Here is a 144179-nt window from a genome sequence, read left to right on the forward strand (position 1 = left end):
AACCAAAGTAATACGAGTAACGAGTGAACAAATGGAATACCACAGACTAACACAAGAATGCCTAAATGCATGTCGTACCTTCCCACAGTGAGGCAGACGCAGTTCCGAGGGGAGAAACGAGGACAGAAGCCGAGAGCAGAACCGTGTTAAGCTAGAAGGCCCTACGATAAGGGATGGACACCCACGTCTCCAGCTAACCACTAGGGCTCACCACACGCACGTTTTAGCGTGAGACTTTTTCGCGTCTCAGGTACGTCAAGGACCACCCCCCAGCCCATGTTAAAGATAGAGCCCTCCAGAAAAACAGTATAGATCTTACGATAACACAAAAAGGGCCACTACCACCCGCAAGTTTTAGCGTGAGACTTTTTCGCGTCTCAGGTACGTTAAGGACCACCCCCCAGCCCATGTTAAAAGATAGAGCCCTCCAGAAGAACAGTATAGATCTTACGATAACGCTAAAAGGACCACACCAGCTGAAGGTTTACCGTGAGACTTTTTAGCGTCTCTGTTACGTTGCAAACTTTAAAAACATTGCCCCACCACGAAAAGTATAACGTTTCTCATTGGATAGCCAGAATTTTTGTAGGCGGAGCTTAAGGTTAACATCGAGACCCTGATTGGTCAGATGAAAACACAGCCAGATAGTTTTTTTAAAACCAACTTCGGTAAATTGTAGTAAGGAGAAATTAGAAAAGAGTTGGTTCCGAGACGGCGAGCTGGATGGCTGCTGCGCCAGCCGCTGTCGCCCTGACGCTGCCTAAACACCGACAAGGTAATGAACGCACGCGATGCCGCATTTTTGAGCGCATAAGGCTTCACTCAGAACTGCATAAGTCTCATCTGTTACACCCCCTTTTTGCGTAATACTAATGTCGATCGTTAATTAAAACTCATGGTGTTCACATTTGCCACTTGAAGAACAGATCCGAAACGCGATGATTTTTCTTTTATATAGTTATTGAGAAGCCACATCAGCCACTGTAATTTACGACAAGTTAAATAAGTAATTAAAGATAATTGAGGGTCACTGTAGACCAATTTGATAGTTGTAGACCATTTTGATAGTTTTCTCTTTTGTGAAACTTAAATTAAACCGAGGTTATAGATGTGATATGGCATAGGTCATCCTTCGATCGTTTGTAGAACTGGGAAACCCATTCAGGGAATATTCGTTCATATTTTTGTGGAACGCAGTTGGTTTTTGCCATCCTGTATTAAAACATTTCCTTTTATCAATAGTGCAATTTATAAACGATGTTTTGTGAGTAGAATAAAATTTCCAATGGTAAAATTAACTGCTTTTTCGACGTTATTTTACTAGCTAACTAAAAATAGGAAAGCCTTGCACCCTTTCCACTAAATTTAGTTAGTATTAAGATTCTTTTACAGGAAGTGCAGTGGAGCTGACGCTGAGATCATTTAGTATTTGGTTATATCATCGCTAGTCTCACTGAACTCTTCTGAATTCTACATGTCATGTGTGGTCTGGCGTCTCCTTACCAGGAACAGGTCCCAGGTTCAAACTAGTTAATTCCCTAAAAAACACGCTCAGAGTGTCGTTGCGCGAAAGTGGTAGGGAGACACGATATAGAACAACCAGACACCAGCATGAATGTTTAGAATGCCGACTCGTACCTCCTACACACCAACGTAAATAGTCGTTTTGTTGCCATTTCCCCCAATTATTTTAGAAATTCTGGTGAAGTGCCTTATCTGATCTTAAGTTTTCCAAAGCTCTTTTAAATTCTGATTCTAATACTGAATCCACTATCTCTTCTAAATCGACTCCTGTTTCTTGTTCTATCACATCAGACGTATCATCTGCCTCACAGGATACTTCAGTGTGCTCTTTGTATCTATCCACTCTCTTCTGTTAGTTTAACAATGAATTAAGGTTGCACTCTTAATGTTACCACCCTTGCTTTTAACTTTACCGAAGGGTGTTCTGGCCTTCCTATAAGCTAAGTCAGTCCTTCCGACTATCATTTCTTTTTCAATTTCTTCACATTTTTCATACTGTCATTTCGTCTTAGCTTCCCGGCACGTCCATTTTATTTCATTCCTCAGGGGTTTTATTTTTCGGTATACGTAAATTTCCCTGAACATTTTTGTACTTCCTCCTTTCATTGATCAGCTGAAGTATTTCTTCTGATACCCATGGTTTCTTTACACTTACCTCCGTTGTACCTATGTTTTTCTTTCCAATCTCTGTGATTGCCCTTCTTAGAGATGTCCATTCCTCTTCAACTGTACTGCCTATATGACTATTCTTATTGGTGTATCTATAATCTTGGAGAACATCAAGCGTATCTCTTCATTTCTTAGTATTTCCGTATCCCACTTCTTTGTGTATTGATTTTTCCTGACTAATCTTCTAAGCTTCAACCTGTTCTTCATCACTACTGCATTGTGATCTGAGTCTATATCTGCTCCAGCGTACGTCTTACAGTGCTGAATCTGATTTCGGAATCTCTATCCGGCCATGATGTAATCTAACTGAAATCTTCCCGCATCACCCGGCCCCTTCCAAGTGTACCTCCTCCTCTTGTGATTATTGAACAGAATATTCGCTATTACTAGCTCAAATTAATTACAGAACATTTAGCCTTTCTCCTCTCTCATTCCTTGTCACAAGTCCATATTCTCCTGTAACCTTTTCTTCCACTCCTTGCCTACAACTGCGTTCCAGTCCCCCATGACTATTTGGTTTCCATCTCCCTTCACGTACTGTATTACCTTCTCAGTATCCTCATCAACTTTCTCTATCTCTTCATCTTCAGCTTGCGATGTCGGCATGTATACCTGAACTATCGTTGTCGGTGTTGGTTTGCTGTCGAGTCTGATAAGAATAACCCTATCACTGAACTGTTCACAGCAACACACTCTCTGCCCTACCTTCCTATTCATAACGAATCCTACTCCAGTTACACTATTTTTTGCTGCTGTTGATATTACCCTATACTCATCTGATCAGGAGCCGTTGTCTTCTTTCCATTTCACTTCACAGTTAATAAGCAGGCATGCATTAACGTCGAAAATAAAACCACTCAGGCTCGATTTGCATGCTCAGCCCTGGTTTGCGAGAGAAATTACGCAAAAGATCTGCAGTGCACATCTCAGTATGGCATAGTATACACCTTTACATTCATAAGTGTTATAACTTTGATGATACTGTGTTCCCTGTCAATATCCAGGACATACCTAAAATTTGAGGCGCGTTCATATTTATGGCCTGGAGAAGAATAGCAAATCAGATGAGCAGAACAAGCACATAGTTGTCAGCCCCCTCCACTTCTTAAAATTTGCCAGTGAGCGTAAGATAACATGTTGCTCTTCTCTGAAGATGGTAATTATCATTATGTTTGGATCAAAGAGATTTCCAACTCCTATTCTCTTAATTGAATAAGTACAAGTGTAAAAAGCATATTTGCTTAAGGTGCCTGAATTATTTTTCTTCAGACATGATATTAACAGAGCATATAGCAGACTGCGCCTCCTAGGTCTCGGTACGTATTATTATGGCTAATGAGGAAGACAAATTCAAAAAGTTTAATAAAGCTCATCACGAGGAGCGATAGCCATTTGTAGTGTACTCTGACTTTAAATGCCTCCTCTCTCCTGTAGTTTGCTATGAAGATGATCCCACGATCTCGCATACCACCTTTACAGAAAAACATGTATCATATGTGGCAGCATACCGAGTTGAATAGTCTTATGATTAAAGTCTTAACCGCTACAAGTCTTATGTTGAAGATCATCCTGTGTTTTGGCTGCTCACTGAGCTCAAAAACTTTCATGGAAGGTTGATAAGATGTACAGCGATAACTTTCCCATGACCACATCGAACGATAATGAAGATTTGTAGAATGACGCGGTTAACTCTCATATCTGTGGGCTACTGTTAGACAGAAAAGCGGAAACACCTTGTAGGAACCACTGTCTTCTTACGGGGAAGTTCTGTGGCGTACTTCACAATACCAGAAATTTGAAGTACCAGCTATCAACGCACATACCCGTCTTCTTCCATAATTTAAGTTGTTATGACGCTCGCTTTCTAGTTCAGCAATTAGCTGATTTCGTTTGTGAGAAAAATCAGGTCTGTGTCCAGCTTGAGAACGTCGAGAAATACATTTCATGCCCCAAACGATTTACTCCAAGAATTACGTTCCGCTTCCTTGACAGGTTACGTTTCATGCAGGCGCCACTCCAGAAACTCGTTGAAACTGTACCTCAGGGGGATATGTACTAGAGTCCTGCATGACCGAGTAAGCGAGCACAAAATACGGGATGGGGCGAGCACACCCTAACTGGATAGGCTGCCCGCACTAGTTCTAGTGACCGAGCATAGATGCCGTGACCGAAAACGTAGCACGTAACTTCAGACACGTTACACGTGTCATTATCCGTGTGAGATTGCAGCCAGTACGGGCTTCTCATTTGTGGTGTGTCTCTCTCTGTTATTATGCAGCGCGAGGAAGCCAGTGCAGTAAAATGTAAGATTGAAAGCAATGTTTACACATTGAAGAAACGGGAAGGTCTAAAAAGTCAAGCATGGAGTAAATTTCTGTTGGTTGTAGATGAAAACATTGCGTCTACTGGGTACGTATCGTGCATAAATTGCTCAACATTATTGTGCTTCCAGTCGGGAACCACTCATTTAGAGAAACACAGTTGCAAGAAACCTCACAAAGATACAGTACCTTCAGGGATACCAGGAGTAATAAAAATAGTATTACAGAAAAGTGTGTTGCAATGTGTGCTAAAGATATGAGGCCTTTTAATGTTGATTCCGGTGAAGGTTTCAGAGAATTAGGCCAAGAATTAATACATCTAGGTGCGCATTATGGAGACCTTAACGTGGCTGATGTCATGCCACATCCCTCTACTATAAGCAGACATGTCAAAGAACAAGCTTATGCAATACGAAACAGCATAATGACTTCTGTTACTGCGGAGTTATTAATAAAACATGTGCTGCGGCAGTTGATATGTGGACTGATTCGCATAATCAGGCGCACTATTTGATGCTTACAACACATTACATTAACAGAGATTGGTCTCTTGTGAACAATGTTTTATTTACAACAAAATTCCCGGACGTTAAGAAGACGGGAGTAAATATTATGAAAGAAATTGAAGAGAGGATTGCTGATTGGGACATTTCGCCGGACATGTTGCACGGTTTTGTTTTTGTCTCCGACGAGGGTGACAATATAATAAAGGCTTTGGAAAATCACGAAAGGATTCCTTGTGCTGCTCATAGTATAAACACAGCACTTAGCCATACTTTCGATGAAGATAACTTCTTGTTACATCTGCTCCCAACATGGCATCAACAATAAATACTGCAAAATGCATTGTAAGGTACATTAAGAAAAGTGGCCTCTGCTCGTCTTTGAAATCATCGTTGAAGCAAGAGGTCTGAACACGCTGGAACAGCTTGTACACTATGCTGGAATCCTTACAGACCCAGTATAACGAAGTTGCTGCTTTGTTGGCGGAAAAGGACTCCGCTTACAGATTGCAAGGACATGATAATGAGCTTGAAGGAAAAATTGCGCATTTTCTGAGACCATTTAAAGAGGCCACAGATGAATTAGAAGGCGAAAAATAACCGACAGTTCAGTTAGTTCTTCTTTGGTTTCTCAAGCTGCAACAAGTCTGCAGTGTCACTGACACTGACTATCAGGTGAATAATTACTGCAGTTAAAGACACTGTTTCATTATGATACGAGATAGATTTATAATTAACTAGAGTAATAGATGTGTACTAACAGGTATGTATTTTGTAACAGGAAGTACAAAGGATTAAAAATCGAGCCTTGACTTTCTTTTGTGAGAAGATTGTGATCACTTCCAGACACAAAATTGCTATGTTTCTTTGGCCATCTTTCCGTGATCTTAATATGCTTGAAATAAATGAAAAGCAGGAAATTCTTAGCAATGTGCGACAAATGTGTGCTACTTACGCAGGTACAACATGCAATCATTAACATAATCGTTTTTGCATAGTTAGTGGATAGTATATTATAGAGAAACGGGAATGTTACAATTCGTATAATATTTCATTAGCGTAAAACACCTCGTTATTAGGGGAACGTTACGATGGTTTCCACATCAGTTCTGTATTACTTGTATCTTTTGTTTATTATCATATATCCTTCAAGTACTGTGTCATCACCACCCAGAAAGAGAGATCGTTTCAAGGAATGGAGAAACAACAGATCATCCGCAGCAGATGAAATAGGTCTCTACATTTTAATGCACCCCGGAGATGAGGATGACATCTTAAAGTGGTGGATAATATCGCAAATATGTCGTACATCAAACTTAGTAAACATGTACGTAGATGATACTAAAACGTAGATTTTCACGGACGGAAATATCATGTCCATTATAATTATCCGGGCTGTTATGCCGTGGTCGGTTGATGAATTTTGTCTCAATTCCCAACGTTTTGTCTCCGACTGCGGGAGACATTTTCAAGGGGGTCCGTAGGTCGATAGAAGGTCCAACACACCCACTGGCTCGCTACTGACTGCCGCTAAATTCCGTCTCCGCGAGCTCCCGCGCCGCGGTGTGACGTCACGTGTTTTGAAAACGTCAGTGTAATTGGCCGCTGTCCGTCGCCGTCGATCGCCGTTGCCATCAACCAATAGTGGACGGGTGGTACACATCTTCTGTAACACCGGCATCCATATACCGTTTAATTTCACGCCCTCCTCCGTAATTTACCAGCCCCCCAGGAAGATACAGGAATACCTTAAGCCTGCCAAGGACGCTCGCAAACCTTTGGAAAAGCTGGAGTGTATAGGATCCCATGCAGCTGTGGTGATGTTTATGTGGGTACAACTAAAAGAACGGTTTCTAAACGTTTGGAAGAGCACAAGGGAAACTGTAGAAGAGGAGAAACGGAACGATCACCTGTTGCGGAGCATGCTTTCCAGCCAGGGAACCACAATATTCGTTTCGAGGAGGCGCAAGTACTAGCGGCCACAAGCGGATACTAAGAAAGGCTCTACAGGGAGGCAATCGAAATCGCTAAACACCCAAATAATTTCAACTGAAAGGAGGAGGGCGTGAAATTAAACGGTATATGGATGCCGGTTTTACAGAAGATGTGTACCACCCGTCCACTATTGGGTGATGGCAACGGCGATCGACGGCGACGGACAGCGGCCAATTTCACTGACGCTTTCAAAACACGTGACGTCACACCGCGGCGTGGGAGCTCGCGGAGACGGAATTTAGCGGCAGTCAGTAGCGAGCCAGTGGGTGTGTTGGACCTTCTATCGACCTACGGACCCCCTTGAAGATGTCTCCCGCAGTCGGAGACGAAACGTTGGGAATTGAGACAAAATTCATCAACCGATCACGGCATAACAGCCCGGATAATTATAATGGACATGATATTTCCGGCCGTGAAAGTCTACTTTTTAGCATCTTTTGTCTGTAATATCATAGAGCCAGTGCCTGTATTCCGGGTCAGCCAGGATGACAGTGCACTATCCCACCTATTTATATTTAGAACAGAAGCCCGACCTACTCAGGAATGGGAAAACACACTAGCACAACTGGCCCCATTTTTTTTAAGATCTCACCATTTTCAATAGCCCACCAAAATTTGCATTCCCGCCATTTCATAGATAGGTCGTTTGAACTCCGTCAGAAAGGAAAGGGGGAGGGGAGAGGATATCTCATGACTGATCAATAAAATCATCGATGATAACGTTGGTGACCCACCTCGGGACAAAACCAGCACACAATGCTAGAATGCTTACTCATGACTCATAACTACCCAGATCCCCTTAGCTACAGCACTCATTGGGTTTCACCACAGTGATATCATTAGGAGAGATAATTCGTTTTGTTGGCTAAGCCACAAGTTAAAGCTGCTTTCACGAGGCATATAAAAATATTCTGGTGAACTCGATAATTAAACCTAACTCACCCCTCTCGAACTTTTGGCACAGAAAATCAGAAAACATCTACGCTGTGCAAGTCTGTGATTTGAGCAAACCAGCCAACAGGAATCTAAAAATCGCTCATGAAAAAACTGCTCAGCGTTACAATGTAGGGAGACGGCACACGTCAGGGAAGCCAGGTGAACTGGTATTTATTAAAAGATGGTGTTGTGAGACAACAGATCTACGGGCCATTCTTTGACACGTTTCATTCACACCGTTCAGAGGGCTCGATTTATCACACGAATAAAATTGTTGGAATGTGGACCACAAGAAAACGAATCATTAGAGTGCGTCTCTGTCAAACTACTTCCTATTTATGATAGAGTCCTCCTGAAACAAAGTAAAACTCCTTATGGGTAGTCATGGTTTTAAGATATCCCAGTAACAATGGAGATTAGTTGAACTACGTCCGCCTACTTAGCTGGGTGGGAACGTGCTTGCCTCCAATGCACCGGGCCCGGGTTCGATTCCCGGTCGGGTTGGAGGTTTTCTCCGTTCCTGGAGTGGTTGTTGTTTTTGTCCTCATCTTCATTTCATCCTTATCATCGGCCCCATGTAGCCCACTGTGACGCCGACTGCAATAAGACTTGCACTTGGCGGCCGAACCAGAACGGGACCTCCCGGCCAACAATGCCATACGATCACTTCAATCATACTTACACAATGTTGTACAGAGTAATTAATTACGACTAGAAGTAGTTGCTAACTACGATGGTACAATTCTTCTAGAAAGTTTTAGAGGTCCGATACCTGGAATTTTGTTTTTTGTCCTGGCATTTAATGGCTCAGTTTTCTTTAAAATTAAGACATATGATTTAGCGAATTTTTAAGGCGATGGTTAGTGCTGACTTGCAAATAAGTTCACGTGAATAATTAGTGGTAGCATAAATGGCGAAATATATAAACCAGGAATGTTCAAGATTTATTACTCTCTGTAAGTAAAGGCACTTTCCTAGAGATTGTCAATTATCATAATGAATTTCTATTGGACCTATCCAAACACATTCCCACATGTATATAGCTAGTGGGTTTTATTCCTAAGGCGTATGCGACAAGAGTTTTTAAACTGCACATGGCAAATCTAGTGAATTCTGGCCACTTGTGCAATTGTGAATAGCAAACTGGGGCCCAACTATGGCAATAACGCACATTTGGTGCCAAGAGGAATCATGTACTGTATCACGTACGATTATTTTACAAATTTACGAGCTATACATTCTTATATCGAAATGTAGGAAACAAGCGCCCATGTGGTTGATCAGAGTCAATATAGCCATTGAGGGTGTGCGACGGTGAGGTATAAATGCAGTGCACCTCAAACAATCAGAGATAATACAACAAGATGGACTCCCATCACCGCAAGCAATTCTCTGGCAAGGTAATTATTCTTTTGAATTAAAAATAATATTTGAACTGAGTTATTAAATATTAGTCACAATGGTGCGAACGTTTGTGATAGACAGACGTGTATTGATTTTCGGGAGATTAAGCGCATTGTTGGGCGCCATTAGAAAATAATTACCAATTTGATGGAATTTCTAAGTTATAGTTAACTTGAAGTCAAGTGTATGTTGTTTATGGACCATTAAATGAAGATGGAAATTATATCCAGTCAAAACTGGTCCTTGAAAATAAATATTTTATCTATTTCACCTGATAGTATTAGGTACTGTGAATTTACGGCAGAAAGAGGAATGGGAATGCAATGGTTAGGTATCAGAGAATGAAAATAATTACGCGTTCTAAAGCTGAACGTTCATTTCAATTGTTTGAAAATGTTTTCCATTCACTCGACTAAGACACAGCCAAATACCTTCACAGCACTTCATCATTGCACTACGGCGATTTCCAGAGATTCGTTAATGCCTTATGTTTCATTATAATGAAAGAAAAGAAATAATAGAACATTACAGGAATCAATGAAGTATCGGAGAGGAGAAATAAGCCGGTTGGTCTACAACAAGTAAGTGATTTTCAGTTTATGGATATGAACGTGCGACGATCAGATTACTGATTGACGCTCAAAGCTTGGAAGCGAATGTTTACTTACTGGGTATAGCAAATGATAAGTCACGATAGGAATGAACAAAAACATCGATTTAGGTCAAGCGAGCTTCGACTGTGTGGCTGTACTGCACGAATGTATGCATAGGGAATAGAGACGTTGACACCAAATACTACGTAATTATTCGAGATAATTCTGTACCACAGAGCCTTCCAGCATACTATTAGATAATCTCAATCACACAGCAAAACAGCAATTTCACAGTGGTACAGACCAGGGGAAAAAAACACGTTCTACGTGGAATAAGAGACCACTTAATTGGGTAAGTACTTTAGAAAATTTAGAAAGGAAAATGGATAGGTTAAAGTTAGATGTAGTGGGACTTAGTGAAGTTCGGTGGCAAGAGGAACAGGTCTTGTGGTCAGATGAAAGAAGGGTTATAAATACAAAATCAAATAGGGTAAGACAGGAGTAGATTTAATAATTAATAAAAAAGTAGGAGCGCAGATAAGCTACTACGAATAGCATAGTAAAAGCATTGATGTAGCGCCGGCCGGGGTGGCCGAGCGGTTCTAGGCGCTACAGTCTGGAACCGCGAGACCGCTATGATCGCAGATTCGAATCCTGCCTCGGGCATGGATGTGTGTGATTTCCTTAGGTTAGTTAGTTTTAAGTAGTCCTAAGTTACAACTGATGACCTCAGAAGTTATGTCCCATAGTGCTAAGAGCCATTTGGACCAACCATTGATGTAGCCAAGAGAGATACGAAGCCCACGTCTACCACATTAGTACAAGTTTATATGCCAACTAGCTCTGCAGATGATGAAGAGATCGAAGAAAAATATGATGCGATAAAAGAAATTCAGATTCATGGGGGACTGAAATTCGATCGTACGAAAAGCGAGAGAAAGAAAAGTAGTAGGTGCATATGGACTGGTGGTAAGGAATCACAGAGGAAGCCGCCTGGTAGAATTTTGGATAGAGTATAATTCTGGGGCTAGTAGAAATCCATGGATAACACGATACCGAAATTAACTCACGGAAGGAGAAAATATAAAAATGCAGTAAATTAAATAGCCTAAAAGAAGTACAAATGTCTCAAAAATGAGATCGATGGGAAGTGCAAAATGGCTAAGCAGGGATGGCTAGAGGACAAATGTAAGGAGGTAGAGACATATGCCACTAGGGTTAAGATAATAAAATTAAGAGACCTTTGGAGAGAAGTGAACCACCTCTAGGAATATCAAGAGATCAGATGGACAACCGGTCCTAAGCAAAAAGAGGGGAAAGAAGAAAGGTGGGAGGAGTATACAGAGGGTCTATACAAGGGCGATGTACTTGACGGCAATATTTTGGAAACGGAAGAGGAGGCAGATAAAGACGAAATGGGAGATATGATACTGCGTGAATAACTTGACCGAGCACGAAAGACCTAAGTCGAAAAAAGGCCCCGGCAGTAGGCAACATTCCATTAGAATTACTGATAGCATTGGGAAAGCCAGCCACGACAAAACTCTGCCATCTTGTGAGAAAGATGTATGAGACAGGCGAAATACTCTCAAACTTTAAAACGAAAATAGTAATCCAATCTCAAAGAAACTGAGTGTTGACAGATGTCAAAATTACCGAACCATCAATTTAATAAGTCACGGCTGCAAAACACTAACACGAATTGCTTACAGACGATTGGGAAAACTGGTAGAAGCCGACCTCGGGGAAGATCGGTTTGGTTCCATAGAAATGCTGGAACAAGCGAGGCAATAATAACACTTCGACTTATCTTACATGATAGATTAAGGAATGGCAAACCTACGTTTCCAACATTTGCAGACTAAGAGAAAGCGCTTGACAATGTTGACAGGAATACTGAACGTATCTTTCAAATTCTGAAGGTGGCAGGGGTGAATTTAGGGGGGAAAGGTAATTTACTGTTTCTACAAAAAGCAGATGGCAGTTATAAGAGTCGATAGGAATGAAAGGGGAGAAGTGGTTGAGAAAGGGGTGAGACAGGGTTGTAGCCTATCCCCAATGTTATTCAATCCGTATACTGAGAAACCAGTAAAAGAAACAAAAGAAAAAATTGGTGTAGGAATGCAAGGAATCCATGGAAAAGAAATACAAACATCGACGTTTGCCGACGACATTGTAATTCAGTCAGAGACAGTAAACCACCAGGAAGAGCAGTTGAACGGAGTGTGTTGAATGGAAGATACAAGAACTTTAACAATGCAATTCGAGAATAATGGAATGTAGTGTAATTTAATCAGGTGATGCTGAGAGAATTAGATTAGGAAATGAGATACTTAAAGAAGTGGATGTATTTTGCTATTTGGGGAGTAAAATAACTGATGATGGCCGAAATAGGGACGATATAAAATGTAGCCTGGCTATGGCAATGAAAGCGTTTCTGAGGAAGAGAAATTTGTGAACATCGAGTATAGATTTAAATGTCCGGAAGTCTTTTCTGAAAGTATTTGTATGGATTCTATCCATGTATGGAAATGGAACATCGACGATAAGGTGATTCTACAAGAAGAGAATAGGTTTCGAAATAGTGCTATTTAATAATGTTGAAGATGGGCAGATCACGTAACTACAGAGAAGGTATTGAATAGAATTCTAGAGAAGCGGAATTTGTGGCAGAACTTGGGCTGAAGAAGGGATCGATTGGTAGGACATATTTTGAGGCATCAAGGGATCACCAATTTCGTATTGTAGGAAAGCGTAGAGGATAAAAACCGTAGAGGGAGACCAAAAGATGAATACACTAAGCAGATTCAGAAGGATGTAGAGTGAGGAAGTTACTTAGAGACGAAGCTTGCACTGGACAGTAACATATCAAGACAATTATATTTTGTATTGCACTATGCCAATTTTATGTTGATTCAACCCCATATTTATAACTATTAAATACAATTATAAGTGACTGCCTTACTTAAAATACATATACCTCTTTGAGAGTTCCAATTTTTTATTAACAGGCTATTTTAACACTAATGGGTCCAGCAAGCACCCCTTTCAGCATCCATTTTAAGAACAGAACCTTAGGTATTCTAGGGTTACGATAAGGTAAATACATAGGCAGCCAAATTGATAGTCGGTTATAAATTAAAATAGTTTGGTTATAGATTAGATGCAAGAAATATGCGGGGAATCTGGCGATCATACATGCTGCACCATCTCTCATAACAATTTGATTTTCCCAGCATTTCTACCTTACCCAGTTGGTCAAGAGGAGTGTTTGTTTACATACGGCGATCTGGTAACAATGCAGAGTGAGTATGTCGCAAGGAAAAGATTTAGGCAAGGAATTATGTAATTTTAAAATGTGTCTCTTCGAAATTCAGATCATTGGAGACGGAGCACTAATTCAGTTATGCAAGGATGAGACAATGTGTCGTTTCACAGTTCAGCAACAATCCTCCAACGTGGTGGTTACAGAGTGTTTCCAATGACAGGTGAACGCAAGAAACATTGTTTCAGTGTAGTTATGAACATTGTTTTATTTGTTATTTTGCTGAGGGTTACAGTAACGTATTATAATTATCTAAATCGAACATGATTTTTCTCTATCATGCAGGTGATATACACTCCTGGAAATGGAAAAAAGAACACATTGACACCGGTGTGTCAGACCCACCATACTTGCTCCGGACACTGCGAGAGGGCTGTACAAGCAATGATCACACGCACGGCACAGCGGACACACCAGGAACCGCGGTGTTGGCCGTCGAATGGCGCTAGCTGCGCAGCATTTGTGCACCGCCACCGTCAGTGTCAGCCACTTTGCCGTGGCATACGGAGCTCCATCGCAGTCTTTAACACTGGTAGCATGCCGCGACAGCGTGGACGTGAACCGTATGTGCAGTTGATGGACTTTGAGCGAGGGCGTATAGTGGGCATGCGGGAGGCCGGGTGGACGTACCGCCGAATTGCTCAACACATGGGGCGTGAGGTCTCCACGGTACATCGATGTTGTCACCAGTGGTCGGCGGAAGGTGCCCGTGCCCGTCGACCTGGGACCGGACCGCAGCGACGCACGGATGCACGCCAAGACCGTAGGATCCTACGCAGTGCCGTAGGGGACCGCACCGCCACTTCCCACCAAATTAGGGACACTGTTGCTCCTGGGGTATCGGCGAGGACCATTCGCAACCGTCTCCATGAAGCTGGGCTACGGTCCCGCACACCGTTAGGCCGTCTTCCGCCGACGCCCCAACATCGTGCAGCCCGCCTCCAGTGGTGTCGCGACAGGCGTGAATGGAGGGACGAATGGAGACGTGTCGTCTTCAGCGATGAGAGTCGCTTCTGCCTTGGTGCCAATGATGGTCGTATGCGTGTTTGGCGCCGTGCAGGTGAGCGCCATAATCAGGACTTCATACGATCGAGGCACACAGGGCCAACACCCGGCATCATGGTGTGGGGAGCAATCTCCTACAGTGGCCGTACACCTCTGGTGATCGTCGAGGGGACACCCAACGTGCTCTAGAAGGTGTAAGTCAACTACCCTGGCCATAAAGATCTCCGGATCTGTCCCCCATTGAGCATGTTTGGGACTGGATGAATCGTTGTCTCACGCGGTCTGCACGTCCAGCACGAACGCTGGTCCAACTGAGGCGCCAGGTGGAAATGGCATGGCAAGCCGTTCCACAGGACTACATCCAGCATCTCTACGATCATCTCCATGGGAGAATAGCAGCCTACATTGCTGCGAAAGGTGGATATACACTGTACTACTGCCGACATTGTGCATGCTCTGTTGCCTGTGTCTATGTGCCTGTGGTTCTGTCAGTGTGATCATGTGATGTATCTGACCCCAGGAATGTGTCAATAAAGTTTCCCCTTCCTAGGACAATGAATTCACGGTGTTCTTATTTCAATTTCCAGGAGTGTATTTAAACTGTGAAGTGGTCTGTTTCTGTTTTTGTCAGCACAACCTGTCCGGTTTCTATATTTCTTTCAAATCATCATGACAGATGGTACAGTGGCTAAAGCACAGAATTCGCGTTCGGGAGGAAAGTGTTAGAATCGCTAAATACATTTAGATTTAGACTTTTCATAGTTCCCTGATTACCTTGAAGTAAATACCATGATTGTCCTTATGAATGGACACATTTATTTGTCTCCACCATACGTCCCTAATAGAATCTCTTGCTGCCTCTGAAATGACATTTTTGTCGGTTTCCAAGCATCATCCTCTATTCTCTTTCTTTCATACACGTAGGGTATTCTGACTCAAACTGAAGCAATGAAACTCAAAAAGAGAAATTTACGCCATTTACATCGCCAGAGGATGGACTGCGGTCTCTGAGACACGTTTTGAAAAATTCTAAAAGTTAATGATTGTTTCCCTTCAACAGTTGAAGAGTCACACATTTCAGTTTTTAATTTTAGTCCTTTACATTACTTGTCTAGAACTCAGGTAGACAGAAAGTTATGTTGAAGAAAGAAACATAGCCAAACAGATAATTGCAGCATCCAAGAAGAAATCTTGGGAAGACTTTGGAAACAGGTTGGAGACTATGGGTCAAGATGCTGGAAAACCATTATGGAGTGTAATTAGCTGTCTTCGAAAGGGAGGTAAGAAGGAAATGACAAGTATTTTGGACAGGTCAGGAAAACTGTTGGTGAATCCTCTGGATGCCTTGGGCAGATGGAGGGAATATTTCGAAGAGTTGCTCAATATAGGTGAAAATACGATCAGCAATGTTTCAGATTTCGAGATAGAATGGGATAGGAATGATGATGGAAATAGGATCACATTTGAGGAACTGGAGAAAATGGTCAATAGATTGCAGTGGAATAAAGCAGCTGGGGTGGATGAAATTAAGTCGGAACTCATCAAATACAGTGGAATGTCAGGTTTTAAATGGCTACACAGGATAATAGAAATGGCCTGGGAGTCGGGACAGGTTCCATCAGACTGGACAAAAGCAGTAATCACACCAATCTTTAAACATGGAAACAGAAAAGATTGTAACAACTACAGAGGTATCTCTTTAATCAGCGTTGGGGGTAAAATCTTCTCAGGTGTTGTTGAAAGAAAAGTGTGAGTATTAGTTGAAGACCAATTGGATGAAAATCAGTGTGGGTTTAGGCCTCTTAGAGGTTGTCAGGACCAGATCTTTAGTTTACGGCAAATAATGGAGAAGTGTTATGCGTGGAACAGGAAATTGTATCTATGCTTTATAGATCTAGAAAAGGCAAATGAGCGGGTTCCTAGGAGGAAGTTATTGTCTGTTCTACGAGATTATGGAACAGGAGGCAAACTTTTGCAAGTAATTAAAGGTCTTTACATAGATAGTCAGGCAGCAGTTAGAGTTGACGGTAAATTGATTTCATGGTTCAGAGTAGTTTCAGGGGTAAGAGAAGACTGCAACCTGTCTCCACTGTTGTTCATATTATTTATGGATCGTATGTTGAAAACAATAGACTGGCTGGGTGAGATCAGGATAGGTGAACACAAAATAAGCAGTCTTGCATATGCGGATGACTTAGTTGTGATGGCAGATTCGATCGAAAGTTTGCAAAGTAATATTTCAGAGCTAGATCAGAAATGTAAGGACTATGGTATGAAGATTAGCATCTCCAAAACGAAAGTAATGTCAGTGGGAAAGAAATATAAACGGATTGAGTGCCAAATAGGAGGAACAAAGTTAGAACAGGTGGACTGTTTCAAGTACTTAGGATGCATATTCTCACAGTATGGAAACATAGTGAAAGAACTGGAAGCGAGATGTAGCAAAGCTAATGCAGTGAGCGCTCAGCTACGATCTGCTCTCTTCTGCAAAAAGGAAGTCAGTGCCAGGACTAAGTTATCTGTACACCGTTCAATCTTTCGACCAACTTTGTTGTATGGGAGCGAAAGCTGGGTGGATTCAGGTTACCTTATCAACAAGGTTGAGGTTACGGATATGAAAGTAGCTTGGATGAATGCAGGTACTAGTAGATGGGAACAATGGCAGGAGGGTGTCCACAATGAGGAAATCAAAGAAAAATCGGGAATGAACTCTATAGCTGTAGCAGTCAGGACGAACAGGCTTAGATGGTGGGGTCATGTTACACGCATGGGAGAAGCAAGGTTACCCAAGAGACTCATGCGTTTAGCAGTAGAGGGTAGGAGGAGTCGGGGCAGACCAAGGAAAAGGTACCTGGATTCGGTTAAGAATGATTTTGAAGTAATAGGTTTAACATGAGAAGAGGCACCAATGTTAGCACTGAATAGGGGATCGTGGAGGAATTTTATAAGGAGGCTATGCTCCGGACTGAACGCTGAAAGGCATAATCAGTATTAAATGATGATGATGATGATAATATATTACTTGTGCACAAACTACAGGACGATGGGGTCTGGACTCCCCAGTATGAAGTAAAATATCTATTTTGCAAGTTGAATGTATGAAATCTTATCATTGCTCTCGTTAGTTATTTTACTGTGTGAATTGATTGCCAGAGGCACAGTTAGTAGTACTCTAAAAGACGTACAAGGACTTCAACTGCTGAGAAACATGCGGGCAATGATGATAGCTTACCAGCTGCAAAAGAATTCTCATTAAAGCTTCAGATTTACGAAATTAGGGTACAATCACATGAAATCTACTGCGATCTGTCGTACCTACAAAAACAGTTTATTTATTTTTTGTAATGGTTTACAAAACTATGTAAGTATTTAGTAAGTTAACGAAGAGATATTTTAGATAACAATTACACCATAATTCGATATACGGCACCAAACAGGCTCTGTCTTGAGCCCTGAATAAAAATGCAGATACTGCGGTCTTTTACTCCATAAAGGTGCGAGTTTCCTTTTCGCTGAGCCTTACTGACAACTTTTGGTGCGTGAGGTTACGTAGATGAATTAACACTAGCTTTCTTTTTATGCAGCGCATTCCAGAAATCCATCCTCTCCTTGAACAAATTTTCCTTGATTGCAAGTCCATCGTTCGTGATCTCCAGGTATTGGCAGTGGTCCGCACTCACCGCAGGCCAAGACACAGGGATAATATCGTCGCCTCCTGGTGTTGGATTCCTGAAAACGATCAGAAATTGCACGATGTAACTACGAAATCGCATCTTAAATGCATACCAAAAGACGATTATGTACCAGTTCATAGGAGAAAAAAGTAGACAGTCAAACCAGTAAAAAAGTCTGTACTCAATATGAAAATTAAATAAGGAATAGAAATAAGTTTAAGTAGTTCACCCAGTCTTAGCGAAATTGGTCCAGAGTTTAGTCATTCTGGCGATGACTCTTCCCTCTACAGTATTCGGTGCACTGGGCTTCAGAAGTCCAAAGCGAAACAGGTACGGGATATCATCACCGTGACAAGCTCCTGCACATAAAAACATTTTCTCTCACAGTCACTTCTTTAAGCTGATGTGTGATTCCACATAATGGTGAAACACGATCGATCAGTGCCACTAGGTAACACAATTCACGTGGAAACTCACCCAGTACAGTAACCTCCTCCCACATAGGTGCACATCTGTTTATCCTCAAAGCGATTTATTTTTACTGTCTATCAAGCAACGCAAAGTTTCACAAAAAGGAATGCGATTTATACAGAACAAAGGCTCTTCTCGAACAACTTTTCTTCCACTAAGCTTTTAGTGTTTTAATTTATTTACAACCGAACTCGAAACAACTCTGGCTTTATCGTCAGGCGCCTCAGCATCACTATTGTGTGATGTACCGGATCAAGTACATCCTATTAACGCGTCCCTTAAACCCTTGTTTCGTAACTTCATACCACTGGCAGATTTCTAATCCGTGCAACAGCAAAATAGAACTGTTCCTTTCTCCCGCATACAATGAAAGTTTAATTTATGCACTTGTCAAGTGAGTTATTTACAGTTTTCATATTACAAACAATTACACTAAATGCTTTCACTTTTCCTTTTTTCTAGACAGAAATATGAGGTCAACTCCAGGAACTAGAAAAGAAAATAATTAATAACCATGTAAACGAGTAGTAGAGGTTTACGGCAAGCTTTTCATTTACGTGGTCTTGGTTATGTACCATTGGTATGTTTCACTCATGAGAATGAAGCGCTATTAGGTATATCGAACCGGATATCTCCGAAATATTTGGATTTGGTCGAAGGTATGTAAAAGTCCGTACCAAAAGAGGACAAAAAGGTTCTGGTCAGTTATGAAATTTTACGAACTATATTGCAGCATGGAGAGACAAGTACATCACAATTTAAAAAAAAATGGTGGATAGCAGCTTTAATTATAAATCATACCTATTCCGCTGTGTTGATGATGTGTTACAGAGATGCTAGATTATTTACTATCACCATGGTAGGTTTTGCTCGAAGGAATAGTAACGGAGGAATATATCACGATTCAGCAATCAAACACATACACGCTTTTAATATTACATTTTCATAGAGATTAATTTACGATGAGAATATCAGCCATTTTCCATATTATTTTATTGCGGATCAAACGCTACTTTTGTCACAGTAGTTAATGAGACAATACTAAGGAAAATTAGGTAATGTGAAAGTATTTTAAACTGTAAGTTCAGCAGATAAATCAATACCTTTCATTGTGCGTTTCCAATGGCGTCAGAGAAAAATACCAAAAATTTATTTAACCTGCTTCCCAAAAAGGCACTTAGCGTTTGGAAATGAGGACCCCGTGTGTAGCACTCCATCTGATCACAAAGCAAGTATCTCCCAAGCCACCCGCGGCCAACTTCCGTCAAAAACGAGTTCCATTTGAGTAGCTCAGTACGCTGAGGGGTCTTATCTCTAACCGCGGACCCGGCGATAATAATTCATACGGTTTATTGTCAACATAATATTGTGAATGTCAACTAGCCAGGTTGATCATTAATTTAAGTCATGCATTTAACTTGTTAAAGTAGAATATCCACCGTGAACTACATGCCAAGTATGATCACACTTCAGCAGAGGTTGTTCCAGTGGAACGTGATTTGTTGACAACATACCCGCTAAGCACCCTCTGCCGGTAGCCAACAGGAGCCATCGGAGAGATATCGCGAGGTGTCTGTTGGTCGCCGTGCAAAGTCTTGTTTCCAGGCGCAAAATCTCTCTGGCCTCGGCTGTCATCCAGAAATGATGTGATTCTTCTCCTATGTCGTTGTTCAGACTTTATTCCAACATAAAATTAGCTCCTGCTGCTCTCAGAGCAACCTGCGCGCGCCTGTCTCTATTCCGTACACTGAATGCCTGTGTGTTATTTTTAATCAACGCTTTCGTTTCAAAATTGTTTCAGACACCCATTTCCTCCTACAACCATATCATGTCTTCCCTGCATCTGTACAATATGCTGCTATTGCAATTATGTCGTACTGGGAATTCTCCCACACCAGTGAAATGGTTGTAGTACTGAATGTATAATGTGTTACCAATAGAATTAAAATCTGCTAGCTTCTCTGATTGGACATTTGAACTCCAACTTCATCTCAACAGTCTGAACTGTATGGAGAAATACAACGAAGGCTTACAGAACAAAGAGTAGCGCAAGCAAGTTGTTGGTGTTTAGTACAGAACACAATCACAATGCTATTCACAAACACTGTTCAAAAGATCGACTGCATATAGATAATCTGATAATGAGTCGAACGAATTACTTTGTAATGTGCTGTTTCCACTCGTTCACCCGTTTTCATTCCTCTCCACATTATATGTTCGTCACCACGCTTTTAAATTTAAATGTGAAACTACACTCCTGGCCATTAAAATTGCTACACCACGAACATGACGTGCTACATACGTGAAATTTAACCGACAGGAAGAAGATGCTATGATATGCTAATGATTAGCTTTTCAGAGCATTCACACAAGGTTGGCGCCGGTGACGACACCTACAACTTGCTGACATGAGGAAAGTTTCCAGCCGATTTCTCATACACAAACAGCCGTTGACCGGCGTTGCATGGTGAAACGTTGTTGTAACGCCTTGTGTAAGGGGGAGGAATGCGTACCATAACGTTTCCGACTTTGATAAAGGTCGGAGTGTAGCCTATCGCGATTGTGGTTTATCGTATAGCGACATTGCCGCTTGCGTTGGACAAGATCCAATGACTGTTAGCAGAATATGGAATCGGTGGATTCAAGAGAGTAATACGGAACGCCGTGCTGGATCCCAACGGCCTCGTTTCACTAGCAGTCGAGATGACAGGCATCTTATCCGCATGGCTGTAACGGATCGTGCAGCCACGTCTCGATCCCTGACAAGACAAGACAACAACCATCTGCACGAACACTTCGACGACGTTTGCAGCAGCATGGACTATCAGCTTGGATGCCTTGGCTGCGGTTACCCTTCACTCTGCATCACAGACAGGAGCGCCTGCGATGGTGTACTCAACGACGAACCTGGGTGTACGAATGGCAAAACGTCATTTTTTCGGATGAATCCAGGTTCTGTTTGCAGCATAATGATGGTCGTATCCGTGTTTGGCGACATCGCGGTGAACGCACATTGGAAGCGTGTATTAGTCATCACGATACTGGCGTATCACTCGGCGTAATGGTATAGGGTGCCACTGCTTAGACGTCTCTGTCACCTCTTGTTCGCATTGGCAGCCTTTTGAACAGTGGACGTTACATTTTAGATGTGTTACGACTCGTGGCTACACCCTTCATTCCATCCCTCCGAAACTCTACATTTCAGCAGGATAATGCTCGACCGCATGTTGCAGGTCCTGTACGGGCCTTTCTGGATACAGAAAATGTTCGACTGCTGCCCTGGCCAGCACATTCTTCAGATCTCTCATCAATTAAACGTCTGGTCCTTGGTGGCCGAGCAAGTGACTCGTCACAATACGCCAGTCACTACTCTTGATGAACTGTGGTATCGTGTTGAAGCTCCATGGGCAGCTGTACCTGTACACGCCATCCGAGCGCTGTTTGACTCAATGCCAGGCGTGTCAAGGCCGTTATTACGGCCAGAGGTGGACGTTCTAGGTACTGATTTCTCAGGATCTATGCACCTAAATTGAGTGAAGATGTAATCACATTTCAGTTCAAGGATAATATATCTGTCCAATTAATACTCATCATCATCTGCATTTCTTCTTGGTATAGCAATTTTAATGGCCATAGTTTATGTTACTAAACAGAGACGAGCCATGCGGGGGAAAACGATCTACTCAGCTGGACGCATCTAAAGTGACCTACTTTAGTCTTCCAAACAAGATGAGCATAAGGGACGATTAGACTTTTGTCATCAATGAGGTCATTTGAGAAGGAGCATGAGGTCGGATTGGAGGAAGGGAAGGAAACGGCTATGTCCTTTCGATATACATCATCCCTTCACACACTGTTTTCTATTGAAGAGAATTACTGAAAATTATTATTAGTCTGGATGAGCGGTGGAGGTTGTTCTCGCAACTATGCATGTGGTAGCCGAATTGTACGCAATGTTTCGCCTAAGATTTACAAATTCTATAGGTGCTCAATATACAGCCTAAATCAGTACATTGTCTAAACAAGGCGCGTTGAATAACACATTTTGTCGTTGCGTTTAGAAGAAACATTCCTACGGCGAGAATATCGTTTTCTTTTGTGTGTGCTCAAAATAATCTACAGTTTGGACTTGCGAAGAGATGGGATAAAGAGAGGTACTCAATGTGGGGAAGAACCAATGTAGAGCGCAATGTTCCATCTCTTAATGTTAATGCATCGCTGCTGTAAATAGTGCGCTCAGGTAAGGTATGACTGAATGAAGAGCTGCAGAAATAAACTGGCTACTACGAAAGAGGATGAATAGTATGTAAGAAAGCAGGTTACGCACGCCGTCTCACGCTAAGAAGCAACAACAGTGACGTATTGTCAGACGAGAGTACATGTTTCTGGTGTCCTATAGAAAACAGTTCTGTTGCGGTACTAATAAGAGGTGCAACACTCTGTGGGAGTGAAATGATTCTGAACTTGAAACGTACTAAAAATTTTAAGTACGCCAACTAGTACGATTCTTGTGCGCAAACCGTCTAAATTGCCTACAGGTTCACCGTGAAACACTGCCAGTACATCGCGACCAAATGTTATGTCCATCCAATAGTAGGGAAATTGTGCCAATAATTTGCCCTGGATCGCAAAAGCGTGGGTGATTCTGAGCCGAAAGGGAAGAAAATATTGCACCATTGTGTTTGCATCTTTTCGGCAAACTGACAGAACTACGGGGGGAAAGAGATATTACAATGATGAGGACGTTCGCACAGCGGTTTTTTATTGGCTTGTCTACTACACTGAAAAACAGTGTCATGTATTGTCTCCCTTTGACGTGTACTCCAGCAATCAATAAAAGTTACTCAGCTTATCATAATAATGTCCGATTTACAGTACTTTCTGTAGTACACTCACAGTTGCCGGAGATTACAAGTCCATATGTTTTACATTCTTGTGGCGAAGTATCGCAACGCGGAAACGTACAACACAGAGCTACTTTCTCCCTCTCCCTCTCTCTCACTCACTCACTCAAACACACACACACACACACACACACACACACACACACACACACACACACACACACTTATTAGCCGAAATTGCAATGCCTATGAGAACTGCGCCGTTTATTTACCAGATGAAAAAACAGTATTTTATCCTGAAACCAATACCTTTGTATTTCGAGGCTCCGAACATCTTCTTCAAAATGTTGAGTTTCGTGTCGACATCGAAGAGATAGAAGTAGACGGGTTGCGCTGCAGGAACTGAAGCATGCAACCTGGCGACTTCCAGCGCTGTGTACACGAAAACGGGGTCTCCTCGTAACTGTAACACATGAAAACACATCTATCGTATTTTTGGTTGGTTGGTTTGTTTGGGAGAGGAGACCAGACAGCGAGGTCATCAGTCTCATCGGATTAGGGAAGGACGAGGAAGGAAGTCGGCGGTGCCCTTTCAAAGCAACAGTCCCGGCATTTGCCTGGAGCGCTTTAGGGAAATCACGCAAAACCTAAATCAGGATGGCCGGACGCGGGATTGAATCGTCGTCCTCCCGAATGCGATCGCATTGTTTCGCAGGACTGAGGTTTGGAGTTTCTCATAGGTCAAGGAAATTCTGTAATATACTTAGAAGTAAGTATTTACTCTCGTAAATTGTCTGTCGTCAGCAGTACATATTTTCATTGTCACTGCCCCAGTGACTCTGTTTGCTGGAAACCTCATCGTGTAAATTGTCTTGTGTGAACAATACTCTAAGGAAAAAAAAGTTTAAGAATACGAATTTATCATTAACTACTACCGTGTGTTTAACTCCCATCAGGGTCCGTCAATTTTGCTCGGGTACTAGCTGTGTTGAGGATTGTGGCAGTACACTTCTACTGGATATGAAAGCGTAACGCCTGTCATGAGGACAAATTGTCAAATTGTTTGAAAGTAAATCTCTTTAAAGCTAGGTTTACCAGTCTTCAGGAAATAGTAAGTTTCATAAATAAATTATAAGTAATAAATTAATTAATATTGTATTTTTTCAGTTTTATAACCTAATTCATTTTGGTTGTTTCCGTCGTTCATGTTTAAATTTTCTATTTTAACACATTTATTTAAAAATACATTTACCTTGATTAACTACTTTTTCTCAAACATTGCTTACACCTAACAGAAAAGAACTTCGCTCTTTACTGAAAACTTGACTAAATTCAATTTGGTTTTCAGTAAAGAACGTATTTGATACAGTGTTGATGCAAAACAAACGATTGCTTGTATTATCTGCCAGTACTACGTACATTTATAATAGTGGCATATCAGTTGTTTATGTTGTTAGTGCTAATAAAATTAATAGCTGATTGCGGGAACAACATTAGTCCACGTTTTTGTGATTCTGAGTTAAGTGTTTATTTCCCTGTTCTGACTCTCCCTCTAGCTAATTAATGCAGGAATAACATTTTTCCAACACTTTTAGTGGAAGAAATGAGATTCCGAAGTTACGTGAGAGGAGAAACAACACTTGTCGATATCTATTGCTATTTCTACGACCAACGTTCGCTAGTCTGCTGCCTCATATTAACTCCTTACTGCTGCGTTTTTGGATTGTTAGACACCATGATGGAATGTATGAATGTAGATGTTGGCGGTGAAAGTTTAAAGAGGAAAAAGGTGTAAAGAATGTTTAGTATCAACGTGGAATCATAGGAAGGTCGCGAACTAAATATTTAGACTACGGAAAATACAGTGGAAAATTAGTTTAAAAAAACATTATGATAATGAAGGTTAAGTATAATTAAAGAAATAAACTAATAATTTATTGTTACTGAAGTATCTGTATGATTTTGTGCATGTAGTCAGTAAAGGTTTGGAAGAATTCGTGAACAGGAAAGAAATGAAATATTTTCACGTTTCTACGACCTGACATCAAAGGATGCACACTATTCTTATCTTCAAGGATTGGCTTATGTAGGTAAAATTTTTTGAAGGCGAGGAAGAGTACCGGAAGGAGTTAACAGCAAACCAAGGTGCAACAGCTTTCAATATTTCATTACTTCCAGCACTGGACGATCAGAGGTGTGCAAGAAAGTTTTCATATGTATCGTTGGCGTCCCAAGCCAAAGGGTCAGGAGGATAACCAATCTACTTTCTTGTGAAAAGTCCACTTCTAATTAGAGGGCTAAAAATACATCAGGAAATCAAATAAGCGGTGCAGAAATAAGCATGGTTATTGATATCATAAATTCCATTATGACACCAGGGGACATTTTTATTTAGGTAGGCTACTGAATGTCAAAATCATTTGAGAATACTGCGTCCCAAGCAAATAATGTAAAATACGACTTTTTATCTGAAAATATTCAAAGAAAGGTTTTCACTTTCATTTCGTCGTCCCCAAGCTGACAAATACGGAACTTGTGAAGTGCTTAAAAAAAATTGAACAAGATACTAAATGAAAAAAAGATGGTTCTGCTATAGAACTGATGGACCATAAATGTTGGGCATCAAAATTTTCTTCTCATATTCGTGATGGAAAAGAAATGTGTCAAAAAGAGGGTGATGTTTCAGATAATGCCATAGATTTTACGCACAGTCTGTCCCTTTATAGCGTGCCAGTTGAAGAAGTATGCTACCTCTGGTAACTCAATTTTTGTTTTCAATATCCATTAACTCAAAACAGGACATGGAAAATGGTGTATTTACGATGAAGGTGTCACAAAAAAGAGTCCTGATTAAGTCTGTACTGGACTTTACCGAAATGAGTTGCCACCAAACAAAAACTTTCTTAGACGTAATAAGAATAAAACTATCGTAAGGTTCCTGTGGCAGTTGTAGTTTACAAGAGTTTTGTCACGGTTAGTTACTGTTTTCCGGTCAGTGACCATTTGCTCCTCCCATGTGACAGGGACTTCACGTCATTAAGAAGAAAATCTGAGCTCTCGGCAGGCTTTATAGGACACGCAGTTTGTAGTACTTGTTACTGGAAGTGCCTTACAAAAATACCTGGTTAAAGTTGTTTCAACAGACAATTATAGCATTCAGAATTGGTGACCAGATAATTACAAACGCAGTTTCCAGTCTTAAGAATCAGTGAACAGTAAAGTACTCTCAAGAAATAAGAAATAGTCTTTCACTGTATAGGAATTCATGGAATGTGAATATAAAAGTGAGTGTTGTGGAACTGTCACAGTAAACTGCACATTGGAGGCCTACTGAGGCACCTTTTGCGTTTACTTATTGATTTAAACGCAACAGTGGTTCTACCCACTGCGACATCATGCGAAAACTTTGCTTCATTAAGCGGCAATAAAAGAGCTGATCCCAAGAAACTGGAGTCATGTATCACTGAAGAGCACATTTCCTTTTATAGAGCACCCTACAACTGAGTTTTACTGGCCTAAAAAGATCCTGACAATAAATGCTAAATATGGGGATAGGCAATATTTTACCAAGCATTCTCTTTCATTGACTGTATTCAGTAATTAAATGTTGGTGTTCAGAACCTGTATGTAAACTTAAAAACAGTTTTGATATGGAGAAACAATAACCCTGGAGCTCAGAACCATCATGTAGCCTCACTATACAAGTTTTTGTGATCAAATTAATAAATTTTTAAAGAAACTGATGAGTAACACGGAACTGCATTTGGAAAAAGTAACTGATTTCAGGAACAACACATGTCCACCAAAATAACGTATGAAAATAACTGTGTAATCACGAAGTTGAAAATGGTGTCTGGATTTCACCAGAAAATGTATCTTTCTAAGTATAACTGAACTGACAAAGTCTTAAATAAACATATTTTTCCATTTTTCTCAAAAGCAACATGCATGGAATAGCGCTGTTTCTGCAATCAATGATTCTGCGAGTGGGGTTGGGTAGAAATGCTCTTCTACGTAAGTATCCCCGTGAAAAGTTTGAGAAGACCTACTGTGCAATATTTGAATATTTGTCTGCATAGAAGTGATTATGAATAGAAAATGCAGTTTCAGTTTGTTGATCGCTGTTTTATGTTCTCAGAGTTACCAGTTTCGGGCAGTGATACCTATTATCTGATCTGTTAAAAAACATATAGAGTAAATGAAAATTGGGTTCTGATCCTTCGTTTACAATATTACAAAGCTAAAGAGTTTCTAGTTATTTACAATACCATATATTTACATATTTAAATATATCTAAATATTTACAATATTTAGATACAGCATTCACGTAGTAACAGGATATTCAGTCTCAACGAAAATATTCCCAGTTCAACTGTAATATACTGTAGCCAGCTCATATACTGTAACTTTATATAATAAATTTAAAAGAAATTTCATCGGTATAAAAATGCTTTAGTGTTACTGAGAAGAGAAGTGACCTCGATTGCTCACATACACACGAAATGTGCTTAGAATATAAATCCCTCACACCAAAAACAGCGGTATAAGCGATCCGCATTCTAAGCCGCGTCTTACCACGGAAATTATTTGAATGATCATCTATTAAATGTCTAAGACAGCACATTGGTAAAACAAAGAAATGAAATATCGATACAATAGAATAAAAAAACTACAATGTCAATGTCATGACTTATTACTATATTTCACTCTTCTAGAATAATTGGTCAATTTGAACAACAAATTTTTTCTACTGGCCTGAAAATGTTACACAGCAACTAAGACTTCGAAGTGCAGGTGTGGGATTTCAGTGAAGTGGCCAGGGCAAAAGATTAACATAGTGATATGCGTAACTACAGGCCAATCTAATAATATGTTTGGTAAAGGGCAGGTTATAACAGTGCCATGCCAGTATCATCATCTGAAAATGTAACTCGTGTGTCGTTTGGTACAAGCCGGCTTGAATCCAGAACGTGAAAAACTGTATTTAGTGCGCTGCGTATATTTTACTGTTCCACTTTGCCTTGACCACTTCATTGAAACCTCACACTTGTACTTGGAAGACGCGATAGCGATGCAAAGTCTATTTTTCAGATAGCGCAACTATTTTAAGCAGTGGTAAATGTAGCAACAACTTACGACAACAAGCCGTCCGTTGTGGCCGAGCGGTTCTAGGTGCTTCAGTCCGGAACCGCGTGACTGCTACGGTCGCTGGTTCGAATCCTGCCTCGGGCATGGATGTGTGTGATGTCCTTAGGTTAGTAAGGTTTAAGTAGTTCTATGTTCTAGGGGCCGGATAACCTCTGATGTTAAGTGCTCAGAGCCATTTGCCCATTTTTTACTACAACAGAATATGTGTGATTTTCATCTTATTATATCGATATTTTGTTCCTTTGCTTTACAAAAGTTCGTCTCTTAGACCTTATACAGATGATCAGTCTAATACCTCTCGTGTTATGAAACGTGTTTTTGCGTGCGAATGGCTCATGCTAGTGCTTTAGCACTGTCTAAGCCCATTTTCGTTCGGTTGTGAGAGTTCGAAGTCACATTCTTTACTAGTGGTCTCTGTACGTACTAATAGATTTAAAAATGGAACCTGGAGATAATTTGTGTAATAAACATTCCAGAATATTTAAGCTCAGACACTAAAGAGGTGTTCCTAGATTGAAAAACGTATTTTATTAAGGGGTATCAGTTACAAACGTTTTAGCATGTCAGCCCCTTCTTTTCCATTAACTGCATATAAGCCAGGCCATACTGACAAGTACAAGGTTTCCAGCGAAAGGGTCCCTGAGTACAGAATTAGAAATCTTGAAAATTAAGATCGATAGGTGAGTGCAAACGATATGTTTATTGTGAAAGCTGAAAGAATTTTATGCGGAAGTTACGAAACTGTTCGAAAAGTTGCTACCAAATGGCGCTGTAACAGCAACGTGTAGTGCCTATAAATAGTGCTGCGTAGCTTCGAGGGAGCAGTTCCACCACTGTAATGTTGAAGCAGGTTAGCGAACTGAAGGAAGAGACTGAAATCATGTATTCCACTTAACAATTTGTTTTTATGGTAGTGGAGTACTATAGACTAAAACACACTCCTGTCGCAAAAAGGTGCAGTTTTCAAACGCGACAGAATGTACCAAACGAATCCCACACGAAACCATTCGCAAATTCTTCGCCAGATTCCGACGGAATGGCTGTACGGTTGGTGATGTAGCGGGGAATATTGGCACCAGTAAAACTGTTGTTTAGTCCTAAAAATGTCGCCAAGATTTCTGTGATTATTCAGCGAAATCCAATGAGAGCAGCCCGAAGAATTGCAGCAGAGATTGGTTCGAAGCGTTTCAGCACGCATAAAGTACTGAGACGGATCGTACACATGTTTCCACTCAACATCCAAAGCTGTCAAACAATACTTGTACAAGCCGTGCAACAGTCAGATGACTTTGCAAAACAACATTCTGACAATGATTCCTAATGAAAGATTTGACGCTGGTGACACCTGGTTCACAGATAAAGTACTCGCACCTGAATGGCTGTGCGAATACACAAATTTAGCGATTGTGGGGTTCCCAAAATCCCTTTTTGTGTGAAGCGAAATCACTGTATTCTCCAGAGTTTACTATTTAAGCTGCGGTATACAGCACAGGCATTACTGGCCATTTTCCAGTACGAGAAATCATCACTAATGACTGTTTTGCTGCAATTTTGATACAATATATCGCCACACAGCTGGCTAGCTGGCTGCCAGTTCACATCGCAAGGAACAGGTGCTTCGTTTTGTTCATGAATACTTCGGGAATAGAGTCATTGCGTTGCATTTTTGCAAATTTATATAGGGCGTTCAAAATGTTTTGCACAGTCGTCTCTAAATTTTTTTTCTTTTGCATGAGGAGAATGAGATTTTTTGTGAACATACTTGTTGGAACATTTAGGTATAAGTTGGTATATAAAAGTATTTTGTTTTATTTACAGGTGAGCCATAATGGACCGTGAAGTAGAAGTCAGTTACTCTTCAAGACTGACGGTGACTCTGCCACATGGGTTCATAGGATGTTTCTATCTGTTTATGGGGAGGACACAGTTGATCGCAGCAATATCCAGAGCTGGTTGCAGAGGTTTAAAGAAGGTGGTGTCTCTCTACTGGACAACCCACGATGCGGTAGACCATCGACGGCAGTGAGTGATCCGAATAAGGAGACCATTGATCAAATCATTCAAAATGAAAGATGTGTGTCTACACGTCAGCTTGCTGAAATGACTCATTTGTCATTGGGTAGTGTGGTATCACTGGTACAGTCACTAGGTTACAGAAAAATCAGTGCACGTTGGGTGCCTAGATTACTGAAAAGAGAGAACGATGTGGAAGAATGTGTGCGAGGGTCTCTTGAAAACCTTTACTGAAGAAGGGAAACAGTGTTTTGACGGCGTCATTATCCAGGATGATGCATGGTTATTTTTGTCCGAACCTGAGAGCAAAACCCAGTCCATGGAGTGGCGTCATCCAGGTTCGCCTAGGAAGAAAAAGCAAGACTTTCACGAACAGCAGGCCGAAAGATAATGGCCTCCATCTTCTGGGATCAGTGTGGTATCCTTTTCATTGACTTTTTGGAACCTGGCTCCACAATTGAGACTGTTACTGTTTGTCGTTGGACAAGCTGCGACGTGCTATCAAAGCCCACAGATCACAGCTTTAGGGTCAGCTCATCAGACTACACCACGACAAAGCCAAACCCCATACAGCCGTTATGACGCAGGAGAAAATAAGGAAAATGGGTGGAAAAATTGTTCCTCATCCTCCCTCGGACTTGACTCCATGTGATTTTTACCTCTTTGGTCGCCTGAAGGCACACCTGTGCGTTAGAAGATTTGATAGTGAGAAAGACCTTATTTCCTATATCAAGCCATGGAGTAGAAGTCAATCCCCAGAATTTTATTAAAGTGCATTTACATCATGGAAAGGACGTTGGGCCAGATGCGTCACAGCTGATGGAGGCTACATTGAGTAGGCTCAGTGTACAGCTAAATGTTCCAAGTATTTCACAAAAAAATTCATTCTCCTCCTGTAAAAAATAAAAAAGTTAGAGACGACCGTGTAAAATTTTTGAATGCCCTTTACTTGCGAAGAGATGGAATGGCCTCAAAATTCGCCCGATGTGACTCCTTGTGACTACTTTTAGTGGAGCACATCGAAAGACACTGCCTAATGGAACCGTCCCATCACGCGGGACGAGCTCCAATCGGTAATCTGTGAGACATCTGAATGCATTTTTCGAGGCACTATAGAATGTGATGGCAATTTCATTGTTCGCTTGCGCCACCTCTTTACTCCGAGTGGTGGACAATCCGAAACGGTTGTGATGTGGAACAATGACTGCCTGCAGAGCACAAGTTTAGGTATCCACGCTGATACTTTTAGAACTGCACAGTGTACAGTGCCATGTGTTAGCACATTTATCAACTATTTCGAAACTTCTGTATGATTTCTGTACAAAATTCTTACAGCTTTCACAATTAACGTACTTTTGTTGCACCCCTCTATCGATCTTAGAATCCGAGATACTTAATTTTGAAGCCGGGACCTCATTCACTCGAATCCCTGTATGTCTAGTTTTCAACATGATTATGATTGTCATGATTGGAGAATACTAAGACGATTTGTTTGAAGAAGAATGAGAAAACTGGTAGAACCTGATTTTAGGGAAGACTGTTTAGGATTCTGGAGGAATGTAGGAATACTCGAAGCAACACTGACCCCCAGACTTATTTTGGAAGGCAGATTAAGGAACGACAAACTTACATTTATGGCATTTGTACAGTTACAGAAAGCTTTTGACAATGCTGACTGGTATTCTCGCTTTGAAAGTATGAGGCAGCTGGAATAAAATGCAGGTAGCGGAAGGCTACTTACAAAATATAGAGAAACCAGGCAACAGTTATAAGAGTTGAGGGGTAATATTTGAAAAGGGAGGGAGAAATCCCTGGTTCGATTCCCAGCGGGGTCAGGGATTTTCTCTGCCTCGTGATGGCTGGGTGTTGTGTGCTGTCCTTAGGTTAGTTAGGTTTAAGTAGTTCTAAGTTCTAGGGGACTGATGATCATAGATGTTAAGTCCCATAGTGCTCAGAGGCATTTGAACCATTTGAATTTTGGAGGGAGAAAGGGATGTAGCTTACCCCAATGTTGTTCAATCGAACACTGAACAAGCAGTAAAGGAAACAAAGGAAAAATTTTATGTAGGAACAAGTCCAGGGAGAATAACTAAAAAATTTGTGGTTTACTGATGGCAGTGTAATTCTGTCAGAGACAGCAAACGGCTTATAAGAGCAGTTGAACGGTATCGACAGTGTCTTGAAAGTAGAATATAAGATGAACATCAACAAAAGGGAATCAAGGATGTGGGACATAGCCAAATTAAACCAGGTAACGCTTAGGGAGTTGGATTAGGATACGAGACACTTGAAGTAATAGTTGAGTTTTGTTGTTTGAGCAACAAAATAACTGTTGATGGCAGAAGCAAGGAGGAGATATACTGCAGACTAACAATGACAAGGAATGTGTATCTGAAAAAGAGAGACCTGTTAACATCTGAAAAAAGTATGGAATGTAGAATGGGAGTGAAACATGGACGAAGAACCGTTTAGACAAGATACTAGAGGCTTTTGAATTGTGATGCCACTGGAGAATGGTGAAGATTTGATCGGCAGATCGCGTAACTAATGAGGAGTTACTAAATAGAATTTTACGGCGGTGGTGGGGGTGGGGGGGGGGGCAAAGAAATTTGTGGCACAACCTGACTACACACTGACTAGAAGGAATTGGTTGATAGGACACGTTCTGAGAAATCAAGGGATCACAAATTTAGCATTGGAGGGAAATATGAGGTGAAGGCCATAGAGGGAGACCAAAAGATTACCAAACGGATTCGGAAGGATGTAAGTTGCCTTAGTTATTCGGACATGAAGAGTCTTGCATAGCATAGAGTAGCATGGACGGCTGCATCAAACGACTCTTCGGACTGAAGACTACAGCACAAACTTGGTCGTCATGGTAACGGTCTAAGAACCGCGTTGCCATTTCTGCACGTACCTGCGCGTACTGCAAGAACGTGTCGTCGCCCAGCGGCCGGTCTCCCAAGTAGAAGCGGCGGATTTCCTGTGCGGCCGCCCGCCTCTCCTCTGGTGTCGCGGCTGCCGTGGGCGGAACCAGCAGCTCGAAGTTGGCGTCCAGGTCGCGCCACGCGTCCTTCTTTCCCAGCACTGCCGGAAATCCAAATGTTTGATCGTATTTCCACAGTAAGTGAGAAACATTGGCGCCGTTTACCAGCCGTTAGAAACGGCGAATAGAACTGTCACAATAATGTGCAACAATAAGAATGCAGTGGGAATGTATTCACATCTGTTGGACGAATGTTATGAAAACAAACACCCCAAACCGACATTTCACGTAAGTCATATACAACAGAAATCTGTATCTCAGCCATCTCTGTGTGGCATGTTTATAATTATGTATTATTTATATTTTAGGACAATTAATCCATAAAAAACACACCACATATCATAAAGAAAGTGTGTAAACCGTCTGAGGATGAATAACGACGTTTCGAAACCGGTGACGGTACCCTCTGAATAAAGGAACTGAAAGTAAATTTGTGGCTGGTTGCTGTCCAAACACCATCAACATTTGTCCTCAAACAACAGCCACAGTCTCCATCATGTCATCATATGACAAAGTTGAATGCCACAAAAGTTACCGAAGATTCCTGCGCCCAGCGAATGTTGTGACAAGTCTCCCTTTTCCACGGAACTACATACTGCATGCGCCACATGCACTTCTACTGATGGGTACGCTGCGTTATGAAACTTTGACTAAAGCATGAGCAAAAAACTAATAAAATACTCATTTTATATTTTACGTTTTAATTTTTTTTGAAATACAAGTAATCAAAAGTGTATACAAATGTTAACGGTTATCGTATCCTAAGATCAGGAGACAAAGAGACCGTTCTGTGTAAGATAACAATTCCACGAAAATGTGCATCACCAGAACTACCAAGATACAAGGGCCCACATTGAAAACTCTGTCACGTAAATAAAAAATAAACGAATAATAGAATGCGCTTTTAAAAACATATGTCATTGATAAAAATAACTGCAACAACTAAAACCATTATTAACATCCAGTTGGAAAAGCGGAGTGCCTATGTAAGATTAGGTGGCCACACCCCGTCTACCGCACACTGCTAATAACTGCGACAGTAATCGCAAAGACAAGGCCGGCGCAGAAACTGTTAAGTGTAACGTATATGCAACCAATATGTAACGTAGCTACAACAAATATGCCTATGTTCGTCTGTGAAAATAAATTCGATAAGCAACCTGAGTTATTAGTAAACGGAACCTATCTCCATAACACTGTACACGTGTTATAGAAGTGTCAGTTTGACTGTCTTTTAAGCCCTAAACGGATCGTTACATGAAAAACTAAAATCTAACATTTGGATAAGCTATCTGACTGTATTTGAATAATAACTTACAAATGATACAGAGTCTGACATGTGCAACGGAATTTACAGGATCAGAGTACAAGTTTTGCCCTCGCCTCTTTAGATGACTGCCTCTTTCCTTGTCGTTTACAACAATTCACAGGTGAATGCAGCATCGGCTACAGCTCATTGTTACTAAAAATGAATTTAATAAAAAAAGAGTTTCTTGGGTCCTATTAATTGCTAAATAACTTTTGAGAAGGGCTTTCATTAATTAAGTCTATTTAGAACTTCCAAAACCAATAATAGACAATGACAACAATATTAACATAGGTATCAATAATGGCTGACTGCGAGACTAACAAATTATTTCAATTTCAAAATTACGTTAACATGAAACAATCACTGCATATTTATTAATTAGATCTGAAGAATAATTATTATTATTTGCAGGATAAGGAGGCTTCTTTATCTGACAAGCAAAACAATGGATTATCACATACTCAGACTAATAATCACGAGCCTAACCCTGGAATTGCGTTTTATTCTATGCTTGCGGATTTCACCTTTAATTACGTTTTCAAGCGTAGCTAATGTACCGAAATTGCTCCTGGGTATATAAATGAAATCAGGCCTTAAGTGGGATAAGTTCTGCCATCACCGACGTGAGGGCAGCGTGACACATCTTGTGTCTTCAAGCTCTCGACCGATACTACTACTTCCACTCTCGCAGACAGACCTCATATCGCAACAATGCTTAGAATCGCGCTCCCATGTTTCGCCCTCAGAAAATTACTATCGATATCTGAGTGCTTACACAATGCAAAGAACAGCGTTAAGTTTACTATATTGTTTTGAATGTAATGGCGAGTTCTGATACACTCCTTACACAGGTTGGTGCGTACTATTCGAGTTTACATTAAGTCATTTTGTCATTTGGAAATCGTGAGTGCAGCTATCAACGATAGAAAATGGAGATCCAAGTGGAGAAATCAGAAAATGTCCGACATATTCTTCCGTTTGTATTCAATAGGGGGTGGGGGGGGGGGGGGCAGCATCGGTGGCAGCCATAAACATTTGCGCCGTATATGAGGATAATGTCATTGGACAAGCACGACATGAAAATGGTTCTGTCGTTTTGAAGAGGATCGTTTTCACTTCAGTGACTCTCCACTTTCAGGAAGATCTGCGGGGTTTGGTGAAGATCGATTAAAAACATTAACCCATAGTGATCCATGTCCGTGTACTCGAGAACTGGCAGATGTGACAAAATGTGATCATTCCACCATCGTGCCACATTTGCATGCAATGGGGAAGGTGCATGGGTACAGCAAGCTCTAGGCCAAAATCACAGAAATCAGAGGGTGGCCATATGTGCATCTCTACTTGCTCCGCTACGGTCGCAGTTTCGAATCCTGCCTCTGGCATGGATGTTTTGATGTCCTTAGGTTAGTTAGGTTTAAGTAGTTCTAAGTTCTAGGGGACTGATGACCTCAGCTGTTAAGTCCCATAGTGCTCCGAGCCATTTGAACCATTTTTCTACTTGCTCGTCATCACCTGGCTCGTGAACAACAGCGACCATTCCTGTCCTGTATTGTCACTGTTGACGAGTAATGGTGCCTTTATACTGACATAAGGAAAAGAAAGGAATGACTGAGCCCAAACAAAGCACTAACCTCCCCCCCCCCCCCTGCCCACGTACAAACACCTACCCACAAAAGATCATGTTACGCATCTGGAGCAACAGCGACGGTGAACCACCACTGTTATACATAATGTCAATAACTAAGATGTTTTACAGATGCAGTCCACGACCAACGACCAGGAATACCACATGAAGTAATACTACTCCATGATAACGCTTAACTGCAATCTGCCAGACCGACAAAAATGTAGATAAAAGTGCTGGGTTGCCTTATTCATCTAACCTTGCGCCCTCAGAATTTTCGCCTTTCCCGCTCTTTTGTCGAGCAACCTTCAAGGAACTTACTTTCCGGATGATAAAAGCACTCCGAATACGGTTCGACGAGTGCTTCACCTCTTAACCACGTGATTTCTAGAGTCGTGGAACCGAAAAGTTAGCCCAGCGCCAGCAGACTGTTGTAAACAGTCAAGAAGAATTGTTGATGGGTAAATTCTCTGTAATGTATATCTGTTGTGTATGGAAAAACGCTAAGAACTTATACATATCCCTAAAGTTCACACTTTATCCATATGACATAACTTTTTACAAAGACGAAGGGAGTGAACTCTCGTGCCTGGTTAAGTAACACTGAAGGAACAAGATAGTAACAGATGAACAGAAACAACTACTTTGTTTGTACCTATGTCAAAGCAAAGTCTTCTAAAATATGCATATCTTTAACACAGTGATGATATATCAATCTTTGCACTCCGATTATTGTTATATCTGAGAAATATACAACACCAGAATTTCTTTTTTATGTTCTGGAGTGAGGCGATATAGATGTAAAATGTACTAGATATGTATTACTGCCAATAAAAATTATAATGTTGTGTTTTAAACATGTTTGTTGTGTAAAATTACCAACCTGTCGGCTCTTTTGTTTAAATTAAATCAGGCAGTTAATTTTTGGGCGCTTAAATTAAGTTGGAAGCGGATGGTTTGTTGACGTAATGAACGAGAGCTGTGAGTGTTTTGTCGTTAGTTATTTTATAATTAACAAGTCGAGCCTGCGTCTTACTTTGAAATCCGATTCAATTTATTACAAAACTAGTTGTTCTCTACGAACATTATCTACTTGTACGGCCATTCGTCTCAAACCGAGAACGGCGTTTTGGCCTTATGCTAATTTTCATTCAGTCCAATAAAGGCAATGAATATGACTTCGTTTGAAGTAAAAATACAGAAAGCTACAATACTTTATAGTTGCACTTTCCCTTTTTTATTGCCTATGGAGGGTATATTTTTGTTTGAGGCTTTTTGATACTATAATCTGGAAAATCAACGAACTTATACCAAAGGAACCACTTCACTCCATTTTCTTGAAACTTTTACATTTTTATTAATAGTTTGTTGCTCTCGTTGCATCGTAAATGTAACTCCTAGGACTGGTTTCTAGTAGCAACTCTCTTGCTACACTTATGTGATGATTTCCATTGTTCCATAGATTGCTTGTGAATTCCAAAGGACCAAACTGGAGGTCATCGGTCCGTAGACTGACACACAGCTTAAACTAACTTATGCTAAGAACAACACACATGCCCATGGGCGAGGAAGGACTCTAACTTCCCGCGAGAGGAGCCGCGTGGTCCCTGACATGGCACCTCAAACCACGCGGCCACTCCTCGCGGCTCAGTTCCCCTCTTTTTCTAACGCTTTGTCAAAATGTACTATGTTTTAAATGTTTTTATTCGTTTGGCAGAAGAATGGCGTACTAGAACAGTTGAAAATCAACCTCCCGCATATATGAGGCGAGGGGCATGAAGCAACAACAACTACAAAAAGAACGATATAATTCATTGGTATATTTTATACTATTTACTGTATTTTCAGAATGGATTTAACTTGAGGTTTTATGTATCACGACGAATTTGTTTGTGAATTAATTACCACACCTGATGACGGCAATAAATTTTCAGAATCGGGACTTTGAATACTGTAGTACATAGGCGATCTTGTCGTAATAAATTGTTATATAAACATCAGCGGCTGCCCTTGTTCTACATTCTCGAGATAATGTGTCTGCTCGATGCAGCGTTATTATAAAAATGATATGCTTCGGCGACCTATGGGCAGCAGGTTTCGATCAAGAGCAGCAGAGCAGTAGGCGCAAATCTGGTCAGCAATGGTTTGTACTGTATGATCAGTGAGATATTCTTCTGTTTTAGGCCTGGTTGCTGTCACACACAATCGCAACCTGCGTTTTCCCATTCTCCTTGGACTATAATGACATGACAACTTCCGTAATTTCAGTTATTCACAATGGTGCCATCAGTCAACTCGCAATACACGCACATAACAGTTGCGTGTGAACAGATAACAAGCACACTGTTCCAGTAATGCAGTACCCCCTTCCTTCCCCCCTCTCCCCCGCCGGTTCGGCCCGAAATCCAACGACTTTCGCTTTCCGCGTGGGAATTGGTCGCCTGCTTTACCCATGGCAACAGTGAGCCATATATGTACAGACAGCTCGTCATTCCCCTTTTATGCGTGATGCACGAAACCCTTAGTGTCAAAATTATGCGTCACGTAAACGACCTTAACAAGATGCTGGCTACCTGAAGCCAAAACGAGCCGGTCATGACGACTGAGAAAAAAAAATGCACTGTAGAAATTGTCGATCATCAGGTAGAAAATTAGTCACGTGAGCTAGCCCGTGAATTTTCCCATGAACCCAACAAGGCACTGTGCAAACTGGTGGCGGCTCCGTAATTGTGTAGGCTCTGATTGCATGGATCATTGACTGTAAACTGTTCTTGGAGACATGGAGATCGTATGCAGCAAACCATGAACTTCATGCTCCCAAAAAAACGATGGCATTTTCTGGATGACACTGTGTCTTGTCACCGGACCACAATTCGCGATTGGTACGAAGAACACATTGGACGTTCGAGTGAAATGGCCACTCAGATGGCGTGACATATATCCCATCGAATATTTGAGACGTAATCGATAGGTCAATTCGTAGATGGACTCCTACACCGTCAACACTTGCGCAGTTATAGACGCCAATAGTGACGCATGGGACAGAGTTTCTTAATGGGACTTCCAACGACATGTTGGTCTGTGTAACGTCGAGTTTATGCAATACGCCGAACAAAAGGTTTGATACGCTATTAGGAGGTGGCTGGCTCTGAGCACCATGGGACTTAACATCTGTGATCATCAGTCCCCTAGAAATCAGAACTACTTAAACCTAACCAACCCAAGGACACCACTCACATCCATGCCCGAGGCAGGACTCGAACCTGCGACCGTAGCAGTCACGCGGTTCCGGACTGAGCGCCTAGAACCGCTAGACCACCGCGGCCGGCGGTATTAGGAGGCATCGCATGACTTTTTCGCCTCAGTGTCTAGTGGGCGAAGTGGAGCAGCAAATACGTTCAAACTATAGATTAACATACATACAATGTAGGTCAATGTTTTTTTTAAGCTAGAGCTGTGTTGCAGCAAGAATGTATTGTAATGTATCCATTAAAACTAGTGGCTGTGACTTTGACAGAAGCTATGAGTTGAAGTTGCTGTTGTGATGTGGAAGCTTTGTTTGTATTATTAAAAGTCTAGGCATTCATTTCCTACCATTAGTTTCTTGTCTAACAGCGTTCTGTTGAGGATCCTTAAGTTTCTTCAGTTGTGCTCTAGACTGGATTTTCAATGCCTGACACAACATCCTCTCTTGTGCCAGTCCAATCACCTCACACTGGCACCTACTCTGAACGTCCTCAATTATTAATGTAATAATTATTGTTTTTATTGTTGTTGTTGACCTTCAGCTAGAAGGCTGGTTATATGCAGTTCTCCACAGTAGCTTATCACCAGATTTCTTGATCCACTTCCATACAATTTCTTACTCAAACTAGGCGAAGCTGCACGCGCATTCTGGGGCCACAGCTCGTGGTCTACATAGCAGAAGTTTTCCCCACCCCATCATTGGTGGCGAAGACGATCATGTCCACCTTGGCAAAATTTTTGTGGAAAGGGGAATTGTTTCGAGTGCCGGTGAAGACAGCAGTTTTGCATTCAAGCAATGGAGGTATGGGACTAACTGGCATCATGTCTAAAGCGATGGCATTGTTGGCATTGTATATCAAACAAACATGGAGCATCACGTGTAACGATCCAGGCTGCATTACAGCAAACCTATACGACATTGTTAGGCCAGCATATGTAGAGCCGCCGATAAATATACAAAAAATAAGTTTTAAACTAAAACATATGAGAGAGTATTATCTTGAACGAAACTATCTCAGCAAAAAGCTTTTGAACTCCAAAAACGTTACAGCAAAGGCAATTTTAGCTGGAAGCCGGAAACATGAAAGGAAAAATAACAAAAATAACAAAGAAACTAAATAAGCTAGAATAGCATGGAATTTGGTCTCGGAAAACATTAATAGTGATGTTCTTTCGTCTGACGTGAGTTCAGCGTGGTACAAGGTAGTCAATAACATCACCAGCGTCTCTTTGCCATCGGCTTAAGTAACACTAACTTCTGCAGTAAATGCAACATTGCTGATAGTGTGCCTCATCATTACACATGTGGAGATCGCATTATCAACCGGAGGTGGACCAGGGAGGAAATTGCTCAAATAACAAGAACTTCACTGAACAATGTGCCGACTAACATTTTCTTCAGACCGGAGGAAAGTCACTACCCTCAGGCAAAAACTAAAGCAGTGATTTGGTTAATGGGCAAATAGACAAGTTACATTTTTAACAATATTAGGAGCGATGTACATATTGAATACAAGATGTATATGGAAAATGAATTCGGAAAAACACTCAAGTATCAGAATGACAATAATACATTTGGTAACATGCTCCGAATTGTCTTCAACAGAATGGGTACAGGTTAGGAACACGTGGATTCATCGTGGAGAGGGGATGGGTTGGGTCACGTCCCCGACCCTAACCTTACCTGCGAGTCACACATGAGAAATAAATCAGTAGTACAGCAGATACAATAATATGACGGCAAATATCTGGTGTCTTATAAAGGAAGATGTTGAACTCCCTAAGGAAGCGTTTAGAAGGCTGGAAATGACAAAAATAACAAGGCAGTGAAGGACTTTGCGATGTCGCTTTTCGGGACCGCTCTTCTGTCCACGTAATTTACCCTGGAAGGAACACATATCAAGGGTACACTGAATGATTTATATGGGTCTCGGAAGATCTACAGAAGAAGAAAATGTGCGTGCTGAACTGCCACCAGTTGAAGGTGACAGTGAAGATACTAATAATGTGTGCTACTGCTAAAGACTGAATATCATTCCTCATTCTATGAATGCTGTAATTTATGACTGCAATTGTCTGTCACCTTATTTGTGTCATTTCATTGTAAGCTAGCCATTTTTGTTACTGTTTTTGTGGAATAAAGAAAAAGTGGCTACCTTTGCTATGTCTCGATCACGGGGTACCGGGTTCGATTCCTGGCCGCGTTTGGAATTTTCTCTGTACGAGGACTACGTGTTCCTGTTGTCCTAATCATTTTATAATCATTTGTTAAAATGTACAGATTGGGTATTTGTACGGGCAGTTGAGCGCCGAACAAAGCAAACATCATTATCGTCATCGGATTCGGTAAAAATGCTATTCATATAATGGTATAGGCAGATTAACATGTTCCTAAATCGTTTATGGCAAATATAGGAATGGTTCCTTCAGGTAAGACACGACCGGTTGCCTATCGTTACATTCTTGAAATTTAAGCTTGTGCTCTGTCTATAATGACGTAACCGTAGAAGGCACGGTAAACATTAACCTTTCATTTCTAACTCCGATTAAAGTCGGTGATGATACTAATTAACTTCTTTTGCCGAAGAATGGCCTAGTCCTTGGCTAATCTGCTTGTTATGTCCCCCGTACTTCACCTGAAATACGTTACTTTCGTTGGAAGGTGGCAAAATTACTTCGCGTACTACATGTACTTAAATTCTGCTTTTAGGTTTGTCCCCTTTCTCATTTCTGACGCTCAAGAGACCGTTCATTCCCTTCAAAAAATTCTATAATTCTCCCAGACTTTCACCGAGGACAGGAACATCGTCAGTGAATCTTATAAATTCTACCCTTTCACGTGGATTTTACTTCGACTTCTGGCATTTTACTCATTGCTTCTTTTGGTCAGATTATAAAAATTTACACCCTGTTACGCCCTTTCTAATACGTGGTCTTCTCTTTTGGCAATCCATTCGAATTATTTTATCTTGGTTCTACACGCTGGATATTACCCGTCTTTGCATTACAGTCTTTTAATTTTTACCAAATAGGTTTCCGATAGCCCATGTACATAATTCAAAGTGGACAGCAAAAGATATGTAACATACGTATGTACACTGACGAGCTGGCCGGTGTGGCCGAGCGGTTCTAGTCTCTACAGTCTGGAACCGCGCGACCGCTATGGTCGCAGGTTCAAATCCTGCCTCGGGCATGGATATGTGTGATGTCCTCAGGTTATTTAGGTTTAAGCAGTTCTAAATTGTAGGGGACTGATGACCTCAGCAGTTAAATCCACGGTGCTCAGAGCCATTTGAACAATTTTTTACTCTGATGAGTCAAAACACTGCGACGACTGCCTAATAGCTTGCTTCTCCGTCTTTGGAATGATATACACCACTGATTCTGCGTATCACGGATGTGACAATATGTTGGTAGGTTTGTGGAGGTATATGGCATTAGATGTCTACGCAAAGGTCATGTAATTTGCGTATAAAAGGGGCCGCTGATACGCGCACGCGGTGATTGCGACCCATATGGGTTCCATAGAATTTACATTGGGCGAATTTGAACTCAGAGACACCAACGTGAGTTCACTATAATGCTCTTCAAACCACTGTAACACGTTTCTGGCTACGAGACATGGACATTTATACTGCTGAAAACTGACATCGCCGTCGGGGAAGGCATCAAGCATGAAGGGACTCAGGTGGTTGGCAACTGTCAGCGGTCTTCGATTACTACCACAGGTCCTATGCAAGTGCAGAAGTATGTCTCCCATACATAATACTGCTCACACTTACCTGCGTCCGTCGCGCGATGCACGTTCGCCTCGATGCCGGCGTTTGTGGAGGCTACCATTGACGTAGTGTGACAAAAATGTGATTAATCCGAAGAGCCGACACTTATTCATTGATCAATGGTCGAATCCCCATGGTCCCGTGCGCACTGCAGTCGTAACTGGCGATGTCGTTTGGTCAATACGTAAACACTTAGGAACGGTATGCTCCTAAATACTTGTGCGTGCACCACCATTGTGCTCTTTCGGCAGAGATCCCACAGACCGCCATCTTTTCTACAGATAAGCTTCCTATCCCCATATTCTGTGAAGACACTTGGAGGTCCAACAACTTATCGCCTAGTTACACTTTCACTGTCCTTCTACCTCTTCCCACAGATGCTCAAGACAGTAGAACTTGAATATTCGACCAGCTTCGCCATTTTCGAGATACTCTTTCACAAGCTTTGCATAATAATAATCTGCTCTTTGTCGAAGTCGCTGACCTCAATGGATTTCCCCATTTACAGCCCGTATCTACTCTAGGGTGAACCCCATTTGTGTCTACTCCGCTTACAGACTTTTCACACTGCGTTACTTGCCCCATTCCCCCCTCCCACGGAACCGAAACGCCCCAAGCGGTATTCATCGTATCGGTGAGTATTGGTCGCAATGTTTTGGCTTATCAATTTGTGTATGCATGTAATAAATGCTAATTTAACTCTACAGTGTTGATAGAGCTCGTGTTTTAATGATACGTGGCAGACATACGAATGCGAACAAGATAATTTCAGACTGTTACTTAGGTCCTTTGTCCCAATTACGTGAAGTATGGGCACTGTACTTGTAGCATCATAAAAGCGTTACTTACCGCCGGCGTAGGCGAAGCCTTCCTGCGACGTGACACCGAATATGATGGGCACGGGGGTGAATTTGCCGCTGCTCATGATGTCCGCCGGATCCTCGGTCATCAGTGCACCTTCAGTACCAGCCGGCTCCAGGGTCGGCCGGAAAGGGAAAATTTCTTGCAACGTCTTTTCCTAGGAACCCACGTTGCTTTTAGTGCGGCGTCGTGGTTCTCATAATGCTCTCACAATAAGTATATTTCTGTTTAACGTAACGGACACTTCCCGCTACAAGATAAAATTACTTTGGACCAATCGTCCCATTCAATACCAGCGAATTTATAAAAATTATATTAAATCTATCAGCTGTCGTGTTTTCCAAGTTTTCGTTTGGCAGTGAAATTCTGTGGGGAATAGCTTCCAAGAGCTAATCCACCAACATAAAGATTATTCAACTTACTTTTTGAAATGTTTTGTGAAAAATTTGTTGAATCAATGGAGCTATTGCAGCGAAAACACAGTTCGCAAAACTAATTTCACTCAAAGGATGACGTTGAAATGACTATCAAGTAATTGAAGGGGTGAGAATGATATACTCCAAAGCCATGCTTTGCTCACAATACGTTTTTTGTGTTAAATGGTTCAAATGGCTCTGAACACTATGGGACTTAACTTCTAAAGTCATCAGTCCCCTAGAACTTCGAACTACTTAAACCTAACTAACCTAAGGACATCACACACATCCATGCTCGAGGCAGGACTCGAACCTGCGACCATAGCGATCGCGCGGTTCCAGACTGTAGCTCCTAGAACCACTCAGCCTCTCAGCCGACTTTTAGTGTTAGTTCAACTTCTATTCAACAGAGGCAGCTACTGCGAAAATATTTTAACTTTCACTCACTAGATGGCAGAACAGTTCATACTAGTTGTTCTCATACAGTGAGGAAGTAGTCTTTTTCGTGCGTGACACAACTCCAAGCCACGGTAAAACGGCGCTTCCAAAGAAGAGGTTATTGCCATACATAACCAAAAAAGAAGATTCCGAGACTGATTTGTCCCTCTGATAAATATTCATCCTAATATGACATGGTAAATCAAAAATACTTTCTGTTTTAAACATTTAAAACACTGAGGCATAGGACTGAAAAATTATAAAATATTATTGGGTAATTATAACTATTATATACTCAATAAGTAAAATACATATTTGTGAATCATGAACACAATATTCTTCTTCCATTAATTACTGCATTATTACAAATAATTTTAATGTTATAAGGCTATTTGTATGTTATAAGTGTTAAAGTGCCTTTGGTCCTTATCATTCTGAATACTTTGTTTGGTTTAGGATGCTGACGAATGTAAAAGGTGTCCTGAAGTATCACCTGCTGAAGAGCCTGCAGGCAGAGCAAAGAGAAGAAATATTTGCAACTGCAAAAGGAAGAAATGTAAATGTCATAGAAATTGTGGCAGAGAGTACATATCTGATAAAACAGGACGAACTGGTGGTGATACAATTCATGCTCCTCGATGTAAATGTAAAAACAAGTGTTGTGAACAAGTTTTATGAATGTGTAGAGTATATATTTCATTGTTTTTGGGAGGGGGATACTGGTGATTTCAGTTGCCAAAATAATTACCTTCTGAGCAATATTAAGGTGAAACAAGTGCAAACGAGGTAACTATGATTAATGAAAATTTTAAATTAACTTTTTATCATGCATATTTTTATAAATAAGATATTATTACCTTGATTAATATACTTTAATTTTTTAATACCCAAATAAAAGGAAACACACAGTTTCACAGCAAATGGTTACTATTTTGTAGCAGGATAAGGTTAATGGCTGTAATATCTTGGTATACAGATAAGCATTTCTGAGTGCACTTCAGAACAATCGAGGATGTCTTAAGAACTTACAAAAACACTTCTCAGATGGACACTCCACTTCTTCAAAAGTAAGAAGAGGTGTTTAAAGATTATATCACTGTTGCTTCTCAGAAAAACCAAAATTTTGTTTTATTCACCTTAATTATCTAGTGTTTTTCCTTAAGTATCATATTCAAAAATAAATTCCCTAATTTTCTCTGACCTGGGCACATACCTTCAAAGATTGAATACATAAAGGGAAACTTCACCAGAAGCAGTTCAGACAGTTCACAACTTCATAAATAATGTACCTAAGTTTGTCAGTCATTACAGCCACTGACATAACCCTAATAAAGTGTACTTCGACCATGACACATCTATTTCTTCATTATACGAAGAACATTATTTGAAATATCTTGAAGAAATTTCTAATTCAAATAAAAATGCACAATTGACGAACTCTGAAGGTATGATCAGAAGATTAAAAATTGAAAGGGACCTACATCATGCTAAAGCATTTTCTAGACAACATATCATTGTATAGCTTTCCAAGTTAGCTAGAGAAAACCCTGAGGAACAACTTACAATAGCCTTTGAGCTATAACAAATGTTTCTAACACCGAGGCTGATATCTGGGCCTACAATCTATAAGAGGAAGTTTGCATTTATAATTCTGATATTCATCATTGTCGGTCTGAAAAGGGACATATGTTCGTGTGGACTGAAGATGAAGTAAACCTAGGATCTGATGCGATAAAATGTCTGATAAAATTCCTAGAAATAGAAGTCTCAACATACATTATTCACATTATTAGTGAAAACTGCAGAGGCCAAGAACAATCTGGGCAATTCTTGCATTGCAGAGGACATCAGTGTGTTCAGGAAAATTTAAAGCCATTGAACATTGGTTTCCATGAGTTGGACACACACAATTGCCCTGTGACCAAGATTTCGGTCGAATTGAGAAGCACATTAAGAACAGAAACCCCACTGTGTACACCCCTAATCACTGGATTACAGTACACCTGTGGATATTTTGATTATCAAATACTCTGGGAGAAACTCGAGAATCATACGGTAAACCAATATTGAATTCTATAAGATGAGCAATACTTGGAACAAGTGGTTGTGGAAAAACAATGTTAATGATTGATAATTATATTTTAGCTCCAAGATGGTTAAATTGGGACAAAAATAAACTTTTGTATCTTTATTTAAAAATTTTGGAACGATCAAATTATCAAGAATTCATAAAACAATGAAAAAACTGAGATAAAATTAATAAACAAATTGTTAGTTTCATGTCACGAAAATTCAGTTATTGTATTTGATGACTTAATTCTACAGATATCTATATATTGTGAGGAATTGTTTTACTAGAGGAAGACAAAAAGTATAGATTGCTTTTATTTAGCTCAATCATATTCAAAAATAGCAAAACACTTATTTAGAAACAATTTAAATTTTTTAAATATTTTTAGACAAGGTAAAACCAATTTAAAACATATTTACCATCAGTTTTTTGGTGAAGATTTAAAGTTTGGTAATTTTAGAGAATTGTGTTGTAAATGACGTTGGTTTCTTAACAGTAGATGTGTCTACAAAACAAAATTAAGTTAAGTTTAGAAAAATAAAATAAACATTTCTTTAAAGCAAAAACTTTAAACAAAAACATTACATATTAAAAATTAACTTTAATATTAACTTTAAATATAAAATAAAGTTTAATATAAATAAACAGATGAATATAACTATACATATAAATACACACATAAACAGTAAACATTAAACATAAATATAAACATAAACATAAACGTAATTAATGTTCTTTCATCATTAATAAATGTTTGCAGAGTATGATGAAAATTATATTTAACAAGCTAAACTAAATAGACAGAAATTAGAAGAAACAGAAGAACAATTTAAGCTTTGGAAATATCAATCAGGAACAGAAAATGAGAAATATAAAAAAAGATCAAACTATTGCTGGTGATATTGAAAAAGTCAAACAAGGTATTGAAGGTTTGCAGCATAATGTTTTAAAGCTTATTGAAGAAAATAGAAAAGTTATAAACCAAATAAATTCATATCATCATATAGAAGATTTTGAAGATTTATTGCCAAATAAAAATTAACAGATAGTTCTGATGATATTTCTGGAAAATATTATTATACATTAAGTGAAACAAAAATTAAAGATACATTTAATAAATACAAAAAACAAAAAGAAAAAATATATAAATGAAACTCAAAATTTAAATGTTAGTGAAAGACTGTTAAAGTATACATAAATCATAGTGAAGATAAAGTATACTGTTTAAGACCTGTTGGTATCTTCAAATATTTGGAATTTTTACCTGTACAATTAAATAGTGATAAATTAATATTTGGTAAAATAACATCCAAAGGTGATTAATGAAACTTTTAACTGAAAAACAAATTTCTATAGACAGTTTAAATGAAAAGTTCAATGGTGTAGATTTACCAAATTTTGCAGATATAATTAAATTCAGGAGCATTATATTATGATAAAAATCGAAATAAAATAAGGTCAAGTAGAGGTAATAAATATAGACATTTAATAACATCAATTGTTGATGATTCTTTTACAAACTTGAGAAGAGCAAAATATATGACACAGATACTAGTTCCCCAGAAAAACAAAAAATTAAGTGAAGGTTTGGATAAAAAATATACAGATAAAGCAATTGAATCTTTTTGGTTGAACATTGTTACACAATTAATTGATATGTTAGTTGTAATTGATGGTGATGAACTAGCTGGAAATAAAAATTAACATAATGAAAAAGTTAGAATTACATAAATGTTAAAATTAAATTTATCGATTTTATAATTGAAAATCCTAATGGAATTCCATATTTAGTTGGGGTTTTAAATAATCTCACAACATACATTTTGGAAAAGTGATAAATATGGAAAAGGATTAGTAATTTCTCTAATTAACAAATTACCATTTGAAATGCATCCTCCAGGTTATAAATTTTGTAGTCCAGGTACAAAATTAGAAGAAAGATTAGCTTATAGAAATAACAAAGATTTTGAAAAAATACATATAGCTGATAAAGAACTTCAGTTAGCTGAAAAACATTTTTCCATTGGTTAAAAATTGCAACAACAATGTATGGAAAAAGAAAATTTGGTGTAGGAATTACTGTTGATGAAAATGGTTGGGGATTAAAAAAATCTGTGTAGAATTTTAAAATATAAAAAAAATCTTAGTAAATATTTAATCTACATTAATTTTTAGCTATATAAATTTTTAGTGTATAAAAAATCTTTATTAATATTTAACTATATAACCATAACTATACAAATTAATAACTTTTCAATTGAAACTCTTTGCTACCTATTAGTAAAAATAAACGAAAGTCAATTAAATTAGAGTTAGTTAATGAACAAATAAATGCAATTGAACCATTTATACAGAACCACAAAATGAAATAAAATACTGTTGGAAATTTACTTATTGCTTTAGGAATTCCTGTTGTTAAAATAAATATTGAACATTTAACAAAAAAGAATGATTGTAAAGGATTAACACAACACAAATGTGAATTTTTAACATTATTATTAGTTGCATTACCATGTTTAGCAACAATTGGCTCAATACTTCTTCCATCTGCAGCAATTTCAAATGTAGTAGTAAACAGAAAGGAAAATAATAAAGAATTAGAAGAAAGAAAAAGAAATAACTTATAAAGGAATAATAAGTTGGTAACAAAATAAGGGAAACAAAAAATTTCGAAAAGTAATTGACAGGTATCCTAAACCACTATGTAATTTTGATGTAAAACACTTACTAAACTGTTAAAAATAAATCATTTTCGTTGTGTATATAAGATTGATGAATTAGTAAATGTGTCATTGTTTAAATTATAAAACCTTATGTTTTTTTGTATGTTTCATTGCAAGAGATAAATATTGTATAAAATTTCTATAATGTACTACATAATTATGCTTTTTATGTAAAGTAGTTATTAATTTAGTTTCATTTGTCTGTGGAACAAGTTTTGTTTCAGTAGCTAATGGTAAATCTTTATGTAAATCATGCAATTTTATTGGATATTCTAAATCTACTTCAAATATATAACCATTTCAAACTGTTTGAAATGTGATTTATTTTTGTACATTTTAAATTATTTCGTTCATTACATTGAAATCCACCACATGGTAAATATTGGTTCATAACATAACCATTGTTGCATCTAGATATTCTATGTCACTTGATAATTTTTTATTATTAAAACCCATTAAATATTTATACTTGATTTTATATATCTTTTACAACGTGTGAAATGCATCCTTTTTCACCATTAAAATGAAATCATAATCATATAATAATTAAAGTTTTTATTCAGTAATTTTTAAGATCCCAAGAAAAACGTGGTGCAGTAAAATACAAAGAATGATCTTATTACATGTTTGTACACATGTTTTTATAAAATTCAGTTGTGTTACAACCAATAAATTTATTGTAAAATTTTTCGTTTATTGGTAATTGTGTTTCTTCAAATTAATTCCAATAATCCATCTAATCATATGGATAAACACCTTTTCTAATTACCAAATCAAGTAATTCTGGAAAAAATACTTTTTCATATTTTAAAATGATTTTTATTTAAATTTGTGAACGATTTTCAAGTGCTCAGCAAATCCCACTTTTAAATTTTTTGTCTGTTTACCAAAACGATAGTATTTACTGAATAATGATATTGACACAATATACAAAATTTCGAATAATCATGTATTTCGTTTCCTTTATATGTAAGTGGTTTCAATTTCTGAATACATTTATCCAATTTGTACAACTTCTTGTTCTATACAGTGAATAAATTTTTTATTAGAATTTGGTAGTTTATTAACAACATGAACTTTATAATTTCCATTTATGTATTTTGTGTAGTAACAAAATCAACTTTGTTCATGTTTCTGATATTTCATTGTATACAGTTTTTCTGGATTTCGTTCACAATTATCCATATTTAAAAGTAAACTTTCAAAATAAGCATAAATTACAAATGGAACTTTTTGTGTAGATTCACAATTTTTAAAATATACACATTTTCCTACACTTAGCATTTCAACTTTTAATGGTGTTTTAGTTGAACAGTTTGGTGGTTCTTTAAATCATTGAGTACTTATAAACAGTATTTAACAATTGAAAAAAAATTTGTTTTTACTGAAGTTAAGAAATTACTGGAATCAGGTAAATCTATACTATTTTCAAAAATTATAGTTTCTAATCTGTTTTGAAATGCTTAGTCCTCTAAGTAATCTGTGATTGTATTTCTATCTCTTGGTTTCTAGTGTTTCCAATGTATTTGTATAAAATGGAAATGTTCGTTTTAATGTTTTTTTTATTATCACTTTCTCAATGTGTATAATTTCAAACATTCATTGTATGACTTTCAATTACATCAGGTATATAAATTTTAAAATATTTTTATAACTTTCACTCACTTCAGATGTTTAATTTTTAACAATTATATTTTTTATTTTCTCTTATGTTGGGTATATAATTTCTAAAAATATATGAATGATTTCTAACAATAATTAGACGATTTCTAATAAGTAATGTAATTAAATCAGCATTACATAAATTTGGAAATCCTTGTAAATTATTTATTTTCCAAATTCATGTAGTCTTGCAAGAGTAAATTGTTGTATTTTAGTAGAAATGAATGAGTCCATTTTGCCCCTATTTATTACAAAAAATTCATTAGGTTTTTCAAAACTATTTTTAACAATATGGTAATTATTCAATAGATGTATAAAGATTATTATTTAATAGATAATTATTCACAAAAAGAGTCATTTTATTATTTAGTTCATCAGTCAGTTTTTTTAACAATTCGTTGTTTAAAAGAATTAATTTACTATTTTGTTTAAGAATCAATTAGTTACATTTTATTTAACAATCAATTAGTTTTAATAATTTATTTAATTAATCATAATAGATTATTATTTTATAAATAATATATCATAAAGTGAAAGCATTCTTATTCTTAATACTGGGTGACAAAAATTCAGTATAAATTTGAAAACTTAATAAACCACGGAATAATGTAGATAGAGACATAAAAATTATCAGTAATGCTTGGAATGATATTGCATTTTATCGGGACCAAACAAAAACAAAGTTCACAAAATGTATGACAGACGGTGCTGGAGAGCAAAACATCAGTGACTGCATGTGACAGTTATGTATAAAAGGAGCTGTAATGAGAGAGAGAATCAGATGCGCCAGCAGTCACAGCATCTTGACATTACCTGAAAAGGTGCTTTTAGTGAAGCTGTAGTATCAGAATGGGGAATATGCTAGTTCAGTGTCACGGTCCTATCGCCATAGGAAGGGGATTCTACTGGGTAAACGTCCATCGACAAATGCAGATGAGGCCAGAATTATTTTGAATTTCGAAGCCACAGGTTGTTTAGATGATAGACCCCACAGTCGCTGACTGATCACAAGGCGTAATGCTGCTGAGACAATTCAGGAAGAAATGGAGAATGTAGCAGGTTCGTCTATGCACAGGGAAGTTAGCGCTTGTGCAGTCACACATCGCACCGTCATTCTATACACCACTGTTTGGTTGGCACTCAGGTGTACCATCCGATGCTATCCATACACAATCCATTGGCATCATGAACTGCTACCTGTGGATTTAGTGAAGCAGAGGACATTTGTGGTGTGGGCGTTTCAGAAGATGGCGGAAGATGACGATTGGTTGAGTAATGTGTTGTGGACTGACGAACCTCATTTCACGCTCTGAGGGTCTGTCAACGCCCACAATGGCAGAATTTGTACTACCAAAAATCCTAGAAATATTGTGGAAACTTCGTTGCACAACTAGAAAGTCAAAGTATGGGTTGGATTTACCACACCTACCGTTATAGGGCCTTTTATTCTTCTGCTATTGTGATGGGTGAGAGGTACAGGGATATGTTGCAGAATCGCATCATCCCTATCCTGGCTGATTAACACCTGCTGGAACATACAACGTTTATGCAGGCTAAAACTCCATCCCATATTGCTAGACACATGAAACATCTCTTGCATGCATCATCTGGCGATGATTGTGTGCTCAGCTGCCACTTTTGTCATACTTGGCCTTTCAGGTCCCCAGACCTCATTCTATGCGATTAATGGCTTTGGGGCTACCTGAAGTCGCAAGTGTATCGTGATTGACCGACATCTGTAGGGATGCTGCAAGACAACATCTGTTGCCAATGCCCGCCATAATTCTGGACATGCTTTACAGTGTTGTTCACGCCATTATTCGTCGACTACAGCTATTGATAAGCTAATTACTGCTATTCTGATCAGATGAAGTGAAGTCTGTTGGACGTTTTTTGAACTTTTGAATTTCTTTGGTTATAATAAAACCCCACGTCATTCCAAGCATGTGTGTTAATTTGTACCTCACTATCTACATTATTCCATGATTTATTCTTTTTTCGAATTTATACTGACATTTTAATCACCCGGTATATTCTAAAGTACACTTCTTACATTTATTTTTAGGCCTATCCCTCTGTGAAGGATTTATATAGAAACAATATAAATCTTTAATCTCTTCACAACTCTTACCTTTCTTTGTAGATGTAGATGTTTCTTCATATACAATTTCTTCCATGTTAATAATATTTTTGAATGATCTTCACTTGTATTGCAAAATATTATTTTAAGGAACATTTACGACGAAAACCGTTTTCCACATACACATGGAATTCGATTTTTATTGTAATTTTTACATGATATTTATTTATACATAATCTAAATATAGTTCTATAACCATCTTTTGTACATTTCTGTAAAGTTAAAATATGAATTGATTTCTCTGTCTTACAATATTTACAAAATTTAGATATCATACAAGACTCTTGCAGGACCTGCACCATTTGCAAATTTAAAAAATTATTAGATTTGTGAGAAAGCAAACTTTTATAAATCTTGCAATTTAAATAATTAGTAAACCAGAAGCATCAAAAAAATCAAAAATAATTAGTTTTTAACTGTTTCTGGTACTCTATTTTTAATAACTATTCTACATTGTGGACAATTTTATTTTTATCTTTAAACATTTATCAATACATTTTTTATGAAAAATGGTTATGCTGCTTGTTTTGACAATTTGATTCTTATTTTCATTACTTAAAGAAATATGACAATCTGTATCTGTTTCAGATTGCTTAATTAATTCATTAGTTTCTTTCAGTTTAGTTTGCACTTCGTTTAGGTTCTACATTTATTAGAAATAATCTTTATTAGATTTATAAAAAGGATAATTTTCAATGAATCATTTAGCAGAAAGTTTAATTTTTTAAAAATATGTCGAATACAAACTACAAATTTATTTTTTAAGACTAAAAAAAAATTTCAATATAAATGGAAACTACTTTAATCAAGAACCTCAACAATGTAAGTATTTCCAAAGAAATTAATAAAGTATAGGAGCTAGACACAAGTGTTTTATATAATATTAAGAATTGTGAATATTTAAATACTAGATATGGAGAAAACTGTCTAGAACTTAATAATGATTTTAAAGTTATTTTACCACTTAAATTTTTTAAATTGATTAACAATTTTGATTTTGAAGTAATTAAGAAAGGACAAATGAAACTGAAATATAAAGGATTGAAGAAAACTAAAAATAGAATTAATGAATTTCATGATATAGAGTTCACAAAGTAAAATTTTTAAGATAATGTACTTTTGTTTTAACTAATTCATTTTATTATCTTACAATTATGTTGAAAAAAATTTTATAATTTACTTTTGTTAACTAACACATTTTAATTATTTACTTATGTACACAATGCGATTTTTTAAAAAATCTACTTTGCTAACTGATACATTTCATTAATTTAACTATGTTCACAGTGTAAAATTTTTAAAAATGACTTCCTTTTTTAACTAATATATGTTATTGTGATAAAAATGTGTTGTAAATTAAGTAAATTAAGTTAGAAATCAGTTATTGTAGATAGTTTAATTATTGTAAAAATATATATTTAGTTAATGGTATAAAATCAGTTAATTTAATTACATGTTCTGAATTTTTTTAAATCATTTAAGTTATTTATAACATACAGTATTTATTTTAATATTGAGATAGTGAGCTAGAACTGGTAAAATTATTCTAATCGCCCCCCCCCCCCCACAAACACACACACACACCAGATATTTTGAAGAGTTACTCCTAGACTATGAGTGCAACAAATGAATAAAGTGATGAAAATGACACAGAGGTGATAAATATTGGCGATATTGTTTGAAATATTCTAGTGACTATGATTGTAAGGTATGATGTACATGGACATTCACATTTTTGCAAATTTTGTTTCATTTGGTATTAGTCAGGCCAAAGCCCAATGTTACGTCATACAGGTATAAAATATTCTTTTAATAATAATGTTTACAATATAACTTTGCACACATTAAAAATAAACTACCTTTGTCAGATATCCTCAAAAGTTGAAATACAAATGACAGATTTATACAAAATTTCAAAATGCTCTCCTGAAAAATTTATATTTTGTGGCTTTGAATTATATAATTCTCATTCCTTGAATCAGAAGACTGTTAAAAATAGATGGATAACTCTCATTTTTACTCCAGTAAAAAAAAACGATTTACAATTTACATTTTGTTGATTTTTATTATTTAGTTTTAGAATGGTTCGATTTATGGACGCTTTTATTCCTTCTACCCTCATATCAAACCCTGTTCTCATAACTTACAAACAAAACCAGCATTTAGTAACAGCTTTCAGTTTTATTGCTGTTATTTGTATTGTTATGCAATAAACCTTCGTTTTCACCACAATTTGAAATTATATAAATCTTAACTCGAAAGACTCTTGTAAGGTGAAAACCTCATATCTTGCCTGACACAGGCACATTTTCTGGATTAATTTGAAATAATTTGTTGACTGTATTTGTAGTGTATTGATTCACAGAAACACAATTATCTGTAGTACAATTTTATCAGTCAATTGTATTACAGGTGGACTGCAAATACTTAAACTTACAAATATAGATTTGTAAAGCACTGGCTCATGAAGGAGACTTTTATTTACTAATTTACAAGCAAAACTGAGCACTTCTATGCTTCTAATGCTTTTTCTGTGATGGGATAAAAACATTGAATAGTTTTGAGAAAATTAAACAACTTCTGATTTCATTTTATTTTGCATTTATAATCATCCTCTCACAATTTTTAAAAACAAATGTTTTGAATAGATTTTCACCGTAATGAGTACTGAGATTATTGTTAGCAAATGAATGGAATGACAAGTGGATGGTGTTGTCTTTCTCAACAAGAGCTAAAGCATAGTCAGCAGTGTAGGGCTTTTCTCTTTCAGCTTATTGTATTGCAACAGCATTATCATTGGCCATTATTGTTTTAGGAGGAATAGTATCGTCATTGTAACTAACTCATTTGTGGCAGGACTATTGATGTTCAAACCAGTATGTGATTCGGTATATGTCTTTATTTCTGTAAGAATAGTATAAAATAACCACAAATACCGTAAACTCTTTCTTTGTTACATTATTAATAGGCATAAAGTTATGGACTATGTATGACAGAAACTTGTAGGTTACAGATATATTCTGTCAGCCGTATTACACCTTCGGTCACAATATCTGTTTCTTCTAATTACTGTTCAGTGCATATGAGAGTGGCAGCTACAGTTTCAAGGACTGTATAAACATAATGTGCGCTATATCTGCTTTCTTTGTTATTCAGTCCTGAATGTCACATGAGAAATCCCACGAAGCTTTGCTCCTATGTGCTTCGTCAAATCGATGTTGGCAACAATAATTATATTTTCAGAAACTATGTAATTCGGTATGTACTAATGTAAATTCTGGGTTGTTGGATTGATTTCCGAAAATAAAAGTAGATAGAACTCCTAGTTCGCAGATGCATGCAGGTAAAACATTTACCTTATTTCCCGTGAATGGAAAATAGCGCACCAGATGTATGACTGATTTTGTTTACCCCACTAAATCAATTTTGATATCACTATCGGCATGTCTTTGGCCTACCATTCATACGGGAACCATGTTATTTTACAGACAGATATTGGTTGAGTACAGAGAGCAGAAATGAGAAATTTTGGAACTGAGCACTAGAGTCCAGTCAAAGCAATCAGAATTTTTAGGAACGACGCTGTGTGGCCCATTAATGTAAGTTAAATGTGGAATTAATGTAGATGACTGGGAACATGGGGAAAAGAGAGGAGGGATATTAACTTGTAACACAGAGGAAAAGGCAGTAATAAGGGGTTATTAAGAAAGTAGTGATTCAAATGGTTAACAACCGCATGTGAACGCTACAAAAAATGCAAGTAATTGTTCTATACGACATTTCATTGGGAATTTCATGTGGTATAAGTTAAGAGGACAAAAAGTAGTTACCAGTAGAGAAATCATTGTTGTTGTTGTTGTGTTCAGTCCTGAGACTTGTTTGATGCAGCTCTCCATGCAACTCGATCCTGTGCAAGTTGCTTCATCTCCCAGTACTTACTGCAACCTACATCCTTCTGAATCTGCTTAGTATATCCATCTCTTGGTCTGCCTCTACAATTTTTACCCTCCACGCTGCCCTCCAATGCTAAATTTGTGATCCCTTCATGCCTCAAACATGTCCTACCAAGCGGTCCCTTGTTCTTGTCAAGTTGTGCCACAAACTCCTCTTCTCCCCAATTCTATTCAGTACCTCCTCATTAGTTATGTGATCTACCCATCTAATCTTCAGTATTCTTCTGTAGCACCACATTTCGAAAGCTTCTATTCTTTTCTTGCACAAACTATTTATTGTCCATGTTTCACTTCCATACATGGCTACAATCCATACAAATACTTTCAGAAATGACTTCCTGACACTTAAATCTGTACTCGATTTTAGCAAATTTCTCTTCTTCAGAAACGCTTCCCTTTCCATTGCCAGTCTACATTTTATCCTTTCTACTTCGACCATCATCAGTTATTTTGCTACCCAAATAGCAACACGCCTTTACTACTTTAAGTGTCTCATATCCTAATCTAATTCCGTCAGCATCACCCGACTTAAATCAACTACATTCCATTATCCTCGTTTTGCTTTTGTTGATGTTCATCTTATACCCTCCTTTCAAGACACTGTCCATTCCGTTCAACTGCTCTTCCAAGTCGTTTGCTGTCTCTGACAGAATTACAATATCATCGGCGAACCTAAATGTTTTTATTCTTCGCCTTGGATTTTTATACCTACTCCGAATTTTTCTTTTGGTTCCTTCACTGCTTTCTCAATATACAGATTGAATAACATCAGGGATAGGCTACAAACCTGTCTCACTCCTTTCCCAACCACTACTTCCCTTTCATGTCCCTCGATTCTTGTAACTGCCATCTGGTTTCTGTACAAATTGTAAATAGCCTTTCGCTCCCTGTATTTTACCCCTGACACCTTCAGAATTTGAAAGAGAGTATTCCAATCAACATTGTCAAAAGCTTTCTCTAAGTCTACAAATGCTAGAAACGTAGGTTTGCATTTCCTTAATCTAGCTTCTAAGATGAGTCGGAGGGTCAGTATTGCCTCACGTGTTCCATCATTTCTACGGAATCCAAACTGATCTTACCTGAGGTCGGCTTCTACCAGTTTTACCATTCGTCTGTAAAGAATTCGCATTAGTATTTTGCAGCTGTGATTTAGTAAACTGATACTTCAGCAATTTTAACATCCGTCTACACCTGCTTTCTTTGGGATTGGATTATTATATTCTTCTTGAAGGCTGAGGGTATTTCGCCTTTCTCATACATCTTGCTCACCAGATGGAAGAGTTTTCTCAGAACTGGCTCTCCCAAGGCTGTCAGTAGTTCTAATGGAATGTTGCCTACTCCCGGGGCCTTGTTTCTACTCAGGTCTTTCAGTGCTCTGTCAAACTCTTCACGCAGTATCGTATCTCCCATTTCATCTTCATCTACATCCTCTTCCATTTCAATAATATTGTCCTCAAGTACATCGCCCTTGTATAGTTCCTCCTTCCACCTTTCTACTTTGCCCTTCTTTGCTTAGAACTGGGTTTCCATCTGAACTCTTAATATTCATACGAGTGGTCTTCTTTTCTCCAAAGGCCTCTTTAATTTTCCTGTAGGCGGTATCTATCTTACCCCTAGTAAGATAAGCCACGACATCCTTACATTTGTCCTCTAGCCATCCCTGCTTAGCCATTTTGCACTTCCTGTCGATCTCGTTTTTGAGACGTTGGTATTCCTTTTTGCCTGCTTCATTTACTGCGTTTTTATATTTTCTCCTTTCCTCAACTAAATTCAATATTTCTGCTGTTACCCTAGGATTTCTACTAGCCCTCGTCTTATAATCTACTTGATCCTCTGCTGCCGTCACTACTTCACCCCTCACAGCTACCCATTCTTCTTCTACTGTATTTCTTTCCCCAATAACTGTCAGTTGTTCCCTTATGGTCTCCCTGAAACTCTGTACAACCTCCATTACAAAAACCATTTGATACTGCATAATTCAGCCCCTGGTCTTGATAACCGCCTGGATTCGGTTAGGAATTAAGTCCACAATACTGTGCAGCTACGTCGTATCTACGGTAAGCTATTCGCTGAAGATTTCTTAACGTGATTTCATCAAATTGTTGGGCTGCTGATGGCGACGTTTTATCTGCTGTTCCGCTAGGTCCCACAGATTTCCTGTGAGATGCAAGTCACGTGATTTTGCTTATCAGTCGAGACGTAATGCTTCGAGCAGTGTTCAGGAAAACAGTTACATACTCTTCAAGTCCGATGAACTTTGCTGTTGTCGTCTTTACGTGCATGTGTGCGCAGCTGCCTCTTGCGAAGTTACTAACTCCAGTTGTTCATTGCATGCAGTTCCTGTCGCGATTTTCTCTCGCTAACAGTTTTGGGATGGACCTTCAATCAGCGCCTGCAATGAAGCATGTCGGGTTTGTAAGCGTTTTTGATTCACAGTCCATGATACGCATCTCCGGCGCTCTCACTCAGCATCTACATTTGCATCTAGACAAATACTCGGAATATCACTGCTGCGTGTCTGCCAGAGGATTCATCTAGCCACCTTCACAATAATTCTCTTTTATTCCACTCTCCTACAGCGCTCGAAAAGAAAACGAACATCTATGTTTTTCCGCTCGCGCTCTGATTTCTCTTATGATGGTTTCTCTCTCTCTGTACGTCGGCGTCGAGAAAGTATTTTCGCGTTTTGAGGAGACACATGGTGATTAAAATTTCGTGAGAAGATCCCGCAGCAACGACAAACGCCTTTGTTTTAGTTATGTCCACACCAAATCTTGTATCGTGTCTGTAAAGCACTTTCCCCTATTTCTAGATAACAAACGACGTGCTGCTCTTGTTTGATCTTTCTCGATGAACTCCGTTGATCGTATCTGAGAAGGATGCCACAACGCGCAGCAGTACTGCAAAGGAGGACGGACAAGCATAGTGTAGGCCAGTCTCTTTAATAGATCTGTTCCGTCTTCTAAGGGTTCTACCACTTAGACGCAGTCTTTGGTTTGGTTAACCCCCCCCCCCTTACACACACACACACACACACACACACACACACACACACACACACACACACACACACACAACTTTTTTTGTGTTCTTTCCATGTAGGTTTTCTTGCCTTTCTGATGCGTTTTTTTTTTCCACATGTGTTACACCACTGTTTGCACATAAGTTGAACAGTCCACCGCGAAACACCAAGAAACGCAGTAGCTTCACACAACGTACGGGCATGAGCAAAGCCGAACGCCATTGCCCATTTTAGCATCACGTTCTTACATTTACCCATGTTTACATACCATGTCTGCCTGATACGTAATTGTCTCACTGATCGCTACTGCGCTATGCTCAAGCAGAGGCAGTGCGCGCATGGTTGAGCACAAGACTCCATCTCTGCGCCATATGTAAAGGCCTAACGATTCAACTGCGCCTGTGCACTGTAGTGACTTAATTTTTTGTCTACTGAATTTTTATCACAATGCCACAGTCAAAATCTAAATAGTGTTTTCATAACAGCGTGCGAATGCGAGGATGAACTGGAACTGTTGAGGATCCAATGGTTGTTAATAAACAACGTCTACTTTTTCATATTTTGTTTGTATGTGACACAGAATATAACCATTGCACATTATTTTGCCTGTTTGCACTGAAGGTAGTAATAATCAGGTTGTATTAGATATTAGCAAATAGTCAGAGCTTTTTAACGCCCCACATCTAGCTCTCTAAATGAGTTTTCCCCCCTTCCGCTTCCCCAGCCTTCGTTCACCCTTCCTAAATTACTTCGGGTTGCATTAACTTAAATTTGCGACCGACAACCTCCAATGAGAAAGTGACAGATGTGGGTTGAAACTAAACACCGAACTTATTCTTAGAATTTTCATTGTTCAGACAGCCTCTATGGGCTTTGAGGACAGTATGCCTGGTTAGGGATAGCGGGCTCTTGCCGTGGTTACTAGCGGCCGCACTCACCTCTCGGGAGCGACAGTGCAGCATCTGTTCGACCAGCGTCCTGGCGGGGACCTTCTTCATGAAGGCCAGCAGCTCCTCTGAGGAGGCGCCCTGCTTCAGCCCCAGGTGATGCGCCAGCCGGAACGTACACTCCACCACCGACGTGCTGAGGCTGCCGCGTTGTGCCACTAAGCTCTGGCAGATGGCGCGGTGGAACAGGCCTGCAAAGTGTTCCGGGTAGCGTCCCTCAGAAGTCCCTCACTCTCTGGTCTGAGCCACATTACTCAGCAGTGGAAGCAGCCATCTACAACAATCTAGAACTACCCCAAGTCTGCATACACTATGTCGAGCCAAATGAAAGGTTTGGGACCAGTGTAGGTTCAGAAAATATCATTCTTGTGAAACATAACTGCCTTTTCATTGATAAGAGGTAATTAGGACTATTGGCAGGGGATCTCAAGTTGATTCCATATATTTTGATTTCCATAATGCTTTTCCAACCGTACCTCACTAGTGGCTTTTGATCAGACTAGCTACATGTGGAATATAGTCTCAGCTATGAAACTGGATCCGTAATTTCCTTTCGGAAATGTCACAATTCTTACTAACTGACGTCAATTGGTGACACAGTAGTCTTACATGGGGTTCCCCAATGAAGTGTTGTACGACCTGTGCTGTGGCTAATTTATATAAAAGATATAGGAGACCATCTCAGCAGGTCTCCAGTTTTTTGCGGGTCATGTTGTCGTTTACTTTCTAGTAAAGTCATCAGAAAATCATAACGAATTACACAGTGATTTAGGTATCGACATGGTGCAGAAAGACGCAACGGGCTTTGGACAATGAAAAGTGTGGGGACGTCCTACGAATACTAAAAAGTTTCCGTTGAATCACACAAATTTAGAAGTTGTAGAGTGAACTAAGGGCTAGGGATAAGCACTAAAATCGGGACCATCACATAAAATATTGTTGTGAAGGCAAACAACGATTGTATTTCATTGGCATTTCCAGCAGGATAATAAAATCTTGTTTCCAAGAGATAAGTGGGACTATTAGCCACATATGTAATAGCTCTCTGAAGCAGGGTAGACTGAAGTATGCCATTGTTAAATCACTGCATAAAAAGAGGGTATGTCTGATGACAACAACTAACGCCCAATCCCTCTTCTGACTGCCTTATCCAAAATTTTTGAAAAAGTAATCTATTGTACAGTAGCTTCACACCTTCGCAAAATAAAGTTTTAAAAAAATGTTAGTTTGGTTACCAGTAAGGTTTGTTGACGGAAAGTGATATATACACTTTCACTAATGAAATATTAAATGCTCTGAGTAGCCGGAAGTCACCTGTCGGGTTTTTGTGTGATCTATCAAAGGCTTTTGATTGTGTAAACCGTTGAATACTTCTAGATAAGCTCGAGTACTGTGGTATTAATGGGACAGAGCTCAAATGGTTCAAATCATACCTAACTGGAAGAGTGCAGAACGTTGAAATAAGCAGTTCACATAATATGCAAAAACTGGTGATTTCTCAAACTGGGGGACAATCAAGAATGGGGTGCCGCAAGATTCGGTCTTGGGTACTCTGCTGTTCTTAATATATATTAATGACTTACCACTCTGTATTCACGAAGATGCAAAGCTGCTACTTTTTGCCGATGATAGAAGTATAGCTATCACACCCAACAGACAAGAATTAATTCATGAAATTGTGAATGATGTTTTTTTTTTCAAAAATCATTAAGGATTCTCTGCAAATGGGTTCTAGTTAAACTTTTATAAGACACAGTATATACAGTTCCACACAGTAAATGGAACGACACCATTAATAAATATAGACTTCGATAAGAAATCGGTAGCTAGGGTAGAATATGCAAAATTTCTTTGTGTATGTATTGATTAAGGGTTGGACTGGAAAAAACACAATGACGATATGATAAAATGTTTGACTTCATCTGCTTATCTTATTACGGACATTGCAAATATTGGCGATATACATCTCAGTAAATTAGCTTACCCCGCCTTTTTCTCATTCTCTGCTTTCGTATAGCATCATATTCTGGGGTAGCTCATCACTGGTTAAAAGAGTGTTCATTGCACAAGAGCTTGTAATCAGAATAATTGCTCGAGCTCATCCAAGATCATCCTGTAGACACTTATTGAAAGAGCTAGGGATCATCACTGTAGCCTCACTATATAGGTGAGTCACCTAACATTACCGCTGTGCTAACAAGACTAACGGGGTTCCATTTAAAAAAAAAGTAGGTTTGTGTTAAAAAACATAGTTCCATGCATTTTTTATGGTTTGTATTAACCAATTACAACAGCCCCTCTCCTCAGGCTCGGTCTGTGGAATCGAGTTGTCAGTATTTCATGCGGTTTACGAAATATATCCAGCGGTAACATTAGGTGACTCACCCTATATATATATATATATATATATATATATATATATATATATATATATATATATATATATACTGTACGTGCAACCAAAATGGAAGGGTATTTGTTGAGAGGCTAGACAAACGTGTGGTTCCTGAAGAGGGGCAGAAGCCTTTTCAGTAGTTGCAGGGGCAACAGTCTGCATGATTGACTGATATGGCCTTGTAACACTAACCAAAATAACCTTGCTGTGCTGTTACTGGTAACGGTTGAAAGCAAGGAGAAACTACAGCCATAATTTTTCCCGAGGGCATGCAGCTTTACTGTATGGTTAAATGATGATGGCATCCTCTTGTGTGAAATATTCCGAAGGTAAAATAGTCCCCCATTCGGATCTCCAGGTGGAGACTACTCAAGAGGACGTCGTTACCAGGAGAAAGGAAACTGGCATTCTAAGGATCGGAGCGTGGAAGCCAGATCCCTTCACCGGGCAGGTAGGTTAGAAAATTTAAAAAGGGAAATGGACACGTTAAAGTTAGATATAGTTGGAATTAGTGAAGTTCGGTGGCAGGAGGAACAAGACTTTTGGTGAGGTCAATACAGGGCTATAAATACAAAATCAAATAGGGGTAATGCAGGAGTAGGTTTAATAATGAATAAAAGAAATAGGAGTGCGAGTAAGCATAGTGAAAGCATTATTGTGGCCAAGATAGACACGAAGCCCACTTCTACTACAGTAGCATAAGTTTATATGCCAACTAGCTCTGCAGATGAGGATGAAATTGAAGAAATGCATGATGAAATCAAAGAAATTATTAAGATAGTGAAGGGAGACGAAAATTTAATAGTCATGGGTGACTGGAATTCGGCAGTAGAAAAAGGGAGAGAAGGAAACGTAGTAGGTGAATATGGTTTGGGGCTAAAAAATGAAAGAGGAAGCCGCCTGGTAGAATTTTGCACAGAGCACAACTCAGTCATAGCTAATACTTGGTACAAGAATCATAAAAGAAGGCTGTACACATGGAAAAAGCATGGAGATACCGACAGGTTTCAGATAGATTATATAATGCTAAGACAGAGATTTGGAAACCAGCTTTTAAATTTTAAGACTTTTCCAGCGGCAGATGTGGACTTTGACCACAATCTATTGGTTATGAACTGTAGATTAAAACTGAAGAAACTGCAAAAAGGTGGGAATTTAAGGAGATGGGACCTGGATAAACTGATTAAACCAGAGGTTGTACAGAGTTTCAGAGAGAGCATAAGGGAACAATTGACAGGAATGGGGGAAGCAAGTACAGTATGGGGGAAAGAAACACAGTAGTAGAAGAATGGGTAGCTTTGAGGGATGAAGTAGTGAAGGCAGCAGAGGATCAAGTAGGTAAAAAGACGAGGGCTAGTAGTACGCCTTGGGTAACAGAAGAAATATTGAATTTAATTGATGAAAGGAGAAAACATAAAAATGCTGTACATGAAGCAGACAAAAACGAATAAAAACGTCTCAAAAATGAGAATGACAAGAAATGCAAAATGGCTAAGCAGGAATGGCTAGAGGACAAATGTAAGGATGTAGAGGCTTATCTCACGAGGGGTAAGATAGATACTGCCTACAGGAAAATTAAAGAGGCCTTTGGAGAGAAGAGAACCACGTGTATGAATATTAAGAGCTCAGATGGCAACCCAGTTCTAAGCAAAGAAGGGAAAGCAGAAAGGTGGAAGGAGTATATAGAGGGTCTATACAGGGGTGATGTACTTGAGGACAATATTATGGAAATGGAAGAGGATGCAGATGAAGATGAAATGGGAGATACGATTGCGTGAAGAGTTTGACAGAGCACTCAAAGACGTAAGCCGAAACAAGGCACCAGGAGTAGGCAACATTACATTAGAACTACTGACAGGGAGAGCCAGTCCTCTACCATCTGGTGAGCAAGATGTAAGAGGCAGGCGAAATATCCTTAGACTTCAAAAGAAGAATATAATTATTCCAATCCAAAAGAAAGCATGTGTTGACTGATGTGAAAACTACCGAACAATCAGTTCAATAAGCCACAGCTGCAAAATACTAACGCGAATTCTTTACAGACGAATGGAGAAACTGATAGAAGCCCATCTCGGGGAAGATCAGTTTGGTTTCCGTAGAAATATTGGAACACTTGAAGCAATAATGACACTACGACTTATCTTAGAAACTAGATTAAGGAAATGCAAACCTACGTTTCTAGCATTTGTAGACTTAGAGAAAGCTTTTGACAATGTTGACTTGAATATTCTCTTACAAATTTTGAAGGTGGCAGGGGTAAAATACAGGGAGCGAAAGGCTATTTACAATTTGTACAGAAACCTGATGGCAGTTATAAGAGTCGAGGGACATGAAAGGGAAGCAGTGGTTGGGAAGGGAGTGAGACAGGGTGTAGCCTCTCCCTGATGTTATTCAATCTGCATATTGAGCAAGCAGTGAAGGAAACAAAAGAAAAATTTGGAGTAGGTATTAAAATCCGTGGAGAAGAAATAAAAACGTTGAGGTTTGCCGATGACATTGTAATTCTGTCAGAGACAGCAAAGGACTAGGAAGTGCAGTTCAACGGAATGGACAGTGTCTTGAGAGGAGGATATAAGATGAACATCAACAAAAGACATCAACAAAAGCAAAACGAGGATAATGGAATGTAGTCGAATTAAATTGTGTGATGCTGAGGGAATTAGATTAGGATATGAGACATTTAAAGCAGTAAAGGAGTTTTGCTATTTGGGGAGCAAAATAACTGATGATGGTCGAAGTAGAGAGGATATAAAATGAAGACTGGCAATGGCAAGGAAAGCGTTTCTGAAGAAGAGAAATTTGTTAACATCGAGTATAGATTTAAGTGTGAGGAAGCCGTTTCTGAAAGTATTTGTATGGAGTGTAGCCATGTATGGAAGTGAAACATGGATGATAAATAGTTTGGACAAGAAGAGAATAGAAGCTTTCGATATGTGATGCTGCAGAAGAATGCTGAAGATTAGATGGGTAGATCACATAACTGATTAGGAGGTATTGAACAGAATTTGAAAGAAGAGGAGTTTGTGGCACAACTTGGCGAGAAGATGGGATCGGTTGGTAGGACATGTTCTGAGGCATCAAGGGATCACCAATTTAGTATTGGATGGCAGCGTGGAGGGTAAAAATCGTAGAGGGAGACCAAGAGATGAATATACGAAATAGATTCAGAAGGATGTAGGTTGCAAGATGAAAAAGCTTGCACAGGATAGGGTAGCATGGAGAGCTGCATCTAACCAGTCTCAGGACTGAAGACCACAAGTATATATATATATATATATATATATATATATATATATATATATATATATATATATATATATACACTTATGAAATTTGTTATTGGCTATCCGAACGAATTCAAAAGTAATAGCAGTGTACAACACTACTCAAAGTTAAATCTAACTTTGGCTTAGAAGGGGGTAAATTATGCCGCCACAAAAGTCTTTGGTCACTTACTTAATAGCATCAAAAGTCTTGCAGATAGCCATATAGCATTTTAAAAAAATTAAAAGAATTTCTAAGTGGCAACTCCTTCTACTCATTAGATGAACTTTTGGATATAGTAAGTGGGTAATTTCCCCACCGCCCAATAAAAGAATTAAGTGTAATCTAATATTTTGTGTAATGTAATTAATATCTTGTATAGACACCTTTTATTACTCTGACACGTTTCACATCTTTATGAAGTGTCGTATTCATGATCTATTTAAAAAGTACTAATGTAATCTTATCTAATTGGAACATTTAGAATATACAACAAATCAACGGAACACACTATCTACACTACGCTCGTCAATCCTTTCCTAAAGCATTCCTACACATTATGGGATCCTTAGCAGATGTGAATGACGGAGGACTTCGACAGAGAAGGGCAGACTGTTTGCGGGTTGAGGCGGGAGTCATCGTAATAAATTTGTGTCCAACTTCCCTCTTCCGACTGCCAAAACATTTTTTTTACTCTGTCCCATAGATGGGGGATGACCATCGTGATTAAAATAAGAGAAATCAGTGCACGGACGCACGAAATGCTGTCGGTATTTCTTTTTCCGATGTGCTACTGAAGAATGAAACAGTAGAGAAATTGAAAGTGGTGCTATGAACCTTCTGCAAACGCATGTGTGTGAGCTGCAGAGTAATCATGTTGCTTTAGTTGTAAATTTCTGATCACTCGAACTGAAGCATCATAGGAAGTACTAGATGTGCATCGCAGGCTGCATATGATCACTTAAGGAAAGACAAATTCGTCAGAATTAGACATATACTTAATGGCCGAGCTAATTACAGTATGACATTAGACATATGGCGGCACTAACAAAAAATTCTCCCGGAGGTCCCAAATATGAAATCTCCCCTATTGTGTGAACAGTGCCTGAAATTATATTTTCAGCTAATTTACGAAATAGAGCACTTTTTGCTGGCCATCGCTCCTCGTTAAAGGCAAGGAAGATTAGGCTAACGACCCGCCATAGACGATGTCATTAGAGACCTACCAGAAGCTCGGGTTGGGGAAAGATGGGAAAGGAAACCAGTCGTTGTTCCCCTCGAGCACTCTAAATGGGAACCAACCAGCAGAAAGAATTAGAGGAAAACATGTTCAAAGACAACTTCACCGGTCTGTGAAACTGAGCGAAATGAGTGACGCCTGCAAGAGGTGTTACGATGGCCACGTGTCATCCACTGAGTGTACAGCAGAAACTAGCTACGTGGCACTTATGGCACGAATGGCGCCCGCAACCTGGGGCCACCACAGATGGGCTGCATCTGACAGGAGTATGTCCTGGATCAAGGAATTTACCGTTCTATTCAGAACTCTCCAAATAACAGTAACTGAAGTGCTGTGGAACACAATTTCATCAGTCGAAGTTCGTGTACAGCCAATTTAAATTGGTGATGGGGCAAGGGATAAGATAAGAAGTAGGGGCAGAAACTCGTAGAAGTAGTACCCCATGCCAGGCGGACTGGTCATTTATGAAGGACATAGATGTGAGATAAAGAAACACACATAAGAGCAAATGGTTTAAAACGTAGAAATTTGTCACTAGCTGTTTTAAGTACTAGATGACAGATTTACACAGAACAGCAATATAATTTCCTGACAAAATAATGTTACATTTCGGGCTGAGGATCAAGCCGTCTCACTCACTTCTAGTCGAAATTGTCGTTAAGGTGCTTTTGAGAATAGGACACAGAAATATGGTGGTTTGCCTTTCGTTGTCCTGGAAAGTTCTGTCAATAAGTGTAGTATATGCGAAAAGTAAGGATGTGGTCGAGTCACATTTCGCAACAAGGATTAAATGTCAACAGGGCCATGAAAATGTTGTATGACATGCGTTGTTATTTTCATATAGGAACAGGCTGATGTGACGAAAATTGTATGCTTTCATGTCACAGTAGCTGCAATCTGATTGTTTGGTGTTGTACATATAAAACTTCAGATATAGCAGTGTGCCATTCGCGGCTGCTAAGACTTCGGAAATATCGGATCTTCAACACTAGTTGCGCAACTAAATTAAATTTCTCAGTAGACAGCGAGAAACACATACCACAAGAAGTCTCTTCACACTAGTGCAACTAGCAATAAAATAAACCGCACTATTCCCTTGGATGTTCTTTGTGTTGTCATTGTTGTTGTAGACATCTTCAGTAAGGGAACTGGTTTGATGCACCTCTCGACACTAGCCTACCCCATGCAAACCTCTTCATCTATGACTAACCACTGCAACCTATGTCCACATGAGCCTATTTTCTGTATTGATGCCTTGGTCTCTCTTCTGTCTCTCTGCAGTATTTACTCCCGATACATCCCTCCACTATAATACTGATGCGTCAGAATGAGTCTTATAAAAAGACCTCTTCTTTTAGTCGAATTGTGCCATTAATTTGTTTTCTCTAAAATTTTGTACGGTACTTCCTCATTAGTTACGCCAACCACCCGTCTAATTATCAGCATTCGTCTGTAACACCACATTTTAAGGACTTGTATTCTCTTTTCGTCTTGGGATCACACGGAGAAGCTATGAAGCACACGTTCTGGGCCAAGGAAAAGCCAAGAAGCTTACATTCTAGATAAAGAAATAGCAAATCTGACTAAAGGGAAAACTAGGATTAAACAAACTCGCAACGGAATTCAACGTACAGCATATAAAACTGGGGAAGGTTCTACTCAGGAAAACTAAAACTCAGTTGTGCCAGGTAATCGAGAAAGAGTGAATAGCTTTGTAGCTAGAAAGTGAGTTGACGTGCAGGGAACACAAGTGTTGTAGAAGTGTGTATATAAGACTCCCGTAAAAAAAAAGAATAAGATAATTCTACAAACCATGTCACTGAAAATTGTAAGTGAAGGATAGAAGTAACGATATGAATGGGACATGGGGAAAGAGTCGACAGTAAATATAAGAAATGTCTTTATATTTAACAAACGTTAAAGAACTAGAGCAAGTACTTAAGAATATGAAACTCTAGGAAAAACCTGAAGTACCACAGAACTAATTAAATAAGGACCACTTGTAATAAACTCACGATTTTTTAAAAAAATTTTGCATAGATACTGTATTAAAAAAAGTGCTAAAAGAGTTAGTTTTTTAAATTACTGGAAGGAGAAATTAATGATACGACGATTGCACAATACAAGTCAATTCCGCTGAACTTTGGACAGAGAGATTTGAGTGAAGGCTTCAGGTAAACGTATAACTGGTTAAATTGTGCTCCAATTAGTAATATTTAAATGTGATCGTCTAGTTGTTTCTAAAGTTTCCGTAGAAACAGGGGTTAAACAAGCCACGTGGTTGTTTGACAATGACGCCATCATAGAAATAATTAGGCGATACAGCACCTGACATATCTCATAGAAGATAAAGCTTAATTGCGTGGTTTGTGCAGTAACGATATTGTACAGCAAAGTCCCCCCCCCCCCCTCCCCGTATGGATACGTGCGGCTTGCGACCTAAGTGCTCAGTGCCTGCAATCTGAAATGTATCTAGGAAGAATCATTTTCGGAATGAAGGTTCAGTGACGCGGTGTTTCGACCATAGTGCCACTTCTGATCATGTTTTTAACAAAAGATGATCATTCATTCAAGATTTAGTGGAAAACAAATTGTTACATTTGGTATTCATGGAAACGAGTGTTTTATCTGCACTCCTGGAAATTGAAATAAGAACACCGTGAATTCATTGTCCCAGGAAGGGGAAAATTTATTGACACATTCCTGGGGTCAGATACATCACATGATCACACTGACAGAACCACAGGCACATAGACACAGGCAACAGAGCATGCACAATGTCGGCACTAGTACAGTGTATATCCACCTTTCGCAGCAATGCAGGCTGCTATTCTCCCATGGAGACGATCGTAGAGATGCTGGATGTAGTCCTGTGGAACGGCTTGCCATGCCATTTCCACCTGGCGCCTCAGTTGGACCAGCGTTCGTGCTGGACGTGCAGACCGCGTGAGACGACGCTTCATCCAGTCCCAAACATGCTCAATGGGGGACAGATCCGGAGATCTTGCTGGCCAGGGTAGTTGACTTACACCTTCTAGAGCACGTTGGGTGGCACGGGATATATGCGGACGTGCATTGTCCTGTTGGAACAGCAAGTTCCCTTGCCAGTCTAGGAATGGTAGAACGATGGGTTCGATGACGGTTTGGATGTACCGTGCACTATTCTGTGTCCCCTCGACGATCACCAGAGGTGTATGGCCAGTGTAGGAGATCGCTCCCCACACCATGATGCCGGGTGTTGGCCCTGTGTGCCTCGGTCGTATGCAGTCCTGATTGTGGCGCTCACCTGCACGGCGCCAAACACGCATACGACCATCATTGGAACCAAGGCAGAAGCGACTCTCATCGCTGAAGACGACACGTCTCCATTCGTCCCTCCATTCACGCCTGTCGCGACACCACTGGAGGTGGGCTGCACGATGTTGGAGCGTGAGCGGAAGACGGCCTAACGATGTGCGGGACCGTAGCTCAGCTTCATGGAGACGGTTGCGAATGGTCCTCGCCGTTACCCCAGGAGCAACAGTGTCCCTAATTTGCTGGGAAGTGGCGGTGCGGTCCCCTACGGCACTGCGTAGGATCCTACGGTCTTGGCGTGCATCCGTGCGTCGCTGCGGTCCGGTCCCAGGTCGACGGGCACGTGCACCTTCCGCCGACCACTGGCGACAACATCGATGTACTGTGGAGACCTCACGCCCCCCGTGTTGAGCAATTCGGCGGTACGTCCACCCGGCCTCCCGCATGCCCACTATACATACGCCCTCGCTTAAAGTCCGTCAACTGCCCATACGGTTCACGTCCACGCTGTCGCGGCATGCTACCAGTGTTATAGGACTGCGATGGAGCTCCGTATGCCACGGCAAACTGGCTGACACTGACGGCGGCGGTGCACAAATGCTGCGCAGCTAGCGCCATTCGACGGCCAACACCGCGGTTCCTGGTGTGTCCGCTGTGCCGTGCGTGTGATCATTGCTTGTACAGCCCTCTCGCAGTGTCCGGAGCAAGTATGGTCGGTCTGACACACCGGTTTCAATGTGTTCTTTTTTCCATTTCCAGGAGTGTATATAAGCGAGGCTGTACCTCATACGTGTATAAATTTATTTGATCCCGGAGGCTACGCTAATCATATACAACTTCCATGCTGACTCGCTAGCGCCGTGGTAACGTTAGTAACATTAGCAAATGAACAGACTACTGGGCATTACTAGCAGAGTCCTGATGCGTTTTAGATATTTCCATTGCTTATTCCTTCATAATCGTTGTTTTCATCTAAATGTTGACAGACTAAGATAACTAGAACGTTTTATGCTATCATGATAAGCTAACACGTCGCTTCAGTTTATGCAGTTGTTAGTATTATTAGTTCGGATTCATTTAATATTTATGTTTATTACGTTGTTTGGTCACCTGAACGGAAGGGTAGGAAACAATTCAATACCTAATGATGGTAGAATGCATGGAGAAACAAGTTGTCAGTAGCCTGCGCAATTACTTAGCGATTTTTCCACTTTCATTGATTTACAGTAACTAATACATTTTGTAGAAAGACGGTATTCATAAATATACTCGGTTCTCGTAGATGATACAGGTCAGTTATAGATTATATAATAGTAATTAAGTAGAAGATACAAGAGAGTACAGAAGTTTTGATATCTGAACTGATCAATATCTTGTAATGAGTTAAATTGACAGTTTCACTAAATGGAAGCAGAAGAAACTTTTCACCACACAAAAGCTACACTACTGGCCATTAAAATTGCTACACCATGAATATGACGTGCTACAGAAGCGAAATTTAACCGATAGGAAGATGCTGTGATATGCAAAAGATTATCTTTTCAGAGCATTCATTCAAGGTTGGCTCCGGTGGTGACACCTACAACGTGCTGACATGAAGAAAGTTTCCAACCGATTTCTCATACACAAACAGCAGTTGACTGGCGTTGCCTGGTGAAACGTTGTTGTGATGCCTCGTGTAAGGAGGAGAAATGCGTACCATCACGTTTCCGACTTTGATAAAGGTCGGATTGTAGCCTATCGCGATTGCTGTTTATCGTATAGCGACATTGCTACTCGCGTTGGTCGAGATCCAATGACTGTTAGCATAATATGGAATCGATGGGTTCAGGAGGGTAATAGGGAACGCCGTGCTGGATCCCAACGCCCTCGTATCACTAGCAGTCGAGATGACAGGCATGTTATCCGCATGGCTGTAACGGATCGTGCAGCCAGGTCTCGATCCCTGAGTCAACAGATGTGGACGTTTGCAAGACAACAACCATCTGCACAAACACTTCGACGGCGTTTGACGCTGCAGAACAGACAGGAGCGCCTCCGGATGGTGTACTCAACGAGGAACCTGGGTGCACGAAAGGCAAAAGGTCATTTTGTCGAATGAATCCAGGTTCTGTTTACACCATCATGATGGTCGCATCCGTGTTTGGCGACATCGCGGTGAACGCACATTGGAAGCGTATCTTCGTCATCGCCATACTGGCGTATCACGCGGCGTGATGGTATGAGGTGCCATCGGTTACACGTCTCGGTCACCTCTTGTTGGCACTGACGGCACTTTGAACAGTGGGCGTTACATTTCAGATGTGTTACGACCCGTGGCTCTACCCTTCATTCGGTCCCTGTGAAACCCTACATTTCAGCAGGATAATGCACGACCGCATGTTGCAAGTCCTGTACGGGCCTTTCTGGTTACAGAAAATGTTCGACTGCTGCCCTGGCCAGCACATTCCCTAGATCTCTCACCAATTCAAAACGTCTAGTCAGTGGTGGCCGAGCAACTGGTTCGTCACAATACGCCAGTCACTACTCTTGATGAACTGTGGTATTGTGTTGAAGCTGCATGGGCAGCTGTACCTTTACACGTCATCCAAGCTCTGTTTGACTCATTGCCCAGGCGTATCAAGGCCGTTAATACGGCCAGAAGTGGTTGTTCTGGGTAGTGATTTCGGAGGATCTATGCACCCAAATTGCGTGAAAATGTAATCACATGTCAGTTCTAGTATAATATATTTCTCCAATGAATACCCGTTTATCATCTGCATTTCTTCTTGGTGTAGTGATTTTAATGGCCAGTAGTGTAGAAGAGGTCGACCTTTGCCGACACTCATAACTTGAGTGGGGTAGACCTTGGTTGGTCGTTCAGTCTGTCATCTCATTGGACGACTTGTATTTGGTCGCCGACCACTTATGGAAACTCTGTGTTTCGACTTGTGATGTCTCCTTGTTGTTCCACTGTGATTGGTTATAGGATTGTCAGAGTTCTTGTTGCAAGTGTTAACGTGGAACTGTGTGCTGCTTCTGTGATTACCGCTGAGCAGATGAATGCTGTCTGCATACCAGAGTAGCCAGTCGGTCAGTTGCGACAGAGCAGTGAGGAAGCCTCCACGGCGTGAGGTCAGGCTGGGGCAGCTGGCAGCGTGCACATGCGGTTGGAGTTGTGAGGCACTGCATAGTTCGTCGCCCACCAAACCTGGATACTGCAGTTGAGTAATCAGTTAACCTGTTATGAAACCTCAACTGCCGTGACATCTCTTCGTTCATTGCTGGTTGTTGCTTCCTGGGCCGTTCCTACAAGCAGCAACGTATGATGTGCTGAAATCCAATCGTCAATATGTAGTGCTGCTGGAGTCTTCGTCGTAGCTGATATTTTCGGTTGTCGTGCCGTTGGTTGTGTGGAAGGGAATTGATTAGGTTGTTGGTTGGTTCGTCAGCTGTCCATAGGTTGTGTTGCCACCCGATTATTTAGTGTTTAGCTTGGCTGCGTTTGTTTTATAATCTGTGGCTTTCAGCCGTAATGTGTAAATTCCTGTTGGTGGGGTTTTTGTTTAATTATCCTGAATTCTTAAAATGGCCTTCAGCTGTCCTGTGTAAATGCTTACCTTAAAGGTTGTCTTTAATTATTTTGAATAATTGTTAGGGCCTTCAGTCTGCAAGATATTTCAAATTTTCTTAAGATAGTTTTCTGTTGTACTGTGAAAAAGATTGTCTTTAATGGTTCATTTTATTATGCTGAAATATTATTGGGCTGCCATCTGAGGAATTAATTTAAATTTCCTTAATATGCCTTTTAGCTGAAATTGATAAACGTTTGCCGTTTAAGAATTTCCATTGCAGATTTGAAATATTATTTGGGCCTTTAGCCAAGAAGATATTTTAATTTTACTTAAGGAAGGCAATCAGCCATTTGTCTAAATTCTGGTGCCTTAAAAGGAATTATTTAAGGATATTTTAATTTTACTTAAGTAAACCCTTCAGCCATTTCTCTAAATCCTTGTATTCTAAAAGGAATTATTTAAACCATATTATTGAGAAGTTACTTGGGCACTCAGCCGTGAATTGATTCTTGCTGTGTTAAAGAAAAAACTGTGCATTGGTTTCCGAGGAATAAAGTTGTGTGTTCTTGTGTAACTAACAGAAACTGATCTTGGCCCCTTTCCACAATCTGATCCCCTCTGTCCTGCGAAAGCAGATCTCACTTAATATGGGCGTACAGAAACATATTGCATCAGAATACCATTTCTTGTAACGGCGTTCAGAAATACATTGTCTCACGATAGCATTTCTTGTAACAGTGTGAAACAAAGGCAAACACAAACCTGCAACATTATTATCCTCAGTTTTAAGTAAAAGGCAACATAATATTTGTCGAGAAAAACAAATTAAATTACGACAGTAATGACAGTTAAATAACGCGGTCTCCAACAGAATCGCCGCAGCATTTTTAAATCTTGAATAAAGGACAACTATGGTTGACAGTAAATTAAGAAGAGGGACACTGTGACAGTGTGATGGCGCAATACGGAAGTGTCGACGTTGGTTGGCAGATAATGTCTCTGATTTAAGGCGGGCGTACGCTGCCCTCTCGAAATTCTAATAAGGAAGTACTCTCAGTAATGTACATCACCCGATATCGACGATTTCGATGCTGCTTGTCCTGCATACTCTGGAGAATAAGGACACCAGAGCTGTATTCCTACAGCAAAATATCACTGATTCTGGAATGAGATTGAAAACGGTTTTACAGTGTTCCATTGCTTATGTTATTCGGCTAACCATGGACAATAACCAGGTGATGCGTAATAAGATGCATCCTTGGTTAACTTTCTATATGATATAGTTAGTGCTATTCAAGACGACAATATCTAGTTTCACTGTACTATTCATGGTTGTATAGTTTAAAATACAGAAGACTATCAGTGCCTTGTCACGAATCAGCCTACTGTCATGCACTAGACCCACGCTAATCCGCCCACTCGTTGAACGTATGGGTGTCGAACCACTGAATGTGTCTGAAATTAAGTGTACACAGATACGCTTTATCTTCTTAAATCCAAAGATATATTAGTTCTCATAGAAAACTTAGTTCCTGAATGTGTACAAATACAACAGGATCACTCACTATGAAATGAGAGCCTGAAATACAATCTCATGTAACAATAGTTGCACACGGATATGATTTTGTAGCTTGCTAGTAATGTAACCTTCCTCACATTACTTATTTACTCGCATTTTTATCTACTCGCGTCCTCGAGTTACGAGTGAAGCGAGGATGTTGCTATAGTCGTAAGACAGGAACTTTAATTCTGACTTAGTTAGATGACAAAAGATATGAATATTTAACGTCAGTCGTCCCAGGTGTGACCCCTGGTTCCGGCTATTGTTCACATGCACTTAAGTGGACAAATGCGCATGTGTGTGGATCAATATACATCGCAGTACCGTAGCTATAAAAAAGTTACCAAAGGACAAACGCAATAAGAAAAGCGTTAAGGAATGGTTGGTAAGTGGCTGAATGAGGAAAACTGTAAAACGGACCAAATTTTAACTGATGAAGAAATAATGGAAAGTGTGCAGAAAATTTATGATTAAAGTGATGGAGGAGAAGACATAGCAGGAGACAGCACGAAGATTTCTCGCACTAGTGATGCTGTAGCTGTAGACATCTTTATGGAGTACATTGTGCAACGACCAGATATATGCAGTACTTGCGTGCCGGCACGGTTGGCCGAGCGGTTATAGGCGTTACAGTCTGGCACCGCACGACCGCTACGGTCGCAGGTTCGAATCCTGCCTCGGGCATGGATGTGTGTGATGTATTTAGGTTACTTAGGTTTAAGTAGTTCTAAGTTCTAAGGGACTGATGACCTCAAAAGTTAGGTCTCATAGTGCTCATAGCCATTTTAACCATTGAAATATTTACCTAATGCTTGCAAAGCGATTGCGTGCCGCTGTCGCATACAATCAATGCGACAATCAAAAATTCGGGACACTGACCTTGTTATGTACTTATTCATTGGAAATGTTATAAAATATACGGTTGCGTTTAAGTTCTTTGAAACACCTAGGACGCAAAGCAAGTCCACAACTGCAAATGCGTTCAAGACCCGCAATGACGCTAAATTCTACAGCGTATTCGCGAAGCAGTGAGCCAGGTCTGTTTCTTACCTTTGGCCAGTGGCGACAGGACGAGCAGATGACAGGCCCTGCTGCCAGCGCTCTCGCCGAATATCGTGATGTTGTCGGTGTCCCCGCCGAAGGCAGAAATATTGTCCTTGACCCAGCGGAGCGCCATAACGTGATCTTTGAATCCCATGTTGCCGGTCACAACCGAATCACCGGTGCTCATGTAACCTGCATAACAACCAAACCGTTACGCGGAGAAAGACTTAATTAAAAATAAGTGTGAACATAGGGTTAAGCAAGAGTACACAAATTGAGTCCCACTATTCATCTCAAGCACCTTCAATGCACCGGAAGATTATCTCCACTTTTTTCAGTTTAATAAACAAACACGAGATATAGTGGCCCATTTAAACTAGTGTCACACATAGTACAGGGGGCTACATTGCAGAGAAGTTTCCTCGGTATACAAAATAGTTTCGTGTTTTTAATAAATTTCGACAGTAAGTACTTGCATGTCGGGGGCCACCGCTAGATATTCGTTAAAAGACAATTTCTTTTTCCACCTATTAAAATCACATTGATTTCACAAGATCAACTGTGATCACCGACATGCCATTTTCAAGTGCTTCCTCATAACGTCATAGTTTTAAATATCCTATGTGGGTGTATTCAATGTACCTACTCGTATTATTCAAATACACCAGCTGATAAAAGTGACTGGACATTAATACGAAGTGTGTCCACCTTTACGGCCGCTTGAATTTAGGCTGTGAAACTTTCAATTAGTTGTCAAAATGTCTGCTGAGGAACGCCAGCCCAGTCTACCTCTAAAGTTGATAACATGGAGGGTAGTGATGTTGAACACTTCTTTCTGGAGCGAAGTCGACGATGTAACTTAAGTCGAAGGTATTCCATTGGGTGTAGGTTGGGACTCTGAGCAGGTCAATTCATTCCAGTGAAAGTCATTCCCACGAACCACTGCCTCACAGATCCTGTTTTATAATAGGGTGCGTTGTCATGCTGATAGAGTCATCGTAGAATTGTTCATCTGCTTTACAGCGTACACAATCTGTAAAATGTGTACTTATCATTCCGTGTTTAGCGTTCTCTCAAGCGCAATACGAGGACCCACCCTAACCACAAACAATACAGTTGACGAAACTTCCTCGGCACTTCACGATTGCCAATACACATGATGGCACATAGTGTTCTCCAGGAATTCACCAGGCCTAAACCGTTCTGTTGGATTGCCACAGGTTTGAAGTATTCCTGTTGGATCCGTTACTCAGTTCCAAGTCCTGTCCAACCCATTGTACTGTTACTGCTCTGCTTCTGTGGTGACAACACAGTACAACCCCCCCCCCCCCCCCCCCACACACACACACACACTTTTCCATGTTATACTGGCGGCTCTGCCTCTCGTGACATCTAGCAGTCAATTCTGCGTTAATTAAATAGGCATCTACATGCATACTATTCAGACCACTGTGAAGTGTATGGCAGATAGTATTTCCCAGTTAATGAGTAGGGCTTCTTCATGTCCCATTCACGCATGGAGCTCGGGAAGAGAGACTGCTCAAGCACCTCCGCCCGTGCTGTAATTACTCTAATCTTGCCGTAAGAATTCCTTGGGGAGCCATTCGTAGGGTTTGTTGTGTATTTGTAGATTCATCACTTACATTTGGTTCTTGAAACTTTCTAAGTAGGCTTTCGCGGTATAGTTCTAGTCTGTCTTCAAGAGACTGCCTGCATCAAACAAATCTCTCGCCACTCGCTGCTCCTCTCTGTATACGTTCAATATCACGTGCTCGCAGTATTTGGTAAGGCTCCCATACACTTCAGCAATATTGTAGGAAAGATCGCAAGAGTGTTCCGGACGCAATCTCCTTTGAAGACTTGCAGCTTCTTTACCTACGACTGAGCCTATACTCACTGATAATGTCGGTATAGAATGTAACGTTTATTCGTTTTATGAGGGGCACTATTTCTCGTTTCTCAATATTTAATCCAACTTGCCAATATTCGCACCACTTTGAAATCTTATCAAAAGTTGACAGAATATTTGTGCAGTTTTTCGGACAGCACTTCGTTATCGATAACTGCATCATCTATGAAAAGTCCTTGGTTACTATTAACACTTTGCCGTCCGGCAACGCCACAGTGGTGCCTTGTGCACATTATCGCGCAGTGGCCGGTGACAGTACTTTACTATATTTTTCATTCTGCTGGTGTTTTGTTTAGGTAACAATACGTTACACACATCAACAAGTTTTTTGTTTTCGTACGTACTTGTGCACTTTCATCATGGCAGACGAAAGAGACGATACGATTATTTACGGTGAATTTGGAGTCGTCTTGTCTTACGTTCCGGACGACTTGGCCTATAGGGAAGAAGACATTGGATATCAAAATAATGAAAGTGATGCAGAATCGTCGGAGAATAGTGAAATACGTCCAAGAAGAATTCGGCGAACGCTACGGTTGCCAACTGATTCGGATGAATCAGAACAAGAAGACAGACTATGATTTACTGAGGACCAATAATAAATTTGAAGGTCCACACATATTTCCCAAAGATACACAGAGCGTCGTAGATATCGTCGAAATATATGTTGGGAACGATCAATATGAATATGTTGTTGCTGTGGTCTTCAGTCCTGAGACTGGTTAGATGCAGCTTTCCATGCTACTCTATCCTGTGCAACCTTCTGCATTTCCCAGTACCTACCGCAACTTACATCCTTCTGAATATGTTTAGTGTATTCATCTACCGGTCTCCCTCTACGATTTTTACCCTCCACGCTGCCCTCCAATACTAAATTGCTGATCCCTTGATGCCTCGGAACGTATCCTACCAACCGATCCCTTCTTCTAGTCAAGTAGTGCCACGAACTTCTCCTCTCCCCAATCCTATTCAATATTTCTTCATTAGTTGTGTGATCAACCCATCTAATCTTCAGCATTCTTCTGTAGAACCACATTTCAAAATCTTCTATTCTCTTCTTGTCCAAACTATTTATTGTCCATGTTTCACTTCCATACATGGCTACACTCCACACAAATACTTTCAAAAATGACTTCCCGACACTTAAATCCATCGTATATGAAAATATTAGCAACGAAAGTAACAAGTATTGGGTGGACAGTTAAATTTTAAAGTTTACAATCCGTTGAAAATTACGAAATATGGCATACTCATTCGGATGCTGTGTGATTCGAGTACTGGATACATTTCCTCATTCAAGTGGTTGTATCGGCTGAAGCACAGCAGCCGTCAACTCGACCCGGCGTGCTACAACACGCGCGGCACACAGCGAGTACCGCTGGCGCCGCACACGGTGTCAACAACTGGCGCAAGTGAACGCGTCGTCGCGGCGTTAGCGGCAGCGTACACACCACTATCGATACGGATTACCCTGGCGGCGCTGCCCTTGCCACCAGAGTGAGCAACCGTATAAGGGCGCCATCTCCAAACACTCTGATTGGCCGGACCTGCGGATTTAAGCGAGCTCCCTGAACCCGTTTTACCAGTTCGATCTTCGCTGATAACGTTACTACCCGGCTGCTGGATTCACGACGACCGAACCTGGCCTCCCTGGCTGGGAACTTGAGACGTGTCGGTATCGACTGGTTGGCAGTGGTTTGGACTTGTATTCTCTACTAGTGACTCTGATTTCTCCTTGGCACCACAGCCAGAGAAGTGTTGTGTAGTCGAACTTAAATTTCGTTTTTAGTGACAGAATGTCAAATAAATTTGGTTTTCACGGAATATTTGTTCAGTTAAGGGCGGACACAACACAACATATATTCCGGCGGTGGACAACCTTTAGCAAAAACACTGATGAATCTATTGACTCCTTCTTGTGGAAAGTGGCATCAACTCTACATGGATAATTATCATAACAGTGAAGAAATTGGAGAGCAGTTACTTAAAAGAAAATTCGAGTCTGTGGAACGATTCGGCAAAATAGATTTCAAGAAAAAGTCAAGCGCGCAAAAGTCAATGTTATTGAAGCTTGTCATGAACGGAAAGGTGACAAGCGACCGGCGACAAGCCAAGTAATCCGAATTAGCGCTGCCGGCCCCAAGCGAATAAATTTGTGTGACACGTGCGGACGGCAAAGTGTTAATGGTGTCTGGAAAGCCATAAGAAAGTAAAGTCATAGGGCACGACTAGCTGGGAAACCTCGAGGTCCACGCTTTCCGTACCCTGCGCCTACGCGCACACTAGCATCTTTCCTTCGTGAAGTGACAGAGTCGTGTGTTCAGTGTATCTGAGTGTGTACATGACTGGAATGGGTGTGTGTTCGGTGTCGTGTCATGTCTGCGTCGTGTGGTGATGAGAGAAAGGAGAGGGCGAAACGCGGTGCCGGCACATAGCCTATTCCTGTCTAGTAGCTCCTACAGCGCCGCCGATCTGAAAGTCCCCAGCCGACGAAAGGATTGCTATCAAGTGTCACATGCCCTCGTTCAAAGATACACTGCGTATGTGTCTGGAATTTAATCCAGGACACTGGTGAAAAGCTTTCCGATCAGGATATTTTTGCCGCCACCTTTTCTTCCATTTCCGCAAAGACGAAGGGAAAGCTGCCAACAGCGCTTGGCATCCAAATACCGGCCCGCCCAACGTTGCTTAACTACGATGACTTGACGTGAACCTGTGTATTCAACTAGGCAAGGGCGTTGGCTGCAAGGTCAGTAATATGCAACATGAAAAGAAATGATCATAAAACTCTTTCCTGGGGCGCACGTAAATTTAGGTCTACATCACTCGATGGGTCTTCATCGATTACAACATCAGTTCCATCAGTGGTGTGAAATGTTATATGTGGTATACCACGAACTTTTTCGTAGTTGTGGCACTATGGCATTAGTGTCAAATCGTTGATGAGTATGGAACGTTGTTCTCGTTCGATTCTACTACGACAGCGGTTGTTCTTTTCCTTCTGCTGACTAGAGTTGTTTCTGTTTGTCTGCCTCATTTCGCGGATGTGCTGTACAACTGCTGTCCGATCTCTGGGTGGTTGTCTGGGTTTCCCTTGCTATCGTCCATTCTTGCAAATCTTAGCTCGTCTTGTTGGTCCAGCCTTTCCACACGATCCTTCCAATTTATTTTTCTTGTCTTCATACATTTATTTGTATCTTGTGTTCGCATGGTTACTCCTTGGATCCACTGCCGTTATCCTTTATGTTTTTCGTTTCTACTTTAGGTTCTGCTCTATATGTCAAAACAGGATGCATCATTGTTTTATATATTTTCATTTTTCTGTCAGTTGTCATATATTCGTTTCTCCATACATCATTTATGCAGGCGTTGGGCTACTCTTACTGTGTTTATAGCTTGATTTTTCACCTCAATGGTTAAGTCCTTATAGCTTTAAGACAGATTGTGGAGAAGTCCATGGAGTTTAATAAGCCTGCCAACCCGTGCTTTGTTGACTTTTGAAAAGCCTTTGATAGTATTAGAAAAAGGGTTTAACTCAACCCTTAATCGACAAGAGAGTATCAATGGTTTCATGAAATCATAGAAGATATATAAATTTTGAGGTAGTAAAACGTTAATCGAAACACACGAAGGATTCACAGATAAGTTACCTAAAATAATTAGACAAGGAGACTCATTAAGCCCACTCCTGTTCAACTTAATAATGAACCATATGATTGAAGACACGTGGAAAAAAACTGGGATATAAAGTAGGAAATAATGTGGGAAACATCATGTTATGCTGATGAACATGTACTGATAAATAGTGAGGATAATTTACAAACATTACTTCAGCAATTTAATAAAACAGCTAAGCAATATACAAAAGGAAACTCTCATCGAAAAACCTTAGAGTATGGTAATATCAAAAGCAGCTGTGCCATGTAATGTAGAAGTGATGAGCTTCAATTATCCAGTGACTGTTATCACCAGCTATAAAGAGTACAACAGCAGCTGTATATTTAAATCACAGTAGTACACTGTATAGCGCCACATTGGATGAGTAAGTAAAATTACAAAGACATAAGCAAGCACCTGAAAATAGCACATCACCGGTATCAGGTGATGGTATGAAATAAATGACGGTGATAGTAATAACGCCAAGGTGGAAAATCATAACTTCTGAAAGCCGTCTTCGATATGTCGAACGTTTTACCGGACACAATTGCTTCTACATTTGTGTTCCGTGTGTCGTCTTTTGGTGTTATAACGGGAACCTCTAGTACAACTACCAGTTCTCGCCTTTTCTGTCACATTCGCGAATAGTTCGAAAGAAGAACGACAGTAGCTAAGCGTCTATAAGAGCTACAGTTCCTGTGATTTTCCTTTCGTTATTTCGTGAGATGTTTCTGGGATGAAGTAATGTGCGACCTCAATCCTCTTTGGACATTCGCTGTATATTTCAGCAGTAGAAACGAATGTTATCCTAAACATACGATAGATCCGATGAAAAACGGAATCAATTATTCTATAACAGTGATCAGCGACACCATAGGAATTCAGGTAGGCAGTAGGAGCTGGTACACAATTAAGAGCTTGTAGCCATTTCCAAATAACAGAAACAGCATAGAACATGACTTTTCTGTCTATAATTATTGCATATGAACCTAAGTTACAAGGGCGTTGCATTAAAAGGACAACATGAGTGACGCATATACAATCTGAAATCTAACTGTAAGAAACACGTATTGAACGACACATAGAACAAAGATTGTACGCACATACTCGTTTTGCTGTTCCTGCGGTGCTACAACACTTTAGCGTTGTTCTTTCACTGGTGTGTCAATTAACTTCGCTGACAGTGCCTATTTTTTCTTATAAAATAAAGAACAATCATCCTTAATTACAGTCGTAATTTTATTTCAGTGCAGGATGCATTGGTATATATTTTCAAGTGTTTTGACAGCCTATAACGTTTTCTCAAGTTTAGGTTAATTGTAGTGCTGGTAAGATTACATTGTTATATTACAGAGTGACACTTTGTGAATATAAGTTTATAAAACAGAGACAAATCAAAATATAGCTCACTGGCTCCAGTAGTGGATCCATGATCTTGAATTACAGTATGTGTAGTGTTTAAACTTATATTCACAATGTGCCACTCTATAATATGCCAATGTAATCTTAGCGGGAACAGAATTAACCTAAATCAGAAAAAAACTGATATAAACAGGCAAAGCACCTGAAGATGGACCCCCAAGGCTGGAAACGCATCTTGCATTGAAATAAAATCAAGATTGTGACCGAAGGCAGTCGTTCTTTATTTTACAAAGACAACAGAGTCACGGAAGAAACACCGACAACACTGGATAAAATTAAGTGATTATTTTAATCTTGAAACTAGTGGCAACGCACCCAGGACGCCGAGACGGTAGTTGAGCGTGACCACGACGACACCGTGCTCGAGCAGGTAGTCAGGGCCGTACATGTCGGTGTTGCCAGAGCCGACCGTGCAGCCGCCACCATGGATCCACACCATCACCGGCGTCAGGGAGCTGCTGCTATCACTCGGCATCTGCAGCAGCACGCAACCAGATCTGTACGTTAAGCAGGACGGGCACTCGCGCTATACGGTCGGGATTAAAGTACAGCACACAGACCTGAGGCGTGTAGACGTTGAGGAAGAGGCAGTCTTCGTCCCCCATGTACTGCCGGGTGGTATCGCTGACCTGAGGGGCCACATTGCCTTCCTTGGTGGCGTCTCTCACTCCGGTCCATGGCTCTGCGGGCTCAGGTGGCTGCAAAGATACGTATCAAGGCGAAAGGCACTGTTTATGAGAGGCATGAAGTATTAACGAAAAGACACTTTTTCTGTCAAAAAGATTAAAGCAAATTGGCCATTAGTGCAACACAATCTCGTCAAAACTATCCGGACAACTATTAGTGGCCTTTAAGACAGCTTGAGCTCTGCTGGGGACACTTTCAGTGAGGTGTCTGAATGTCTGTGAAGGAATGACAGTCCATTTTTCCTCAAGACCCGAAACCATAGAAGGTAGTGATGTAGGACGCTGGGGTCTGCAGCTATGTCGACATTCTAATTCATCCCAAATGTGTTCCATTGAGTTCAGGCCGGGAATCTGGACAGGCAAGTCAACTCAGGAATATCACTGTACACAGACCACTGCCAGACAAAGGCACCTTCATGAAAGAGTGCTTTGTCACGCTGATTCACTCATCGTCTGCGAACTGTCACACTGTTGTATGCAGAACATTATGCTGTGAACTGTTTTATATCCTTGTGTATTTAGCGTTTCCTTGATCACCGCGAGGGGACCACTTCCTAATCATGGAGAACACTCACATACCGTGACACGTCATTCCCTGTTTTCAAGAAGGGATGTCTAACAGATGTGCAGAACTATAGACCTATATCTCTAACGTCGATCAGTTGTAGAATTTTGGAACACGCATTATGTTCGAGTATAATGACTTTTATGGAGACTAGAAATCTACTCTGTATGAAAGGGAAGCAGTGGTTGGGAAAGGAGTGAGACAGGGTTGTAGCCTCTCCCCGATGTTATTCAATCTGTATATGAGCAAGCAGTAAAGGAAACAAAAGAAAAATTCGGAGTAGGTATTAAAATTCATGGAGAAGAAGTAAAAACTTTGAGGTTCGCCGATGACATTGTAATTCTGTCAGAGACGGCAAAGGACTTGGAAGAGCAGTTGAACGGAATGGACAGTGTCTGGAAAGGAGGATATAAGATGAACATCAACAAAAGCAAAACGAGGATAATGGAATGTAGTCAAATTAAATCGGGTGATGCTGAGGGAATTAGATTAGGAAATGAGACACTTAAAATAGTAAAGGAGTTCTGCTATTTGGGGTGAAAAATAACTGATGATGGTCTAAGTAGAGAGGATAGAAAATGTAGACTGGCAATAGCAAGGAAAGCGTTTCTGAAGAAGAGAAATTTGTTAACATCGAATATAGATTTATGTACCAGGAAGTCGTTTCTGAAAGTATTTGTTTGGAGTGTAGCCTTGTATGGAAGTGAAACATGGACGATAAATAGTTTGGACAAGAAGAGAATAGAAGCTTTCGAAATGTTGTGCTACAGAAGAATGATTCCTACAATCAGCATGGGTTCTGAAAAAGACGATCGTGTGAAACGCAGCTCGCGCTATTCGTCCACGAGACTCTGAGGTCAATAGACACGGGTTCCCAGGTAGATGCCGTGTTTCTTGACTTCTGCAAGGCGTTATATACAGCTCCCCACAGTCGTTTAATGAACAAAGCAAGAGAAAATGGACTATCAGACAAATTGTGTGATTAGATTGAAGAGTTCCTAGGTAACAGAGCGCAGCATGTCATTCTCAATGGAGAGAAGTCTTACGAAGTAAGAGTGATTTCCGGTGTGCCGCAGGGCAGTGTCGTAGGACCGTTGCTATTCACAATATATATATATATATATATATATATATATATATATATATATAAGTTGTTGTTGTTGTCGTCTTCAGTCCTGAGACTGATTTGATGCAGCTCTCCATGCTACTCTATCCTGTGCAAGCATCTTCATCACCCAGTACCTACTGCAACCTACATCCTGCTTAGTGTATTCATCTCTTGCTCTCCCTCTACGATTTTTACCCTCCACGCTGCCGTCCAATACTAAATTGGTGATCCCTTGATGCATCAGAACATGTCCTACCAACCGATCCCTCCTTCTGGTCATGTTGTGCGACAAACGTCTCTTCTCCCCAATCCTATTCAATACTTCCTCATTAGTTACGTGATCTATCCATCTAATCTCCAGCATTCTTCTGTAGCACAACATTTCGAAAGCTTCTATTCTCTTCTTGTCCAAACTATTTATCGTCCATGTTTCACTTCCATACAAGGCTACACTCCAAACAAATACTTTCAGAAACGACTTCCTGGTACATAAATCTATATTCGATGTTAACAAATTTCTCTTCTTCAGAAACGCTTTCCTTGCCATTGCCAGTCTACATTTTATATCCTCTCTACTTCGACCATCATCAGTTATTTTTCACCCCAAATAGCAGAACTCCTTTACTATTTTAAGTGTCTCATTTCCTAATCTAATTCCCTCAGCATCACCCGATTTAATTTGACTACATTCCATTATCCTCGTTTTGCTTTTGTTGATGTTCATCTTATATCCTCCTTTCCAGACACTGTCCATTCCGTTCAACTGCTCTTCCAAGTCCTTTGCCGTCTCTGACAGAATTACAATGTCATCGGCGAACCTCAAAGTTTTTATTTCTTCTCCATGAATTTTAATACCTACTCCAAATTTTTCTTTTGTTTCCTTTACTGCTTGCTCAATATACAGATTGAATAACATCGGGGAAAGGCTACAACCCTGTATCACTCCTTTCCCAACCACTGCTTCCTTTTCATGCCCCTCGACTCTTGTGACTGCCATCTGGTTTCTGTACAAATTGTAAATAGCCTTTCGCTCCCTGTATTTTACCCCTGCCACCTTCAGAATTTGAAAGAGAGTATTCCAGTCAACATTGTCAAAAGCTTTCTCCAAGTCTACAAATGCTAGAAACGTAGGGTTGCCTTTTCTTAATCTTTCTTCTAAAATAAGTCATAAGGTCAGTATTGCCTCACGTGTTCCAACATTTCTACGGAATCCAAACTGATCTTCCCCGAGGTCCGCATCTACCAGTTTTTCCATTCGTCTGTAAAGAATTCTCGTTAATATTTTGCAGCTGTGACTTATTAAACTGATAGTTCGGTAATTTTCACATCTGTCAGCACCTGCTTTCTTTGGGATTGGAATTATTATATTCTTCTTGAAGTCGGAGGGTATTTCGCCTGTCTCGTACATCTTGCTCACCAGCTGGTAGAGTTTTATTATGACTGGCTATCCCAAGGCCGTCAGTAGTTCTAATGGAATGTTGTCTACTCCGGGGTTCTGTTTCGACTCCGGTCTTTCGATGCTCTGTCAAACTCTTGACGCAGTATCTTATCTCCCATTTCGTCTTCATCTACATCCTCTTCCATTTCCATAATATTGTCCTCAAGTACATCTCCCTTGTATAGTCCCTCTATATACTCCTTCCACCTTTCTGCTTTCCCTTCTTTGGTTAGAACTGGGTTTCCATCTGAGCTCTTAATATTCATACAAGTGGTCCTCTTTTCTCCAAAGGTCTCTTTAATTTTCCTGTAGGTAGTATCTATCTTACCCCTAGTGAGATAAGCCTCTACATCCTTACATTTGTCCTGTAGCCATCCCTGCTTAGCCATTTTCCTTCCTGTCGATCTCATTTTTGAGACGTTTGGATTCCTTTTTGCCTGCTTCATTTACTGCATTTTTATATTTTCTCCTTTCATCAATTAAATTCAATATTTCTTCTGTTACCCAAGTGTTTCTAGCAGCCCTAGTCTTTTTACCTACTTGAATATATATATATATATATATATATATATATATATATATATATATATTTTGTGGAAAACATCGGAAGTACACTGAGGCTTTTTGCAGATGTTGTGGTGTATCTTGAATTTGTAAAAATGGAAAATTGTATTGAAATGCAGGAGGATCTGCAACGATTTGACGCATGGTGCAGGGAATAGCAATTGAATCTCAATGTAGACAAGTGTAATGTCCTGCGAATACACAGAAAGAAAGGTCCTTTATCATTTAGCTACAATATAGCAGGTCAGCAACTGGAAGCAGTTAATTACATAAATTATTTAGGAGGAGGCATTAGGAGTGATTTAAAATGGAATGATCATATAAAGTTAATCGTCGGAAAAGCAGATGAGAGACAGAGTCATTGGAAGAATCCCGAGGAAATGCAATCCGAAAACAAAGGAAGTAGGTTGCGGTACACTTGTTCGCCCAGTGCTTGAATATTGCTCACCAGTGTGGGATCCGTACCAGAGAGAAGAGATAGAGAAGATGTAACGGAGAGCAGCGCGCTTCGATACAGGATCATTAATAATCGCCAAAGCGTTACGGTGATGACAGATAAACTCCAGTGGAAGACTCTGCAGGAGAGATGCTCAGTAGCTCGGTACGGGCTTTCGTTGAAGTTTCGAGAACATACCTTTACTGAGGAGTCAAGCAGTGTATTGCTCCCTCGTACGTATATGTCGCGAATAGACCATGAGAATAAAATCAGAGAGATTAGAGCCCTCACAGAGACATTCCGACAATCTTTCTTTCCACGAACAATATGAGACTGGAATAGAAGGGAGAACCGATAGAGGTACTCAAAGTACACATCGTCAGGTGGCTTGAGGAGTATGGATGTAGATTCATACCTCAGTGTTGGCGCTACACATGATGGATAGAGAAGTTCTCAAGGATTCGCCAAATCCGAATATTTCCATCAAATAGTGACCGAGTACAGGGACATTCATCGCTCCAAATTACTCGTTCACAGTCACCCACTATCCGGTGGCGTCGCTCTTTACAGCACCTCATGCATCGATTAGCAAATAACTACATAAATGAGTGGCTTACGAGGAGCTGCTCGATAAATGTGCTCCGTTCTTTCCAACTTCTTAAGCGCCGTCCATTGTACTAGCCGGGCTGCTGGTATCACTTTGAAGCTCACGAGTTATTCCTTCCCCCGATTTCATGTGATTTTTATACACTCATCCTCCGCAGTTCTCGACAGCCCCTGTGAGTCGTATGTGAGCTCTACCTGGTCTGGGTTTAGCTGTGCTTGCTTCTTCGCGTTTCCACTTCACCAACAATGGTTGCAGGCAGCTTTATAAGGTTTCAAATGCCAGTGAAGGATTTGTTACTCAGATGACTAGTCCGCGTTCGAAGTCACTGAGCTCTCCCGAGCGACCCATTGTGTAATTGTCAATGTCAATAAAATTTACCAACAGACGTGTAATTTAAGATAGTATTTTATTCTGTTGTGAAGGTTAGCAGTTTCGGCATTTCATTATGCCACCTTCAGGAACCATACGCATATATCCAAATAAATGAACTTGTCGTATAGCGCCATAAATCACTGGATATCGTAAATTGAGCCGTTCTACAATTGCCTCATTCGAAGTCATGATAGCAACTCACGTCTTCGAATGCTATTACGTCTTCGAATGAAGCAATTGTAGAACGACTGAATTCACGATATCCAGTGATTCACGGCGCTATACGACAAATTCGTTTCTTTTGATAGATGCGTGTGGGACCTGAAGACGGCATTCTCAATAGAATAAAATAATATCTTAAAGTAAAAGGTTATTGGTGAATTATATTGACACTGAAAATTATTTAACCAGCCAATGTCCCCTGGTCATGATGGACCAACACAGACTCACTATGTTGTAATCGCTGCTCCAAGAAAATACTCCCAACCACCTTTTATACTGGCGGTTTCGCCTCTCATGACATCTAGTCAGTTCCGCATTATGTATGAGATAGTGTTGATGAAATAGTGTATGAGACGGGAATGAGTTCTTCCGACCCAACTATTGTGTGATCAGAGGCGAAGCCATGGTCGTAGACACATCGGGACAAGTATGTGAAATGTCCTTTCTCCCTTTCTGTACCCTTACACGGTAGACGCCACTGCACAACTCACCAAAATGTCTCTCACATCTCATTCTCCATCATACCACTGAGCACGTACGCACAAACGCACACAAACATACTAACAATGTCAACAACGACAAAGACAAAACATTCTAACTATAATCGCTCACCTCCCACTTCGGACAACAAAGGCATAACACTTTCTTGTTGCATTCTGCACGCATCAATAAATCTAAACAATATCTTAAAGTACAAACCAATGCATTTTTTCAACATAACTGTGCTTTATTATCTGTCTATACACTCAGCCTTGTTTCGTTGTTCTCATACTTGAGACATAAAACACACAACTGCAACGTCCTTTTTTGCTACACAGTCCTTGGATAAGGAGTTCTTGGTTAACTTGTCCCGTTACTTTCAGATAAAATTGTAATTCCGAATAGGAAGTGGCAAGTTAACTGACAACTTTTTATCCATAAAACTGTATATCCGTGTCAGTGCTGCTTAAAAGCCGTCGCAATAATATACCCCATCAGACAGGCAAATGTAAATCATGTTTTTGCCCATTTTCAATGCACCTGCCTTAAACCTTTCAATCAATGGAGCCAGATGCATTAAATTCCTCCGACCATCTGGTTAATTATGTGATAGTTTGAAGGCTTCTCCTATAAACATTCTCCTTTCTCTTACTACTGTGTTGGAAGTGCAATAATTCTAACACTGCTGATGCGTAAATAGGTAATAATATGAATCTTTGTTAGTTCAACATTATCTTACACGAAAGAATATGTTCAAATTTGCCAAAAATTGCATACTTAGAAACAGTGTCTCGTTAAATTCAAACATAGACGATTCTGGGAACACTGCACCAGCAATGAGTGTTTAAAATTAGAAATATTCCGAGAAGCACGATGGCCTTTGTAACCGTAAAGTCAATATTACTCCAATCTCAGTAACAGAAGAACTGCCAAACGGAGTTGAGAAGTGAAAGCAAAGTTCATCTAATGACATTTTGAGTATTACAGGATATTCTATGATAGTTACATGGTTATGTGACCAGACAATGGGAGAAGGCCGTACCCAGTGACGAATGAGTGCAGAATCATTTAATCTGATCGCAGCACAAGATGACCAATTTGCCTAGATGCGAGTAATGGACAACGAAGTGTCGACTGTTAGTAACGGCTGCATGATGGATCGACGAATCATGTATAAACGTTCGTCAGGTACAGACTGGTCTAGTATTTCACATGGCGTATTATCGGCTCCCACTGTCCAAAAAAAAGTATAAACTTCTGTGTTTCGTCGATACGGTAATTCTACTGCTGGCATGCTGATTGTCAAAAAGCAGTGTTTTCGTGAGAGTGCTGCTGCGACCCCACCCATAAGCAATGTGTTCTACACATTTAAGATGTCTAACAGGGTGACAATAGTATAACTATGGTTAATTTCGATAAAAACTGCCACTCATGGCCGCTTCCGCATTAGACGTCACTAAGAAAAAGGAAGAGTATGTTTTAACGCCCCGTTGAGAACAAAATCATTAGAGGCGGAACACAAGCTAGTATAATTTGAAGGATGGGGAAGGGAATCGGCCGTGCCCTTTCAAAAGTACCATCCCGACATTTGTCTGAAGTGATTTATGGAAATCACGGAAAACCGAATCTGTATGGCCGGGTGCAGAGTGGAAGCATCATTCTCCCGAATGCTGATCCACTATGTTAACCCCTGCGCCACTTCTTTCGGCATGCCACTGTGGTATTCAAAATCTGGAAAGTAGTTTTGTTAAATAACATAACAGACACACAACAAATGTGTTTTTGTTACCATCAGGTACAACAAATTGTGACATCGAGTGCTACATATTGAGTTCAATCTGAACGTTACCCGCTGGACCTTGCATGTTTCTGAACCAGAGGTACTGCAAGTACCTACGAAACTCCACCTGTGATATTTCAACAGAGCATTGAACCACCGCATTTTGTGAGGAATCATAACTCGGTATAACGACGGAATCATTGTGTCTCTATCGTTCCTCCATGTCGTCTGACGTACCTAATTCGGTATGGTTGGTCGGTAACCTTTTTATCCTCTACCTACAAACACAGCTGATTTCTTGTGAATCTGCGTACATTTGAACTCCCTTTCTCTTCATACGTAACCAGGGCTAGTTTAAGGCCAACAGACACAAACAATCGCTTGGGACGCTAAGCAAATAGCGGTGCCAGAGGTACCCCAACTGTAAGATTTCTATACAGCATGTGTGACTATTCGTAGCGGCGCTTGGGGCGCCTGACCGAGAGGGACAAGAGGGACACCGAAGTGCAAGATTTGCATGGAGAGCATATCACTGTTAACGTAAAATCTCATACAGGTGAAATTGTACGACGGAAAACGGAGGAGAGTGTGAGGAGCGTCTAATGATGGATCACTTGTTTGGAAAAATGTTCTCTAACATGTCCTACACGTATTTATGTTTAGAAGCGCTGACTACATCATGTGTTGGCACTCATCTGAACTGTATGACAGAGATCTTATACAGTTCTGTAAACGAAATCACTTGTGAACCGGTGCGATGTGAGCGTGTGAGTTGGAAGGGGTGGGGCATATAAAGGGCATTTGTGGAAGTTTTTCTTGAATAGCTCCAAAATCTCAGCTACTGGCCAAAATTTTTCCCAGTGCAAAATTAAACTACAGGAAGTTCCCTACAAAGAAATCCCTTTTTTTTCGTGGGCAACTACTTTCCATCTCGTAGGGGATGAAAAAATCGAAGATTATTAAAAATAATGTTTTAATTGCATAAAACTAATCTCTTTTTCAACGAAAGTAGGTTAAGAAGAGTGTACCACACCTACGTCCAAGAATCTTATTAAGGGATAAACTACACTAAAGCGCCAAAGAAACTGGTATAGAAATGCGTATTCAAATACAAAGACATGTAAACAGGCAGAATACGGCTCTGAGGCCGGTAACACCCATGTAAAACAACAAGTGTCTGGCATACTGGCTAGGTCGGTTACTGGTGCTACAATGGCAGGTTGTAATGGTTTGTGTGAGTTTGAAAGTGGTTTTGTAGTAGGAGCACGAGCAATGAGAAACAGCATCTCCGAGACAGCGATGCAATGGGGACTTCCCCGTACGACCATTTCATGAGTATACCGTGAATACCAGGAATCTGGTAAACCATCAAATCACAGACATCGCTGTAGCTGGAAAAAAAATGCTGCCACGACGGGGCCAATGACGACTGAAGAGTGACAGAAGTGCAAATCTTCCCCAAATTGCTGCAAATTTCAGTGCTGGGTTATCAGCAAGTGTCAGAGCGCGAACTATTCAAGGAAACGTCATTAATATGGGCTTTCAGAGGCGATGGCCCTCTCCTGTACCCTTGATGACTGCACGAAGCAAAATTTACGCCTGGTCTGGGCCCGTCAACATTGACTTGGACTGTTGATGACTGGAAATAGGCCTATGTTGCCTGGTCGGCGAAGTCTCGTTTCAAATTGTATAGAGCGGATGGGAGTGTACGTTTATGGAGAGAGCCTTATGAATCCATGGGCACTGCATGTCAGCAGGGGCTGTTCAAGTTGGTGGAGGCTCTGTAATGATGTGGGTCGTTTGCAGTTAGGGTGATCCGGTATCCCTGATACACCTACATACGACTCTGACAGGTGACACTACGTAAGAATTCTGTCTGATCACCAGCATCCATTCATGTCCATTGTACATTTCGACGGACTTGGGTTCCAGCAGGGCAATGCGACACTCCACACGTCCAAAATTGTTCCAGTAACATTTCCACTGATCACCAAACTCCCCAGACATGAACTTTATCGAGCGTATATGAAACGCCTTGCAACGTGCTTTTCAGAAGAGATCTCCACCCCCTCATTCACTTTAGGACAAAAATTCAAATGGCTCTGAGCACTATGTGACTTAACGTCTGAGGTCGTCAGTCCCCTAAAACTTAGAACTACTTAAACCTAAGGACATCACACACATCCATGCCCGAGGCAGGATTTGAACCTGCGACCGTAGCGGTCGCGCGGTTCCAGACTGTAGCGTCTAGACCCGCTCGTCCACCACGGCCGACTAGATTTAAGAACAGCTCTGCATGATTCATGGTGTCAGTTCCATTCAGCACAGTCATTAGTCGAGTCCATGCTATGTCGTGTTGTGGTACTTCTGCGTGCTCGTGGGGGCCGGCCACGATATTAGGCAGGGGTATCAGTTTCTTTGGCTCTTCAATTCTGGGGTGTGTGAGGGGCTTCAGGGGCAGGGGGTGGAGTATAGACCCATGAGTGAAGGTAAGTCACCACATTGAGTTTATGCACTTCCTTCCTTCGTAGTTCTGAAAACTAAAGAGCGAGAAGGCGATTCCCCACTCTCTTTATGGCACTAAGTAATTACAGGGCTCTTTACAAAGTTGGACTGGCCCTTCTGGAGCACACTTTACGGAGCTCCGTCGGCTCGGTACGCAGACGCACTGGGGTGTGTTCATTTTTAACAATATCCGTTAAGACCACATGGAACACATATATTAGTCAACTAATAATACTAAAGCAAGAAACTCATTAGACAGTCTACATAAATCGCTACACTCTTCCTACATTGCTATAAAGGAAATTAATTCTTAGTCATCCTGTGTGGTAGCTGCCGTTTTCTTCGGGGAAAGGCAACTTCCCCTCAATGAGCAATGCTCGCTTTTCAGTTTACCGACAGCGTGTACCTCTCCAACATTTCCTGTCTACATATCTCACATGGGCAGACAAAGTAACTTCCTTGAGCTGTTGTTTAAATATTCAACTTATTTTCAGTTCACTGAGTAGTTATTTGCAGCTGTTAGTGACTTATTATGTAGAAAAAAACTCCACAGTTGAAGCTCTCAACCCCCTACAAGGTGAAGAGCTTGTCCCTGGTGTAACATGCTGGCAATATGTATTCGACAAACTTGATTTCGTTGTCTCCACTATGAATGGCTGGAAAATTTTCGCGGCGTGAGATCTATCAAATGCATCATCCCAAACTCAGATCTCTCAAAACCTAAAGAGGCCTAGAGGCTTAAACTGATTCCCATTGAAACAGATGTAAGTAACCTAGGTATTTCAATACAAGTCAAGCATCGTATCATTCAGATGGCTGTTCAGGAGTTGAACATGATCAGACCTATCTCATTTAGCATATTGTTGACCAATTGCAAGGTATACTGTGGATGTGTGGTAAGTAGCTCCACTCAGTGCAGCCCAATCTACAAGTCCACGAATTCCAGAATGGAAGGGATTTATGCATCTACAAGTACCACAATTAATGGTGAGAGATGTGTAGTAACCTTCTAGTCATTCATTACTTCGCCACCATGTGACTACAGCATAGTTAAACGGCTTTATGATATGTTGTCTGCGACAGGTAACAGTAAGATGAGACATCTGCCAATCCAATTCCTTTCCCATAAACACGACACACGTCACCGACATAATGACACAGCAAGTCTCTGCCATTATTTATAGGAATCTATTTTACATAAAAGCCCACTTAATAACAACAAATAAGTACACATAAGCCGAAAGAAACTCCGCTACGTAAAGACGAGCCCAGTGAACTTTGTTTTGTATATATTTTGTATAATGAGTGATTGATTGTGCGAGTTTTAGGACTAAACGAAGAGCTTACAGGTCAAACAATTTACAAATTTCTTGTGTAAGATGGATTTTTCCGCTAAAAGTGGGCGGAACGAGTCAGAGGGGTCGAATTATAAAGCGAGGTAGCTAAAAACACACACACTAGAAGGCAGCTAAGAACTGGAAAAACAGAAATATAAAAGAGCGATTTATGCAAGGGGGAGCTGACATTGGTCTCAGAAAACGTGAAGAGAAGCCCCAACAACGACCACTTTGTCCTGCTCCAGAATTAAAGTAAAACCTTACTGAAAATAAAAAGCACTTTCATGTAGGGTGCCTCTTTACACAAGAGGAAACAATGGTTGAGCCTGTTATGACCAATGCATAGACAGAGTAAGGCAGTGGACTCCTTCTGAGAGGAGTGGAAGGAAGAGTGCCAGACTGTAGTAGTCTTCTTGATTGTGTAGAGTTTATTACCGTATGCTGCAGTGCACGGGATGTCATTCCACTTCTGGGCAAAGGCAGATTTGGTGTGTATCCACATAGCTGCATCTGAAACCATTAAAGGACATGGGGGTCACGGATGTATCCCTCTACGTAAACAGCAGTTCATTACCTCGAATGGTCACATAAATTGGGACCAAGAGGAAGATAAGTGAGCAGAAAGCATGGCCAAGGGCAGAGAGGTCATGGATAGTAGAGACCGAAAGATGACGAGAGTAGCGTTGATCTATAGCCTCCAGGATGCTCATTGTGTCGGTTCATATTAAAACACTGTGGATGGGGGCCTGAGTGACAAATTGGAGGGCCGTGGTATGGCTTGCAGCTCTGCTATAAACACACTACATAATCCCAGCAGTAAATGGTGTTCCATCCCAGTAGGAGACGTAAAATCGTATCCCATAACATCTATTGTATTAGAACTGTCAGTGTAGAAGAAGGTAGTATCCTGGAACTCTTCAAGAATGGGAAGTACAAGATGCCAAAATATGATAGGGGACTGAGACCAGAGGACCCTGGAATAGATTGGTCCTAATCCGTGGTCTAGACACCATCCAAGAGGGTGAAGATATACACGAGCCGCATTCCTGTGAGTGGAGATGGAGATCACAACAGAAGAAATTGAGATGCATTCCAACTGGCAATCCCACCCGAAGGTGGCCTAGAGGAAGGAGATGACCCTCGTTTGAAAGAGGACAGGGAATCGTCGAATGAAGATTACGTAAGGAACCAGGCGTTGGCTCCATTGTATCTGTAGAATGGGATTCCGCACTTCTGCTAGGAGACTGTCGATGGGACTAGTGCGAAAGAGACCAATAGCCAGATGCACCCCATAATTATGAACAGGATAAAGTAGTTTCAGAGTTGAAGGAACTGCTGAGCCATAACTGTATAAAATCGTAGGCTTCCTCGGCCGTGTCATAGTGATAAATTCTTATGGGTATTATGCAGCGTCATTGCTAAAAACTAAGAACAATAATAAACTAAATCCGATGTTTCGGCCGAATTGCAACGGCCTTCCTCAGGGTACTATTAGTTTATTATTTTTGTTAGTTTTTAGCAATGACGCGATAATACCCAGAAGAATTTTAAACACTATTGACAACCGTAATCTAGTCCGTATAATACCAGCATGCTGTAAAGATAACAGAGTTGCGCAGTCTGCACCCCGAGATGTGTGGGCAAGGAGGCAGAGAGCATTAAGCTTTCACATGTAGGTAGTGTTTGGGTGATGAATATGGGGAAACCAGGTCAGCTTTATATCTGAAATAAGGTCCAAGAGAGACGACTGTCCTACAACAGCTAGGCGCTTGCTGCCTAAATTACGTTCTGGGTCGGGTTGTGTTGTGGGTCGATGGCAAACCTGCATGACCCCCGTTTTTGAGGGAGGAAACTGGAAGCCTTGTGAAAGGGCCAATAAAGAGGCTTGTTGGATGGTGCCTTGAAGCTGGCGTTCAGCAGATGCTACCGAGTGGCAGCTGTACCAGATGTAAAAGTCGTGGCAGGTAACCAGAGGTGCAACCGAAGTTACAAGCCCATTGATGGCGATGAGAATGAGTATGGCGGTCAAAACAGAACCCTAGATCCAAGGGGTGCTGAGTGAAGTGCCAGCTCTAACCTGGAATAGCTAGTGAGATAAAAAATTGTGGGTTAAAATCAGAAGGAGGCCGTGAAAGTCCCAGTCATGCAGGCTAACCGAAATGTGATGGCGCCAAGCTCTGTTGTATGCCTTCTGTAGGCCAAAGAAGACTGTACAATGTTTCAGATTTTAGCGAAAGTCTGTCAGATGGCTCTTTCCAACGTGAGTAAAAGGTTGTTGTAGATCGTCTTCCTGCAAGCCACACTGCTTAGTGGGCCAAAGCCCCGAGTGTCAAACCTAACAGGAAGCTAACAATCCTCTCCAGCAGTTTTCAAAGGAAATTGGTCAGGCAGCCATCGAGAGACGTTGCGTTCTCCCCAAGCTTAAATATAGGGATAGCCCTGAGAAGATATTGCCTCTGGATAACGTCCAATTGTTGGATCAATGTTTGTGGATGGAATCTAGGCTTGGCGCTAAGTCATGTGAAGAAATAACAGCCTAAAATAATTGCCATTCAGTGAAGGATTCATTATAGGCTTCAGTTTGGAAACGAAGGGATGTTCCTCCAACTCATTGTTTCTGCCAGAGAAGGACAGCAGAATAGGAAGAGGAGGCCAATGCTGTCGCAACGTGTGTTGTGATGTGTTCTGCAAGACGTTATGGACAATACCGTAGGAAATGACCCTGGACAGTCAGTGGCAGTCCTGAAGGCTATGGAGATTGGACCAAACGTAGTATGAAGACGCTTTTGTCCCCAGGTAGGAAACAGCGCTCCCAGAACTGCTTTTATCTCTGTTTAATAAGGCAGCGAGTCTTAGAATGGAGATTCTTAAAATCGATAAGGTTAGTGTATAAAGGGTGTCCTTTAAATCGTTGCAGCGCCTCTCAGCAGTCCTGGATAGCAACTGCGAAGTCCTCGGCCGACCACAGTATCGGTCGACGACGAGGATGATCTCTGGATAGGGGGATAGCAGTGGCAGCAGCATGAAGAACAGTGTCAGAGACGACTTGTGTGACCACATCGCCACCAGGAGAGAGGTGTCGAAGTTCACAGCATATATATATATATATATATATATATATATATATATATATATATATATATATATATATAGCTCTGCAGAATACCCAGCATGGGAGCCCCTCTGCCTGATGGTGGAAAGGGATTGGTTGGTTTGGGAGATCAAAGGGACCAGACTGCGACGGTCATCGGTCCCTTTTTCCAAAAAACTAAAACCACCCAAAGAGAATAAAAACAAACAACAGGAAAGACGGCACACGACACAGGACAAGAAAAACTCAGAGATCAGACGAAACAAATTGAAATCGCACAGAGTGTGAAGGTGGTTGGCTGACCATAGAGATAAAAAAGGAATAGCCAACCACCGAGAACACATTAAAAATTCAGTTTATAACCGTAGGCCAAAGTTCAGAATCAACACAAAACAATAAAATAGAACATAAACACTCAGATTAAATGATAAAAAAAACCCTGCACGAATAAAACGCAAAACTAAGCCAGCCATAGGAGGGTCATCAGTTAAAAGGGCAGGGAGCGTATCAGGCAGCGCTAACGTCTGCCTGAGCACAGCTAAAAGGCGACACTCCAACAAAATGTGGACCGCAGATAAAACGGAGCCGCAGCGACATAGAGGTGGGTCCTCACGGCGCAATAAGTGGTTGTGCGTCAGCCGAGTGTGCCCAATGCGCAGCCGGCTGAGGACAACAGACTCATGGCAGGAGACACGCATGGACGGCCGCCACACAGTCGTCGTCGCCTTGACAGGGCGAAGCTTGTTCGGCAGGCGCAGGTTGCGCCATTCAGTGTCTCATAGGTCGAAAATTTTGCGACGTAAGATTGCCCGCAAACCAGTCCCCGGGAGGCCAATCTCCAGAGCTGGTGCACTGGTGGCCTCTTTAGCATTTTCATTGCCGGGTATCCCAACAAGGCCCGGGGTCCACACAAACACCACAGAGCGGCCGCAACGGACAAGAGAATGCAGGGACTCCTGGATAGCCATAACCAGACGAGAACGAGGGAAACACTGGTCGAGAGCTCGTAAACTGCTCAGGGAATCGCTACAGATCACGAAGAACTCACCTGAGCAGGAGCGGATATACTCTAGCGTACGAAAGATGGCGACCCGCTCAGCAGTGTAAACGCTGCATCCAGCCGGCAATGAACGTTGTTCGGAATGGTCCCCTAAAGTTAGCGCATAACCGACACGACCAGCAACCATCGAGCCGTCAGTGTAAACAACGCCAGAGCCCTGATACGTTGCGAGAATGGAAAGAAAGCGGCGGCGCAAGGCCTCCGGAAGGACTGAGTCCTTCGGGCCCTGTGCCAATTCCAGCTGAAGGTGAGGGCAAGGTACACACCACGGGGGTGTACGCAGAGGTGACCGAAAAGGAGGCGGAAGAGGTAAAGCCCCAGGCCCGGAGAGAAGCTCTCGGGCGAGGACCGCGATCGTACATCCAGCCCTGGGCCGACGTTCTGCAAGACGGACGTGCGACTGTGGGAATAGTAGCCGACAGTTAGGATGCCTGGGCAAGCTGAAAACATGGGCAGCATAAGCGCCCAGCAAACGTTGGCGCAGTAACCGCAGTGGAGGGACACCTGCCTTCACTAGTATGCTGTCCACAGGGCTGGTACGGAAAGCACCAGTGGCAAGGCGTATCCCGCTGTGAAGGATTGGGTCCAGCAGCCGCAACGCAGATGGGGATGCCGAGCTATAAGCCAGGCTCCCATAATCCAGACGGGACTGGATTAACGCCTGGTAGAGCCGTAACAGGGTAGATCGGTCGGCGCCCCAGCGGGTGTGGCACAAGCATCGCAGAGCATTTAGATCCCACCAACACATCTGTTTAAGCTGCCGAATACCACACCCAAAACCATACCCAAAAACCTATGTGACTCCACCACAGCAAGAATTTCGCCGTCAAGATAAAGCCGCGGCACGGGTGAACAGTTCGTCGCCGGCAGAAATGCATAACGCAGGTCTTGGCTGTTGTAAACTGGAACCCTTGTGCTACAGCCGAAGACTGCACCTTACAGATAGTGCCCTGTAGCAGCTGCAATGCCAATAGAGCTGTAGTAAAGGCATATGTCGTCAGCATACAGGGAAGCGGAGACAGAATTTCCCACCACTGCAGCCAGCCCGTTTATTGCAATTAAAAACAGGCAGACACTGAGGACAGATCCCTGTGGTACACCGTTCTCCTGGGCTCGAGAGGGACTATGAGAGGTCGCGACTTGCACGCGGAAGGTACGATGCGACAGAAAATTGCGGATAAAGATCAGCAGAGGGCCCTAAAGACCCCATCCATGAAGCGTAGAAAGGATGTGATGACGCCATGTTGTATCGTACGCCTTCTGCATGTCGAAAAAGACAGCGAACAGGTCCTGACGGAGGACAAAGGCAGATGGCCGACTCCACGTTCACCAGATTGTCGGCGGCGGAGCGGCCTTTACGGAACCCATCCTGAGACGGAGCCAGAAGGCCCCGAGACTCCAGTACCCAGTTCGACCGCCGGCTCAACATCTGTTCAAGCAACTTGCAAAGAACGTTGGTGAGGCTAATGGGACGGTAGCTGTCCACCTCCAAATGGTTCTTGCCTGGTTTCAGAATGGAGATAACAATACTTTCCCGCCATTGCGACGGAAACTCACCCTCGACCCAAATACGACTGTAAAGGTCGAGTAGCCGTCCACTGAAAGGTGTTTCAGCATCTGACAGTGGATGCTATCTGGCCCAGGAGCGGTATCAGGACAAGCGGCGAGGTCACTGTGAAATTCCCATTCACTGAATGGAACATTGTAGGATTCCAGATGGTGGGTTTGAAAAGAAAAGCTCCGACGTTCCATCCGTTCTTCAATGTAGCGGAAGACCAGTGGGTAATTGGAAGAAGCGGAACTCAGAGCAAAATGCTCTGCCAAGCTGTTGGCAATTTCGTAGGAGTCTGTACAAACTGCTCCATTCAGTGAGAGCGCAGGGACTCTGACAGAGGTCCGATAGCCGTAGAGGCGTAAGATCTTGGCCCAGACCTGCGATGGAGAGACATGGAGGCCAATGGTGGACACATAACCGCTCCCAGCACTCCTGCTTGCTTTGGCGGATAAGGCGGCGGGCCCGCACATGCAGCCGTTTGAGGGTGATGAGGTGTTCAATGCAGGTATGTCGCTTGTGACGCTGTAGCACCCGCCGGCGATCTTTAATCGCCTCAGCGATCTCAGCCAACCACCAAGGCACAGTCCTCCTCCAAGGGGACCCAGAAGAACGGGGAATTGGAGATTCTGCGGCAGTAACGATGACGGTGGTGACGGAGTGAACCACCGCATCAATGGCGGCATTAGAGAGATGCTCCATAGCGGCAATGGAGGAGAAAAAGTCCCAGTCAGCCTTATTCATAGCCCATCTGCTAGGGCGCCCAGAAGAGTGACGCTGTGGCAGTGACAGAAAGATCAGAAAGTGGTCACTACCACACAGGTCGTCATGCACTCTCCATTGGACAGAAGGTAAGAGGCTAGGGCTGCAGATCGAAAGTTCGATGGCAGAGTACGTGCCATGCACCATTCTGAAGTGAGTAACTGAACCATCATTTAAAATGGAAAGATCGAGCTGTGCCAATAAACGCTCAATGGTGGCGCCTCGACCTATTGCCACTGACACACCCCACAGAGAGTTATGGGCTTTGAAGTCGCCTAGTAACAAGAAAGGTGGCGGCAATTGGGCTAGCAGTTCCGGTGGAAGGTAAAGACTGCAGATGGTAACAGCCTGTTGCGTCCACACCCGAACAGCGACAGCCTCTAAATATGTTTGCAGAGGGACAGACTCGCTGTGAAGAGGGTTAAGGACATAGATGCAGACGCCACCAGACACCCTTTCATAAGCTGCCCGGTTCTTATAATAACCCTGATAGCCACGGAGGGAGTGGGTTCGCACTGCTGGAAACCAAGTTTCCTGAAGACCAATGCAGAAAAAGGGTGAAAGCTGATAAATTGTCGGATCTCAGCTAGATGATGGAAGAAACCGCTGCAGTTCCACTGGAGGATGATATTGTCCATGTCTGAGAAAGGCGTGACACTGGGAAGGCAGATTACGCCGCTGGGTCACCTGCTGCCTCCAATGGAGCACCCGTGCAAGTGCTATCCATAGCGTCTGAGGGACCAGCGAGATCGAGGTCCTCCGCGGACGCAAGAATCTCCACCTCACCTTCAGACAAAGAGCGTGTAGGTAGCGGTGGAATAGGTGCCACCGCAGGTGCCTTGGTCTTACGGGTCTTCAGTGTCGTTTCCTATCGCTGTTCCTTTGGTTGCCGTTGTTGAGAGGGCTTATTGGAGTCAGTCTCAGGGACCGGAGATGATCGCGAAGCTCGACGACCAGCGATCTGTGGCTTCTTCAGCCACTGGTTGGTGTCTGCTGTGCCGCTGGTAGGAACCTGGGAAGGGAGTGACCCAAGGTATCCCTTCTGAGCGAGAGAAGCCCAAGAAGACTTACGCTTCTCCGGCTTAGAAGTGGGGACTGGTGTCCCCTGTGGTTTAGTGGGTGCTGCTTCCGAGGTAGATGGTGTGGGAGCAACAGCGAGAGAAGGGCCCCCCATCGTCAAAGGGGCAGGTGAGGTCCTCTGACTCTGAGACCTGACTGTTTGTGGTGCAGCTAAAGGAGCTGGAGCAGGAGTGACAGTGGAGGCATAAGATGACATCATGCGCACGGGATGTAGCTGTTCCAATTTCCGCTTAGCCTCAGTGTAAGTCAGTCGGTCCAGGGTCTTATATTCCATGATTTTGCAGTCTGGCGAGCAAGGTGAATGAGGCTCTCCACAGTTGACACAAATGGGAGGCGGGGCACATGGAGTATCAGGATATTGGACGTCCGCAATCTCGACATGTGGCTGGAAGTGCAGCAGGGAGACATATGGCCGAACTTCCAGCACTTAAAGCACCGCACTGGGGAAGGGATATAGGGCTTGACGTCACAATGGTAGACCATCACCTTGACCTTCTCCAGTAATGTATCACCCTCGAAGGCCAAGATGAAGGCACCGGTAGCAACCTGATTGTCCCTCGGATCCCGATGAACGCGCCGGACGAAATGAAGACCTCTACGCTCTGGGTTGGCGCGGTGCTCGTCATCAGACTGCAAAAGTAGGTTCCTATGGATAATAACACCCTGGACCATATTTAAACTCTTATGTGGTGTGATGGTAACGATAACATCTCGCAACTTGTCAGAAGCAAGTAACTTGCGTGACTGGGCGGAGGATGCCGTTTTTATCAAAACTGACCCAGAGCGCATTTTGGACAAGTCCTCCACCTCCCCAAACTTGTCCTCTAAAGCCTCTACAAAGAACTGAGGCCTCACAGACACAAGGATTCCCCATCAGCTCTGGTACAGACGAGATACCCGGGCGAATACATGTCACTGTCATTCATTGCCTTTCGTTCCTCCCATGGTGTGGCCAGGGATGGGAACTATGTGGGGTCATAAACGTTCGCTTTAAAATGAGCCCTCGAACGCTTAGAGACTGCTAGTGGCTGGCCACCAGCAAGAGATGATGTGCCATGCTTCACTGCATGTCATCCACCCTGATGCCACCTACTCCGACTAAGGACCCTCCCCATGGGCGCCACCCAGCCACAGCAAGGGCCACCTGGCAGGATGGCCATTGCCGGGAGTCCTGATGCCCCAGGGAGATGGGCATCTACTCCTTGGCATACATGGGGAGTAAACGGCGCTGGCATCAGTAGAGCGATCCCTGTGTTGTCAGGGGACTACAACCAACAGGGTACATGGCGGCCCCACCACAACGGACTGGCTACTGTGCTGGATCTTAGGTATAAGGTCGTTGTTGCAGCTAAAAGCAACAGTGCACAGTGCAGCGTAGTAATCTCACCCAGGGACGTATCCTCGCCCAAGAGATGGAAAACGAGCGGGACACCATTGCAACGACGAGAAAGCCGGCTAAAGGTCTCAATGCACGACAGATACAGTGCACCATGTAAGGCGCCCTTCCCCAATTGGCTCGCTCTTCGGAAGAATTTAGAAAGATGGAGGTCAAACCCGAGAGGGGACCATCACAAGGCCGAAACATTTGAGACTCCTTTTAGTCACCTCTTGCGACAGGCAGGAATACCACGGGCCTATTCTTACCCCAGAACCCGGTAGTGGAGCCACAAGAATAGGGAAGGAGACAATGAGATCGATGGCGGACAAGATGCCATGAGTAGCACTGACAGCTGTTGCACCCCCTTACAAGGAGTGGTGTGCACTGACATCGCAGAGGAGGAGATATGGGGGTGAAAGTTCCTATGTTAAGGTAGGCAGTTCAACAAAGATGTGGGCTACCTGGGTGGAGGTAGACATTGCAAATGGTTGGGCTGTTCGCACTCGTGCCACTATTGCTTCCAGGTTGGTACTAAGGGGGATCCAGTCACTGCTGACATTGGTGTGACCCCAAGTGAAGACCCTTCCAGATGCTGCTACAGGGCTGGCATGGTTCCAACAAAACACCTGATAACCACAAAATTCTGGAGGTGGTTATTGTCAAATTGCATTTCTTGATGAGCAAGACAGAATGTAGAATAAGAGGTAACAAGTTATTGTATTTCCAGTTGGTGACGGTAAAATTCATTGCGCTTCACTGGATTGACATGTGGCAAGAGAGCAGGTTAGACAAAATGAAGCCAAGGGAGGTCATATCACTGGGTCAGTGATCGTCACTGATGAAGAGGTGATATCCATAAAAACTGGTTGTCATTTGGAGTGAGAAGGAGGGGGTGAGATATGTAGGATCCCAAAGAAGCCTTGTCCTTGCACTTCAATCCCTTGTCTGACCAAATGTTGCAGGCTTCCTATCTAGAGAATGCAGGGAAGGGGTGTGAGAAGGAGGAAGAGGAGTAGGAGGTGATGGAGGAGGAGGAGGAGGAGGAGGTGGAGGAGGCGGAGGAGGAGGAGGAGCAGTTCCTTGAGGGAAAGGGACAGGAGTTGTTGAGCGGGAGGGAAGGTAAGGGAAGGGAAGGGGAAGTTGCAATGTAGAGGGAGAGGAGCGGGGGATGGTACCAAGGCAAGGAAGAGGCAAAAGTAGAGGACAAGCTTTAGTATAAGATAGATTTTCTGGGACTCACACTCTTCGACCTTGTTTTATTTAAACTGGGCAATATAGTGAGCATGGAGAGTGGCGGTCATGACAAATTACACATTTAGGTGACAGAACACAGGGCCTTCCCTTATGGAGTGAGTGTCCACAGTCACCATAAAGAGTGTCCCACACAGAGCAGGAAGACTTATGACCAAAACGCAAGCATCAAAAGCACCACGTGGGTGACGTGACACACAGCTCCACGTCACAATGGTAAAACATAACCTTGAAATTCCCGGGGGGGAGGGGGGAGGGGGGGGGATTCTTCCCAGGTACCACCAACTGCAAGTAGGGGCTGTCCCCTTGTGTGCTAACAGGTCGAGGAGTTCCGATGCTCCAGAATGACAAGCAACCACACCTTTGCATACATGGGAAGGCAACAGCTGCGTTATGACTAGGGTGATACCTGTGTTGTCAGGGGGCTCAGCCACATGGTATATTACAGCCCCACCTTATTCACTGGCTACATGTGATGGTGACCTAGAGGGGTAGAGGAGCTCTACAGCGGGAAGGAAGAGAGGAAGCAACACAGGGTGCGGAATCCACGCTGTAGAGCTATGGAGCGCGTTCTCCCCCAAATAGATCACACTAAAAATAAATAATTTAGAAGTCAAACGCCAAGGAGGGACCAAAATACGCCAAAAAGGATGAAAGAGGACAAGAAAAACAAAGCTACAAGGAGTCCAGGTAACCAGGTGGAGAGTTAGGTCGACAAAAATAAGAAAACCGAATGACGGAAAAGAGGGGGCACCAGGGAAGGACCGAGGATGAGGAGGGAGGAACACAGAGAAGGAAATGCAGATGAGGAATAAAGAATGGAATGCAACTACTCGGGACCGCGTGTGTACCATGCACAGATTCACGAAAAAGTCGGGAGACCCAAGGGACATATTTGTTTACTGCGACGTTATCACGTGTTTCTGATAATGGCCAAGTGCAGATTAAAACTGAAAAAAATTGCAAAGAGATAGGAAATTTGAGAAATGAAAGTTGGAGAAATCGATAGAACCATGCACTGTTGACAGTTTCAAAGGGAACATTAGGTAGCGCTGGACTGATAGTAGGAAAAGTAATGTAACAGAAAAATAAATGGAATTAGAAGCTTTGAGAGATGATATAGGGAAGGGATCAATCACATCCATAAAAAGCCAACACCTAGCAGAAATCCTGCAATAACCCAGGAGATACATGGTTGAGAAGCTAGGGATATACATAAAGATGCAACAAATGAAGCAAATGAAAGGGAATACAAACATCTCACTAATGAGACTGAAAGAAAATGCAATACGACTAAGCAGGTGTGGCTAGTGACCAAATGCAAGGCTGTAGAAGCTTGCATAACTAGAGAAAAATTGAAGCCTCCTATAGGAAAATTAAAGAGTCGTTTGGAGGAAAGAGTAGCAACTGCACAAATATTAAGGGAGTCTATCACGTTAGCCTACAGTCAGAAGAACATTATACACTCCTGGAAATGGAAAAAAGAACACATTGACACCGGTGTGTCAGACCCACCATACTTGCTCCGGATACTGCGAGAGGGCTGTACAAGCAATGATCACACGCACGGCACAGCGGACACACCAGGAACCGCGATGTTGGCCGTCGAATGGCGCTAGCTGCACAGCATTTGTGCACCGCCGCCGTCAGTGTCAGCCAGTTTGCCGTGGCATACGGAGCTCCATCGCAGTCTTTAACACTGGTAGCATGCCGCGACAGCGTGGACGTGAACCGTATGTACAGTTGACGGACTTTGAGCGAGGGCGTATAGTGGGCATGCGGGAGGCCGGGTGGACGTACCGCCGAATTGCTCAACACGTGGGGCGTGAGGTCTCCACAGTACATCGATGTTGTCGCCAGTGGTCGGCGGAAGGTGCACGTGCCCGTCGACCTGGGACCGGACCGCAGCGACGCACGGATGCACGCCAAGACAGTAGGATCCTACGCAGTGCCGTAGGGGACCGCACCGCCACTTCCCAGCAAATTAGGGACACTGTTGCTCCTGGGGTATCGGCGAGGACCATTCGCAACCGTCTTCATGAAGCTGGGCTACGGTCCCGCACACCGTTAGGCCGTCTTCCGCTCACGCCCCAACATCGTGCACCCCGTCTCCAGTGGTGTAGTGACAGGCGTGAATGGAGGGACGAATGGAGACGTGTCGTCTTCAGCGATGAGAGTCGCTTCTGCCTTGGTGCCAATGATGGTCGTATGTGTGTTTGGCGCCGTGCAGGTGAGCCCCACAATCAGGACTGCATATGACCGAGGCACACAGGGCCAACACCCGGCATCATGGTGTGGGGAGCGATCTCCTACACTGGCTGTACACCTCTGGTGATCGTCGAGGGACACTGAATAGTGCACGGTACATCCAAACCGTCATCGAACCCATCGTTCTACCATTCCTAGACCGGCAAGGTAACTTGCTGTTCCAACAGGACAATGCACGTCCGCATGTATCCCGTGCTACCCAACGTGCTCTAGAAGGTGTTAGTCAACTACCCTGGCCAGCAAGATCTCCGGATCTGTCCCCCATTGAGCATGTTTGGGACTGGATGAAGCGTCGTCTCACGCGGTCTGCACATCCAGCACGAACGCTGGTCCAACTGAGGCGCCAGGTGGAAATGGCATGGCAAGCCGTTCCACAGGACTACATCCAGCATCTCTACGATCGTCTCCATGGGAGAATAGTAGCCTGCATTGCTGCGAAAGGTGGATGTACACTGTACTAGTGCCGACATTGTGCATGCTCTGTTGCATGTATCTATGTGCCTGTGGTTCTGTCAGTGTGATCATGTGATGTATCAGACCCCAGGAATGTGTCAATAAAGTTTCCCCTTCCTGGGACAATTAATTCACGGTGTTCTTATTTCAATTTCCAGGAGTGTATTATTTCATGACAATTACCTATTGAAAACTGTTCTTACATAATTTGAGGAAATAAATTATTGTATTGCCAGTACAGTTATTTCGCTTTCTTCCGTATTGCCCAGAAAAAGACTATTTTTGTCATATGTGGCGACACATACTTTATTCAACGTAGAGTAATATGTAACTACTATTAGTTAACCATTTTTCATTCAAAAGCAATTTTATCACTTTATACTATTGTAAACTGACCACGTTTAATTTATTTCAAATTTACAATATTATTATTTCATCATGAGGAGTACAAATAAGCAGTGACATCGAATAAAGTATAATACACAACAGTCTTTATCTCTTAGAAACACTTTTTCTCAATCCGATGTGGAACTTGCTTGGTCCATACTCCACCGACGACGTTTGTAGACGACGGCACGGTTTAGGAACTGTGGATACCACTCACTGATGTCGTCGATTCAATGGGTGGTATTCACAGTTCCTGTTCCGTGTCACCATCTCCACATGTCATCCCTGAAGTATGGTTCAAAAGGCTCTGAGCACTATGGGACTTAACTTCTGAGGTCATCAGTCCCCTAGAACTTGAAAACTACTTAAACGTAACTAACCTAAGGACATCACACACATCCATGGCCGAGGCTGGATTCTAACCTGTGACCGTAGCTGTCGCGCGGCTCCAGACTTTAGCGCCTAGAACCGATCGGCCACTCCGGCCAGCCCTGCAGTATGGTCCGAAGATGATCCACATCAGGTCGAAAATGGTAACCACGAATAAAAGTGCTTTTGTGTGGTGAAGACCGTTCTGCATAATATTTTATTACTATTGATTGTGATCACTGCTACATCCACCTTCCTTACATAGGTTATAAATAGTACTCAATTACGGTCCATGAAAGCACAATTGGTGACACGAAGAAAACCATGGGTGGACCGAACTAGAAATAACGAGATACTGAATCGAATTTTAGAAAAAATTAATTTACGTCACAACTTAACTAAAATAAGAAATTGATTGACAGAACATATCCTGAGCTGTCAAGGATTTATCAGTTTGGTCGTGGAAGTGTGGGGAGTAATACCTGCAGTGGGTGACAAAGGCTCGAATCTTGTAAGCAGGTTCAAATGGATGTAGGGGGAGGTGACCAGAAGAAAAAACTTGAATAATTAAACAAAGGGTAACGTTCGACAAGTTGGGGCATGGAATGTCAAAAGTCTGAACTGGTCGGGAAGCGTGAAAAGGGAAATGCTCAGGCTCGATGTAGATACAGTGTGGTCAGTGAAGTAAAATGGTAACAAGAGTAGGATTTTGGTCAGATGAGTATCGGGTAATACCAACATCAGCAGAAAATGATATAACGGGAGTAGAAATCATTATGAATTGTAAGATAGAGCACAGAGTGAGTTACTGTGTACAGTTCACTGATGCTATTGTTTTCGTCACACTGAACACCAAACTGACACTGACAACAGTTTAGGTATACAGCCGATGTTAACAACCAGAAGATGAAGAGATACAGGAAGTATATGAGGATATTGAACGGGTAATTTAGAACGTAAAGGGATTTGAATACGGTTGTAGGCGAGTGGGTAAAAAATAGGTTACGGGAGAATGTGAGCTTGGTAGTAGGAACGAAAGAAGAGGAACACTAATGCCCGTTAGTAATAGCGAGTACTCTGTTCACGAGGGAACAAGAGGACGAGGTATCCTAGGAAAAAGCCGGGAGTTACAAGAAGATTTCAGTTACATTACATCATAATCAGGCATTGATTCCAAATTGAGGTATTTCATTGTAAGGCTTACCTTGCAGCAGATATAGACACAGATCACAATTTAGTAAAGATGAAGAGTAAGCTTAAGTTCAACAGACGAGTCAGGAAGAATCAATGACCACAAGTGTGATACGGAAGTACTAAGTAATAAAGAGACGTGCTTAAGGTGCTCTGAGGCAACAGATACTGCGAAAATGAGTAGCTCAATAAGAAGTTCAGGTGAAGAGGAATGGACATGTGTAAAACGAGCAGTTTCGGAATTTGGAAAGAAAACCGTAAGTACAAGGAAGGAAACTGCGAAAAAACATGGATAACGGATGAAATACATCAGCCGATCGATGAAAGAAGGAATTACAAAAATTTTCACGGAAATTCAGGAGTACAGAAACACAGGTCTCCTAGGAACGAAATAAGAAGTAAGTTCAGGGACGCTAAAGGAAAAATTTCTGCATAAAAGCATGAAGAAACCGAAAAAGAAATGACTGAAGGACTAACGCAGCATATAGAAAAGTCGAAATAACCTCCGATGAAGTTAAGTAAGCAAGGACGGTAACGTAGAGTGCATTGAGAGTTCCACTGTCAAATGCGAAGTGAGAACGAAAAGGTGGAAAGAGTACACTGAGGGACTCAATGAGGGGTGGAATTATCTGACGAAGTGGTAGAAGAAGGAACAGGAGTCGATAGGGAAGAGGTGGAGGATCCTTTGTTAGAATTTAGAACATCTATGAAGGACTTAAGATAAAAAAAAGCAGGCAACGTTCAATAGGAATTTCTAAAATCATAGAGGGAAGTGACAACAAAACGACTATTCGTGTTGGTGGGTAGGATGTATGAGACTGGCGATGTACTATCAGACTTTCGGAAAAACATCGTCCGTACGATCCTCAAAATAGAAAGAATCGAAGCGAGATTCATCGCACAATCCACAATGTTTACTTGTTGCTGATAGGAATAATATAGAGAAGAATGGGAAAGACAATTGATGATTTGTTACATGAGTATCATTTTCGCTTTAGGTAAGGTAAACACATCAGCGAGGCACGTCTGACGTTGCGATCGATAACGAAATCAGGACCGATGAGAAATCGAGAGACGTCCACTGAATCTGTCGACACGAAAAACGTTCGACAATGTAAGTTAGTGCGAGATGTTCGCAATTCTGAAAAAAAAGGCACATGCTGAAGTGAAAGGTGGGCAATATACTACGCAAACAAGAACCAAGAGGCAACAGTAAGAGCGTAAGATCAAGTAAGTACTGCTCCGATTAAGAAGGATGAAACTCATGAATGCAGTCTTTCGCCCCTACTGTTCAATCTATATATCAAAGTAACATGGACAGAAATAAAAGAAAGGTTCAAGAGTGAGATTAAAATTCAAGGTGAAAGGATATCAATGATAAGATGCGCTGATGACGTTGCTATCCTCAGTGAAAAATTACAGTATTTGGTGAACGAAATGAAGTGTCTGGTGAGTACAAAATATGACTTAAGCAAATCGCCTAAAGACCTAAGTTATGGGTAGTAGTAAATATGAGAACAGTGTGAAACTTTACATAAGGACTGGAGTTATGAAATAGACAAAGTTGAGGAACTCAGCTACCTAGGCAGCAAAAAACCCATGACGGCCGGACAAGGAGGGCATAAAAAGCAGGCAAGCGCTGGCGAAAAGGACGTTCTCGGCCAGGAGAAGTCTGGTTGTATCAGACAAAAGGTCTTAATTTAGGAAGAAATTTCCGAGAACATACGTTTGGAACACAGCATTGCGTTTTAGTGAGATATGGACTATGGGAAAACTGGAACACACGAGAATCGAACCCTTGAGATGTGATGCTACAGGCGAATGTTGAAAGTTAGGTGGACTGATAAGGTAAGGAATGAGGAGGTTCTGCACAGAATCGGAGAGGAAATGAATAAGTCGAAAACACAGACAAAAAGAAGGGGCACGATGATAGGATATCTGTTAAGACATCAGGGATTAACTTCCATAGTACTAGAAAGATCTCTAGAGAGTAAAAACTGTAGAGAAAGAAAGAGATTGGAATACATCCAGCAAATAATTGAAGACATATGTTGCTAGTGCTATTCTGAGCTGCAGAGGTTGGCACACGACACGAATTCGTGGAGGACTGCATCACACCAGAAGACTGACGAGTCAAAAAACAAGAAAGTAATGAATTTAAACAACACGCATCATTCAGAAAAAAACCTGTTTTGTGGAATTTCGCAAGTAAATAATACTTCTCTACTAATCCAACGAAAGTTTTCCTGTTGCTTCTGAGAGCTGTGCATCCAGCTAGTGTGCCATTGCATAGTGTAGTGTAGTCGTTTATAAATTGCTTTCTTTCTGCTGATGCTTTCTGTGTATACGTTTTTTCGTGTTTTGAGTTTTTAGTAAGGGCTGTGGTCGAATTTCTGTATTTTGAAGACTGTTTCTCAATTCGGTGATGTTTGTCGGTCTGTCAGTGGTCAGCAAATGTGCTAATCTAATCTAATCGTTACTTTTAGAGGAACTTTGAAACCAACTGTTCAGAACACTCCAGTGTTCTTAAAAGTATCAGCACCGATATCACATTTGCTGACGACTTCATAGTCCACAACTATCATCCAACTAAAATAGATTTAAAAATACCAAAATCCAGCCGTAACCTGTGCTACAAACTTTCAATAAAAAATTTCCACATACAGAAGGCATGGCCACAGGGTAACATCTCCTTAAACGACTACAGTATACTATGCAATGGCAAACTAATTAAAACGCGAAAGGAACTGTTAAAGACAGACACACACACACACACACACACACACACACACACACACACACACACACACAAGGGCTCCGTAGGCATAGGAAGCTAGAAAGTAAACGAAGTTCGAACTTTGTGCCAAAGTGATATGAAAACAAGTCTCCATCCACAGGGACTGTACATACATCTGCTACACTAACATCGTGTTTCATAAACTGGAAAAGGCTTTTGAAATATAGTGCTACAGAAGAAATCTGAAGATTAGATGGGTAGATCACGTAATAATGTGGAGGTACTGAATTTGTGAAACAACTAGACTAGAAGAAGGGATCGGTTGGTAGGGCACATACTGAGCCATCAAGGGATCAGCAATTCAGTATTGGAGGGAAGCGTGAAGGGTAAAAATCGTAAATGGAGACCGAGGGAAGAATACATTGCCGACCGGAGTGGCCGTGCTGTTGTAGGTGCTACAGTCTGGAGCCGCGCGACCGCTCCGGTCACAGGTTCGAATACTGCCTCGGGCATGGATGTGTGTGATGTCCTTAGGTTAGTTAGGTGTAATTAGTTCTAAGTTCTAGGAGACTGATGACCTCAGAAGTTGAGTCGCATAGTGCTCAGAGCCATTTTGAACAATACTCTAAGCATATTCAGAAGACTGCAGTAGTTACTCGGAGATGAAGAGGCTTGCACAGGATAGAGCAATGTGGAGAGCTGATTCAAACCGGTCTCTGGACTGAAGACCACAACAACAAAGTGGAAATGTGTTATATAAGACTGAAAATCCACAAATATGTGCAGTGTTTTTGTGCCCTTACGAACAACACACGAGAATGCAAGTTAGAAATGATTTTAAAAAGCTCGCTGTAAGTAATCGCAAAATATAGTCATCCAATAATTTCGCACAAGAAAATTAGTTTATGGATAATATTGTTTGTTAAATTGTCAAAAATGGCTCTGAGAACTATGGGATCATCACTCCCCTAGACTTAGAACTACTTAAACCTAACTAACCTAAGGACATCACACACATCAATGCCTGAGACAGGATTCGAACCTGCGACCATAGGAGCACCGCGGGTCCGGACTGAAGCGCCTAGAACCGCTCGCCCGCAACGGCCGGCTGTTAAACTGCCAAACACATTCAAAGGAAGATCATTTAACTGAAGACGTCAGGCTACCTGCATCTAACAATGTACAAAGGGGCCTACGTAAAACAATGTGGTAAGATTTAAGATAATGACAGCAAAGAAAGCTTTTTCTAGGCCTCATTTTCTGTATAATACCCATCACTTAAAACATGTTTACGTTTTACAGAACTGAGTAAAGGGGTTCACACGACAGTTTTTGGGGGGTGGGGCGTGGGGGGGGGGGGGGGGGGGGTGAAACGCAAAGGGAGGTTGACCTGAGGAGTATGGAGTATTTTTACTGTATTGGAAGACGGTTTGCAACTTCTAAGTTGCCATAAAAACCTGCGTTATAGCGTCTTTTAAAACATTTTCTTGAAAGAAGAACACCTGACTCTACTACAGTTCCTATAAAGACGCGTCGGTGAGACAAGTCAGCTGACTTTAAAACTCGACTACTAACCTTGAACCTGAGTGGGCCAACCGGCGGCTTGGCGTAAGGGATGCCCTGGAAGCTGTAATACTTCTTGCCACTGTGAGTGGTGGCGACCTTTCCCCTCAGAGCTCCCTGGCGGACAGTCGCTGTAACGGAAGCCATGTCGCTACGCTCTCTCGCAAGACAGGGCCTGCCTTCTACTAGTGCATCGCGTTGGAGCGTTGCCTCGGGTCGTGGGCAGCCGCTAAGGTCGCGGCCGCTTCCTGTCGTGTTGGCGCTGGAGGGGGAGAGCGGCAGAGCACTTGTGAATGTGTACTGCCATCAGCTGTATAATGGAGCGACAATGAAAATCTGTGCCGGACCGGGAGTCGAACGTGTATTTCCCTCTTTTCGCGAGCGATCGCCTGTCCGGTACAAATGTTCACTGTCGTCGTTCCATTATATAGCTGACGTCAGAACATATTCGTACCTGCGAATACATTTCATGTGTTTCATGACGACTGTAGCAGCCGCAGTGCGTGTTCCTTCGGACATGGATGTATGTAATCGTATTTCGGAATAACACAGGCAGAGCAATATGGTATTGTGATTTCAAATTTATCTAATACCGTCACGTCTGTTTCTCCGTTCAACACGCTAAGCTCTAAAACTCCAGAATAAAGATAATGGGGAGTTTCTCAGATGTCAGTGTAGCGTGCGGCAACATACAGGTATTATTTCATCAAAATCGGATCATCGTTTGAAGAATTTAACGTGACATAGGAAACATGATTGCGCTTTGAAAAAGCTGTATACTCTTGGACGTTTGACACGTATCATTTGTGAATATGCTTTTATTGCTTGATATGTTCTACGTAATAGGATTTAACACTATGAGTACAGTGCTTATACAGTCACCAAAGCGTTAAAAGCTTGAATACACAGTATTAATGTTGCACAATAATATTTATTTCATAGTTCATTATGAAGCGGCTTTCGGCCTCCTAGCCCATCATCAGATTAGTTAATACTCAATAGATAATCCACACAACTTCAGCAAGCGTTCATAGTTGTAAAAAGATTGTTACACAAAGGTGAGATTTTTTTACTATAGGTACAAAACGCAAGCATAACGTAGTACCCAAAATGAATCTCAGCAAATAAATCTTATATCATGGTATATTCAGATATTAAAACTACCGTATAAGAATGAATAAACCCAATATGTTACACAAGTGGGTAGTGGGATAAGCTTCTATGTCATATGAATAAACTGGTGAACGTAATCTTTGTAGAATGATCGTTGTACAGATATGAACTCTAGCTGAAGTTGTGGGACAACCTGTATAGTATTAAGTTATCTGACTATGACCTAAGAATCTGATAGCCAATTTTAACGAACTATTAAATAAGTATTGTTGTGGGTCATTAATACTGTGTATTCAACAGTCTATGTTTCTCCGAGAACCGACGGAGTATTCCATAACATAAAAATTAATCCTCAAAGCGTTTAATCCATGGGTTCAAATGGCTCTGAGCACTATGGGTCTTAACACCTGTGGTCATCACTCCCCTAGAACTTAGAACTACTTAAACCTAACCAATCTAAGCAACCACACACATCCATGCCCTGGGCAGGATTCGAAACTGCAACCGTCACGCTGTTCCAGACGGAAGGGCCTAGAACCGCACGGCCACAACGGCCGGCGTTTAATCCATTCTTCCTAACTGATATTATCAAATGCGAAATTAACTTTGTCATATTTTCACAACTGCTGAACCGATTTCGATGAAATATGGTGTGGAGATAGCCTTGAACCATTAGGAAGAACTTCATAAAGTAACAAGAAAATATGCCCCCTACGAGTGAATTAGGGGATAGAACTTTTTTTTTACGCCAGTGAATATAAAGTATGTTACAAAAATAAAAATCTGTAGTGTGATATCCATACTGTATGATACACAGGTACTTGAGTAGCTCGATGCACAGATGCCCGCTGCTGTCAATGACCCTCGCACGCACGGCTCTGCAGTGACGCAGCGCGTGCCGTCGATTCATCCTGCTTTTGGGGAATGGAGCGACGGGGTCGCCATCAGCGGGTAGGAAGTGGTGCAGGGGAAGGGCGCGGAAAGCACAACATGGCTAACATTAAACATAAGGAAATGGTTCATGGCTTAGTGAAAAACCGCCCCACAAAACGGAAATTTAAAAAAAAAATCATATCTCTGCCAGACAGACGAGGGTAGTGAAATTACTGCATGTACAGTTGCTTACTTACTGTCACATCATAACAAAACTGATGATACGCGAGCGCAACCATGGGTAACAGCCAGTTCAGAAAAAATGAGGTGAGTCCCAGTCCGAATTACATAAATGTTTCCTTGTAACTGTTATTTGAAGGTGCAATGAGGAACAGAACATACACAATATGCAGTGCTTAAACAGAAACTATATGTAGTGTGATCCTAACTTCAATGCTGTACAGTATATTTAATTTAAAAGGAGCCAATATAATAATATCTGATTAATGGACAACAGCATTAAAAAATTAAAGTTCAGACCTATAATTTGAGGCTACTTTAAACAAGCTTGAAATGCAAACAGCTACACCTATAAATTTCCGTCCGTATTGAAAAATGGATGTTACCAGTACTGGAAAATTTATATGTTATATTTACCATATGTACTTTGTCATTTATTTGCTGCTGTCACCTGGATCTACAATTTCCCAGCCACAACACCCAATGACGCACTACCATCTGATGTTGCAATTTTTTCATTCTCGATATCAGTTGGACCAGTGAGAGATTAGCTCTGTGGTATGGAACTCTTTTAGCTTCATAGGTGGCTGGTAGAGGCTGCATAATATTGTTGATTGGACTACGATTTATAGATTTCCTACTTAGGCGTGATTTTAAACCATCATCATTAGCACACAAAAGAAACAGAGATTCGTTCCTTCCTTGATGTCCAAGTGTTGAGTATCAAATCTTCATGAATTGCATTAACACTTGCAACGTCTACACATAAGGTACCTCACACACCTAGGTATACACCCCTTGCTCAGTGGTTGTCAGTTATGGTCCAGCGGCCGGTTTTCGTTTTCCCCTTGTTTCCCGTTAGTTATTGCGTAAAACTAAGCTTTATTGCGATTTTTCTCACATCGTAAAATATAGATTTAAGACTGTAAAATTGTCGTAACACTCTGTGTGGAAGCATTAACTAGGATTTTATCAAGCTGTTTCATTTTATCTTCTGAGCAAAACGATTTGCATGTACTCTAATACACTTTCAAGCTATCGCAGAAATGAAATTTAAAACAATTTATAGTGTGACCTTCAGTAGGTGAACTGAGCAGCTTTGACTTCATTCTCTGCTTATGATCTACAATAATAGTAAAGGACGTTCCTCACTATCGGTCACAGATGGACCGTATGGTAAGAGGGTAGGATGCATGCCACATTTCACAGTAAGCAATTAGTGAAAAAAAAGAAATACAGCAGTCCGAATTTTTAATTAGCGAAGTCCGAATTACTGAGTGATCCGTAAACATGTTGGTGGCTAAATGGATTTCCATTTACCTGTTATTTACAATTGCCTTTTAAATTATTCTGAGTGTAAGGCTGCATCAAAGTACGTTGAGTATCACTGTACATGCTCTGCAGATGCTTCTGCTGAGAGTTACTGCGCACACACACTCACTTTCTTCATAACTTGACATTGCCTTGGACATTTATATCTATATCTTCATAAATACTGTCCGTTGCGTGTCCGAAAGTACCCTGTTCCACTGTTAGTAATAGTCATTACGTGTAATGTAAGTTGGCGGCAATAGAATCTTTCCGCAGTTAGCTTCAAATGCCGGGTCTCTTTTCAATAGTTTTTCTCGAAAAGAACGTCACCTTCTCTCCAGGGATTCCGATTTGAGTTCCTGAAGCATATCCGTAACGCTTATGTGCTGTTGGAACTCACCGATTACAAATCTAGCAGCCTACTTCTGAATTGCTTCCATATTTTCCTTCAATCCGACATGGTACGGATCCCAAATGCGCTAATAGTACTCAAGAATAGGTCGCACTAGCTTCCTACATGCGTCATCCTTTACACGTGAACCAGTCTTTCCTGAAATTGTTCCAACAAACCGGAGTCGACCATTCGCCTTCGCTACCACAGCTGTTGCATGCTCTTTCCATGAAATATCCCTTTGCAATGTCACGCCCAGTTATCTAAGCTACTTTACTGCGCCAAGCAGGACAGTGGTAGTACTGTACCTGAACATTACAGGTTCTATCTTCCTACTCATCCGCATTAACACATTTTTCCACATTTAGCGCTAGCTGCCATGCGTCACACCAACAGCAAATTTTGTCTAATTCGTCTTTTATCTTCCTACAGTCACTCAACTTCGACACATTACAGTACACCACGGCATCATTAGCAATCAATCGCAGATTGCGGCCCACCCTGCCCTCCAAATCGTTTATATATAGAAAGAACAACATTTCCTTGGGGCACTCCTGACGATACCCATGTCTCTGATGAACACTCGCGTTGTCAATAATTCCACCAACCAAACACTACCAAAAACATCCATCCTCATTTTTCAATGCATATTCTATCAGCACAGAGTCTCCACTAAGGAAAAAAAAACATGTCCATCCACTTCTCTATCCACTCGCTAACTACTAGTCCGTCCAACCACAGAATCTCTTGCCGAGCGCGCAGAGCGCTGTCAGCGATATTGACACAGTCCGTAGCGTTGCCAACATACAAACAGTCTGCTTAAAACGGTGGTAGTTGATGTAAGCTTCGCGCATAGATGTTTCCACAGATGCACGAATCTCTACTAATCTTCACTTGTTGTCATTCGTGCGTTCCGTTTTGAACCACGACTGCAAGAGCCTCTGCCTCCTCAGCATCCTCCGAATTTCGTTATTGAACCAATTTCGGTCTTTCACATCCTTTATCCACTTGCTACATGCATAACTCTTCCGCGGCTGTGGTCAGGGGCTGAGCTTACGGCGGCTGTTTCCTCCGGTTCCTGAGCATTGGCGCTGCACTGTGGCACCGGTGCGCCGGTTGTGGAGCTGTAAGGATATTTGCAAAGATGTCAGTCAGTTAGCCGTGAATGAATCGTGTTTCTCAATACATAGCAGCGGTAGTTTTTGTCACTACTGTATCACGGGTAGACCCTTTCCCCCATCCTTCTTCATCCTGATGTAGCTGGGAGAACCAGTTAACTAAGAAATGCTATAGCACTTGTAAAAGAGGAAATGCTCGTAACAGTCCTGTAGTGGTAAAGAACTCTATAACCACAACGGTATCAATTCACTTCGAAATTTCAAATTATGACTATCATTTCATACATCACCGCTTCCAGTCGTGGTCAAATAATAATAGGCTCGGATTATTTAATGAAATTTCTCGCCAAAAAACGTATCACTGTCATTTATGAACGCAAATTACTGTGCAGCGTCGGTTTTTCTTATTTCGAGGAGTTTTAAACTGTGCGAAACAAATTGTTTAAACGGTATTTAACTATTTAATTAAAACCTCCCGTGGCATGCCTTCTGAAGCAACATTTGTGACATCTTCAAGATATGATATTCCACACCAGATTTAATAACTCCTATAACAGTTCGTGAGATGCAACACAAAAATGTGGGCCAGGGAGACTGGGGCAGCTTAGAGCCTATGGCCAAATGAGATATACCATGCTAGTTCCTATATCATCTGCAAAGCAAGCTACACCTCTCTCTCTCTTTGTATACAACAACCATTTTTGAAGTGTATTTCGAGTCGACCACCTGCTACCTTTGAGGCATCGTCAATTTTTTGTGTGTCGAGTAGCTAGTGCATCTGCCTTGTATTCCGTAAATCACGGTCATACGGCTGCTGGAAATTACTTATTCACTAACTTCAGCAGTATTTATGGGTCGATTCCATGTCAGGTATTTTCTTTGCTGTAAGGCTTCTATGCTTCTCGTCCAACACGGTAGTTACACACAGAGTGTTTCCGATGACAGGTGGATGCTAGAAATATTTTTTCAGTGCAGTTATGAACATTGTTTAATTTGTTATTTTCCTAACGGTTACGGTAACGAAATATAATTACCTAAATCGAACATGATTTTTCTCTGTCATGTAGCTGATATATTTAAACCGTTAAGTGGTCTGTTTATGTTTCTGTTTCTGTCAGCACAAGTTGTCAGGTTTCTATATTTCTATGGAATCAGCATAATAAATGGTGCGATGGTTAAAGCAGAGAACTCGTATTCATGAGGAGAAGGGTTCGAATCGCAAAATAAATTTAGATTTACACTTTTCATAGTTCCCTGGTTTCCTTGAGGCAAATACCATGATCGTCCTTATGAAATGACACGTCCATTTGCCTCCACCATACGTCAATAATACGCTCTCTTGCTTCCTCTCAAATGACATTTTAGTCAATTTCCAAGGATCATCCTCCATTCTCTTTCTTTCATACACGTCGGGTATGCTGTCGCAAACTGAAGCAATGAAACTCAAAAACAGAAATTTGTGCCATTTACACATTAGAGGATGGAGTGCGATCTCTGAGACAAGCCTTGAAAAATTCTAAAAGTGAATGATTATTTGTTTCCCTTCATCAGTTGAAGAGTCACACATATCAGTTTTTAATTTTGGCCCTTTACATTACTTGGGCACAAACTACAGGACGACGTTCTTGTGAAACACAACTAGCTCTTTATAGTCATGAAGTTATGAGTGAAATTTACAGATGATTTCAAATTGATGCCATATTTTTGGATTTCCAGAAGGTTTTCGACAACGTTCCTCGCAAGCGTCTTCTAATCTAACTGCGTGCCTATGGAAAATCGCCTCAGTTGTGTGACTGGATTCGTGATTTCCTGCCAGAAAGGTCACAGTTCGTAGTAATAGACGGAAACTCAGAGTAAAACAGAAGTAATATCCGGCGTTCCCCAAGGAAGTGTTGTAGGCTCCCTGTTGTTCCTGGTCTATATTAACGACATAGTCTGAGTAGCCGTCTTAGATTGTTTACATATGATGCTGTCTTTTACCGTCTTGTAAAGTCATGATTTAGATAAGATATGTGTATGGTGCGAAAATTGGCTGTTGACCCTGAATAAAGCAAAGTGTGGAGTTATTCGCATGAGTACTAAAAGAAATCCGCTAAATTCCGATAACGCGTTAAGTCACACAACCCTAAGGGTGCAAATACTACTAAATACTTGGGGATTCCAATTACAAATAACCTAATGATCACATAGATAATGTTGTGGATAGAGCGAACCAAAAACTGTGATACATTGGCAGAACACTTACAAGGTTCAACAGGTCTACTAAACAGACTGCTTACACCACGCTTGTCAGCCCTATTCTAGGGCACTGCTGTGGGGCGTGGGATCTGTATCAGGTGAGACTAACGGATTACATCGTAAAAGTTCAAAGATGAATTCCTCGTTTTGTATTGTCGCGAAATAGGGTAGATAGTGCCACAGACATAATACATTAATTGATGTGGCAATCATTAAAGCAAAGCCGTTTTTCGTTGCGAAGGGATCATCTCATCAAATTTCAGTCACCAGTTTTCTTCTCCGATTGCGAAAACATTGTGTTGGTACCCATGTACATAGAGAGAAATGATCATCACGATAAAATAAATCAGGACTCGCATAGAAAAATTTAAGTGCTCGTTTTTCCCGCTCGCCGTTCGAGAGTGGAACAGTAGAGAGACAGCTTGAAGATGGTTCACTGAACTCTCTGCCAGGAACTTTGTTGTGAATGGCAGAGCAATCACGTAGATGTAAGTGTAGATGCAGATGAATTTGGCAGTTTCAGCCCGCACATCAGTATGACGTCGCAACCCCTCTGGCCGGAATGCATGCACTGATTCGGTTGGGAAAGGTGTCATATGGCCGTTGTCTCCTCTCCTGAGGCGTTCTGGCTCACAGCTGTTGTGATTCGTTCTTGATATCCGGGATACCGGCGCAGCGACAGAGTTGATGTCCCATCTCGTCCTACACATGTTGTGCAGGGACAGGTCTGGTGATACTGCTGCCCATCGGAGCGGCTCACGGTCACACGTGCAGTTCACAGAGACATGTACCATTTGTGGACGAGCATTGTCCTGTGGAAAAATAAAACTGCAATACCGTCACTAACGTGAGAGGCTACACATGAGCCCGTAGGATGTCTGCAAAGTAACCGTTGTGTTGTCAGAGTTCTCTTAATCACAACCGGTTGTGACCTGGGGTCATACTCAATGGCTCCTCACATGACGAAAGCAACGAGTAACACCGTTGTAGCAGCACCACTACGAGGATACAATTTATGTTTCCTTTAAATAGACGCTATAATGGTAGCACCGTTGTGCCCTCTAGAGAGGGACTTCTCTCCAGGTTGCCGTCATATTCACCAACGATGGCCATCTTGGGTAGTGTAGAACCGCGATTCATCACTGAACACAATGCTACGCCAGTTATCAGTAGCCTGTGCTTCCCAATCATGCTTCCAAACGCTACCAGTTGTGTTGTGGCGTTAACAATAATCTAAGCATGGGATGCTAATTGCCTAGTCCAGCTGCTGGAGTCTACAACGAATTGTGCGGGATAATTCAAAATGTGGCTTGGAGTCCACTAATTGTTTTTGGATGGCAGGCGAAGATGTGAAGCGGTTCAATGTTCATAGCATGTCGCTCCTTTCATTTAGTGGTCATACATGGTCTACGGGGACCTTGAAGACAAGTATTTCTGATCTAACGTTCGCAAGCAAACAAACACTCGGCCACTAACTCATCCGCATGCCCCAAACATATGGATACTGCAAGCAGGAGAGCCACAGGCTTCCAAGATACAATTCGACCTTCTAGCAGTCACTGACCTTGAACTAATGACATTATCGATGATCTTGAAGCTAGCGTACAGGAGACACTTAATGACATTTCACTTTGAATACAAAATATTATCACGTCTCTCCTGTCTCACCCTCCGCCTTCTCCTTCCATTATTATACCGAATCGGAACTGTGAATCAGCATGAATCCCTATGGTTTCCATCTTCGCGATGCTCAAAAGTATCCAAACGACCTGAATTCCATAAAGGAAATAGCCAATCAGTCGGAACCCCCGTGATGCTTTACGTGATTGTCGAAAGCTAATCGCCAAGAGAGGAGCAGCATGGTTTGTCAGCAGAACCACAGGTTTGTCAAGTTTCAGTTTGTCTCATTTCGCAGAATCCTGTCACAAATGCTTTAGCAGAACATACGCACCGCTTTGTCAACTCTGGACTTGTCTCAGACTTTACCGACTTCGCAGAAATACACACACACACACACACACACACACACACACACACACACACACTCACACACACACACACACACACACACATTTAGATCTCCCAGTCACAGCCTAGTATTTTACCAGCCATTAGAACAAAACTGGTATCTAGCAGTAAAGTAATATGTAGTTTTGAGCGATGGACCATCTACACAATGCGTGGCTATGAAATAACGGCACTATTGCTGCAAAACATTTTATTTCAGAAACATACATATTTAGTTATTCTCACCTCAACAAATTCCCCTCCTGTATTCCTACGACATTCCAGTCGAATTATCCATTCATAGAAACAGTGCTTGAAATCTTGCTCTGTGAACTCCTTGATGTCGTTTACCACTTTAACTTACGTTGTTTCAACGGACTGAAACCTTATTTATTTTAATGCCGATTTGAACTTTGGGAGTAGATCAAAATCACATGGTGCTACATCTGACGAATAAGGAGCGTGGTCTAACACTTTCACTTAAAACTGAGGAAAATATTGTAATCTGTTTGTGTTTGTCTTTTTTGCTGATGGATACAAGAAATATGATTCTGAACGCCGTTACAAGAAATACTATCCTGATACATTATATTTTTGAACTCCGTTAGAAGAAATGCTGTCCTGATGCAATATGTTTCTGAACGCCCATATTAAGTATAAATGGGAGCTGTGATTTAATCTCGGTTAATGCCAGACTACTTCAGTCAACCAAGACGACAACCGCCTGGTGTCGGCAGCGTCGGCTGTGTGAAAACGGCATTTCGATGACGCTAGAAGACGGTCGTCCAGTCACACATGTTCAGTCAGAACGTCTTCCATCGGAGTGGCGTTGCACACCCAATTCGTTGTAGTGGTGATTCTAGGTGTGAAGTCGCATGTGTTGCTTTAGTTATATTGTTATTCGTGATGATGCTCTTAAATAGTTAGCTATCAGGATCACTGAAGAATACTATTAGACCTCCACGTTTTGTCACTGTCTTGTTTCGAGTTGGTTCATGTTATCTCCTCTGGCATAGTCTCTCACGACACGTGATACATTGCCGAAATGTGACGCACTAACAGCATCTAACGGTGATCACTAGTATACTGCGAACAAACATTCTTTATCTGCGAACGGGAGTGGTTCTCTGTGTGTGATCACTGTTACTACCTCAAAAAGCTGATTCTGCTTCTTTCTGATATTAAATGATAATCCTTAGGTTTGCGACGTAAAACAATTTATTTTACCAAGGAGGTATCTTTGAGATCCGCACTAAAACGAAGTGCACAAACAAATTGGTGACTGCGAAGACTGGTGACTTGAGGAGTTGACGCGTTTACGGTGGTCCGCTGGGGGAAGGTGAGGCGACGGAAGAGCGGTTATCATACACATGGAGCCCCTGAAAAACGCTGATCTCTATGCTGCGTAAAATTCCCTGGATCATACCGATGACGCACCGGAAAATGATAGCTGTCGAAAAAAGCAAGCGGAAAAATGAAACAAAGAAAAATTGGATGATTGTTTTCCGTAAGTGAGCCGGCCGGAGTGGCCGTGCGGTTCTAGGCGCTACAGCCTGGAACCGAGCGACCGCTACGGTCGTAGGTTCGAATCCTGCCTCGGGCATGGATGTACAGGTATGTGATGTCCTTTTTAATTAGTTCTATGTTCTAGGCGACTGATGACCTCAGAAGTTAAGTCGCATAGTGCTCAGAGCGATTTTTTCCGTAAGTGAATTGAACATAAATAACAATAAATTTTGTAAGTAAGTTGTTAGTTTCCAGCGAGAAATGCGTAAATAATGCCGTGGGCTATCAAATATGACATGTATCATGTTCCGCAACTATAGAAAAAGCATGCTTATTCAGGATAATCCGTGTTTCCAGATTATCTTTGCAGTCTGGGTCCAGTATACCGGGATCTTGCTTCAAATGCATCATGTTTTGAGAGGGACGATCGGAGGTTGACTTGGTTGTTTCACTCCTTGTTTAGGCAAGATGCAGATATTTTAACTGACTTACACCAGTTGTATTTAAGTTGTTTTTCTGAGGAACAGCTGACGGATGTATTGGATACGACAAAAACGCGCTCCTAGCAGTTCTCAGATAAAACACAAAGATGTCATATTTTATTGAATAAACTCTCTGTCTCTCTCTCTCTCTCTCTCTCTCTCTCTCTCTCTCTCTCTCTCTCTCTCTCTCTCACACACACACACACACACACACACACACACACACACACACACACCGGAGGAGGCAGGGGGGGAGGATTGATAGAAACAAAGCAGAGAAAGGGGGAGAGAGAGAGAGATAGATAGAGAGAGAGAGATAGATAGATAGAGAGAGAGATTCTGAATGAGCGGGGGAAGGGTGGGAGGGAGGAGAGAGCGCGGCTTTTGGTAGGTAAATGATTTTCAATAACACTTGCCGTCAAAAAAGCTGAAGCAGCCAGAAGACATGATTTTCTGTCGATCCAACTTCGTATACCTACAAATCATCACCGAGTATGTAAATGATTACTGTTGCAGTTCTCTTTGTCACACAGAACTGCTACCAGAGAGAATTAGTATTGTTCGTGTTTAATATTGTTACCAGGGACGTGAAAAGCGTAGATGTTCAGTGATTACTGTGAAGCACACAAAAATACTGTACAGTCACGTGAGGCAGCAGCATTAGCTGAAAGGAGCGTCATTTGTGGGTCATCATTTGGCAGCTAGACGAATCGAGCAGGAACAGGAGAACTTCCTACTTTCTGGATACAATTCCACGTTTAACACTGTTACTGGACGTGGATGCACGACGTCATAAGTGACTCTGAAGGTTGCCTACTTGCAGGAGTAGGTCAACAACCTTTGACCCTGAAGGAAGTCGTCACTCCCTTCTCCTCGGCCCTCTCCTCCCGTGTTCACCAGTCACAGTCCCGTATTTTACCAGCCATTAAAACAACACACCCAATCAGTACATACCCCATTTAGCATTTTTTTCTAAAGCCACATTTTTTGGCCAGATCACCGAGTGAGACGGCGCAGTGGTTAGCACATTGGACTCGCTTTTGGGAGGACGACGATTCAATCTCGCGTCCGGCCATCCTGATTTACGTTTTCCGTGATTTCCCTAAATCAATGTAGGTAAATGCCGGGATGTTTCCTTTGACAGGGCAATACCGACTTCCTTCCCCACCCTTCCCTAACCCGATAAGACTGATGATCTCGCTGTTTGGTCTCTTCCCTCAACTCAACTCAACCCAATCAGAGATTCTGATCAAAAGCATATTTCGATCTCCCAATCACAGTCCCATGTTTTACTGATCATTTACACAAAACAGCCATGCACTATCTAGTCACCCTCCCACCATAATAATCATGCTCAGAATATTCCAGTTGGCCTCAATTAAGTCAACAAAGCAAGTAGCCTATCATTATGTAGCCCCAGAGTAGCCAGCTTGCCCGTAGGAAAAAGAATCCTAAGGACCTGCGTCCACCCCATCTGCATGATAGACGCATTTTACCTACCTCTGCTGTAAAATTTCGTATTGTTATCTCACACACCATGACTGTAAATTTGTACGTCAATCTGGTGATCTGACCCTTTCGCCTACCATTCATGAGCAGAATTTCCGGGAGTGTTTTGAAAAAGGATAACACTCGTTCACTTTCCGCTTTTGTAACCCAATATGCTCTACAGATTGTCGACATGTTGCATTGGCCTGCTTGATCACCAGATCTATCTCCAATTGAGCACTTGTGGGACATTACCAGATGACAACTCCAGCTTCACCCACAAACAGCAATAATAGTCCTGCAATATTACTGATCAAGTGCAACAAATATGGAACTCCATCCCACGAACTGACTTCTGGAGCTTGTGCAACACAATCCATGGACATTTCATGTTTACTTTCAGGCTTTGTCAACAGAACCACACTTTGTCAATTCACTACTTGTCTGACTTCATGTAAACCTGACACAGCTTCATCAGCAGAACGCACCCATAGTTTATCAAGTCTCACTTTTATAGCTAGTATGCTACCAGCCATTAAAACAAAACAGTGACTATGTACTCCATCTTATTCCCTGTACCTGCCATTTAGCAACGAGCAAAGTTCGATTAGTGTACCATATTTCGTGCAAGACACAATTTACCCTCAAATTAAACACTTTTACATCTGCATTGTTATTCTACAGCAGTAAGAAAACGCATGGATCCCTCACAGTCATTGCTGATCCGACTTACACTTCAAGCTATCTTTGACAATGAGCAAAATTTGATCTTTATACCACATTTCGCGCAAGGTGTTACGGACCCCCATCTACCCAGTTCAAATATTTCCACATCTATAAATTGTCTGTATTTTTTATCAAAAATATGTGAAGATGTTGACATTACTGGCAGAAGAGTTTAAGATGCCCTTAACTCTTCCACTGATGTTTAAAAACGAAATTTCACACATTTACCGACTGGAACTTTGGTGGCAAGGCACCTCTACAAAATTTGCATTCTGTTCATCATAATCAACTACTAACTAATAGCATTCTTAGCCCCGATGTCAAATTTTCTGACAAATTATCACAAAAGAGAATACATAAGCTGGTGTGTTTCTTTAATATGGTATATCACTAAAACTGCATATTTTCGTAAAACTTACAAAAGTACCAAATACAATATATAACTTTTGAAAACATTAGTTAGTTCCCTTGTATCAGACAGAAAGATGGACAAGCTTCCACACTGTGGGATGTTCTATGTCTGATCACAAATAAAAAGTCGATCTTCGCTGTAAAATAAAATACCACTTACAGTTGTCTGTTATTATTAATCAAAATACCTAAAGATTTCTTGTGTGATGGTACGAAACACAGACTATTCTCTTATTGGCACTATAGATTTGACTTACACGTTAAGCTTCACTTGATGACGACAGCAGTATGGCATTCGTACAACAGCAAAGGAACCAAAAATTATACGTATTATTTGCCAGAACAGGGGAAGATTTGTTCTATAACAACACGAACATGCCTCTCTTATTATCACTACTGCTGTGTATTTATTTTGACTCAGCAAAATATGTCACGCTTGGAGACAGCACAAGTCTCGATTTGTCTGGGAAAGCACATTTGCCTTTATGTTGACTGAGCAAAATGTGACATGCTTGGAGACAGAATCAATGTGTAGGAGCAGGCAGCAGCAAGCTGACACAAATGACTCACCGATACCATCACACAGTGGAAATCACACGACACTTGGATCAAATAACACCATGTTAAGGAGAATTCCGCTCACAGCTGCTGCAATTGTTTTATTGATGCACAACCAATTTCAGCGCCTAAAGCCATATTATCACACCCAACCTACATGGTAAACAGCAATATACAGTGCGTCAACAAATGTAATATCTAAAATAAACTCACAATGTTAAAAGGTCATAGTGTAACCGTCACTGCCAGCCAAGGTATATTATTCAGTGAATAATGTCTACATTACAATGGCGCAAATACGAGTGACGAAGAAATAACCCATTAATTTCGTAAAAACTGATAGCAGGTAAATCATGTAGTTACAGACGCTAAACAGTAGTCTTAACATCTCAATTTAATACATATTCAGAGACATGGGACAATTTGCACTCCTTATTATATAGTCATAATTAAATTGTAATAAAATGCAGTTTACATTGCCACGCTGGTGACATAGGGTAGGTGTTGCAACTTAACAATAAGCCCTAACGAAATTGTAACAAATTATCCATTATGTTGCCATTTTATATTCAGCTTCAGATTTTAATACACATTTGGTGACACAGGACAAGCTTATTATTTTCTTTAACATAAACAACAGCTTACGAAGCTAACATTCTCGTTTGTTGCATTTTGAAGCTACAGTTAAGTATTAAGAAAATTTGCAATTTTAGAGACACACATTATTAACCCTTTCATGATTGAAATTTATTTTATGTACATTTGAAAAAGAAAGTCTTGAAACTCAAGACACTTATATCCCAAGGACCTAACTAGATGCATGTTTTCACGTGAAATTATTAATTTTGGAATGATTTCATCATAGATGTCAATCATGACAGAAAGTATAATAAAACAACATCAAAACACATATTTCCTCCTGACAGTAAAAGAAAAAGAAACACGAAATATCGGTTACAAGATTTCAACATAGCATATGAAGATGAATTTGACAGACCACACACCAATGTTTTCAACATTCTGTCAAGTTTTCTGGAGCACATACGTTACAGTACATACAAATTTTGCACAAAGCAACAGAATTACTGTGGTTTGTAGTAATGTTTCAGAACAATGTCTATGACGCACAAGAAAGCACACTTGGTTACTTCAGACGGTCTTGGAATGGAGAAAATGGTGATGTGATCTGATTCCGCTGAAACTGGCTCACTGCGCCACCTATACGCACACGGCGCACTATTTGATCCATACAGCCTTCTCAGCCTTCTATATGTCTTCGCCATAGTCCGTAGTATTTTTGTCGCAAGTTCCGAAGCATCTCGCTACATGCTAGCACTAGTTAGATGTGCGATACGAGTTGTGGCTATAAAATAAAGGGACTGATGCTGTCACAGGGTACTAACACATGGGCCAAAGATAAACGAGCATTAGTTGTAAAGCGTGAAGTCTTCTCAGTCGAATGCGACATCTCTGGTTTCTCTAGACAAATCTGTACAGTCATGGCCTTCGTTCGTGTAAAGCCTGCTGTTTTGTTTTGCCGAAAAAATAAGGTAGCAACAGAGCAACCGATTGTCATGAAGTCTCAAGCGAAACACGGAAGAATTGCTACTGAAGCCTATCTTTCATTAAGATATGTGTAGGGTGAGGACTATATATCACTTACCTGAGTTTGTGAGTGGTTCAAGAGTTTACAAGATGGCCGAGAAGACGTAGATGACTCACTCTCGGGACGCCCTTAAAGATAGAAACCGATGAGTCCGTCGAAAAAGTAAGTAACCTGATTCGACCTGACCGCCTATTGAGTGTTCGATCGATTGCTGAATCTCTAGGAACTGACAAAGAGACAGAAATAAATTTTAAATTACCGTTTTAATACGAGAAACGTGTCTGCGAAACTGGCGACGCATAATCTCTGAATACAGATTTTGAATATTACTAAAAATGATTCAAATTTCTTGGGAGGAGTAATAACATGTAACGAATCTTGGTTGTTTCATCTATGATGCACAAACTAAGCGCCAATCAGGGTACTGGAAGTGCCCAAACACATCCCAAGCAAAAAGAGCTCGCATGAGAAAATCAAGATTTAAATACATGATGATTCTTCTTTTCGATATTCATGGAATTGTGTATCTTCTCTGGCTTCCTGAGGATCAAACTATTAATCACCACTACTACCTTGAGGTTCTTGCTCAACCCCTTAAGAAAGTAAGAAAAACGAGTCTGATTTGTGGAAGAACAAGTAATGAATTGAGCACCAAGACATCATACCGGCACCTACCAGGTTGTGTGAGTTAACAAGTTTCTAGCAAAGTACAGCATCCTAGTGTTAGACCATCCTATTCGTCTCATGTAGCATCATGTGATTTTTATCACAACTCACAGTAATGTCAGTTAAATAACGCAGTCTCCAACAGAAACGCAGCAGGATTTTTAAATCTTGAATAAAGGACAACTATGGTTGACAGTAAAATAAGAAGTGGGATACTGTGACAGTGTGATGGCGAAATACGGAAGTGTCGACGTTGGATGGCTGATAACGTCTCTGATTTGAGGCGGCCGTTTGCTGCCCTTTCTAAGTTCTGATAAGTAAGTACTGTCAGTAACGTACATCACCTGATGTGGACTATATCTGTGCTGCTCGCCCCGCATACCCTGAAGAATAAGGACACCAGAGCTGTATTCCTACACCAAAATATCATCGTGATTCTGGAACGATACTGAAAACGGTTTTACAGTGTTCCATTGCTTATATTATTCGGCTAACCGTGGACAATAATTGGCCGGCCTCGGTGGCCGAGTGGTTCTAGGCGCTTCAGTCCGAAACTGCGCGACTGCTACGGTTACAGGATCGAATCCTGCCTCGGGCATGGATGTGTGTGATGTCCTTAGGTTAGTTAGGTTTAAGTAGTACTAAGTTCTAGGGGACTGATGACCTCAGATGTTAAGTCCCATAGTTCTCAGAACCATTTGACAATAATATGGTGATGCGTAATAAGATGCATCCTTGGTTAACTTTCTGTACAAGACGACAGCATCTAGTTTCACTGTACTGTATAGTTTAACAAACAGAAGATTATTAGTCCCCTGTCACGAATCAACCAAGTGAAATACAATAGACTCACGCTAATGCGCCCACTCGTTGCACATATGGGTGCCGAATCATTGAATGTGTCTGAAATTAAGTGTAAACAGATACGCTGTACTTTCTTAAATCCAAAGATACATTCATTCTCATAGAAAACGTATTTCCTGAGTGCGTACATATATTGCAGGATCACTCACTATGAAATAAGTTCCTAAAATATAATTTCCTGTAACAATATTTGCACACGGATATGTTTTTGTAGCTTGCTAGTAATGTTATCTTCCTCACATTACTTATTTACTAGCATTTTTATCCACTTGCGTCCTCGAGTTACGAGTGAAGCGAGGATGTTGCCATAGTCATAAGACAGGAACTTTAATTCTGACATAGTTATATGACAAAAGACATGAATATTTAACGTGAGCCGTCACAGGTGTGGCCTCTAGTTCCGGTTATTGTTCACATGCACATGTGTGTGGATGAATATACATCGAGGTACCGTAGCTATAAAAAAGTTACCAAAGGACAAACGCAGTAATAAAAACGTTAAAAACTTGGTTGGTAAGCGGCTGGATGAGGAAAACTGTATAACAGACCAAATTTTAACAGATGAAGAAATAACGGAAAGTATTAAGAAAAGTTATAATAAAAATCATAAAGGAGAGGACTTAGAAGGGATACAGCACACCGTTGGGTGGCTTGCGGAGTATAAATATAGATGTAGATTTCTCGCACTAGTGATGTTGTAGTTGTAGACATCTTCCTGGAGTACATTATGTAAGCACCAGATGCATCTAGTACTTATGTAATGCTTGTAAAGCGGTTGCGTGCGGGCGTTACATACAATCACTGCGACAACAAAAAATTCGGGACACACGTCATAGTGCGTGATCGTGTTATTTACTTATTCACTGGAAATCTAATACAAAAATGTACTGTTGTATTTATATTCTTTGAAACACCTAGGACATAAGGCAAGCACACAATGGCAAACGCGTTCATGTCCCCGCAGAGACGCTAAATCCTACAGTGTATTCGCGAAGCAGTGAGCCAGATCTCTTTCTTACCTTTGGCCATTGGCGACAGAACGAGCATATGACAGGCCCTGCTGCCAGCGATCTCGCCGAATATCGTGATGTTGTCGGTGTCTCCACCGAAGGCAGAAATATTGTCCTTGACCCAGAAGTGCGCCATAACTGGATCTTTGAGTCCCATGTTGCCGGTGACAACCGAATCACCCCTGCTCATGAAACCTACATAATAAACAAAGTGTTACGCGGTGAAACACACAATGTAAAACGAGTCTGAACTTAGGGCTGTGCACAAGTATACAAAGTACTATTCATCCGAAGCACCTCCAATGCACTGGAAGATTACCTCCGTTTTTTTTTTTTTCAATTAAATAAACAAAACGAAATATAGCGGTCCCTTTCCACTAGTGTCACACATAGCACAGGGGGCGCAATTGCGGAGAAGGTTCACAGTCAGTACATTGGTCTACTGTGTGTGCTGTACATTGAACGTTTTGTTTGAAAACCCATATTTGTTGCGGTACCTCGCTATACAAAACTTCGCGTGCTTAATAAATTTCGAGTGTAAGTTCTTTCATGTCGGGCGCCACAGCTAGATATTCATTATAAGACAATTTCTTTTTGCACTATTACATTCACATTTATTTCATATGATCATCTATGCTTACCGACGTGCCATTTTCAAGTGCTTCCTCAGATCCTCATAGTCTTAAATGGACATCCTATGTGGGTGCATACAATGTATCTACTCGTATTATTCAAATACACCAGCCGATAAAAGTGCCCGGACATTAATATGGAATGTGTCCACCCTTCGCCTTTAAGGCGACTGCGATTTAGATGGCGGTACTTTCAATTAATTGTCAAAATGTCTGCTGAGGAATGCCAGCCCAGTCTACCTCAAAAGTTGATAACATGGAGGGTAGTGATGTTGAGTAGTTGTTTCTGGAGCGAAGTTGACGTTGTAACTTACGTCGAAGGTATTCCATTTGATGCAGGTTGGGACTCTGGGCAGGTCCATGCACTTAATTAATGCTATTGCCACGAACCACTGCCTCACAGAACCTGCTTTATAACAGGGTGCGTTGTCATACTGAGAGAGTCATCGTAGAATTGTTCATCTGCAGTACAACGTACATAATCCGTAAAATGTCTACATATCATTCCGCGTTTAGTGTTTTCTCAAGCGCAATAGGAGACCCAACCTAGCCACAAAAAATACAATTGACGAAACTTCTTCGACACTTCATGGATGCCACTACACATGACGGCACGTAGTGTTCTCCAAGGCATTCACCAGTCCTAATCAGTTCTATTGGAATGCCACAGCGTATAGTCTCCAGCTTTACAAGGTTTGAAATATGCCTGTTAAATCTGTTACTCAGTTCCAAGTCTTGTGCAACCCATTGTACTGTTACACCTTTTGTAGTGAAAACACAGTACAATCCCCCTCCCCCGCATCCTCCCCCCTCCTCCCCCCCCCCCCCCCCCCACACACACAGACACTTTTCCATGTTATACTGGCGGCTCTGCCTCTTGTGACATCTAGCAGTCAATTCCGCGTTAGTTAAATATTCATCTACACGCATTCTATGTAAACCACTGTGAAGTGCATGTCACAGAGTACTCACCAGTTCACGAGTAGGGCTTCCTCATGTCCCAATCACGCATGGAGCTCGGGAAGAGAGAACGCTTAAGCGCCTCCGTCCTTGCTGCACTTACTCTAATCTTGTCCTACGAATTCCTTGGGGGCGGGGGGGGGGGGGGGGGCTGCGATTAGTAGGGTTTGTCACATATTCCTAGATTCATCACTAAGATTTGTTTCTTGAAACTTTCTGTGTAGGCTTTCACGGTATAGTTCACTTCTGTCTTCAAGAGGATGCCTGCTTCAAACAAATCTCTCGCCACTCGCTGATCCTCTTTGTACTTTCAATATCCCTTGCTAGTCCTATCTAGTAAGGCAGGCACACACTTCAGCAATATTCTAGGAGGATCGCGCGAGTGTTACGTACGTAGTCTCCTTTAATTTCTTCCATCTTCTTTATCTATACTCACTGATATTGTCGTCATAGAATACAAGGTTTATTCGTTTTACGTGGTGCACAATTTCACGTTTCTGCATATTTAATCCAACTCGCCAATATTCGCACCACTTTGATATCTCATCAAAAGTTGACAGAATATTTCTGCACTAATTCGGACAGCACTTCGTTATCGGCAACTGCATCATCTACGGACAGTCTGAGGTTACTGATAATGTTGTCTGGAAAATCATACGAAAGTAATGTCATATGGAACGACTGGCTTGGAGACCTCGAGGGGCACGTTTTCCCTGCCTTGCGTCGTGTGATGAGAAAAAGGCGAGGGTGAACCGCGGTGCAGGCACGTAGCCTCTTCCTGTCGACTAGCTCCTAGAGCGTCGCCGATCTAAACGTCCCCAGCCGACGAACGAATCGCTATCAAGTGTCACATGCCCTCGTTCAAAGACACACTGCAGATAGGTTTAGAATTTAATACATGACACTGGTGACAAGCCTTCCGATCAGCAAATTTTTGCCACCACCTCTCCTCCCATTACCCTCTAAGACAAAGGGTAAGCTGCCAACTGGCGTGGCGTAGTCGGGAGATTACGCAAGCAAGTACGGGCCCACACAACGTTGTTTAACATCAATGGTTTGACGTGAGCCTGTGTATTCAACTAGGCAAGGTCACTAATATGCAACATGAAAAGGAATGGTCATAAAACACTTTCCAAAAGCGCACGTAAATTTAGGTCTACATATGTCGATGAGTCTTCGTCGATTACAACGTCAATTCAAAAAATGCTGAGAAACGTTATACACGATGTACCACGAACTTTTCTGTAGTCTACGGCATTAGTGTCAAATCATTAATGAGCGTGGAATGTTGTTCTCGTTCGATTCTACTACAACAAAGGTTGTTCTTTTTCTTCTGCTGACTAGACTTGCCCCTGTTTGTGGGCCTCATTCCGTGGATGTGCTGGACAGTTGCTGCTGTTGGGTGGTAGTTTATCTTGCGGTCATCCATGCTTGGGTTCAGCTTTCGAATTTCGTTTTCTTGTCTTCATCCATTTATTTATATCTTGTGTTTACATCGTTATCCCCTTTGCCCACTACCGTTTTCTTTTATCTTTTTCGTTTCTGCTTTAGTTTCTGCTGCGTATGTCAAAACAGTACCCACCATTGTTTTACATATTTATATATTTCTATCAATTGTCATATATTTGTTTACCTACACAGAATTTTTAAGACATCTGGCTACCCTAACTGCCTTTACCGCTTGACCCCACTGGTTTAGTCGTTATAGCTTTAAGACAGACTGTGGAGAAATCCATGGAGTTTGATAACCCAACCAAAGTATGCTTCGTTGACTTGTCAAAAGCCTTTGATAGGATTAGGAAAAGGGTATAACTCAACTCTTAATCGACAACAGTGCACTGATGAGTTTCGTGAAAATTATAGAATTAATAATGGACCACATTGCTTATGATGATTGGTTTATGGGGCGCTCAACTGCTCCGTCATCAGCGCTCTTACAAAGTCCCAATATTTCCTCAGTCCAATTTTGACATAGTACAACTAGCCACTGTAACTAATGATGATGATGATGATGATGATGATGATGAATGGTTGAGGACAACACAAACACCCAGTCCCTAGGCAGAGAAGGTCCCCAACCCTGCTGGGAATAGAACCCGGGATGACGTGAGCCAGAGACAGCAATGATAACCACTAGACCACGAGCTGCGGACCACCACATCACTGATGGCGTAAGAAAAAACTGGGATACAAAATGGGAAATGTAGTGGTAAATATTATATGTTATACTGATGATGCTGAACTGATAAATGGCGAGGATAATTTACAAAGGTTATGCAGAAATTTAATGAAACAGTTAAGCAATGTAAAATGGAATTATAATCCAAAAGTACTAGGAGTATGCTAACATCAAAACTAGGTGTATCATGTAAATGAGAAGCAGGTGATACGTCAATTGAACGAATGATGAGCTTTAATTACCTAGGGACTGTTATCACCAGCTATACAGACCATGACAACAGTTGTATATTTAAATGACAGCAGTTCACTGTATACAGTCACATAGAGTGTGTAAAATTACCAAAAACATAAGCAAGCACCTGAAAATAGCACATCACCGATGCTAGCTAATGGGGTGAAATAAATGACGGTGACTGTAATAAAGCCAAGGTGGAAAATGACAACATTTTGAAAGCCTTGTTCGATATGTCGAACCTTTTTGTCGAACACAACTGCTTCAACATTTGTGTTCCGTGTGCCATTTGTGGTGTTACAATTGGAATCCCTAGTACAGTTACCAGTTCTCCGCTTTACTGTTCCATTCGCGAACAGTTCGAAAGAAGAACGACAGCCGTTAAGCCTCTGTAAGAGCTACAATTCCTGTGATTTTGCTGTCGTTGTACCGCAACATGTCTCTGGGGTAAAGTAACGTGTTACCTGATTCTTCTTTGGGCATACGCACTCGTAATTTCAGTAACAGAAACAGATGTTATCAACATACGGCATATGTGATGAAAAACAGAATCAATGATTCTGTATCAGTAACCCGCACCGCCTATCAGAGTTCAGGCAGGCAGTATGAGCTGATACAAAGTGAAGAAATTGTAGCCGTTTCGAAACACCAGAAACAGCGTAGAACATCGATTTCCTGTCTAGAATGATTGCATATGAAACCTAGTTACAAGGACGTTGCAATAAAAGGGCAACACAAGTGAAGCATATTCTAAGAAAAACGTACTGAACGTTACATAAAAAGATTGTAGGCACATATACAGATAATTCTTACACATTTGGACAACTTGTTATTTACATATTACCTTTGTCTTTTTTTTTGTTTCTGCGGCGTTCCATCACTTTAGAGTTATTCTATCACTAGTGTGACACTTAAATTCACTGATAGTGACTATGTATTTTTTATAAAATAAAAAACAACGACCTTAAATCACAATCGCAATTTTATTTCAATGAATGATGCATTGGTATATGCGTATCTTCAGGTGCTATGACAGCCTGCAACGGCTTTTTCTCAAACTTAGGTTAATTCCATTCCTTATAAGAGTAGCACTTTGTCAATATACACTGCAGAGCCAAAGAAACTAGTACGTCTGCCTAATATCGTTTAGGGCTCCCGCAAACACGCAGAAGTTCCACAACACGACGTGGCATGGACTCGAGTAATGCCTGAAGTAGTGCTGGAGGGAACTGACACCATGAATCCTCCAGTGCTCTTCTTAAATAAATCCGTAGGAGTACGAGGAGGCGGGGATCTCTTCTGAACAGCACGCAGAAATACATGCCAGATATGCTCAATAATGTTCATGTCTGTAGAGTTTGTGACCAGCGGAAGTGTTTAAACTAAGAAGATTGTTCCTGCAGAAAACTCTGTAGCAATTCTGGGCCTGTGGGGCGTCGCTTTAACCTGTTGGAATTTCCCAAGTCCGTCGGAATGCACAATGGACATAAATGGATGCAGGTGATCAGACAGGATTCTTACATATTTGTCACCTGTCAGTCGTATCTAGGCGAACTCGGGTCCCATATTACTCCAACTACACACGCTCCACACCACTGCAGAGCATCCACAGGCTTCAACGGTTCCCTGCTGACCTGCAAGGTCCATGGATTCGTGGGGTTGTCTCCATACTTCCATACCCGTACACGTCCTTCCGCTCTTTACAATTTGGCATAAGACCCGTCCGAACAGGCAACATGTTTCCAGTCAACAGTCGAATGTCGCTGTTGACAGGCCCAGGCGAGGCGTAAAGCTTTGTGTCATGTAGTAATCAAAGGGTACACGAGTGGGCCTTAGGCTCCGAAACCCCATATCGATGGTCTTTCGTTTGGTTCGCACGCTGGCACTTCTTCATGGCCCAGCATTGAAATCTGCAGCACTCAAAAATGTTCAAATGTGTGTGAAATCTTATGGGACTTAACTGCCAAGGTCATGAGTCCCTAAGCTTACACACTACTTAACCTAAATGATCCTAAGGACAAACACACACACCCATGCCCGAGGAGGACTCGAACCTCCGCCGGGACCAGCCGCACAGTCCGTGAGAGCAGGGCCTTCAGACCGCTCGGCTAAACCCCCGCGGCTCTGCAGCATTCTGAAGAATGGTTACACTTATGTGATGGGGAACGATTCTTTCAGTCGTCGTTGGTCCCTTTCTTGCAGGATCTTTTTGCTGCCGCAGCGATGTCGGAGATTTAGTGTTTTACCGGATTCCTGATATTCACGGCACATTCGTGAAACAGTCGTACGGGAAAATCCACACTTCATCGCCACCTCGGAGATACTGTGTTCCATCGCTCATGCGGCGACTATAATACCACGTGCAAACTTGTCTAAGTCTTGATAACCAGCCATTGTAGCAGCAGTAACCGACCTAACAACTGCGCTAGACACTTGGTGTCTTATAGAGGCGTTGCCGATCGCAGCGCTGTATTCTGCCTGTTTACATATCTATGTATTTGATTACGACTGCCTATACCAGTTTCATTGGCACCCCACGATATACTGTATCAATGTAATCTTATCAGGACCAGAACTAACCTAAACTTGAAAAAAAAAAAGATGTAGCCAGTCAAAGCACCTGAAGATGAGCCCTGAAGGCTCGAAATGCATCGTGCATTGAAATGAAATCACTATTGTGATCGAAGGCTGTTCTTCTTTATTTTTAGAGAGTAGTACACGGAAGAAACAGTGAAAACAATGAACAAAATTAAGTGATTTTTTCTTGAATTTAGTGGTAACGCAGCCAGAACGCAGAGTCCGTAGTTGAGTGTGACAATGACCACACCGTGATCGAGCAGCAATGATGACACCGTGATCGAGCAGTTAGTCAGGACCGTACATGTCGGTGTTCCCAGAGGCGACCGTGTAACCGCCGCCATGGATCCACACCATCACCGGTATCAGGGCGCCGCTGCTATCACTCGGCATCTGCAGCAGAACATAATCAGACCTGCACGTTAAACAGGAAAGGCACTCGCACTAAATGATAGGGATTAAAATACAGCACCTGAGGTGTGTAGACGTTGAGGAACAGACAGTCTTCGTCCCCCATGTACTGCCACGTGGTCTCACTGACCTGAGGGGTCACGATGCCTTGCTTCGTGGCGTCTCTCACTCTGAACCACGGCTCCGCAGGCTCAGGTGACTGCAAAGACATGTATCAGTTCTGAAGACTCTACATGTTAGAGGCATGGGGTGCCAAGGTAAAGGTACTTTTCCTGTCAAAAGGATTACAGCTAATTGGCCTTTAGCGGACACACAATCTCCTCAAAATTTTTCGGACGCCTATTAGTGGCTTTTAAGGCAGATTGAACTCTGCTGGTATGCTTTCAGTGAGGTGTCTGAGTGTCTGTGGATGAATGGCAGTCCATTCTTTCTCAAGAGCCGAAACCATAGAAGATAGTGACGTTGGACGCTGGGGTGTGGAGGGAAGTCCTAACTCATCCCAAAGGTGTTCCATTGAGTTCAGGTTGGGACTCTGGACAGGCAAGTCAACTCAGGAATATTACTGTACACAGACCACTGCCAGACAAAGGCCCCTTTATGAGAGAGTGCTTTGTCACGCTGATTCACTCATCGTCTGCGAACTGTCCCACTGTTGTATGCAGAACATTATGCTGTAAACTGTTTTATATTCTCATCACTGTTAGCACTACACAGACTATAAAGACATTCATCGCTTCAAATCACTCGTTCACAGTCATCCACTATCTGGTGGCGTCGCTCTTTACAACACCTCATGCATCGATTGGCAATCACTACATAAATGTGTAGCTTACGAGGAGCTGACTGATAACTGTACCTCATCCTTTTTCACTTCTTACGCACCGTCCATTGTACTACCCGGGCTGCCGGTATCACTTTGAAGCTCCCGAGTTATTCCTTCCCCTGATTTCATGTGATTTTATACACCCATCCTCCGCAGTTCTCGACGGCCCCTGTCTGTCGTATGTGTGCTCTACCTGATCTGGGTTTAGCTGTGCTTGCTTCTACGCGTCCACATCACCAACTGTGGTTGTAGACAGCTGTAGAAGGTTTGAAATGTCCCTGAAGGATTTGTTACTCTGATGGCAACCGGTAACTAGACCGAGTTCGAAGACGCTTAGCTCTCTCGAGTGACCCATTGTGTAATTGTCAATGTCAATAAAATTCACCAACAGCCGTGTACTTTAAGACAGTATTTTATTCTGTTGTGAAGGTTAACAGTTTCGGCATTTCATTATGCCATCTTCGGGCCCCATACGCGTGTATCCAAATAAATGAACTTGTCGTATAGCGCCATAAAGCACTGGATATCGTGAATTTAGTAGTTCTACAATTGCCTCATTCGAAGTAGTGATAGCAACTCACGTCTTCGAATGCTATCACGTTTTCGAATGAAGCAATTGTAGAACGACTGAATTCACGATATGCAGTGATTCACGGCACTACACCACAAGTTCGTTTATTTTGATAGATGCGTGTGGGGCCTGAAGATGACATTCTCAATAGAATAAAATAACATCTTAAAGTAAAAGGCTGCTGGTGAATTTCATTGACATTGACAATTACTTCACCAGTCGATGTCCCCTGTTGATGATGGACGAACAGAGACTCAATGTGTTGTAATCGCTGCTCCATGCTTCCAACAAAATACTCCCAACCACCTTTTATACTGGCGGTTTCGCCTCACATGACACCTAGTTCTCAGTTCCGCATTACGTATGAGATAGTCTTTAAATGCGAACATTTTTAGGTTAGGCTTTACCGTGACTGTTATTGACATTAAATGAAACAATAAGTTTACTGTTACCAGTCACTGTTTATTTGTTTCAACGACGCGTTTCGAAGGTTTAAACCTCCATCATCAGGTGGATATAAATCAGTTAATATGGCATTTGTGTGTGTGTTGTGTTACGATTTCTTTGGAGGAAGTTGTGACACTGTCTCCAGTGGTTACAGGATCCTTTCACAGTCGTAGCACATCACATGAACACTATCATATTGTATAAACAAAAATAATCTTAATCGTAACACAACACAAACACACAAATGCCATATTAAATGATGTATATCCACCTGATGATGGAGGTTTAAACCTTCGAAACGCGTCGTGGAAACAAATAAACAGTCACTGGTAACAGTAAACTTATTGTTTCATTTAGTATGAGATAGTGTTGATGAAATAGTGTATGAGACGGGAATGAGTTCTATTGTGTGATCAGAGGCGAAGCCATGGTCGTAGACACATCGGGACAAGTATGTGAAATGTCGTTTCTCCCTTTCTATACCCTTATA

The 144179-nt window shown here is 41.4% G+C and overlaps 2 protein-coding genes across 2 annotated transcripts in view; both read right to left on the reverse strand.

Annotated features, from left to right (window-relative positions):
• Positions 1–17582: 17582 nt before the first annotated feature.
• LOC126332842 (esterase E4-like) lies at positions 17583–116539 on the reverse strand. The gene is made up of 10 exons (XM_049996686.1): positions 116260–116539; positions 85566–85703; positions 85321–85480; positions 78024–78209; positions 61657–61856; positions 44282–44450; positions 33343–33512; positions 23574–23727; positions 18179–18308; positions 17583–18004 (listed from the first exon to the last, which is right to left on the reverse strand). Exons 1-10 carry the CDS (start codon positions 116392–116394, stop codon positions 17821–17823), a joined length of 1626 nt encoding a protein of 541 aa, XP_049852643.1. The 5' UTR covers positions 116395–116539; the 3' UTR covers positions 17583–17820.
• A 24937-nt stretch (positions 116540–141476) lies between these two features.
• The window catches only part of LOC126332873 (esterase SG1-like), a 15530-nt gene continuing 12827 nt past the window's right edge, over positions 141477–144179 (reverse strand). Inside the window, exons 2-3 of the mRNA XM_049996689.1 lie at positions 141910–142047; positions 141477–141830 (exon numbers count right to left, since the gene is read on the reverse strand). Coding sequence (XP_049852646.1) covers positions 141726–141830; positions 141910–142047 — 243 coding nt within the window. The 3' untranslated portion in view covers positions 141477–141725. The remainder of the gene's footprint in view (positions 141831–141909; positions 142048–144179) is intronic.

Source organism: Schistocerca gregaria, chromosome 2 (assembly GCF_023897955.1).
Source record: "Schistocerca gregaria isolate iqSchGreg1 chromosome 2, iqSchGreg1.2, whole genome shotgun sequence".
NCBI lineage: Eukaryota > Metazoa > Arthropoda > Insecta > Orthoptera > Acrididae > Schistocerca > Schistocerca gregaria.

What these genes read in the sequence shown, in the direction of transcription:
- LOC126332842 (XM_049996686.1), bottom strand. Translation starts at nt 116,394, where the DNA reads ATGGCTTCCGTTACAGCGACTGTCCGCCAGGGAGCTCTGAGGGGAAAG. An exon ending in CTACCGTCTCGGCGTCCTGG is followed by an intron (nt 78,210 to 85,320) that starts GTGCGTTGCCAC and finishes GTTGTTATGCAG; the next exon opens with GTTACATGAGCACCGGTGAT. An exon ending in AGGCTTCGCCTACGCCGGCG is followed by an intron (nt 33,513 to 44,281) that starts GTAAGTAACGCT and finishes GATTTCCGGCAG; the next exon opens with TGCTGGGAAAGAAGGACGCG.